The sequence below is a fragment of the Triplophysa rosa genome, linkage group LG6, assembly GCF_024868665.1.
Source record: "Triplophysa rosa linkage group LG6, Trosa_1v2, whole genome shotgun sequence".
Classification (NCBI taxonomy): domain Eukaryota; kingdom Metazoa; phylum Chordata; class Actinopteri; order Cypriniformes; family Nemacheilidae; genus Triplophysa; species Triplophysa rosa.
Genome location: NC_079895.1, coordinates 559,885 through 662,384, shown reverse-complemented (window position 1 = coordinate 662,384; position 102,500 = coordinate 559,885). Strand labels below are relative to the sequence as shown.

Below are 102,500 nucleotides of genomic sequence, written 5' to 3'. Positions count from 1 at the left end.
TATTGTCCGTCATTTTGATTGACAGGCTCGTAAAAATCCGTCATAATCTATTATTACCCGTCAGTATGGTGCAAGGTGGCGTTAGGTGGTAATTAGTATGTTCGTGACGTCATCACGCTGTACTTGCATCTCGGAACTTGTTGTATTTTAATACAACTGAATGCCCAATAAAGCCGTTGTTGTTTATATTCATCTATATATTTAATGTTTTAATGTTTATGTCCATATGTGGTTCGATCTGGGAAAACCCAACACATGGTGCAAATTTATATATTACAGTTTTTGATACCATATTCAAGCCCTTTCCCAATCAGTTTTATTTTGCTCATAACCTCGGGTATGTAACAACAGTTATGGCTGAGGTCGGCTGAAGGATTTACAGGAACGGAATTTGGAGGAAAACGGGTTTAAAGTTAAGAGATGAAAATAAAAGCACAACAGTCCAGTATCACAAGTAAAAGTCTCTTTAGAGTAGTAAAAGACTTACTCTAATAACAATTTAATAACAAAACATTTCCTAGTGTTGAAGTCTATAAAAATACTGTACAAAACCGTTTGAATAAAAGGAAAGTAAGTAAAATGGTGCGGGCACACTTACAGAATGAGAGCTCTGCCGTTATCACTACACGAGGAGCAAACATTACGGATATCAACTAATAAGCAGTGAAGCAAGTTTTACCTCGTTTATCATGTGCATAGTGTCTGGACTCTCGATCATCCCTTGTATGTTTTGCGATCGGATAACTCCCGGTGCTGCAGACGGGGAGCTCTGTCATCTCACGGAAACATTGTATAAAACACTTTGCATGCCGTAGTTTACACAGGACTGGCGGGAAATGTGCATTGATGCTCCTTCATTCTTCATGTTATGTGGTTTACTTTGATAGGTGAACTGTCTTTCCCGCGTCCCAGTGCGACATCCGACGGGTTTTCTCAGATCGCATCACACATGTCTAGTCGGTAACAATGACAGGTGAAAACACGCACGTCCCTTCACGAGCACATCACGCTCTAATGAAGGGAAACGGGGAGTTACAAATTGCCCTCATTGTAAACCATCAAAATAGCTGACGGACGGACGGACGGCCTTCAGATTTTTCCGTCACTGGTAAACATTTTTTGTCAATGACAGAATTTTCTGTTAACGCGACCTCTGGTACACACACGCACCGGAAAATATGGACCACGGCCAATCAGAGGGGGGTCCGCCCTTCACTATCTCTGATTGGTTTAGACCACGATATGGGCCTAATGTGTGTCTGTTGTTGAATCACAGGGAGACTTTCAGAGTCGCGGAGACTTTTTTTCTCCCTCGAACGGCTGGTCGCACCGGCTGGTCGCACCATTGAGAAATAAGGTCACTCTAGAGCCCTGGACTCAATATAAATGTAATGTACTGTAAATCCACCTGAAACACATGATTACTCCACTTTTACTGTAATAATACCATGGTGAATTTTTGTAAGATGAGGTTCGTCGTTGAGGACGTTCGGGTGTTTTTGAACAGTTTTGAACATGTTTGTCTTTGGTCTGTTCTGTGTCAGAGATGTTAATTCAATCGTGAACACATACAGAACTTATATGAGAAAACATTCAGAATAAATGTGTCGTGAGCGTGAACAGACCTGATTCGACGTCATTATTGGAATGATGTCAGAGCTGAATATTCCAGTCAATCATTCTTTGAACAGACAGAAACCAGATCAGCTTTAAAATCATCATAACATCAGGACCTAAAGCAGAGGCGTGATGTCAACTCACCGGAATCTCATCTCATCCGACCCGACTAACGTAACCGCACCGAGCAAACGCTTTCAGCCGTGAGGAACATTCAGTCAGGATGAGTGTTTATTGTCGACTGAACTGTGTCTCTTTAAAGAGGTTTGCTCTGTGAATTCCTCACAGTATATTTTCCTTCTTCCCTGCAGCTGTAGTTTCTCTTTTCTTCTTCCAGAAAGGTTTCCAGCCTCATGAGCGTCATGTCGAGGAGCCGCGCTTGAGTCTCTCTGATCAAACCTAATTATTCATTTCAGACATATGGTTTCACGTCCACAGCGTGATGAATAATAAACCGACAGCGCTGTGTAAACATCTACTGTATCATACATCAAGCGTCATTCCTGAAGCTTTATCGCACACCAGAGGAGAAGGGTATTGCTCACAGGCTTCAGGAGTCTCAGATGTCTGTCTCAGGAGAAATGAAAAGAGAATGAGTGTGATTGTGAGAACACATGAAGAGTCCGGAGGTGTAATAAAGCAATAAGCCGTGTGAAGCAGTGGGTTACAGTGCATTTTATAACAGCTAAGGGTGTTGTGGCACGACGCGAAGCGGAGTCATTAAAACCCAGTAGCTGTTATAAAATGCACTGTAACACACTGCTTCGCACGGCTTATTGCTTTTATAAAACAGTTATTCCATATGGTTAGCAAGGTTTCATAAAATAAAGTAAATAAAATGATATTTAGGCTATGTGGTGCGGTCAGCCGTTATATATTGGGGTATTTTATAACAGCTTAGAACTCTGCTCAGCCAATCAGAATCAAGGACCAGAACTGACCCTTTTATAAATGAATGTAGATTGTGGAGGTGAAATCATCTGGATTTGAGTAAATGTGATGAGAAATGTTCGAGATGATATCGAGATCTTCAATAAGATTGACTTTTGATTGCAGATGAGAGGAATCGGAGCTCATCTCTTCTCAAACTCTGAGACGTTTGTGTGATTTTTGACTCTGAGACGCACATGAGACTTGCTCTCCACTTAATGTGGTCGATGTCTGGAGAAGTAACTGAGACGTCATGTGTGGTTCCCTTTCTGTCGGTCTCTCGACGTTGTGTCGAACCGACAGTTTGGGGTTTGTCTTGAGAACCTATCATCTTCTGAGTATTTAGAAAAGGCCAATGAAAATTGGCGAATGAAATTTGCTTGCCGGACTCCTCCCCGGATGTCCGGGTATAAGAGGGAAGCCGACGTGCTCATTCGTTCACCTTTTGTTCTTCAGAGCCTACGCATCTGATGAGCTACTCTGCGATCTTAGCGATCAATTCCTGCTGGATTCTACGACGTGGTGCAGCGGACGGTCCCTTCCTGCAGCAACTCTCCCCTGGGCGTCTCGGCAGTTCCGGAAGTGTCCGAGCTAATTTCCTTCTAAAAGAGCAAATTTCTCCAGCGTGGCATGGCCCGCTGTTCTCTTGGGTGCAATGCACTCATTGAGGAAGGGGACGGACACGATGTCTGTCTCAGGTGTTTGGGTCTCCGGCACGCTGAGGCAGCCTTTGTGGATACGTCCTGCCCGCACTGTGGGCGGATGGCGATCCAGACGTTGCGGTCACGGGTGGCTGTGTTCTTTATGGAGGCATTGACCACCTCGTCTGCTACCCGATCCGTGACGACAGTAGCTACAGCCCTGCCGCCCGCTTCGGTTAGTACCGGGGGGGTGATATGGAGATCACTGTGAACGTTAACCCGCCAGCCGCAGGCTCACGGACTGTTCACGCCCCGTCTCGCTCGTCTGACCGTCCCTCAACAGGTGACGTCCGTCAGGTGTCAGGACTGGTTCATGGCAATCGACCTGAAGGACGCGTATTTTCATGTCTCGATCCTCCCTCGACATCGGCCGTTCCTACGGTTCGCGTTCGAGGGCCGGGCATATCAGTACAGGGTCCTCCCCTTCGGTCTGTCCCTGTCTCCACGGGTCTTTACGAAGGTCGTGGAAGCCGCCCTCCTTCCCCTCAGGGAGGGAGGTCTGCGGGTACTAAACTATCTTGACGACTGGCTCATCTCGGCTCATTCGCGAGATCTGTTGTGTACACACAGGGACCTGGTGCTCCAGCATCTAGATCGGTTGGGGCTACAGGTCAACTGGGAAAAGAGCAAGCTCTCCCCTGCGCAGAGCATCTCTTTTCTCGGTATAGAACTCGACTCTGTCTCCATGACAGCGCGACTGACTTCAGAGCGCGCCCAATCAGTGTTAGACTGCCTGAGGCACTTCAGGGTGGTCCCACTCGGGTTGATGCACATGCGACCGCTCCAACACTGGCTACAGAGTCGGGTTCCCTGGAGAGTGTGGCACACTGGCAGGCGGCGTATGGTCATTACGCCCCTCTGCCGGCGCACCCTGACCCCCTGGTCGTCTATGGCCTTCCTACGGACAGGGGTCCCCTTAGGGCAGGTGTCAAGGCATGTCGCTGTCATGACAGATGCCTCCCTGCAGGGTTGGGGTGCAGTGTGCAACGGGAACGCAGTGTCGGGGCGGTGGACGGGCCCCCGCCTGCGTTGGCACATCAACTGCCTGGAGTTGTGGGCTGTGCTACTTGCACTAAAGAGGTTCCAACCTCTCGTGCAGGGCAAGCACGTGCTGGTCAGGTCAGACAGCACAGCTGCCGTGGCGTATATCAACCACCAGGGTGGCATTTGCTCACGGCAGCTATCACGACTCGCCCGACGCCTCCTCCTCTGGAGTCAGCAAGTGATCAGCTCCCTGCGAGCCATACACATCCCGGGCGACCTGAACCAGACAGTAGACATGCTCTCTCGTCAGCTGACGCCTCGCGGAGAGTGGCGACTCCACCCCCACGCGGTCCAGCTCATATGGGAGCAGTTCGGCCGGGCGCAGGTGGACCTGTTTGCCTCCCTGGACTCCACCCATTGTCCGCTTTTGCACTCCCTGACCGACGGTCCCCTCGGCACGGATGCCCTTGCGCACAGTTGGCCGCAGGACAAGCGGAAGTACGTCTTCCCCCCAGTGAGCCTCATTGCACAGACCCTGTGCAAGGTCAGGGAAGAGGAGCATCAAGTGCTACTAGTTGCGCCTTACTGGCCCAACCGGACTTGTTTCTCAGAGCTGATGCTTCTGAAAACAACTCCCCCCTGGCCGAGCCGGATGTGGTAACCCCCCCCCGTGGGCGGTTCCGTCTGATGTATCCTCATGAATGGTTCCCACCTCGGCAACCCATTATCTCCCTAGGTGGACCTCCACCTTGCGGTTAACTCCTTCAGTCCGCACGTTTTCCCATGAGTTCTCTCCTCCTGGATAGTGCTCTCTGTAGCGTTTTCCCCCCAGGGGGGATTAATGCTTACCCAGTGGCTCTTACGGTGCCAGGCGGCTTCTCGCTGTTAGAGAATCAAGGCCTCCGCCCGTGACGGCCGGTGGCAGGGGCTTCCCACCTTTTTCCAAAAAGCTCTGGGACCCCCTACCTCTCCACTGGACAGTTACAATTTCGCACTAGCGCTCATGTCTGACTCGCCCAGGCCAGTCAGCGTCGCTCCGCTAGAGATTGTGACGCACGCGGCACAGTGCTGTGGCGTTTTCCATAGGAACCCCATCTGTCGGCTCGACACAACGTCGAGAGACCGACAGAAAGGGAACGTCTTGGTTACGGATGTAACCTCAGTTCCCTGATGGAGGGAACGAGACGTTGTGTCCTTCTTGCCACAATGCTGGCTGCCCGCCGCAGCGGTCGAGGGATGATCAGGCTCCTCAGACCAAAAGGTGAATGAATGCAGCACGCCGTCTCCCTTTTATACCTGGATATCCGGGGGCGGAGTCCGGCATGCAAATTTCATTCGCCAATTTCATTGGCCTTTTCTAAACTAGTCAGAAGTTGATTGGTTCTCAAGAGCGAACCCCATCTGTCGGCTCGACACAAAGTCTCGTTCCCTCCATCAGGGAACTGAGGTTACATCCGTAACCAAGACATTTTCTTTCATGCACGTGTACAGTATGACTGAGGTGTTTGTTTGTGTTTTGTTGACAGATTCATTTGTGCAGCGTTTTCATGTTCAATGGACACCAGAACACAGCAGAGCAACAGAGAAGTCCATCACTCAGGTGTGTTCATGTGGCTTTACATTTGAACTCGTCTCTAAAGATTCATTTCTCTTCATCATCACCACACTCCAGTATTACATCAGAATGCATTCAAGTGTTCGTAAAAGACCCTCTGTGAGAGTTTGAATGCTTCACATTTGTCTCACAGGAGAACTACATCAATCTTCCCAACCTGCTGTTTTCCTGTAAGTACAGAGTGACCGTCCGCACGCTGAACGGCAAGAGACGCTCGAAAGACGACAGCATCACTTTCCTAACACCATCCTGCGCTACGATCCAGAGCAAGAGCCCAAAACCCATCATCTGTCCTGGAGACACAAGTTAGTGAAAGTCCTTCTGTGTTCTGACCTCACTGCATGTGTTATTCTGACAAAACAAGGTTTAATTACATGTGTGGCTTAAAAATAAAAACCTCTCATCATAACTGACACAGATTTCAACTTCTGTTTTTCTCTCAGCACCATCGAAGGTTTTAGCTAAACCTGTAAACCTGACGGCAGCCTTTTCCTTCCACGGCGACAACGTCACAGCTCATTTTCTCTGGAGGGTGTCCCGCCCCCAGCCCCATCAACCAATCACAGGGTTCCAGGTCACATGGGCGGAGGTTACGACAGAGAGCCGACAGGACGGACTGCCCAACAGCATCATCTCTCAGTCTCAGATTCTGCCACCTGTGCGTTTGTGTCTTTATCATCATCATCATCATCGCACCAGAAAACATTCAAACAAACTTTAACACACACACATGCTGAACCGAGCGAGTACCGCCGCATCATTACTCTCATAGTGTTGTTCTGGAGTTGAGTGTTAAAGGTTTTCATGTCATGTCCCTGCTGTCTGTGATGAAATCTGGAGCCGTTCTGTGTTCCCTGTCAAACACACAGCACGAGTCATTCATCACACACACTTCATTTACTGTAGCCAAACACAAAACACGTTCTTTACATCCCTGTGTCCCGAGACCCAATCCAGCGGGACAGGTTTCAGTCCAGATCATTTCCTAATTCCTCAGATGAGATGATCACGATCGGATTGCATTGTTTTATTAAGATGATTGTGTTTATAAATGCCTCTGGGATGATTTCATTCTTTACAAAGAGCGGAGCTGAACCACGTCCAGTCAACTAATGACAAACATGAAGTGAAGAAAGATTGAGAGATGGGTTTTGTGTTTCAGGATCATCGTGTGCTGGTGGTGTCCAACCTCCGAGCCGCTTCGCTGTACAGATTACAGGTTCACATCATCACTGCGGCGGGAGAAGGACCTGCAACCATGAAGATCTTTCAGACGCCCGACCGACCACAGCATCACCAGAGTATGACAACACGACACAGATTTAACATCTGAATCAGACCGTTCCCTCATATACAGTATGAATTCAAAATATGGTATATTAGAAAATATACAGAATAATATATTGTGTAAATATATGACAATATATTTACTTACGTCCCAATATATGCAATTTTATAATCAGTAATATACTTTATAATATATTGATATACATGCGATAAGATATGGTACTGGATGTGTTCACATATTTAAATGTAAAGTGATGTTAAACATACATGTTTCAGAGTTTAAAACATAAGCAGTTTACACTCGCATAAGCACAGCTGCTCAAACTACAGCACTTAGTGAACACTACAGACGATCACTGCACTGAAGAGCGCACAGCCTTTACTCTTTAAATAAACTCATATATCATCTTCATTATCCTAACCGCAGGCTCTACTCTCCATCACCACGGTAACCCCACAAATGTACACATACTAGAACCCCTTCTGAATGTCAAAGTAATACAACATTAAACACTAACAGATCTCCCCCTATATTCATATCCAGCAAAAAGACATTTAAACATTTTACTCTCCTTTAGCAGTGAGAAGCAAAGCATGCTGGGAACTAGAAATCTGCTTTAACTCATTCTGTGAATGTGTCCATATACAGTATGTGTATACTATACAATCACATTTATGGGAACATCTATGTGCAATATATACTCAATAAAAGATCAGATGTGATGAATGTTAGATTTATGTTCAACGTATATCCATATATTGTCAATGCATATATTGCTGTATGTTGAAAACCAGCTTCCAATATATGGAAATGTATTATGTTAATATATCGCATTATATTTTGCAGTATATTTTTGTTCCGTAAGGGCTGATATGTCTAAGAATAAGGCTTGTTAAATGTGTAATACATCTGAGTTTGCCATGAAAACAGCCTGTTGCTGATAAAGAGGCCTGATAAATGAAGTAAATTCGTATGTGTGATAAAGTCTCGATGCGTTACATCGACTCACAGTGCTTTTTCTTCCTGTCAGAAGTTGGACATCAGCATCAGAAATCTGCCGTGGAGAAACATTGAAGACGTCTGAACATGTTTAAACAGACAACACTGTAAACATCATCACTTCATCGTCATTGATTGAGAAATCTCTTCAGTTGTGTTGCTCCAGTGAATTTCAGTGGTGTGACAGGCGGGATGAAACTGAAGCAGATGAGATTCATGGGATTATTTACTCATCCTCATGTTCTTCACTAATGATTCTTTCTTTTGTTCATTGTGGATTATAGACACGAGGTCGAGTACAGAATTATTGTCATTATTTCTTGCGTTATTCCATTGACAGGTTAACGGAGACGTCAGTTTTGTTCAGTAATACTCCAGCGTGTTTTAGTTTTGATGAAATGATGTTTGTTGTGGTGCAGTCAGTGAATGTTGATATTTATTTATGTGTGTATTGCAACACTCTGTTTGTTTGTTTGTTTGTTTGTAAGTTTGTTTGTTCTGGTGCATTAGAAGGTCAGTGTTTTATTGTTTCAAAAGCATTTCTTGTAAAGCGTAATGTAAAAAACTGAATTGTACATATAGTCTTATGTTCTCTTGTTTCCATGTACATACTTTATTGAAGTAATAAAATAATCCCACTTCTTTACTTGATCTGTAGTCGTGTGTGTTTGTCTGCTGTTTCAGTGGAGCTCATCTACACGCACACACACTGGTTTCCATGTTTTATAGACTTCCGTTGATTTTATATCAGGCTTATTAAAGCAATAAGCCGTGTGAAGCAGTGGGTTACAGTGCATTTTATAACAGCTAAGGTGGCATGACGTGTAAAACCCCCTCAGCTGTTATAAAATGCACTGTAACACACACTGCTTCACGGGGCTTATTGCTTTTATAAAACGGTTATTCCAGATACATAGCAAGGTTTCATAAAATAAAGTGATATTTAGGTAAATCGGGGTATTCGGGCTCAGCCAATCGGAACCAAGGACCAGAACTGACCGTTTTATAAGATATATTCTATCCCCTTCCCCAACACCTAAACCTAATAATCAAACAAACCTTTCTACGTTTTCATTTATAAGCAGTTTTCTCTCGTGGGACCTGAAAAATGTCCCCACAAGGTCAAAATCTACTGGTATCACTGTCTTCGTGGGGACACAGTGATGAATACCAGTACACACACACACGTCATCTTCACTAAACCTGCACTGCATTCTAAATTCAGCATTTCATTTTGTTGCTTGAAATTGTATAATCATTTCAATGTTTTGTTTCTTTCATGTTTGTTTCATTTCTAGCAATTCCATTTCTTGTTTTGGGTTTGTGTCTTTACATTTTGATAGACTTTGCGTCTTTCATTTTGTTTTTATTTCCTCATTTCATCTCTCTTTTTAAGCTTGTATTAAAGCATGTAACTTCATTTATTATTTTTCATTCACAGCCTTTTGTGCTGACAGATGCTACAGTTTTCTTCTTTTTGTCATTGGATTTCACTGACTGCGGCTCTGAGTTCTGGAGTGTTTCTGTTGAAACTCTTGACTGGCGCACATGAAAGATGTTTCATCTGTTTATAATCAACAACACATCACTGCACACACACAGTATTTACTGTGAGTATAGAAAAATAATAATCACTGCTGTAATATAACAAGAGATTTCACTCAGTCATTTACAGTATTTGAATCTGTTTACAGTTGTCATCTTAAAGGGACAGTTCAGTCAAAAATGACAATTCTGTCGTCATTTATTCAGCGTCGTGTCATTAAAAACCTCTTTAAGAATTTATTTTTTCTGCAGAAGTTTTTGAAGAACATTGATAATCAAACAACACTGAACTCCATTGACTTCCATTGTATGAACACAAAACCACTGAGACATTTTTCAAAATATCTTCTGTTGTGTTGTGAAGAAAGAGTCGGACTACGGTGCATGAGGATGAATAAAGGATGATTTCTTTGGCTGAACTCTTTCTTTTAGGAGTATGTACATACATCTGACTGGATCTCTGGCTCGGGTTGTGGTCCTGATGTCCCTCGGTTGTGTTTCTCTCTTTCCACCCTGTTTATTTATGAATGTTGTACACACTGATGTCCATTTATCTGCAAACCGCCGTGAGATTGCAGATATTTCAGTGAAACCACACACAGACCAACATACGACACAATCTCTCTGAAGGATCATTTGAGACCTGAAAGATAGAAATACTATAAATCACACAGAATAAATGATGAGATGATTCCAAAAGATTATCACTCGTGCTGTCATCATAGGAACAGCTGCAGTAAAAATGTTCTGGGTTGTCGTGAGGAAACCGGTTTGAATCAGTTTTTACTGAAAACTCTCCGTCAATTTAATGAAGAAATGCGAAATGTCCATAAATACTGACTGAATGACAAATACCTGCTGGCTTAAAGAAGAACGCCAGACGTCTCCGTCAACTGATGATGTTTTACACAAACGGTGAAATAAATCACACCTGCTGACTGAAATCAACCAGAACTTGAAGCAAAAAAAAGATTCTAACCTTATAAAATGTTTTTCCTAACATTTCTTTCTTTCTTTTATTGATTTATTTATATAGCACATATAAACACAACAGAGGTTGACCACAGTGCTTAACAGAACCACCAGAAATAAGAAGTACACGAACAACATATAATTATAATAACAATAATAATAAAAGACATAAGAAATTTCAGTCTAGGACATTTATTCACCTGCTAATATTTGAACATTCTGAAACATCTTCCCATGATTTATTTTAATCTATATTCAAATATCTCTGTGTCACACAGTAAAGTTTTGAGAACATTCTTGTCTGTGGATGCTGCAGGTCTTTCAGGTCACCGTGTCAAATCAGAACAGCTCATATTTGATGCCGACTCTTGAACTCTACAGGTCAAAGGTCAACAAGGCCTCTATTGAAACGGTGGCTTGTGTTTAGAGAGCTTCCCCTGAGAGCACATTATCTGAAACTCGTTCACCGCAAAAAACTTCCTCTTCTAGTTTGGAAATATTGCAGGTATGTAAACATTTCACGCTTATTAGAGTTAATCTTCACTAAAATCATTTTGTAAAGTCAGATGAACAAACACAGCTCTCAAGCTTCTTACCTCAGCAAGAATCATAAGAACATTTCACATGTAATGCAACAGTTGAATGAAAAGTTCAATGTTGTCGTCATTTACTCTTCATTCCGCTCCAAACACACATTCACTCGCTCACATTTCATGTTTTGTTTTCAAGGAAAGCAGAAGTGAAACTCTGTGTGTGTGTGTGTGTGTGTGCGTGCGTGCGTGCGTGCGTGTGTGTGTGTGTGCGCGTGTGTGTGTGTGTGTGTGTGTGCGTGTGTGTGTGTGTGTGTGTGCGTGTGTGTGCGCGTGTGTGTGTGTGTGTGTGTGTGTGTGTGTGTGTGTGTGTGTGTGTGTGTGAGACGTCCAAATGGAAGAGAAGAAATGAGGAAAGGATCCAGAAGAACGCCGGCGGATCAGGTTACACGGATGCTCTGTAATCACGGATCCGGACGAGCGCGGAAGCTTCAAGGCAGGTCAAAGGTCATCTTACCTCTGAGGGGTCGAGAGCTGCTGCCGGTACACGAGTTGGTCGCGGGGTTGACTTCTGCTCACAGACCTAATCAACTCTGTCATGGAGAGGTTTTCCTTCACTCTTTGAATTAGAAAGAGAGAGGGAGAGAGAGAATAGTTCTGAATTCCCGTGAGATCAGACTGCCACATCTCTGATGATGTTTGTTTCTCACGTGGATTATTCAGATTAAATAAAATTCATCTGTTCTTTGTTACAGAATCTGTTATAATCATCCATTGCTTTCTATTTACACTCAAAGTGTTTCTATGTTTTTAATTTTGGGTCTGTTAAGCACTTTGGCCAGCGTGTGTTGTTTTTAAGTGTGCTTTACAAAGAAATGATTGATTGATTGAGTTTATGAAGTGATTTATCTGCTGTATGTGATGTTAGTACAGCTCGGGACAGAAATGATGCAATGTTAAAAGCGTTTGACCTCTGAATGTCATTCAGGCCAAATCACACTCAACACGGCTCCAAATTCCTTCTCTTCTGGGTTCATATAAAAATGCCAGTCAGAGTTGAATGTTTGGCAGATGAAACACACGGCTGAAGGCCGAATGGATGTTTGAACATGTGGATATAATAATTGACAGCATTTGTCAAAGACAGTTTACTGTTGACTGTAAAACAACATTGAGCTCATGATGTTGGGTGTAAACTGTGTGTGTCGTTCATGTGTTCTGAGGAAGGTGAGAATGTGTTGATGTATGAACTCAACATTAGAGGTTTTGAAACGATGGTCAGTTTTTCATGTCATCTCAGGGATTTTAGCGAACACCTACTTCTTGTTGTATCGTGTTTCAGCAGCACATAGAAACAGACACCAATGAGATTTTTATGTATATGGATGACATCATCCTCCAGGAAGTGACATCATTTAGGTGGGACAACAACCGCTCACACTTCAGTAAGTATGAACAATAGATGTGATGAATTCTGTGATGTTTTGCGGTATTGTTTACCTAATAAAAGCTCAAATCCGAGTCCCCATGTGTTGGTGTGCATTCATATATAAAATATAAAAACATGTTCACACACACACGCACACACACACACACATGTTTGCGCAGCTATCTTTATGAGGACATACATTGACACAATGCAATCTCTAGTCTGTCACCCTAACCATCAGAACTACATGCGTGACCCTAACCCTGACCCTAAACCTGATTATAACTTAAACCCTAAAACCAAGTCTTCACCCTCAAACAGCCCTTTAAAGGGGTCTCTGGAAGTGAGGACCGGCCAAAATGTCCTCACTTTACTCTCCTTGTCCTCACACCGCTGGTCTACAACTCAAACCGGTCCTCACAAATATAGATGTACAAGTACACACACACACACACGCGCACACACGCACACACACACACACACACACACAAACACACATGTTGGGTTTCCATGTTTTATGGGGACATTCCATAGACACAATGGTGTTTATACTGTAGAAACTGTATCTCATATTCCCTCCCCCTAACAATCACACACAACTGTCTGCTCTTTTACATTTTCACAAAAGTTCATTCTGTATGATTTATAAGCTTGTTTCCTCATGGGACAAAAAAATGTCCCCACAAGGACAAGGGTTTTGGATATTGCCATCTTTGTGGGGACATTTTGTCCCCATACCGTAGGGTTTACCCTTCCCACACACACACACACAACATGAAATATGTGATGTGATGAATAAGATGAATTTTCTGTGATGGGGTTCTGTTGGGATCTGAAGACATGATGAGCGGTCTCATTTCAGACTCCCGCAGGAGACGGAGAGCAGATGAGATATTCTGGGTCACGAAAGTTCAGCTCTCCGTTGACCTGCTGCGATGAATCGTTTGTCAGCCCTGTTACAGACGTGTGCTGCACCTGTTCAACCTGTTAAAGATGTCAATCACTCGTGAACACAGCAGCGCTTCAGCTGAACTCAAAAGCATCTATGATTTATTACATCTGACAAACACTTGATGAGCGCATTAAATCTTTGGCACGGTGGAAATGTGAGCGTGTGTGGTTGGTTGACAGGTACGGTTAGAGGTTTCTCTTTCAGAGCTCGGGACATTTGTCCTCCACAATAACCAAACACGCGTTCTGTTTGATCAGAATCAGATGATTTGATAGCACACAAGCCATACCAACAGTTTTCATGTTGATGTTTTTTGGGGGTTGGCAGAAGAAATCCTCCTCCACTCGCTCTGGATAGAAACAGCGGCTCAGTTTCCAAAAGAATTCTGCCTGACATCTTTTCTCATTTCATGGAAGATAGAAAGCGATTTTCGATTGGAGTGACATCAGGACAGAGTTTTTATTAGTTCTTCAGATTGATGGAATTCCAGCACAAATATTCGGCAGGTTTGTGGAGATCATGTGCCAAAGAAATATTCAAGACAAACACAAGAAAAAATGTGGCAAACATTCAACTGAACGGCTGGAGCAGCAGAAAACAAATTGAATCCAAAGCAGAAACTTCATCGTGAATAAATGTAGAAGCAGGAGTTTGTGATGCGGTTTATATTATGAAATCAACAAACACCAGAAACACAACATGAGCAGATAAACAACTGATTTATATACATTGTTAGTTAAATCATTTGTCTTTGTCCATCTAGTTTGTCACGATGCATTATGGGATTGCATTCTCATTGAAGGGTACATGTGATGCTCTCTTGTGAAGGTCTGTCCAGCAGCCTTATTGTTTGTTAAGGTAATATTGTATATATTTGTGTTATTGTTTCATGTACAGTGCATTAAGAGTATTGTAACTAAACACAAACAATATAATAATCATTAATATGAACTCCAGTATGTTAGGGGTATGTGAGGTGAGGGGTTTTACGGTCTTTACACAGCAAAGGCGGCACAGAAACTGAATCTGAAGCGGCTTAAAACCACGAAAATGAGTATTTACACAGATCGTAAATGCAGCTCTAAAGCGGCATAAATGCATTTACACAGGAATTAAAATAATGCGAAATAATGCTGAACATAACCACAAAAGCACAGTTCTAACAATATGCTGATGAAATAATATCTTAAATTAAACAATATAAACTCAATATATATATATATATACTGACACTAATAATAACAATGCATACTTTAGGATAAAAGCAATAATAGGCTATAAATGCAACATTTTAAATGATGTTCCTAGCTAACAAACACTCTCGGGCACCTCACCGCATATTGAAAGACGCCAAAAGTTGTTTTAAAGAGCCACAAAGTCACTGTCGACCAGGTAAATGAACAGTTCCGATGTTACAGCAAATGTTACCAGATCGTTTTCGTGTATGAAATACTGTCCTCAATGAGATGCGTCTGGAAATATAACGACAAAATCCTGCATTTCAATCCTATAGCCTGACAAGACCCGAATCATTTACGCTCCTAGGGCCGAGCATCTGTGCACAAGCGCTACTGTCCTCACTTTACGATCTGGCCCGAAGCACACTTACATTATTAGGATGCGAGTGTTTTGAGGTAAACGGTAAGAAAAGCACACACTCTCTCATCACAACGTTTGTGATTTATTAAGTGTTCGACTTCATGCGTGTGTTGCGGAGACCCATCTGCTTAAGTAACACGAGAGCTTTTCAAATAACTCTGCGACACTGCATCATGTCCGACAAGCCTAATATTTGAAGCAGTTTGAGACGCACAGTAAAACATGTCTGCATGTGATCGTGTCACACATATACCGGACGTTTTTTTCCACGAAGGAGAGGAGCCTAAGGAGGAATTTAAACAATGTCATGAGTTCAAATAAAAAAAATCTACATGCCGGGCCTGAGTCACAAACAATCATACTCCAAACATTTTTCCAAATTAACTTTAAACAGAAACGAAACTAAATAAATGTAATTTGCCATTAAAAACTAATCTAAACTATTTTAATGGCTGAAAACGGTCTCAAAATGTACATCCTGCATTCAAACTGTGCCACAGCCTGCCTGAGTAAACAAAAATACTCCAAACATTTTTCCTCATTAAATCATTTTATGAAGAAATGAAACGAAAAATTTGTTTGAATTATTTAAAAAACCTGTGTTGTTGTTATTAACAATAATTCATCTTCATCTTCACTCTCTCACTTTCTGCTGACATGACAATGACGTAGTTTAGAGCGGCTTTAATGCGCCTTCACTTACACTAAACCTGAGCCGCATCAGAGTCGCCTTTGATACTAGGGTCTGAGGAGGGTCAGAGGCGGCGTATTTTAGATCGGCTTTCGTGCGGCATTGTGTCTTTACACAGAAATTGAATCCGCCACAGAGACGCCTTAACTCGCCTGTGTAAAGACGCCTTAATATGCTCCTGTTCAGTCAGCACGCATGAAAGGGGTAGAGGGTTGGAGACGAAACTCAGAAACTAGTAAGTAAAACGTGGTTTATTGTATGATAAAACTTATTGTATCAAACTTTAATACGGGTTGGCTAACTGAGATTAAGATAGTCGCTAAAGCATTGGATTAGAATTTTTCTGCTGCTCATACTCGCATTCTGATCGATCACTGTACATGTTTGGTTAATACACTACTCCATCAGCTGATCTTTAAATTGTTGGATTTCCAGTTTTTGGCATCTATTACTATCATATTTTTTATAGTCAAATATATGTAGAACAGTTAGCGAATTAGCATGTATCGATCAAACACTGAAAATATTGAAATATAGAAATTAAATCGTAAGACTAGTAATAACTTTATATGATCCCAGTAGTATTAATGGCAATGCCAAAACTCTTAACCATTAGATTCAGGCATAATACATTTTTTTAAATGTGCCACCCTAAGATTTGTACTGGCCCCTTTGTGCCACCCCATAAAAAAAATCCTGGGGGCGCCACTGGCTGTGAGGTGATTCATTACGATCATCAAACACACGCTCACACTTCTGCTTTTGGTGTGTTGATTTTATTTTTTTCAACTGTTTCAACACAAACTCTGTGCTATCTGTGTATGAGAAGAGTAGAAAAGAACGATTGATTTTGTTTTTAATCTCTTTCATTCCTCTGGACAGAAGTGAGTATAACTCCTCACAGATGTGCTGTCGCTCTTTCGTCCAAATCTTCATTCATTCATTCAAACAAACCAAATATGTTTTGCAACAGTAACCATAGTTTAAGCGTGATATTTGTAGTAAACAGATTGATATCTGTGACTGAACTTATGAGGTTTTATTGAAGTGAACGAGTGCCTGCTGTAACTCCTTCATTCCACTAAACAAACGTCACGTTTCATTCTGAAGATCTTTTACTCCAACAGATCGTGTGTGCATGAAATAAGACAGAAATCAAACCTCTCTGGAGCTAAAAACCGGCTCAGTAATATAAACCACTGACATCATTATTTACTTCTCTGATGTCACGCTATCATCAAAATATGAAGAGTTTCATATTAATATCATCGTAGCAGCTGGTCCACCACCAAAATCAGTATGAAAGATCAGTTGTGTGCAGCTGATATGAGTTTTCAATGGTTGAGGCCGGTCCACACGAACACTGATATGTTCAAACCCGCAGTTTGGCTGTTCGTCCACACGCAAACGCTTGCTTCAGTGTTGTCATGTAGATGGTGAAACCGGTTATGACTAGAAGGGATACCCGGGGATTTGGGGTATGGCGTTGGATTTTTTTAATCCATTGCTTAGAACATAACAATACATCATTGTCATTAATTTACAAATCACAAAACAATAAATACAAGCCAGGGTCTTTCAGTGCAGTTTGAGTGCTAAGTCCTTAAACAAATCCATTGTCCTTATTGCTTTAGAATTTGTGGAGTATCCAACCCAGATAGCACAATCCATCTGGCTTACGTCTATTTGACATCTGCAAGACATCTGCAGTACGTAGTTTGCTCATCTGCAATACATCTCGGAGACGTCTGAACGTCTGTAATACATCTGCTAAAGATCTGGAGATCTGCTGCGTAAAAACATCTGCTAAACATCTTAGAAAGAGCTGTTTTACATCCATTCTAAATCATAAACATCTTACAGACATCTTCTAGAGGTCTATATGACGTCTGACAGCAGACATCTCCGAGACGTATTGCAGATGAGCAAAAAATGTATTGTAGATGTCTTGCAGATGTCAAATAGACGTAGGCCAGATGTATGTGTGCTATCAGGGCAATAGACCAGTGGTTCCCAAACTGGGGTACGCGTACGCCCGGGGGTACGCCAGGTGATGGAGGGGGTACGTGAACAAAATCCTGAAATCTACTGTTTACTTAATTATAACGCACCTGACAATCAAGGCATGTTTTTCTCACCAGCTGAATATAAAGACGTGCTCCCTCTAGCGCACACACAGCAAAAAAGTAGTCACGTAGTGCCATAAAAGGTCAAATTCATGACATCCAATGAAAAAATATGCATCCACTCATACGTAAGCGCACGTCTTTACGTACCGCATGTGACTTCGCACAAAAATGACTGACAGACTTCTGGATACTAGCTTTGCATGCAGAGTATTGTGCCTTAGCCGATCGCGCTTTGAAAACATTACTGCCCTTCTCCACAACGTGTCTTTGCGAGAGTGGGGTTTCAGCACTCGCCCACATAAAGACCAAATATCGACACTGCATAGAGAATGATTTGAGACTCAGACTTTCTCCGATACAACCAAACATCACAGAGTTATGCAAGTCATTTCAAGCACATCCATCTCATTAAGCAGCGAGTCATTTATTCATATACGAGTCATGTATCATTTATTGTTTGATAAAAGAAAATTGCATGTATTTAAAATGCAAATAAAAAAATGTTTGAGACCACAATTGTGACTGTAAGAAAAGGGGGAACGCAGAATGATGTTAAATCCCTGGGGGGTACGCCATTGTAAGAAGTTTGGGAACCACTGCAATAGACCAATTTGGTTACGTCACTGCCAGCTGCACGCGCATACTGGTTGCAGAAAAACAGTGGAAACAAAGCAGCAATGAGTGAAACGGAGGAGACAATTCCTCCAAAAACGTGTTTTTGTGTTGTTGAATGTCAGAAGAGGAATGGCAAAAATTATAATTTCCTATGGAATACCGTCGTTGAATATGCCATTTTAAGCTAAACAAGTCATTAAACGAACAGGCTGGACTGACGAAATCACCCGGATCTGTGTTTATTTTATTTCAGGGAAGGTTTTCTATAATCTTTCTAAGTCGAACTATTCTGTATACCGTATCCGTGTAATTCTCTAGTCGTTATAAAGGCTATCTCTTCCGGGTTTTCCTGCAACTAAGATGCGCGCGCATCCCGAATGTTTACAAACGTGTAATTAGCCTATAGATTCAAAGTACATTTTCGTTTCAATTTTGAATTTCGTATGACGTTGGAATGCGTGCCGCTATCTCCTTTGTTTGACGTCAGATTCCAGGCTTCTGATTGGCCAACACGGCTTCATGGTTAGGGTTATATCGCCACCTGTTGGTTTGGCATGCTTTTGACAGCGCTTTACGCGATTTTTTTTAAACGAAGAAGGAAAAACTCCGTTTATAAAAATACCCGTGTACGTGTGGTGGACTAGGCCTGAGATGAAATGAGTTTGTTGAGTTGACGAACTCTTCTGATGTTTATCTGCTCAGATCTGTAAACACCATGTGACTGCTCTTTATATGTTATATTGGAGCTTTACACATATTTTTAACATCTATGAAATACTGACCGGTGTGTTTGCATTTATCTCAGAAGATGTGCTGGCGTGTGATTGGTTGATGAATGTCTGTGATGATTGACAGCAGCTGTGTTGATTCAGTGATGAGCTCTTAAAGTGTCTGTCTTTCATCCGCTCTGCTTTTCTTTGTTTTTTCTGTGTTTGTTTCCTCTTCGGTGGTAAACAACAGTAATTTCATTTCCTCTCTTTCATTTCCCACCTTCTCTCTGTTTACGGACTTATCATTTGGTTTTCTTCATTAGTTTGGAGTTTTGTGACTTTAAAGGACAGTTGGATGGAGAGGGGTCAGATAGCTTCTGTGGTTTACTCCGTTAACAAAATCATTTTCAATAGTGTTTGGTTTTTTAAAAGCAGCATATAAATGTGAATTTGATGATGGTTACACAGACAGATGTGACGGTGTTTGAGCACTTCATCGTTTAGGTTGATTCAATAAACAAACATACACGTTTACAACCCCTAAAACCCACCCTGAAACGCTCTCAGATCTGTCCTGACTCATGGGATTATGGGTAATCGTGTTGGCCTCATCTTTCTGATGTTGACTGTGTGGCCTGTCAAAGACAGATCTTATGGCATGTTCGTTTAAATCATACCTTCAGTAGATTCAAACACAAGAACAGAGCTGCGGCTACAAGTCACATGATGTGAAGAATGGTTGAAAAAGAGTCCATAAACTCGTCTGAAGACCCACACATATTCAAAAACCCTCCAAACAGGATACAGGGAACTTTATTTCCAGTGACATCACAAAACAAACAAACAAACAAACAAACAAACAAACAAACAAACACACGCAGCAGCTCCTGACTGGTCATCACACGCAGGCATTGAAACATGATGCACAGAAGGAAGTCTAATTATATACTGTTATTATTCAACTGAAAGAAATAATTATTAGTCATGAAAACTGTGGACATTTCAAGAGACAAACAAATATAACCATCTTTTATTTTTAGTTATAAAAATATGAGATGAAGTGATTTTGGTTGAGCTCGAATCGTTTCCATCACATCTTTGTGTCAAAAAACTGGCAAACCTCTGTAGATGTGTTTTGAGATGAAGTCCAGAATGCTTTAAAAACAGGCTCCTCTGGCTCATGTGGGCTGGTATGTGTTTTGGAGCACAATAAATGGTCCCTGGCCTAGTTTAGTTTGTCCCGTCTGATTTCAGCCCTGAACAATTCCAGGTTCGATCTTATATTACAGTATGAGTCACTTCATGTCACCGTAATGCTGCAGAATCCTTGACAAGTGCTGCACATTTCTGCATTAAGTTCATTACTCTTATCTGATAATCTTCTCTTTTTCATAACAGATGAATGACGATAAGAGCTTCGTGTCACCTGAAATAAATCTCAAGACAATAAAACTAATATTACACACACACATCTGTGAGCTCACATCAGTATTAAATGTAGTTCAGTTCATGTACAGACAATCACTCAGGGATAGATGTCAGACGAGAGGACAAATGCTCATTAATGTAAGAGTTCAGAGATAAATCTCTATGTGTTGTGTATGTTACTGTTTGCTTATGTTTAATATATGTTCCATGTTTAATGTTTCCCGTTGAGCTTGTAAAGAAGCCGGTGGGAATGTCGCGGAACAGAACGCGTGTCGATGGAAAATCTCTGATGAACAACTGAAACTTTAAGAGAGAAATGTGTTTGGTTTCTCCTGCCAGTTCCTCGTGAGTAACTGCTGATATCAATACATCTAATGAAATTTAAAATGAGTTTCTGGAGGAAAACTGAACGAGAAAAAAAGTCCAATAAAACATTTTCCTGGAATCAGACTCGGAAGTGCTCGTAAAAGTCTAGTTGTTTGACGAACATTAAGAGATTTGGAAATGTTCTTAAGTAATTTTCTTCATGATAATAATGATGATGATGATTTCAAATATCAGTTTATCTCTCTCTCAGTGTCTCTAAAACCCTTCATGAAACCCTTTTACTACTTCGATTAAAAACATTTCAGCATGTCCTCTTTATCTGTAAGAGAGACACATATCGGTGACATCTTTACGGTTTCTAATAGACGTCAATGAAAAAAAAGAGTCTATGAAAGACACAAAACATCACAATTTAAAGACCGAGATGTCAATGATCAGTTTGAGTGTAAACTTAATTTTATATAAAAAAATGTACTAACTTAAATATTTTGAGTTCCTATAACTAATTCTTACCTTTGGGTTAGTTTAACTTAATTTAAACAAGTTCGTTCAAGACGATTTGTTGAGAATGAATTTCAGTTCCCAGCATGCTTTGCGTGAGACTGCATTAGGAGAGTACATTTTGAAATGAAGTCTTGTTTCATGAGTTTTTAGAAAGGAAAAAGCCTTGTTAATGACGAATGTTCATTTAACTTGGATATTTAGAAGAGTTTGTTGTATTTTGGACTTTTGGGGTCACCATCGATGAGAAGAGGTTGTGGGAGGAGCCACAGCAATCATGTGTGTTACATCTCTCTCCGTGAAGGCTGTATGGTAGTTGTTCATGCAGCTTCAACCTTTCTTTAGTTTAACTGTAAATAAAATAACTTACCTCACTAAATGTTCAAAATGATAAGAAATGAACATACATGAGTACAACAAACTTGCTTTAAATTAGGAACGTCAAATTTAAAAGATTTGATGTAACTGATTACCTCCAAAAAACATTCCAAACTTACTGGAGTTTACAGTGAGCTGGACATTTGTAGTTCTACAATCATCGTCATCATCAGTATCATCTCTCTCATAACACACTGAACGATATTCATCTGAACCAGATTCACAACACAGACACATGAACTCGCTGTACACACACATCAGATGATTCTAACAAGCCAGTGAAGGGACGAAGGTCGATGTTTGAGCACAAATGCTCTGCTGAAAGTTGAATTTGTCTGCTACAGGAACATTTAATTGTGACTACCTGATGTTTATGAAAGTAATCTGCAGCTGACGTCTGGTGACATTGAGCAATGAAAGGTCGTCTTTGTAGTCATCACAAAACTATGGCAATAAATCAAACTGACAACCATCATCTTCCTCAAACTGAACCGGAGAAAACACTGCTGAGACGACAGCGTACAGGCCATGTGCAAGCAATCTGTTCCGAAGAAATGACGCTCCTGACAACCTGCACATCTGGTTACGCTAAAGACTGAGACGATTTCTGCTGTCTGATCCAATGAAGAAGAAACGCACACGTTTTTTAACTGAATGACAGTTTTCTTTAAGTATCGTGAAAGAAATAACAGAAAAATATCTGTCATGCACCTGTGAAACAGCCAACACGTCACTGCAGTGTGACTGACAGACCGACGCACAGGTCATGTGACCGACCGATGCACAGGTCATGTGACTGACCGGCTGACCGATGCACAGGTCATGTGACCGACTGATGCACAGGTGTCATGTGACCGACCGGCTGACCGATGCACAGGTCATGTGACCGACCGGCTGACCGATGCACAGGTCATGTGACCGACCGATGCACAGGTCATGTGACCGACCGGCTGACCGATGCACAGGTCATGTGACCGACCGGCTGACCGATGCACAGGTCATGTGACCGACCGATGCACAGGTCATGTGACCGACCAATGCACAGGTCATGTGACCAACCGGCTGACCGATGCACAGGTCATGTGACCGACCGATGCACAGGTCATGTGACCGACCGATGCACAGGTCATGTGACCGACTGGCCGACCGATGCACAGGTCATGTGACCAACCGATACGCAGGTTTATTTAAAAACTTTTTCATAAAAATAATCTAAGAGACCCGAAACAAGCAGTAATCCAGTATTCAGTTCTGTATGAACTGTAAGTGTTTCCTGAAGGTTGCAAATCATCCCTCTACTCGCATTAAAACATTTGAATTGCATTAGCCTAAATATAGCCTCCAAAATAATATACATTTACATTTACATGTAGTCATTTAGCAGACGCTTTTATCCAAAGCGAGGTACAAAGTAGGGGAAAACAATAGAAGCAATTTGTAAATCAATATGAATACATATAATCAATAATTAATACTACATCAATCAATATATAACTTCATTAATTCATTTTTACTAAATGGAAATCCTGAGGATCATTTCAATTCAAATGTATTATCGCACTTTTTACAATGTTTCTGAAAACAGGATTGCAAAGCAGTTTTACTGTGAATGCATATGAAGATGAGGAAACATGTAGAACACAATGATTGCAGGTGTGCAGCGTGAACTTTTCTTTAATGAGATCCAATAGAAGGATGAGGAAATGAGAGGAAATGATTGGTGTCTCTGATGCATTAGCACAAGTCATGTGTGTCATTGAGAGATTGATTTTTCTAAATGAGTTTTGGGGTCAGATGGTCTGCTCAATGGAGTCTCTACACAATTAATTCAGTCGACCTCTATATGAAACAAGGTCACGCTGTGGTCCAAATGTCACCACTCCATGTGTGACGTCCGGGTCAAAACTCTTTCTGAACGGAGAGACTATGCTTCACCACAAATACCATGGTCAAACTAAGATTACTGTAGTAAAAGCATGGTTTGAGACGTTTACTGTTCACAGAAGAATGAAAATTCGCTCATTAATGACTAACCTCGTGTCGTTGCACATGTATGTTTGTGAGGGTGTGGAGGGCCGCATGAGAAGCTTCAGGTGATAATGGGGTTTATCCTGGAGTGGAGACACATGACTAAAGACACTTGATGTAAAAACACAACAACACACAAAACATTTGTGTTGCGCTGCGTGAGGGTTCAGGTCAGAGATGTTCACTGCACTGCATTCTCCTTCCAGTGAAAATGACCCACCAGGCCTTTAGACCAGCCAGAATGGCCCGTAGAGATGTGTTCGTCCCATGACAACAGCACAACAACACACACAAACACTTCCTGCTGTTGTCATACACTAATCACTTCCATCTCACACACACACAGCGCAGAGAAAACATGCAAGGAACCCAAACACCAGAGATAAATATGATAAATTACACACGAAAGCAAAATGATTATTTAGTGTTTTTAGGAAATAATGGAATCATATTAAATTTACTGTAAAAACGAAACTTAAAGACATTCAGCAGAGCAGACTGGAGACAGAAAATCAAACCTTATCAAATCATTTTGACCTTAAATACAGTCATTATGCTGATGTTATGTCATATCTGTCACATACACATCAGTGTTTTTAGTTGGAAGCCCCTGAAATCTGTCCGGAGACGTTAAAACAAAGATTGGACATCAGTGTGTGATCAGAGTGTTTCTTCAGAATAACAGTACCTGTGGAGATACATGTGGAACATTCAGTTCAGTCACGCACGCGCACACGCAGGTCATGGGTCATGTTCTAACCTAATGCAGGCTAATGTTACTGTGCGCTAGTTCTTTCAGTCCAGTGAAACGGAGAGTACAGATTAGAAAGTGATCAGTCATTGTTTGAGTTATGGGATGATGTCATCTCTGTAGTCATTCATTACACGCAGGTGCATAAAACCCAGAAGATTCACAGACGTCCAGCTCACCTCCACGAGCTGAAGATAAATCACAATCTTCTGTGTCCAGCTCTTACTTCAAACTTGAGTTATTTCATCTCTCGCTCGTCCACCTGCTGCTGCTGATGATGATGCCGATACAATTAAATCCATTATTCCAAAAGAATCAAACATGAGATTTAGCCGGCAGTAAAAATGATGTTTTAGTTTTCACTTGTTTTGTCAGTATGAGAGCATCATTAATATCCCGTCTGAAGCAGCGAGGAGCTCACAGTGTTGGCATTAAAAAACTGCAATGGCAGCCACTTTAAACCGTGTAAAACATTATAATTTAGCAATGAAATCAATGAATCAATTCTATAAGAATCTGAAAGAATTATAAGTTCATTTAGACTGTGTTTAGCAGGACAGGCCTCTCTCTTCCGAACATTTTCAACGAACATTCACTGACTAAAAACACAACATTCGACTTGCATTTACCATCACACATTGATCATGGGTCATCAGACCGACAGATGAATTTCACCTGACAACATCATCACAACGCTGAAGTCGCTGAAGACACCGACGCAGGACAGCAGACGCACATTTGACACATTCATGAATGTTTCGATAAGACATGATTAAGATATCGTGACCCATCAAAATGAAGATCAGTGAAACGTCTTGAAATTTCTAGAATGCTTTTCACAATTTAGTCCAAACGACACACGAGGACCAACAGAAAAATACAGAAATATTGCTGTGAAACCAAGATTTGTCTGTGTTTGCAGCAGGATTCTTTTAGTGACGTGTTGTGTTGTTTCTTCACGTTCTCAGTGTTAACACTGTCTCAAGGGCACTGGTCAGCATGCTTTTCAAAGTCTGCTGTGAACTGTCACTCCTCTCAGTTTCTTCAAGATTTCCTTCTGGTTAAGGGCGGATGTCCCTGTGGTTATGAAGTAGACCATGTCGTTATTGCAGTATACCGTCTGGGTGTCTGGATACCCCCCGTCTCAGTGCAGCAGAAAGCAGCGATTGTGCTCTTTTATTGAAGTGAAATGCAGTGATTCATGTGAAGCTCTCAGGAGCCGGGCCTCCGCTGGCTTACCTTCACCATGGAAACACGCCAGAGTCCCGCATAAAAATAAATGAGAAGCAGTGGGCCGGGAGCCCGAGCCAGAAGATATTCGTTCCAGGTCTCGGCCTCTGGAAGGCCATTTAAACAACTCGAGCCGATCATCCAGAGCTTTTCTGGAAACACACATTCACTCGATGAGTTTTCTAGTGGAATGAATCCAGATTTAGCACATAACATTGAGAAATGATCCAGTTTCTGTCGTTCTGTTAATGTCTCAGCAAATATCTATATATACATACCGTACAATCAGGATAAAATGATTATATCTTCATTTCAGGTTTTAAATTGGACTTGAGATTAAACGTCATTCAGATCTGTATTCCTTGGAGAAACACATTTTGTCACTTAATGAGAAATGTTAGACGAGTTCAGAAGAGATTCGTCTCGTCTGCAATCAAAAGTCAATATTGTTGTTGAAGATCAAACGGTGCTCATCACATTCATTTGACACTCTCATTTGACTCTGTTTTTATTTCTTCTGAGAGAAACATACGTTGATGAACATTGATCCGAATGAGTTCTAGTTGAAAATCCTCTTCATGGCGACATGGAAAGGCTTCAGTCTCTGGAGTGTTTTTATAGCTGCTGTTGTCAGATAATGAGCCGGTGGGTTTCTCCTCGTGTTCCTCAGAGGTCACGAGCACACAGAGAGAAGAAACATCTCAGCGTTTCAGTGGCGTGACATGAACTACTTCATGAGGTCAAGACGTTTTCCACATTACTGCCCATACGCTTACTGACTCCTGCAGATAATTCAATAGAAGAATATTGCCGTCGTCTCTCTGGGGAAATCTGATAGGCTTTATCCACACTTTATTTTGTCTTGTGGAAGATAAGAGACATTCGACTTCCTCATAATTGGTTTGGACTGTTGGAGGTATATGGCGGTTTTTAGTATTTTAACATGGACTGCGATCTCTCGCTGCTTTGATGACTAAAAGCAGCACGATTGATGTCATGTGTTGAATGAATTCCTGCTTCATTTGGTTTGATACTGAACACACAGAACGTAAAGCAACGTTACTGCTCCTCATCTGCAAAAACACAACATAGGAATTATTAGGCAACCCAATCTCACGTCGCCTCGCAATGAAACGTCAAAGATGTCAATATAAGCTCATGCGCATCCTCAGATGAACTCAAACATTTCTCTCCAGATCCCGAATAATCTGAGCTGTGCATTTCACATTCACTTCATGGCTCGGTCAACTATCACCTCGCCAGCTGAGGCAAACATATAATATATCTGAAAATATATTCTCCAACAAAAACTTACAAACAAGCTCCAGTAATCCCTGTCAGCAAATCAAATGACATTCAGATATTGATAAACAGCAAAGACATAACATCACATTTATCATCATCATCTTCCTCGGAACATTTGGTGTGGTTCATTGAGTCACTGCAGACCTGTAGCTGTGCAAACACTGACTTCTACTGGTCAAGAGAAAACAGTGAAGAAAATGATAAAGAGTATTATTAGAAAATGAAAAGTAACCTGGAGAGATAGAAAACAGCGCGTAAAAACCCAGAAATAGTGTAAAAAATAAATATAAACAAATGCAAAAACAAAGAAGCAAAAATAAATAAAAGTAGAGATTAAAATGGAATAAATACTAAATTTACCAAAAAAAGCTTCTGCTAATTTACAAAAAACTTCCATAAATATACAAATAGGCTCAGGTGTGTTAAAATTATTTTCTTAAACTAAGATATTAGTTTACCCAACGATCAAAACTCTTAACTCACCCGTGTGTTTCTTCCAAACTTCCATTACTGTTTTCCTTTTCAAATCCCAGAAGAGGATCGTTTAATGAAAGTCCAGTTGGGTGGATTCAGCGTATGTGCCGATTTCACATAGAAGGCTTAGCTACAGCCAATGTCTTGGTTCAATTAAGATGTTTAGTCACTTTATATAAAAATGCATTCCTGGTGTGCGTCTCAACACAAACCAATGGCACTGATGTATTTGAAGACATGTCAGGGTAAGTTCTTTTCAGTTCAGACCATCGTTAAGCTTTGTCTGTGAAACCGGCCCTACGGCACAACAGTACTGTATTCATTATTACTGTTTTGAAGAAGAAAAGTTACATGAGTTTAGAAAAGTTTCCTTTCCTGGTCTGTATGCATGTTCAACACTAAACGTGTCGATCTCACACTGGGCCTCATTTACTGTAGTACGGTGCGTTTTTAAGAGGTTGTGATGTTAAAGTGTTGTTGGCTTTGTGTAATGTGTCATCAATCACGTCTTCTTTCATACCCATCATGCAGTGAGCACTGTAAGTACGGTGGAAAAATACACGAGGGATTTTCACTAAATGACATTTTTATCGTCCTGTTAAAGTTCATGTCTATCTTTTCCTGGTTTTAATAAATAATTCCCAAAATGGACAGAAATAAGATGCAATGCCGCATTAGTTTCATCCTTCATTTATTGACTATAAGCAGATCTTTAATATACAAAGACAACATCTGACAATTATCTTAACATTTAAATAAAATAAATAAAAATGTTTTCTCGAATGGTGTGATGTCATTCAAGTACAAATCTTTTTTTATCGTTGTGTTGTTCTCAAGTTATATCGTGAAACCATTTTGACATGTGCACATCACGATGAAATGTTAGATCTGTTACTGACATCTTTGTCATCATATAGTGTACTGTAGCACCTTCTGTAAAATACACTCAAAAATGACATGCTGTTAGCACCAAAACATGTTTCTGAGCACCACGTGTGTGAGTTGACATGTCTTTGACATTACGTCATCTGACTTTGAGATGTTTCCTGGCTTCTCTCCATCACACTGATAGAATCTGTCAATAGAAGCACAAACACAGAATCAATGTTCTGAGTAAAGACTGCTCAGAATAATGACTCGTACACATCTGAAGGAATGTTTCTCTAACCTGTATCACTGATTCTCAAATATCTTCCTCATGTCTTTCACACACATTCGGTCTCCTGATGATGGAAATGAGCACAATTAGACATTCTGGCTTCATCTTTCATAGAAACAGTTCCAGTTGGTCGAATGAAGTGACAGATTTTCATGCTACTCAAAACTTTGAATCAATTGAACGTTTATGCTTGGAAACTGTATGTAATAAAGCCCTGTCGCCAAAACATCTCGGCTGGGTTTAAACATGCTCAAAGCATAAAAACAAAATGTTCTTAAATCATCATTATTCAAAAGGGCGTAGGAGACGCGTATGCGCGCATGGCACCGTGGATTGAAATAAACACAGACTTCTGTCTGCACAAAAATATTATAATGTACCTGAAATGAGTCATCATCCACAAAACAGATCATGTGTCACCTGAATCACAGCTGGGTGTAGACGCATCCTCACTTTTCTCAGTAATGTTCTCATCTGCACTTTCGTCTGTGTTTCCTTCCTCTTCCTCTATAAAGTCCTCTCTGTGTTCACTCACGATCTGCTTTCTGTCTTCATCATCATCATCTTCATCCTCATCTCTGATGCTCTGGTTGGAATCATTTGCTGAAAAAAGACAATAACCACTGCTTGAGTGTTTGTGTGTGTGGGGTTAAGAGCTTAAAGATGCCAAAAAATGACTTTTTTACGGATGTTTCAAAGTTCCATTATTGAGTAAGAGAAGGACATCATCGCAGGAACTGTTTGGCTTATGAAAAGTTTAATAAGAGGTTTTAAATAAATATTGTTGCTTTTCTGTTTGGTGAAATAATTGTATTTTTTATTTGCCATTTACATCGCGACTTTAAAATACAAACTTTAAATGTAAGTATTAAAAAGTCATCCCACATAACAACTGAATGTTTGCCTGGAATCATTGCTGGCATGTGGCTTTGTGGTTGCTAAGCTATTCTGAGTGGTTGCTAGGGTGTTCAGGTATTGTTTATTGTTTACGTGCTGTTTTTCTGTTTGCAGCAGATTTGCTTTCATTTAAATGAATATACTGTATAATAAAAGTATGTATACTCACCAGAATCATGAATCTGCTCAGATTGATCCTGGAAGTTTCTTTCATTCAGCTCTTTACGGTGTTCATCGGAACAGTTTTCTGATTGCTTGTCTTTATTTATCCCGTCTGTTTGTTCATTTGTATCCACAGATTCTCTTCTGTCAGAACTCATTTCCAGTTCGTCATCCTTCCCTTCTTCACTGGATTCTGTACAGCAATAGTGAGCTTCAGTACTGTTTAATCGACGTATAATCTCATTATGCATATTCATAATCATGGAACTCATGAGAGAAACACGCATGTATACATGATTGAGAAATAAAGGTCCGCTCATACCCAAACTGTGACATTAGACTTTTCACAGTTAATGTGTTTGTTCCAGGTTTTACATTGAACCCGCCGCACGGGGGTGTTTGTATGTTTGAATGTGGTGACACTGAAGAATCCATGCAAGTTCCAAAAGTACTCAACATTTTCTCACCTGATTCATGAGTCTGCTCAGACTCAGACTGAACGTCGTCTTCTTTCTTTTGCTCTGAGATGTTTCCATCAGTCTCCTGGATGATCACGACTGCTCCTTCATCGTTCAGTGTTCCTTCGTCTTCATTTATCTGCTGCTCTCTGTTTTCGTCTCCATCATGAACGTCTATGAGGAGGTGTAGAGATGTTTTTCCATCACTGAAGAACTCTTGATGTTTAAATGACAGTAAAACACCAAACAAACACTTAACGTGTTGTTTATTCTCACCTGATTCATGAGTCTGAACGTCGTCTTCTTTCTCTTGCTCTGAGATGTTTCCATCAGTCTCCTGGATGATCACGACTGCTCCTTCATCGTTGTGCTCACACAGATCTTCATCTTCATTGGTTTTCTGCTCTCTGTTTTCTTCTCCATCATGAACATCTCTGGATCTCTGGTTCACATCTGCTCCAAAAATTGGAAAGAAAATCAACAAATGAAAAAGATAAAAGATCCTAAAGAATGAAAAATGTTTTCCTTGAAACCAAAGACATCACTGAGGAGGTGTAGAGACGTCTTTACATTTGAATCTGGAGACATCAATGATTTATAAATGTGTTCTTCAGTTGCTGGAGGAATGTTCATATGATAAAGGCAAGTATATGACTATATTTTCTTTCATATTTTCTGTAGTCTTTTGATCAAGTACATACGTATGAGCAGAAAAATGCATTAGAGAATTGTATGGCAAACATGGAACATCTATTGTTTTCCACACTTCAATCATTCACAGATGTTTAAGAAATACATTAAGGACTGTACACAAGCTACTGGCCATCATCTGTCTTTCATCAGATATGGATTTTCAAACAGAGCCCAGATGATGACACACAAGTCCTCATGTGCAATGTATTATTCATAAGGGTTGAAGGTCTGTTGTGTTGAGCTGGGAGTCTGTTGTCACGAACGAACTTTTCGTCGGTTAATCAAAAATATAACCTCAACTTACCTTGATTCTGGTTTACTGTCGATTCCAAAAGCCTCACGCCTTCTTTTTCTTCTGCAGAACAGAGACAGACGAGGATGTATAATGTGTGAACACCATACAGAACAGTCAGAAATCAAAAGCTAGATTCAAACAAAGACAATACACAAGGACTCAGCTGTTACCTGGAGACATCTGTTTACCTGATTGAAAAAAAACCAATATATTTATTATTACACATAGAAGGATATAATAAGGTCATAAGAATCTTTTGCATGTCTTACTCTTGTTTCTCCAGCATCTGAGATACATGACCAGAGCTAATGCTCCGGCAATCAAGATCACGCCGATGGTTACCAGAGGAATGATGATCGGATGAAGGTTGAATCCATCTAATCGTAAGAACAGAACAATAATCCTTATAAGCAGGGCTGATTGTTTTGTGGGATTTGATTGGTGTATATGTGAGGCGTCAGACCTGTGATGCAGTCTTTCAGAATGATGCTGTTGCTTTTTTGGCTCACTGGATTTTTGACTGTACAGATATAAACAGAGTCAGACGGCTCATCTTTATCAATCTCAAGTGTTTGACCGGCGAGAAGCACATCTGGTCCAGTCCATGTGTACGTCACCATAATCTCATCTGGCATTGAACAGAATAACTGTCTGGATTGTGACGAGCTGTTCAGTTCACACGTCACCTGCGGCTCTGGCACACCATCTGAAGAGAAACACCATCAATGTTGCCTTTGTCTTCTACAAATGAAGAGTTTATTTCCAAAATCATGTTTTTTATTGTGCATTCCAATTCATATCCATCAAACTGACTTAAGACATAATAACTCAAGAAATACAGCTAACGAACACAATAAAAACATTTTTTAAACAAACTCTTCAAAAATGATTCTATGTACACAGTAGACTATACACTTTTACCACGGGGCTGTTGAATGCTTCAATCTGATTGGTTGACAAACGTTCTATGGGTATGCATTAAAGGCGGGGTGTCCGATATCTCTTAGCCGTTGTTGATGTTCAAATCACCAAAACAAACACACCCCTACCCCCATCTCTCGCTCAGCGCTCGGCGTCCTGTGCACCTTACTGCTGATTGGCTACAAGGTTGTTTTGGTACTCGGCCCGACTCAGTTGTCTAAAGCGTCATTCGGAAATCGGTTACCCCGCCTTTAACTTTCCGTAAGTGCACACCTATGAAGGTGTTCCAGGTCTGCCGACCGCATTACAGTTCCAAATCACTTCGCCAAGTTTAAACAACAGAGAGGTTATAGTGACGCCTACAGGCCATCACCGCACACAGCACCCGCTCTTCTCAAAATGATTGATTTTTCTTTTATGCCAAAAATCATGATTAGGATATTAAGTAAAGATCATGTTCCATGAAGATATTTTGTACGTTTCTTACCATAAATATATAAACTTTATTTTTGTGAGTAATGTGCTACTTCATTTGGACGACTTTAAAGGCGATTTTCTCAATGTTTCGATTTTGTGCACCCTCAGATTCTCAGATTGTATCTCGGCCAAATATTGTCCTATCCTAACAAGCCATACATCAATGGAAAGCTATTTATTCAGCTTTTGGATGATGTAAAAATCTCGATTTCGAAAAATTCACCCTTAAGTGTTTTGGGGTCTTCTTAACTAATCTTAACAGAACGATCACACTGGTTATCCAACACAAACAAAAACAAACCAACAACAGACATAACCGGTCACTTACCAATGACTTCAACATCTACTCCAAAATACTGTAACTTTCCATCGATCTGTATCATAGCTTTGTAAAATCCGCTGTCATCTCTGGTCATCCGATGAACTCTGAGACGTCCAGTTGGAATGTCAATCTCTGTTCTCTTCACAAATTGACCATAGTCCTGAAACTCATTCAGATCCTGTTCAGCCAGTTTGTTTCCATTGAATGTCCACAAAATATCCTCGGGTGTTCCTTTCATATCTGGATCTAAAATCAAACTTTTTCCATTCTCGAAATACAGGACACAACTGATGAGACCTGAGAAACTTTTAAAACATCAACAATAATCAATTCATTCTGGAATCATTTGGACACAAGTGTTAAATCAGTGTGTGAAATATTACAACATGACTGACAGTGCATGAATGAAGAATCAATAAGAAAGAAAAGTCAAATGTGTACTTTAAATATATGATAACGTGTGTGTTTTAATCATTTTATACAGTCTGTTGTCCATTTGCTGCTATACTGTCTCATCTCAGGCAAAAAGCACCTGTTAACCCGTTCTCGTCTGTCTGAAACGCCTTAAATTCAATATATAGGCCTCCTGTATGAAATATGTCTATGACAACATGACACATGGTAAATAACGCGACTTACCCAATTTTGATAGAGTTAAATAAAAGAAAACAAACGACACTTTCCAAAGCAAAACCATTTCATTTTCAAGTCACTCAGACTTTCACTTTCATTCCTAAACGCTCCACCCACAACAGGTTACTGTGTCACAGGTTACATAAAACACTGAACCACTTATCTGTGTCCTACCTTTGATGGGATATTATACCAATGAACAAGTTAAACAAAAAGGATATTGTCGAAAACAGCAGTTTAAATATTCATCTGATTCAATAATGGTGATATCTTGAGGTGACGGTTTCATGATGGGATTTAAGAACAATCACAAATGACTCGTGTGTAATTTGATGTTTATGTACCTTTTTTTTATGTTGATTGTTCTTTTTTCTTGTTGATGCATGTGGAATATTTTTTGTTATACAATAGGATGTGGCATTGTACACTGATCATTACGCATTATTATTAAAAATGATACTTCTGGACCCGTATTCACAAAACATCTTAAGGCTAAAAGTAGCTCCTAAACCTGTGAGACGTCAGGAGCAGTGAAGAGGACTCCTAACTCACTAAGATCAACTCAACAATCCTCAAATGGCTGTAACACCGGCAGTCTGCCTTGAAACGTAAACCTTTTAGAAAGATTTCATGACAATGAGCTCAACCATAAAGACTTCTAATATCTGCTAACGGTTTATGAGACAGGCAACATGCTTACAATTAGCTGAACATTTACTTGTTTATATGAACATATAGTTTATTTGCAATAAACAATTAACTTCTTCTTTTAAATAACTAAATAAATTAAAAATCATGTTGTTTATTGTGTTATTATTCATGTGTTTGTTGTGTTTGTTATTATATGTGTTAGCTGTATTTTTTAAAGTTAATGTTACTTATAAAAACAAATAAACAAATAACAAATAAAAAACAAACGGTCTGATTGATTTTAATTGGACTGCACAATAAACACTTGAATTTTGAAAAAAATTAAGTTATCTGTTTTTGTAAATGAACTCTTCACTTTAGTAATTGAATTAAATGAATTAGTAATTTTGTGTATATTTTATACTCTTAATTTGAATACGGCAATAATTATATATTAAAATATTTTATTTGAATATGACAACATTTTTATTTTAAGATCTTAATTTAAACATGTCAGCATGGGACCTTATTCTATAATATTTCTGTGATTAAATGACTGACAGAGACCCATCCTCTATCAGCCAATCACTGTGGTCATAGTCAGTGAGCTTGCTGACATCATCCATAGCAACGAGGTCAACCCCGCCCTTTCTCTTAGCTTAACATTTCTTTCTGTTCCTCAGTCAAAGTTGCTCTCAGCAGCGTTGTGAAGAGGTTTGAAGTGGAAACTCTGAACTAAAAACTTTCACTGCTGTTAGGAGAGCTCTTGGTGTTGAGATCAAATGTTTTGTGAATACGGGCCCTGGTGTATTTCCCAACCTTTGTATATAACACAACAGATGTGTTTGCATTGTCATCATTAAATCTCTACTGTAAATGTTTGCATGATTTAATCAATGACCTGTTTCTTATGTCAGGTTTTAGTTTTATTTGATCATTAAAATGGCAATACAAAAAGGTTTTGTGACTACTGTACAGGGCTTAACAATGAACCGTACTTACACAGCATATATTCATCTTAGTTAATGTTATAGTTTCAACATTGATCTGTATCTGTTAACCAGACGGATCAATGAAGACCTGTATTTGTATTTTGTACCATTGTCAATAAATGCTGTAGAAGTGTTGTTTATTGTCAGTTGTGTTCATCTCATTGAGACGTGTTGTGATTGTGTTCATCTGTGGTGTGTTTCTTTTCGGTCTTCAGTATCTTGTTGCTTCATCTCCACACTATCATTCTCCTCCACATCTTCTGAGAGACAACAGTCTTTCTCTGTCTGTTTTCTCATTCTTTAACAGAAATTGTCTGTGTTCTCATCACTTTCTCTTCCGAATGTTTGTTTCTTTGGTCTTCTTCTGTTCTCTCTTCTGTTTTCTGCTCTTCTGTTCTCTCCTCTGTTCTTTGATCTTCTTCATTACTCTCCTCTGTTCTTTGGTCTTCATTACTCTCCTCTGTTCTTTGGTCTTCATTACTCTCCTCTGTTCTTTGATCTTCCTCTGTTTTCAGCTCTTCATTACTCTCCTCTGTTTTCTGATCTTCCTCTGTTTTCAGCTCTTCATTACTCTCCTCTGTTCTTTGATCTTCCTCTGTTTTCAGCTCTTCATTACTCTCCTCTGTTCTTTGGTCTTCATTACTCTCCTCTGTTCTTTGATCTTCCTCTGTTTTCAGCTCTTCATTACTCTCCTCTGTTCTTTGGTCTTCATTACTCTCCTCTGTTCTTTGATCTTCCTCTGTTTTCAGCTCTTCATTACTCTCCTCTGTTCTTTGGTCTTCATTACTCTCCTCTGTTCTTTGATCTTCCTCTGTTTTCAGCTCTTCATTACTCTCCTCTGTTCTTTGGTCTTCATTACTCTCCTCTGTTCTTTGATCTTCCTCTGTTTTCAGCTCTTCATTACTCTCCTCTGTTCTTTGGTCTTCATTACTCTCCTCTGTTCTTTGATCTTCCTCTGTTTTCAGCTCTTCATTACTCTCCTCTGTTCTTTGGTCTTCATTACTCTCCTCTGTTCTTTGATCTTCCTCTGTTTTCAGCTCTTCATTACTCTCCTCTGTTCTTTGGTCTTCATTACTCTCCTCTGTTCTTTGATCTTCCTCTGTTTTCAGCTCTTCATTACTCTCCTCTGTTCTCTGGTCTTCATTACTCTCCTCTGTTCTTTGATCTTCCTCTGTTTTCAGCTCTTCATTACTCTCCTCTGTTCTTTGGTCTTCTTCTTTACTCTCCTCTGTTTTCTGCTCTTCTTTTCTCTCTTCTGTTTTCAGCTCTTCATTACTCTCCTCTGTTCTCTGGTCTTCTTCTGTTCTGTGCTCTTCTTTTCTCTCTTCTGTTTTAAGCTCTTCTGCTGTTTGTTCATCTTCATTATGAGTCACATCTTCAGTTTTCTGCTTCTGATTTTCTGGTGACTCTTCGTCTTTTTCATTTTTCTCCTCTTTCTCAGACAAATCCCTGAACTCATCTTGTGAAGATTTCTCTGTTTCCTCAGGTGAGATGTTAATCATTTCTTCTGCTTCAGGTGAATGTGGGTTGTTGTCATCTTTGTCTAGTTCTCTAATTTTATTTTGACACTCTGCACTGTGATAAATGATCTCTCTCTCACTCAGTATGTGAGTGGGTCTGTTTGCATGTTTCTCCTGTAAACTGTTTTTCTCTTTCACGTGTGTATCTTTATTCATATCAGTTGTATCCTCGTAAATCTGATCCCAGTTTCTGACAGCGATGGATTCTTTTGGAGATGTTAGTCTGGTGTGACACGGGAGCGTGGCATCTGATGAACCTGAAACAAAGACCACTCGAAGACCTTTACGACCCATTTAACAACAACAACTAATAACAAAAGGAATGATGATAATCAATCTGTTACCTGCCATAGCCTCTGTTGGGTAAGCTGGCAGAAGGTGTTCACCTATGTTTGAAAAGAAAACATTATTTTCATAAATTAAGTTTCATTTTTTCAAGCAGTTTCTTCAGGTGTCACACTGAGATGGTTTTAAATACAGTGCACATCTATTCTGAAGTCCTCCATTTCAAATACATGATTTATTATTTTTCAGTATTTATTATTATTATTACACATTTTTTGTAATGTAATGAAAGTAACGAAATGAAATTAATATTTTATATTTCTCAACATTAAGTGATGTGACACTAAACTTTTGACGGATAGTGTTTGTGTCAGTCAGACGTCTCTTTATGTCTGATGTGTGAATCAATAAAAGTTGTTGTGCAGACCAGACTTAATATTGCTGGTCTTGTAATCTAATATCTAGATGTTATCAAATGGCAATACATGATGATTCAAAAAGAATAAAACATTCCTCTCAATGCAAATATGAGCTTTGAGGATATTTAAACACATCTTACCGTATTCAGGGTCCATTTTGTTGACAGATCTCTTTGCTTCTCATCCATGTACATGAAAAAATATCATTAATATAACTTTTCTGAAAAATGGGTGTCAAAGTAATGCAGAAACATGTACATTTTCATGGCACTTACGCGTTTCTTTTTTATGTCTGATGATGAACAATGCGAGCAAAATGAGCAGAAAAACTATGACAAAAATGGTTATTGTCAGGACCGGAGCGAGAACCACTGCCCTTGATCTGCCTGCAGACAAAAACATCATGACGGTCAAACCCCAAAGGGAGAAAATGCAGTCGATTTTCATATCTGAAGATATTCTGTTGTTATATTAAAGATGAAACCTGAGTGACAGTCTGTGAGGGTGAAGTCTGTACTCTTGCTCTTCGCTTGATTCTTTACAGTACAGGTGTACACGGAGTCCACATCCACTTCATCTTGATCAACAAGAAGTTTTGGACCCTGATGGCCAGCGAGATTCGGCCCGTTCCATTCATAGCTCGTCTGAGTCTGAGATTCCACTGAACACAGCAGTGTTTTTAAAGTCTTGTCCTCTTCACACGTCACTTTGGGCTCTGACAGAAGATCTAAGATTCAAAGTCAGATATATACTGTACATTATGAACTGATATTGAATTTGTCTCTTGCTTGTATGATTTTTAAGACTAACATAACAGCAAACTCATGTATTTTGAATGTGTAAGCAGTAGAAAACTCACCCAAAACCGTCACATTTTGTCCAAAGGATTGAATCTTTCCATTGATCAGAATTTCAGACTGAAACTGGCCACTGTCATGGATGTTTAAATTTCTTATTGTAAGCTGTCCTGTTTCAAAATCAAGAATTACACGACCTTTAAATGATCCGTACTCCATCATTTCACTCTCATCATACTCCACAATCATGTTGCCGTTGTGTTTCCACAGAATTTCCTGAGGTTTCCCCCGAATATTGGGCTTCAGTGTGATTTCTTGTCCACTCTCGCCATAGTCACTGCAAACAACCAAATCTACAGAGACAAAAGAAAAATACCAACAATTTTAACAAATGTAAAAATCTGTGGATTGAATATCACAGGTTTTTTTTAATGTTTTACTATTTTCATAAACTGCTATATTTTTTAATTCTCTTTTTATTATATTTGTATATTCTATTATTATTCTTTAATTTTTGTATTCTATTGTTTTTTTAGTATTATTATAATCTTTTTGTTATTCTGTGTGAGTATGTCTTAAGTTTCCATGGATGACATTATGTCCTGTAGGTAAGAACCTTGAACTTTAAGAACATGTCTGGTCATATTTTGACCACCAGAAAAAGAAACTAAACAGTATACAGAGTTCCACATTTAAACGGTTAAACTATTTAAACTGAAACATACTTAAATATAAAATGTTTATGTGTGTATATATATATGTATTTGCATAAATTATGGCAGAAAAGCTAATATTATTGTGCATAATTCTGATCATTTTGTTGATGTTGTATTTGCACTTTGCACTTTTGGGCTCTGTTGTACACCCCACTTATAAGAAGTATTCATAGGAATGATATTACCATAGATGTGTTAATAATCAGACCAATGATTGAGTGTACAAGTGAATATATTGTAATGATTGAGTGTTGTTTGAACATAAATATATTTTTAATCATTTTAACCAAGTATAGAACAGATTTCAGCAATATAAAATTCAGTGATGTCTTTGAGGTCTGTTTGAGGCCTGACCTAGATAAAGTTCAGAAGGTTGAACATGTAGTTCACTTTGTGGCCTGAAAACTGGTACCAACAGGAAAACTTATTTTTAAAAAACCAAGTAAAGGTCGACATTCCACCATTAGATACAAACCTTGTTGCCTAGAAAATAATAGTGGCAGACGAGAATGATTGGATAATAAAAAATAAAAGATAAAGGGAATTTCCCTGATTGGTTTAGGAAAGAACCTCCTTTCCTAAGTTTCACTATAACTGTAGGCTGGAAAACACTAAGTTTTCAGATGACTTGGGACATCTCACTTTGTTTGGCCTGATCAAATAAAGTTAACTCCTTGACACCTGAACCTTCTTTGTCTGAGAGATTTTTTGAACTTCAAGATCGACTTTTACCACATCAATATCTACACACTTATATACACATACAGACAGACAGATCTTTCTTCTTATTAACAACAGGATTCATTTAATGCTTCATTCGGCTGTTGAGACCGCCGCCACCTGGTGGTCAGGTAAAGCACGGCATGCAACACAAACAGCTAAAGTTCAACTGTTAGTGTGAATTCCGGTTACAGTCATTCTGTATAGATATATATAATCTTCGAATCGTATTCCAATATAAGGTAATACACTTAGATTAACATTTTCACGAATAACAGGTGCCATTTCGAGCAGATCAAAGTAACACCAGAAGTAACACACACAGTGCACCTGACCCTTGGACCTTTTCATATGATTCATTATTATTTACATCCGCTCCACACAATTAAAAACCTTCGTGACCTACCTTGAACAAAACCGAGACATGTAATGAAAAATAAGACTGTCATCTTCTCCCTCATGTTTGTTTCACTTTTCTCTTTTGAATGGGGGTGTTGCGCTATTCCATGGAGATTTCAAAGGTCTTGTTTGGTCCAGGAAAAAGCCGAAATGAATGACCAGAAGTAAATATAAAAAAGTGATTTGATTGTTTTGAAGTTTGTTTCGGGTGATTTTAAGAGCAACACCTTGCGATAGTTTCGCGTTACCTGAGATGGCTGTGGGCGGAGCTATAAGAGCTCAACGCAAATACTACTTCCTGCTAAACTTGACTTGGCCTGAAGTCAAAAAGTTTGATATCTCACAAAACATCATATAGGCTTAAATTTACGTATTTCTAATGTTATCCTGTTTTTATTGTTTCGTTTCACAATTGTTAACATTTTAGCGAAAGTCTAGACAATACTTTAAATCAAATCAAAGCAGGTTTATTGTCATCTACATACATACAGTAATTCTATATAACTTATTGTGCCCGCTACTGGGGCATGTTGTCACAAAAAGCTCTCGGTGACCTCTTGCCTGCAATAATGGTGTAATTATTTCAAATACTTAGACAAAATCTGTTTCGCCTCTCGGTCGTATTTCCAGCAGATGGCAGCATTTCACAGGGAGTGTCAATGACGAGTACAACAGTGTGAATTTTAATTCAAAATACGCATACATTTCAGTTATTGTTATTATATCATCATAATTATTTCTTCTGATTCCACGTACATTTTTCTCCTATATACTTTTTATACACATGTAAAAAAAATAGTTTTCTGTGAATTATTGGCAGTGTTTTATCTCTCTCTCCCGTGTTTTGTGCTCATTTATATGCAGAGACAGGAAATGATGCCACTTCATGAGTTTTTCATCTGAAAACATTACAGCCTCACTCAACATGACCATGATGCAAAACGTGACAATACTCCTTTTCATTGCTGTGTTCCTTTCTGGTAAGTTATTGACATATTTTGTATTTTTTTCTGGATTGTTAACTTGTATTTCAATAAACTGACAGTGTTAGAGAGATTACATGGGAACTAAAATCAGTTTTAAATCAGTCAATCAAAATTAATAGTCAGTAATTTTTGGAAATGTGATCTTACACTTTTTTATTAGAATTAAATGATTGTTCGAAGGTTTTTTGATTGTTTTTATTTTGATTTGACACTTTTATAATAATTTAATGTAAATTAATTTTTAACTAAGTACAAGGTTTTCATTAACTCCAATCAAACACGGGTTTGGGAAACCCTACGGTAAGTCTTCCATCCATCACAGATATTTGCATTTCTAAAGAGAGAGTTACTAGAATTCTATAATGTAAAAGTGCTTACTGTTATATTATACATATATTCTGAATTCAGATTAGAACACTCCCCTAAATCCCCCGTATGCAGTCATCTTTTCTATTCTCTCGTGTGACTATTCTGTGTTAGTCCTCCCCCTCAGATAAAACAACTCACATAGTTTCAAATAAAAATCTTATTTTAAAAATTAAGAGATTAAAAAGCACAAAATAATAGAAATAATGTCATGTAATGATTAAAGACTACAACCCATCACGCTCTCTAAGATCTCAGAACTCCAGACTTTTGATAACAATAACTAAATCCACCAAAGGGAGCGGAGCTTTCTCATACGGAGCACCTAAACTCTGGAATAGCCTTCCCGATACTATTCCAGGGTCAGACACACTCTCCCAATTTAAATCTAGATTAAAGACGCATCTTTTCAGCCAAGCATTCACTTAATGCAAAATATGCTAAATAAACCACCGGGAGACTGCATTTATTATAGATATGATTTACTAGAATAATCTTTCTTGTTCCATAAACACCATGAGCTGTGCTGTGTTTGACCTTTTTTGTGTTTTTCAGTTTTTCTTATTTTCTCCTGTAAAGTTGCTTTGGAACAATGCACATTGTGAAAAGCGCTATATCAATCAAATTGAATTGAATTGAAAGTACTAGTACTCTGATTATGACTATTTTAAAAATTCATATCTTTAATAACAAATCTGATTATGTCACCAGCCAGCACACTGTGAAATAGATTCATGTGTCTTAAATCTAGCTGGATCAGCAATCATTTTATCATTATATTAAAGATTTTAAAGGGGAAAAATGTGATTGCAACCCTATAATATTTTCTTTGTTGTGTGTGCTCGACCCAAAACACAGCATCTCTCACTATTATATCAATGATTTTAGGTGCTCTTGGAAGCAAAGCTGCGTGTACGTATAGAGCCGTGGGTGACACGTTTGTGATTCCTCTGAATGATGCTGAAGAAGAGATACCCCCTGACAGCAGCTTGACCTGGACTCATAATGAGACTGTAAGAGTTTATTTAAAGAGGGGTTCAAACGTCAGAATAAAAACACACGACATAAACACCAGAGGATCTCTGATACTGGAGAACGTACAGATCATTCACTCTGGAAAATACACGGCTCGAGTCTACAATAAAGATGGAACATTACGTACGGCATCATCACTAGAGCTGTGTGTGCGAGGTGCGTGTGTGTGCTCTCATTTCTCTTCTCTAATGTTAACACCGGACCAGCCGTGTCACTGTGTATCTGATGTTTGTGCATTTCAGATCCAGTGCTTGAGCCTACAGTCACAGTAAAGTGTGAAGAAAACGGAACCATTCTCACTTGTCGAACTTCAAACAACACCGAGACGACTGTTCTCTGGATTAAGAACGGAAAGGAAACGTTAAATGTGTCGAATACAGTTTTACACGTCCACTCGTCTGAGCTCAAACATCGATTCTCATGTAGAGTGAGAAATGAGATCAGTGAAAAGACATCAAAAGATGTTCCGCCCGTGTGCTTTCACACAGGTACTGTATGAGTCATGTTGAAGTGCACTGAGCAGTGTTGGTTTGCATTTACACAAATATGTTTACATTAAACCTATTGCTGATGTATTTAAGGTCCAACCAGTGAGAAAAGTGATGAGAAAAACAACAACAACACCACACAAAATACCAATGATGGTAATTATCATACTTTCACACATGGAATGTTTCTTTATAATAATATATCATGTTACATGGTGGAAATATTATATACAATTATTGCATGGCACTTTGAAACTGTTGATTCTGATTGGTTGTATTTGTTGACTGATGATGTAAACTCACTGTTTTTATGGTTTAGTCTTCGAATTTGAGAGGATTTAAGTAAAAAAAAATGTTTCATTATTTTTAGATTCATCTGAGGAGAAATATGTGTTTGGATTGGATTTGTGGTGGATGTTGGTGCTTGTGACAGGAGTAGGAATTGTGATGCTCATCATCGTCTGCTTAGTCTGTGTTTGCTGTCAAAAGAAGCGCAGAAAAGCAAGAGGTACATTTACAGTAAACTCTTTTAAGAAACATTTCATGCTGCTTTTTAATTCACAGAATCATTCAATTCATGTAGCTGTGTTTATTCATGTGAAACTCATTGACATGTATGTGCTGTGTGTTTAGAAGAAGAAGAGTACCGGCTCACTGCTCTAGTGTCGTCGGATCAATCGGATCAGAAAACGGAAAGATCTGAAAGATTAGCTAAAAGCCAGCGTCCTCTCCCACCCGTCCCCGTCCCTCGCTGTCCTCCATCTCCCCCGTACATGTAAACTCACCCGGCCCTCACGCTTTACATCAGACGGTTGTAAATATATACAGACATCTGTACACTACACAGACAAAAGTTACACCCAATATTATCCTGGATTAGAAGTTCCTGTGTATGTTGGACACTTGATGACTTCTTTTCCTTAGTCCAAGCCAAACAAAACAACAAAAACAGCTTGAATTTACTTCAAAACTGTACTTGGGTGACCTTTCGATCAAATGATCTAAAAACATGTGTTCATGTCCAAACATTTGACTGGTAGTGAATTAAGATGTTGTTCTATTTGAGATATATTTATTTCAGTTTAAATAAACAACATGTCAAACGGTGTTGAATAAATGATTTGTTTTTTACTGAAACTAGGTCATTTCCGTGTGTGTACTGGAGGAATGTGATTGTGTAGACCACCGTTGTTCATCGTGTGCTTGTAGAACAGATGCAGTGAAGCACTTTTCCTGTTTAAACTGATGTCTCTGAAGTGTGGTTACACCATCTCATGTCTCACACAAAGCACTGCTTGCGTCTCTAACGCTGTGTAAATGTTACGCAGGTAAACCAATCAACCGCACTGACACAATACATGACAGCTTATTTATGCCCTCTCACCGCTCTTCAATCGATAGCTTCGTGCTTAAACAACAAGACATTACAAATGACAGTCATTGTATTCACCCTCCGGTCATTTTAAACCCCTATGACTTTCATTCTTCAGCAGAACACAAAAGAAGATATTTGGAAGAATGTTGGTTCTCAGCGTTCTTCAAAATATCTTCTTTTGTGTTCTGCTGAAGAAAGAACGTCATTTTTGGAATGCTTGATGTTTACCATTGAAACTGTGACGGATCAGGGTGATGAAGACCTTGACAAATATGAGTGAGCAAGCACATGTAACCTCTGAAGCACATTCAATAACCGTACGACCGCTGACATGTGGGTGTGTTCCTATGGCTCAGTGGTTAGAGCTATATTGTGTTCGCAGCATGAAAGGCTGTGGGTTTGATTCCCAGATAACAGAAACTAATGAAATGTACTCATAAGCACTTTGACTAAAAGCGTGTCAAATGTACCGTAATGGTGCTCTTTTCAGAGGAAAGGTGCTTTTACAGTTATTTCTGTACTTTTATTTATTTAGCGGACACTTTTATCCCAGTTGAAGCGGTATATGCATCATTTCAATCTGACATTTAATCTGGTTGATCTCTACGGTTAAAGAACCACTGAACCACTCTTTCACAATTTGAGCCCGATGAATCCTGGCACTGTCATCTCGGAGTATGGCCGTGCCACCAGGGAAGAAAAAACTCATTGATGCAATAACCTGGTCATTCAGTATATTCAGGTAGTCAGCTGACCTCATTCTTTGGGCACATACCGTCGCTGATCCTAGACCTCCAATCCAACGGGAGGCTCTTACCTGTTTGCCGAGTTAAATCCAGGTGGTGACGTTTTTTGGACGGGCAGTGTTGAAGGTATAAATTGTCTCCATTTGGCTCTTGCAGAACAGCACAAGGGAAGTTACTCATGTGCCTGTGATTTTGAGCAATTATTAAACTGTCATTTATAAAAAATGATTTCATAATATATATACTTTAATATATGCTTTGATTTTGATATTTTTTATATATTTGAAACTTGAAAACTTAGTGCCCAAATTAAGTTCACCACTTTTATCTCTGATTAACATATCAAAGTGTTTAATCAGACTGTGTCTGGTTACATATAAGTGTACATAAAGTACAGTATTTATTTATGAAACATGCTCCACATCAGTCAAACTATCACCAGCAGGAGGCGCTTTTGTTCAATCTATGTTGAGACTGTGTTTGCTGTCCCTCTCAGCAAATGATCGTCTACTGTATATCAGCCCGAGTTTTCTATTGTATGATTACAGCTAGCCACAACTAAGACCTTTAATACTTTGCTTTCAAAGCCTTTGATGATTTTTTGGATGTACTTGTGTTAATGTAAAGAAAGAACATAATAATCTTGTTTGATTCTGTTGTGGAAATGAACTATTTAATGAAGTCACGCATGGATCGGCCCATACATTTAGAAACGACCCATTGCTGTGTGCGTGATACTGACTGAAACATTATTGCTCAATAGAACTGCATCACAGGAATGAAAGAGTGAGCGTAAGCTGAGATCAGTTCACTTGAACAATCATTATGAAATATATGAAATACATCATGGAGTGGGAATAATATCAGAGCAGATGATGTTGAAGAGTTCTGTGTCGAGTGTTTCATGTGAAAGGCAGACATCAACCGGAATCAGGAGAGCCGAAAAGCAGCGTGAGACTGCAGGAAAACCACACACATGACGTTTCCTCTTTCTACATGTCAGACGTGCTGTTAAACTCTCTCTCTCTCTCTGTGTCGTCTGTCAGCGCAAGAGAACACCAAGAATCTCAGGCGGAATCGTTGAAACCTGAGTAACTTGTATTAGTTGTATTGAGAGAGAAAGTGAAAGGATTGATGAGAAGAAGGATGTCAGTCGTTCAGGTCTGGCATCTGTTTCTGTGTCTCACGGGTCTCCTGCAGTGGGGTAAGATCTCCTCCACATCACACATAGAAACCATCAATTCATGTATCGTCCGTTCGTGTCTTCGATTGTTCTCTTTTTATCATGGCATTGAGTGCATTGTAGTTCACCAGAAACAGAGAAAATCTGTCATCATTTATTCACCCTCCATGTCGTTCCAAACCTGTATGACCTCATTTGTCTTCTGTGGAACACAAAAGGCGTGAATACAACTTGAGCCAAGCTTTCTAAAGCCAAACGTGGTAGAACATGTTTGGAGCAACATCATGTCATATGACATCAGTCACACAATCCTTTTATGATGCTTTCATTCAAGTCTAGTTTGGAGCTCAATGTGCCCTGCCCTAAAAAATGAGCTTCAGTATTTGGTGAAATGTCTTTTTATGTGTTTCATGGAATAAAGTAGATGTTCAGATGAGTTTGGGATGAGTAAATGATGACAAATCGATGTTTTGTTTGGATCCCCTGAAACATGAGCGCAAAAGCCCGTTCTGTCCGTCTGACGCTGTATTCTTCACACAGATGTGTGTTCCGGTCAGCATCGGGTCCAGATTCAGACGGGTCCTTTGTATCGAGTGAAGGGATTTCCCATGTCCATCTCATGTAACGTGAGCGGATTCAAAGGCCAATCGGTGCAGGATTTCCAGTTCTCTGTCAAGCGAGCTGCAAGTCCAGACGTTGCAATCAAAATGGTCAGTACTGATGATCCAAGCTTTGCTTATGCGGTCATCTCGAAGAGAGTACAGGATAAAGAGATCGAGATCGAGAGGGTGACGGATTCTTCAGTTCTCCTCAAGATCAATTCTGTGGAGATGAGTGATGCTGGAGTTTACAACTGTCACACCCCGAACAAGGTTGAGGAATATCATGGAACCTATGATGCAGACACAACACTTAACGGTAAGATGTTCATCCGTCTCAAAGAAATATTGGTGATTCATTTGTAGTCTGTGATGATGCCGATGTCTTTCGTGACGTTTAGTGATGGAGGACACACTGGTCGCATCATACTCGGGCTCGGCGTCTGTGAGCGCGTCTGAGGGGGATTCTCTTCTGCTCCACTGTAACGTCTCCACACAGACGTTTCAACACACTCATGTGTCCGTCAGCTGGTTTCTTCACGGTAAAGAGGACACCCACCCTCGGCCCATCATTTCTCTGGACAGAGATCTGACCGTGAGGCCAGGGGCTGGATTTGAGGAGCGCTATCGTTCAGGACTCATCAGGATGGATAAAGTGGACGACACGACGTTCAGACTGAAGATGCTGGAGGTCCGGCGGTCAGACAGTGGAAACATCTCCTGTCAAGCCATTCAGTGGATTCAAGACCCTGATCATCTCTGGAAGCAGATTGCCCAGAGAACCACCACGCACTGTAATGTGGACATCACGGCAGTTGGTGAGATTCAGTTTTACAATAAGAATTTATATGATGAATGTTTTCTGGATTGCTATTGACTAACATAACAAATCCCAAACTGCTTCCCACATACTTCGAAATATCTTTCCTGTGGCTCAGTGGTTAGAGCGTGTCGCTAGCAACGCCAAGGTCAAGGGTTCGATCCCAGGGGATTGCACATAGTCAGAAACAAATGTATAGCACAATGCAATGAAAGGCGCTTTGGATTAAAGCGTCTGCCAAATGTAAAATCTCTGAACTATTTCTTACACATATCTTAGACATACTTGGTTGTTACTGTGTTTGTTTTACCACAAATAAAGCCAAAAACAATGGCAAATATGCAGTTACCTTTCATAAGCGTTGGGTCTTTACCTCAATGTTGGTGTAAAATGATTTTTGTCTGCAGGTCAGAATATTTAATTAGAAGAGTAATGTAAAGCTAAAGTATTTAAGTGATCGTGCATGTCAAATTTACTATCGTCTCTACAACCATCGCTGTCTTAAACCCAAACCGTAATTGCACCTCAAATGACGTCAAACTGTATACATGTACTTACGCTTTGGTCTGTTTGGGGATTTTAGTAGTTCTATTCATGCAAACAGCACAAAGGAAACAGTGGCTTAGAAAGACCATGTAGTTTTAGCTGTTGCATGAGAACGGCAGAGATTGACGGTGTGTGTGTTTTGTTTCTTCGTGTCTCTGTTCAGAGAGTAAGCTGTCAGCGGTCATGCTGAAGGAGAAAGATCATGTGATCGAGGGCGAACGTCTGCGAGTCATCTGCTCGGTGTCTGGATTCACAGGTCCTTTATCAGTGTCATGGCAACACAAGACAGACTCTGCAGATTCCTTCAGTGACATCATCGGTCTGACTCACGATGGCGTGACGGACGAGACACAGGGCAGAGATATTCAAACGTTTCGCTCTTCAGGTGGAAACATCACGCTGGACATTAATGACGTCATGACATCAGACGCGGGTCAATACAAGTGCATCGTGACTGAATGGATCATACAAAACAATGGCATGATGAAAAAAGCCAACACTCAATCTCAAAAAGACATTTCAGTTAAAGCTATTGGTAAGATGACTATATCACATCATATCATGTATAATCATTTATACCATGGCCTGTTTGAATACTCGATTCCGATTGGCTGGAAGGTGTGCGTTTAAACCCTATAACGCACCAGTCAGTTTGATTACATTTGAAATTAGCTGACGAAAATAACCGTCACTTTCACCTGTTTGATCTAAAATTACACTGTGAACATCAATAACAGCTTTAACTTGGCAAATGACCATGGTTTAATTGGGATAATCCACAGCTAGCCGTGCGTTAAAGGGTTTTAATGCACCATTAAAACCCTTTATTACACGGCTGGTTGGAAAGCTTGATTCTGATTGGCCAGTCGCAACATTTGCAGGTTCGTTATTCCCAGATAACAACCACTCAAAACTAATAACACACGGTAACCCGGATGCAGCAAATCATTTTGACAGTTTTTTTGACAAATGAAATATAAATATGTCTTTTAATAACATATGACCAAATTGCCTGTTCGTGTCGTCTGAACGTCGTTTCTTACCTTAAAACCGAAAGTAAACGGCTTTTCCTCACGGAAGGTCTGCATTCAGTAAAAATGAGCTAATGAGATATTTCAGATTCACATTTCATGTCGAGTTTTCTCTCATGTGGCAAGTAGGTGTGTAATAAGCGGGATAATGTACAAGCAGCCGGCTGTTATCGCAAAATAAGCCCCTTGAGTGTGACACAAGACCCTCCGCTTCACGTCCTGATCACACTGTCAGGGATTATTTCAGTGATAACAACTGTTATTATTGTTATTGTTATTATTAGTGTTAGTATTTCTAATAATATTAGTGTTATTATTTCTGTGATAACACCGGCTGCCTGTACATTATCCCTTACTAACGCACAGCTAGCTGTGAATTATCCCTTACATAACTATAATAATTCATTATAATTGCATGCTTCTCTTCAGAAAAGTTGACAAGAAAATATGTGCTTGATTTTGACTGATCGCCTACACAACTTTTAATGGCCAAAAAGTGCCGTCTGTGAAGCAACTAAGCAGCATTTGTTTTGTGTTTACATGCTTTAGTTTCTCTCAATCAGAACATACAGGAATGATATTTGTATTACTGAAACAAGACTATCGATAATAACATTGAAAATGGTTTTATTTTCAGACTTACAGGTGACGTTGAAAGGTCGTGGAACAAACGGGGTTGAAGATTCACCTGTAGAACTCATCTGTACAGTCAGAGGACCCCAAACCCCTCTGTCTGTTAACTGGTTGTTTATGCCCTCACTTTCATCCACTTGGAGAAATATTGTGTCAATAAACCACACGGGAGAAATCATGTGGGGATCAGAGCAGGGAAACTATCAGCTGTCTGTTCAGATCCAGCCGTCGGTTGGGAATTTTGCTCTGAGGATTGTGAGATCCAGCAGACGACAGCAGGGAAACTACATGTGTGAGGTGAACACATATCAGAAGAACATACAGAAAACCAGCACGAACTCAAACTCTTTAGCTGTGATGGTACGGAAACCTGGTATGTATCATTCAATTGTCAATCAAATCAACATTGAGTGGAACAAAAGAAGAGCTTTTCATACTATACATCATGTTTTCTACATTCTTTAAAGATTGTGTATCACAGGCAGTTTCTGCCAATCCCGTATTAATCTTGAGTGTCTATACAGTAGTATTGCATACGTCGTATCTTGGAAGAGTATTTAGTTTGATCACATTTATAAAAGAGAGATACAGCTGGAAAACAGGAGCTGCTGGAGGCGGGACGAGTGGGGAGAGTGGGATGGAGCTACAGCACGAGCACACAACACATCATCACATGAATCCCTTCCTGTTTTCTACATTATGCACGTACACGCCAATTGCCAACAAAACACAGACGTATGACTTAGTTTGACTTACCGCGTGCAGTTCATGTCCAGCATCTTTTAGCACTGGGACCGCTCCATCTATCAGTCTCAAACCACCTCCAAATCCAGCGTTACATCCTCCGTTTATATAACATCCATCACTGAAATGCCGTGAACAAACACACACACCTAAACTTCACTATCGTAAGAGTCACGAGCTGCCGCGCAGATAACCTTGATGGTAAGCAAGTGATCTTTCCGGGCTTTTCCGAGAGAATGGCCAATAAAAGGAATAGGATCCCTGTGACGACACAGGCTTATAAAAAAACTTTCCAAAACAAGTTGGAGTGCCGGGGGAGTGTATCAAGTACAGAAATATTACGTCATACGTCCAACTCGTCTTTTAACAAGATGACCATGTGAAGCATGAGAAGCCAGCACGTGTAAAGATGTCGTGATTCTGCCTCATCTTGTCATGTCTTTCTTGATCTTGCGGCAGAATCACGGCAGGATCCCTTGTTATGTGTGGAGAGAGTCATTTTGACCCTTTCGGCCTTCGATACTCTCTCCGGTCCTTGTCTGTGTTCCCGCCCTTTTGTATCTCTCGTTATTGGTTGTTAATTAGTTCATGCCCCACACCTGTTCCCCTTTGATTTGTCCCCTTATTTAATGCCCCTGTGTTCTGTCTTGTGTCGGGTCATTGCACTGTGTTGTGTTTGTCGTGTTAGTAAGTTTAGTTTATTGTGTTGCTATGTGATGTGATGTGTTATTAGTCTAGTCCTGTTAGTTTAGTTAGTCTTGTTCTTGGTCCCCTGTTTTGTTATGTTACTCCCACGTGGGTCTTTGTTTTGTATTTTGTTGTTATTATTATTAAAAGTCTAGTTTACCCCTTGCCCTGTCTGCACTTGGGTCCTCTATCCTTTGTCCATGTCTCACCCGAGATCCCTGACAAAAGAAGTCAGAATGCATGACATAGCATGACAGCTCCGCTTTACAGACTTCCCTCAATACATTTTCTGTCACACGTCACAAATATTTCTCTCAGTCTTTCTTTAGTAGCTGCATAAAGATTTTCAATTGATAACAAATGACTTTTTTAATTTAGGAAATTTTAAATGGATGAAAATTCTGTCATCATTCACTCATCTTCGAGTTGTTCCAAACGTGTCTAAATGTCTTTGTTCTGATGAACACAGAGAAAGATATTTGGAAGAACGCTTGTAACCAAACAGATCTCAACACCCATTGACTCCCATAGTAAGAAAAATTATATATTTTTTTGTTCTGTTGAACACAAGAGAAGATATTTGGAAGAATGTAGGACAGTAAACAGTTCTGGGAGTCAATGGGTGTTGAGATCTGTCTGGTTATAAGCATTCTTCCAAATATCTAACAAAGAAATGTATACACATTTGGAACAACTCAAAGGTAAGTAAATGATGACAGAATTTTCATTTTTGGGTGAAGTATCACTTTTAAAAATCGAAACAGCATGGGTAGATAAATAATTACAGAATGTTTGTCGTTTCTCAACTCAACTCAACTTTATTTATATAGCGCTTTTACAATTTTCATTGTTACAAAGCAGCTGTACATGAGACATATTGACTATAAGCAAAATAATTAAAGTTGTACCTGCAAAAACAAGAAAAGGTTGAAAACACAGAAGACAGACATACCCACATACAAAACACTCCACACACACAATATGCACACGTACTAACACACATAGACATAGAGACACACACACACACACGGATGCGCACACACACACACACACGTACGTACACAGACACGTACACACACACACACACGCTCAGTGAGAGCACACATTTAGGATAAAGGAGAGAGAAGCACAGGTCAAATATAACAGATAATAAATTCCTATATGCAATATTAATTAAGTAAAACTTTAAGATTCTAAAGCAGCCCCCCCGGTCAGGCAGATAGTGCAAAAACAGTATGCAAACGGTGGCGAGGAACCCAAAACTCTAATCGAGAAAAAAAACCTCAGGAGAACCCAGGCCCAACCAGGGGATTCCAGTTCCCCTCTGGCAAAAGCTGCTGCCTCTGCACAAGCTCCAGAGAACTTGCACAACAAGGCTAAATAAAATAAATAAACTTAATAATAAAATAAATTATAGTTTAAGATTATCATTAATAATCTAATAGCATTTGAAATTTTGTGGTGAAGACATGTCAAGAGACCGCGTCCTTCTTTATCCAGCTCTATCATCTCAGCTCTTGTCAGGTCCCCACTTCCCATTCTCCGCTCTACCATCAGGTCAGGCCATGAACTGCATCCTGCTCGCTGTGGTAACCTTGGAACAATGAGACAAGACTGGCTGAGAGTAGAGTACTGTTCTGTACTCTTTGATGCAACAAGTACATCAGTTGTGTTTTTGGTTCCGGTTGATCTAACTAATGCAGCCTAAACCCTCAGAAGATTTATATTATGGAAGAGTAGTGTATGCAAGATTAAAAAGATGCGTCTTTAGTCTAGATTTAAACTGACAGAGTGTGTCTGCCTCCCGGACAGTGCAGGGAAGACTATTCCAAAGTTTAGGCGCTAGATAGGAAAAGGATCTACCACCTGCACTTGATTTTGAAATTCTAGGTATTACCAACTGACAGGACGCCTGAGAGCGTAATGCACGTGAAGGACTGTAATACAAAAGGAGTTCATTCAAGTACTGAGGAGCTAAACCATGTAAGGCTTTATAGGTAATAAGCAAGATTTTAAAGTTAACGCGATGCTTTATAGGTAACCAGTGCAAGGTTGACAGAACCGGGCTAATATGTTCATACTTTTTTGTACGTGTAAGAACTCGAGCTGCCGCGTTTTGGACCAATTGGAGTTTTTGTAATAAGCCTGCAGGGCAACCACCTAACAGTGCATTACAGTAATCTAGTCTTGATGTCATGAATGCATGAATTAACTTCTCTGCATCTGAGATTGACAGCATATGACGTAGTTTAGATATATTCTTAAAATGGAAAAACGCAATTTTACAGGTGTTGGCGACGTGGCTCTCAAATGACAGATTACTATCGAATAGAACGCCAAGATTCCTTGCTGACGACGAGGGTTTCTGCTCTCTTTTTTCTGCTTGCTGTGCAAAACAGTGACACAGCTCACTTTGAATCTGTTTTCTCTGTTATCAGTCAGCAAGTTAACCCTTTCCAGACCCAGGTCCTCTTTGGAAAGCACCGTCAACACTGATGTTAAGATGGAATGCTCAGTCACCAAGGCAACCACAAACAGCTCTCGATTCAAACTAACCTGGATGTTTGGATCTCAGATGCTCTTGACTATGGACACAGATGCTGTTGTCAGATTTGGTCCTGCTGCTGGCCTGGAGATGGAGCAGAGATTTCGCATGGAAAAAAGTGAGAAACAGACCTTCATGCTGAACATCCATCAGGTGCGCACATCTGACAGTGGAGAGTACAGGTGTGAGGTGGAAGAGTGGCTTCAGGATCCTCTCGGTGACTGGTCTCCTCTAGAGAAGAAGTCTGTTTCAACACAGCTTCACATCAAAGATAAAGGTACAGAAATCAAGGGTTTAACTGTAATGTAAAGCAGGGCTGCCAACGTTTGACTTCACCTTGGAGTGAGATTTTTGTTGTGGAGGAACTGCAGAGGGAATGGGATGGTGGAACACAAAAGCCTTGCATTAGAAGTATTGTGATAACAATTTCATCACTTTCATTCATTTGTGACGTGAACTGTCCCTTTAAATGGGTCATATGACACGGCTAAAATGAATATTATGGTTTGTTTTAGATGTGATGTAATGTGTATACAGGATTTAAGGTTGATAAACGCTGTATTTTCCACACACCGTGCATGTTTGTATCTCCTCTTTGCTCCGCCTCTCTGAAACACACAGATTCTTTACAAAGCTCATGGCTCTGAAAGCGAGGTGTGCTGTGATTGGCCAGTTCACCAGTGTGTAGTGATTGGTGGAATACTGCAAGCGTGTGAGGGAAATGTGACGCCTCTGACCATATTTGGAACATCAGGTTCCTCTTCAGTTGTACTGACAGGTACGCCCACCTTACTCGCGTCTACATTTGGGCGGTCTCAGTCAAATCAGACCACCAACTGACGTAGATTTGTGGGGGTGTGGCTACACGAGGTGTTTCAGGCAGGTCTGGGTGAGCGTTCGCTTTTACATAGAACGACTCTTTTGTTCCCACACTTTCATTTCTGCAATTTTACACGTCTAATACATGCATGAGCAACTTATAACACACCAAAGACACAGAACAACACGTGTTCACGCCATATGACCCCTTTAAATTTCACATTTGTCTACAACATATGTCATCGAGGTTGTCTTATTTTAGTTAAAAACGTTATAAAATTAACGCAATCATTGTAATTTCATTTTTACCTTGAAATGTAACGGTTGCCTTTCTGAAATAAAACCAGAAATAATAACGCATGTGTACATGACGTATGTGTACATTACATGAATCACGTAAATTACAAATTTTCCATTTAAAACTGCATTGTAGTTTGCGTCAGTGGATACCGCTAAACATTTCTATTGTTAAGAAATGGTCATGTATTGAATGTTTAGCCTCTAATGTCATCCGTTGCACTCGAACCTTAACTGTCTCCTTTGATTTGATTGGTCGCCACACCGACTCTGTACAGTTACTCCCGCCTTCTTACATGTGATTGGCCAATGGCCGCCTTATTTTAACATTGAGGTCCACTGCTAGACCGCTGAGGAAAAAAGTTTGGAGCACCAAAAACTACAGATAGGCTTTTAGGCATTTCTATCACAAAGTGTGTTACACACTGCAGAAAAATGGCGGTGCGATCCTGCGTGAGAAAATGGTTGTGTGGCGTGAGCGCGTCAGAAAACAGTCATGACGTGAGTCTCACAGCGAATGCGTGACAGTTGGCAGCCCTTGTTTTCTTTTCAAACCATTCTAAAGATTAAAATACAATTTACTGATACCGAATCACTTGGTGTTCTGTATGCTGCAGGAAGTGATTTTAGGATGAATAAAGCAAACACTGAGCTGAAGGTTAAAGAAGGAGAGCCGCTGACGCTGAAGTGTTTGGTGGACGGTGTTGGCAGTGATTCTACACTCCGTTACTCGCTTTCCTGGTTCTTCAACCAAAACCAGTCCTCCAGTGTGTCACTGCTCACTTACAGTTACGACGGACGATTAAAGTACAATGACAACGACGAGGGACGATTTCACTTGTCCAGTTCAGAAGTGGGCTCATTTCTCTTGATCATCCCTCGATCCCTTCAGGAAGACAGCGGACGCTATTATTGTCAAGTTCATCAGTACCAGCTGGACTGTAAAGGCCAATGGACAAATAAAGCAAGTGACACGTCAGCTTCTACTGATGTTAGTGTTCATCCTTTAGGTGAGTGGTCTCCTATATACTGCAAGAAAAAAGAAATCACGAGAAAATGGTTTTTAATGTTGTTTATTTGGAATACAAACAGACAGTAAACTGCACGTGCAGAAGGAGAACCGAAACCTCAACGTTACAAATCTACAAGCAGGCTTCACCGTGGACTGTTTGATTGACATGCGATCCAGTGACGTGTCTGTGTTTGAGGTGACTTGGTCCAAGGGTCTGAAAGATGAACGTCCCGTTATCATCTTCAACGCCAGCCGCGACGGAACCCTACACAGTGCCGTTAGTGACAAAGAGCTGCTGTTTGGACGCCCAAGTGCCACACACTATAAACTGAGCGTTCCAAACATCCACCCCAGCGATGTGGGACTGTACCGCTGTCACGTCGTCGAGTGGATTCAGACGGCACCAAACCACTGGAGAAGAATAGGTGAAGACGTATCTGGAGAGCTGTCGGTGTCTGTAGAGACGGAGGATGAACCAAAAGAAATCACTTTTACCACGAACACCACTGACAAGCGTCTTGACATTAAAGAAGGAGATTCTTTTGAGCTTGCGTGTTCTCTGAATGTCATTAAAGAAGACCCGACCCTCCGCTACACACTCCGCTGGGTTTTCAATAGCCTGAAATCTAGCAGCAGGATTTCTTTATTAGAATACTTGAATGATGGGCTTCTAGAGTACCACGAGGAGAACAAGCAACGGAAAAACAGGTTAAGCTTCTCCAGACCATCTCTCGGTGTGTTTCGTCTGGTTGTACTGAACTCCGATAGAGATGATGATGATGGACAATACCAGTGTATGATTGACCAGTACCAGCTCAACTGTGATGGGACATGGAAACAAACGACATCTGGCAAATCAGGCGTAACTACTGTCAACGTTCACAATATAGGTAAGCAGATTTATTTCCAGAATCTGATGCAGGATCCTCTCGTGATGTCAGTCATTGCTCTTGATCCTGTCATCAGTCTGGAGCATGTTTGAAGATGCTCTGCTGAACGCTGGCCACTCAGAAACTCTGCAAACAGCAAAAACCCCAAACTTTTCATGTACTCTTATTAATGGAATGTTGCTCATTTTTAAGCAAAAGTAGTGCATCTTTAAGAGTGTCTATCAAAGAGACGTGTTTCTTTGGTTCTGTTGTCAAATCTCACGAGATGAGATTGAATGAACAACACTTTGAGTAGAGATACAGCTACACCGCAAAAAAGTCTTACTTCTGGTTTTCTAGTACAAATATCACACGGTGCAGATATGCCACGTTATCTAAATTCTTTCAAAAAAACAACAATACAGTCTTTACAGACTCTGATCAATACAACACAAACATTTCTCTCAATCTCTATTTAGATATTTATCTAAACGTCCACAAATTCTTCAATCAAGATACATTGACTTGACAAAAAAGTGAGCCAAGAAAATATATTTATGAAAGAAAATATTACGTTGATTCATATTTATGTTTAAAACAAGCAAAAACATCTGCCACTAAGGTAAGACAGACTTAAATAAATGTTCATCAATCATTTCATAAGTATGTTTTCTTAGGTCACCTTTATTATTAAATAAATTGTACTAGAAAACAAGAAATTCATTATTTTGCAGTGTACTAAATGTCCGTCCCCTCACGTACAGTAGTGTAGTGTACTATATAAGTGTATAGGGGATGATTTTGGACACAAGCTTACGATTTGGCCAAAATGAGGTACTTAAGAAGACAATGTCATTATACTTTAGTGCTTTCTTCAGGAGCACGTGGCGTCTCGGTAAATCTCTGTGAATGCTGACCAGGCAGCGCACTATAGATTTTGGGACGGAACTACAAAAGTGAAATGAAATGTGTTTGATATACAGTATGATGTTGTGTTTTCAACAGAGAGTAAACTGCACGTGCAGAAGCAAAACCAAACGCTCCACATTACCAAGCTGCCGGCTGAATTTACCATTAACTGTGAGATTAAATCTTGGTCCAGTGATAAATCTGCTTTTGAGGTCACCTGGTTCAAAGGTCACGAGCAAGATCAACCAATCAGCATCTTTACTGCCAAGCGTGACGGTACCTTAGACAGTGCATTCAGTGAAAAGAATCTGGTGTTTGGACGGCCTCGTGTCAGATACTACACACTGACCATACGAAACATCAACCCCGCTGATATGGGCCAATACTACTGTCAGGTAGATGAGTGGCTGCTAACGTCTGCTAACATCTGGAAGAACGTGGCTTCTGATCAATCTGGAGAGATCTCTGTTCATATTCACATTAAAGGTAACATCATTTAACTTGTGCTGTTTAAAGATGCAGTAAGAGTCATTTCACTAGATTCCATCAGCCCATGATCACCTCAACACATCCATTCAAAGACATGCCAGATAGCACAGGTACAGTACGTCTGTAAGATGTCTGCTAAAGGTCTGGAGATCTAGAACCTCGCATAAACATCTTGAAAGAGCATTTTTACATACATTCTGAATTATAAACATCTTACAGACATCTAAGATCTGACAGCAGAAGTCTCATAGACTTATTGCAGAAAAAATGTCAAAAATACGTCTTGCAGACGCCAGACGCATATGCAGATATCAAATAGATGTCTGCCAGATGTATGTGTTCTATTAGGGACATATACTGTATATAGAGTCGCTAATGTTGTGGCATCTTGGAGAACGTTGGCATTTTAAAACAAAAACTGAAATGTTGACTCTTCCAAGATGGCGGATGTGTCGTTGTATCTGAAGCAGGTGAATGTGGCATCTACATATTATACATATCTATCATCAAACCCCAGTTAATATAAGCCATTACAACCTATTATATTAACATGGGGAAGGTTTTTGGATATTCAGATTTTGAGTCAATGAACTGAAAATCACATTCTGATTTCTGTCAGGTTCTAGTCACCATCTAGCAATGGTTTCATTGAAAAACATTTGTTTCTTTGTTTTCCCATGAATCAGCAATCTTATATCTGATTTTTTTGTTTCAGGTGAAAGAGAAGAACAGACTGACCCTTTAGGAATATCTCTGGGAGTTTTGATTCCTCTCATCTGTGTTCTTGCGTTGATCATCGTAATACTGTTGATAAGAGAATACAAGAGAAATTCTGATCTAAAGAAGAAAGAGTGCCTATGGGCTGAAAACAACCCGCTCAACCCTGTTAAGACTGACGCTGGAGGAGATCAACCATAACTTCATCACATCACATACAGTACAGGGTTGCTTACAGAATACACATGAGCACAACACCGAGAAACAAAATGCTTCAAAAAAATGGACAATTATATATAAACTTGAAAATGATATAACTTTGTTATTTTGAGGGTTTTATTGGAATGCCAATACAACTTGGTATATTTGTTTGGGATAATGCTGGCCAGCCTTGTCTAGTTTAAATGACAAGAAATCAAAAATCTAAAGACACAGTAATGAATAAATGTGGAATAAAATAGAGTTTTTTGGCTTCAGGCGGTAACACAGATTACTTTTATTGAACAAATAATTCACCACACAAGCAAAAAATCATATAATTTGCTTTGTATTCATTTGATCTTAGTTATCCTAGTTTTATTTATTATAATGTTGACATTGTTGGCATGCTGAAGATGGAAACTCAAGATTATGATGCAACAGAGAAACTTTCAAACATGCATAAATGCACTTAGATCTCAAATAAATTTGGAGTCATGTGAATGTGTTCATAAACACATTTGTTATTGTTACAGATATGATAAAGCTATGTTTCATTAAATGAATCCACATGTCTCTCTGCCCACAAGCATACGGTTCAACAGTTGTAAGTCAAACCATCATCTGCTCTGAGCAGACCTGTGGCTGAGGTTTCTGCTGATCTCACAATGAAAGCACAGGGGAAATGCTTGCTTTGCAAAAACTCAAAGTGCATGACTAAAACCACAGAAAAGTTAACAGTACCACACATTTTAAAGACAGGTCATCACTGTCAAAACCTTTGATAAGTTCTCTGAATTTGGCTTTAAGTCATTTCAGTTTACTATTGTGTGAAAATGTTTTACATTAGCCTACTTCAACTCATCAAAACATGTTATAGCAACTCACCACTGGCACACATTTTCTTTTCATTTCACAATCGGACTGTTATATTTGGGAGCTTGTTTTACTGTGCTTTTGTCCAAATACCCATTGAGTTCCTCAAGGGCTTTACCTATATGTACAAACACTGACCTCTATTGAGCAAGAGGAAACGTTGAGATGTGCTTACTGCGATCCTTCTTTTTGCATTTGTACTGCCCACGCCGTCATCAATCCCACAATCCATCGCGAGGTGCTACAGCGGTCACAGCGAAACTGTGGGTTGTTGTCATTAGTTTGTCTTTCAGGTAAACCAGCCTTCTATCATGTTGAAGCAATATTATGAAGTGAAATGTGAACAAGTCAACGTGTTTGTATTTACCTGTACGGCTTTACAGCGTAGATTTAAAGTCCCAGAGAAAATAAAAAATACTATTCTTATTTTTACATGAAATATTGCATATTGAAATATTGCAGCGTTTATAGCAAATAGCTTATCAATGTGGATCTTTTTTTTTTTTAATTCACGTACCCTCATAATCTTCAGTTAAAACCTGAAAATGCACTTCCACCCTGAAATGATATGGAGGAATTTCATGATATGTCTTTATGTTATTGATCTGTCTTTATGTTTTTGATCATTATTCACTATGTATTGCTCTTCGTTTTAAACACATTTGTATGAGATTCTGAAAAGCACCCTGCACAGCTGTGTTTTTGATGTCTGGCAGTGTTTATGAAATCTGGGGACTTTTTCCGGCCCCAACCCTACAGTATGACCAAATCTGGGCATGTTCCGCCCCGTTACTATGACTATAATCTACATTGAGCAAGGCCACAGAGAAGGAGGTGAAGAAGGGGAAACAGGTCATGATGACCATGACATAATTGTGGTGGGCGAGGATATGTAAAAATATATTTTAAAAATGAGGTAATAGCCAGCCTACCATGAATAAATACGCACCTTGTTGCCTGGGATATATTGGTGGCAGAAAATAACAATTGGTTAATAAAAATAAGAGATAACAGGAATCTACCTGACTGGTTTTAGAAAGGACCACCTTTCAGAAGTTTCACTATAACTGTAGACTGAAAACACTTGGTTTTTAGATGACTTGGAACATCTCACTTTGTTTGGCTCGAGCAAATAAAGTTAACTCCTTGACACCCGGACCTTCTTTGTCTGAGAGATTTTTTGAACTACAAGACTGATATTTTCCACAACAATGACTATCCATCTCAAATGATGTGAATTAGACGGCTTGGGCAGAGCGTCCGTTAAAGTGACACTTCACCCAAAACTGAAAATTCTGTCATCATTTACTCACCTTCGAGTTGTTCCAAACCTGTATAAATGTCTTTGTTCTGATGAACACTGAGAAAGATATTTGGAAGAGTGCTTATAACCTGACAGATCTCGACCCCCATTGACTCCCATAGTAAGAAAGAACAATGGTAGTCAAAAGTGCCCCAGAACTGTTTGCTGTCCTACATTCTTCAAAATGATTTTATAGCGCAAAAAAATGACGTAACATTGATGTGCGCATGCCTGGTAGGATAATCTGACGGGTAGAATGAAATTTCGGGACACCAGCCCATTCTAAACCCATAAAACCTGGCCCCCCCACTAAACATAGCAGCCCCCTCACTTTGTGCACCCTGGCGCCGACTCTGCCGTGTGGGTCCAATGATAGAGCTGTCTATTTGTGAAATATGTTTTCTGCAGGACGTGCACAGACATTTTGAGGGGCATGGGCTCAAGTGGAAAAAAGGGCACTTCTCATATTTGTTTTAATTTTTTCCAAACAAAATGTTAAATATATTAAAATAACTATTTATATAAATCCCTCACACTCACCCAATTGTTTCATGTTCCGACAATGGTCTTCTGTAGAATTCACAAATTTTATCACAAGAACAGGCAACAACAAAGGAAATTAAGCCACAATGTGTATGTTTTTTATGCTAAAGTTTCAAGTATATATTTAGGATAAATGACTGCACAAAGGAAAATGACATATTTTCACTAATAATTTATATATATATAATTTATTTTGCACAAGCCAATAAACTGTTTTAAAGGAGTCATATTGCATGGCTAAAAGGAATATTATGGTTTGTTTTAGATGTAATGTAATGTGTATACAGGATTTAAGGTTAAAAAACGCTGTATTTTCCACACACCGTGCATGTTTGTATCTCCTCTTTGCTCCGCCTCTCTGAAGCGCGCTGATGTTTTACAAAGCTCATGGCTCTGAAAAGCGAGGTGTGCTGTGATTGGCCAGTTCACCAGTGCGTAGTGATTGGTGGAATACTGCAAGCATTTCACGGAAATGTAACGTCTCTTACCATATTCGGAACATCAGGTTCCAAAGCAATTGTACTGACAGGCGATACAATGAGATTTACAAGTACGCCCACCTTAACTACGTGTAGATTTGGGCGGTCTTAGTCAAAACATGTTACGAAGTGACGTAGATTCGCCGGGGTGTGGCTACACGAGGCGTTTCAGGCAGGTCTGGGTGAGCATTCGCTTTTACATAGAATGACTCTTTTGTTCCCACACTTTCATTTCTGCAATTTTACGTGTCTAATACATGCATGAGCGACTTATAACACACCAAAGACACAGAACAACACGTGTTCGCGCCATATGACCCCTTTAATTATTTTGCTGTTATTGGGACACCAACAATGAACTTCACACTAAACTGAAAAAGGCAGTAGGTGCTAATTTGTTATTTTACAGCACAAAAACCTGCTAAATTAATTAAACCACACTGCAAAAAATGATTGACAAAATACACAAATACAGCAGATTAACTAATTATTATTATTATTAATATTATTATTGTTGCTATAATTACACTTACTGTACACACACACACACACTGATGGTGACAAGAACTTTGTTTCACATTTGAGGGAGGGCTGTTTAGATCTATCAGCATACACAACATATAAAATGGTCATTAGATGAGGAGTCTGACATCAAACCGATCAAGTTATTGTTTAAGGCGGGACACTTAATGTACTGTTCAAGTTTGACATGTTGATCTATTATCTATTATTGACTAATAACTGGTGGTATGCTTTGGTTATTTTGTTTATCCTATTCATCTTAATTGCCTGACAAATGTATGCAAGTTAGCACATTTTAATGACTTAATGCCTGGTTTAAATATCAATGAGGCGATTCTGATGACGTTATTAATTTGACTGTGTTCAGCTGTCGTTTCTCCATCCAGTTAGCATGTATGCCAATGATATACTGCCTTAGCGAAACTTTAGCTTACTCATTAGCTCATAAGTGATGGATGTTAGCAAAACAATATTTGCAGTTTGTCTTTTGGATAATTAGGTGTGAATTCGAAAGCACACGTAGCTAGTCTGTTCATCAGCACTCACCCCCACACCAAGAAGACAAACGCTACTGGAGAGGAGTGAGGGCTTCATTTCTGTGACTCTCTGCATGACGTGCCAAACGTGCTACACACACAGCTGTGCTGCGCATGTCCGCTATGTGCGGCTGCGCGCCTGCGCGGAGACGCGGATGGAAGAAAGGCGTCGGAACTCTCAACATTTCCCGACCTGACCTGACATTTCCAATTGTTTGACAAGGAAAGCCGTGCGCAAACAGAAACACATACGCGTACACATTCATATATCCAATTATTAAAAAATCCCAGAAAAAGGGCACTTTCTCTCGAGGAAGAAAATGCACCTGGGCTCAAGCCGCCAAAGCACCCCCCTCTGCACGTGCCTGGTTTTCTGAGTGTTTCAGATTCAGTCTTTGACTTCTAAAGTTTCATGCGAGTGATCAGGGCTTCCTGTTGGAAGACTTCATGGCAAAGGAATTGAGTTTTTATTTTGACAACACAAGCAGAACAGAAACAGATGTGAAGAATTGATCAGAGCAGATAGTTTGTCTCCTGCCGTGGTGCCCACAAAGGTCTCCAAAGCCTCGCCGTGTCTCCTGCCATCTGTTCTGCTTGTGTGCATCATATTTACAGACACTTCATTTACTCAACCTTGTGTTGCTGCAAAGGAAATGTTTCACTCAATGAATGAGCTGTTGATTTCAACTGCCAAGCTTCAATTATTAAATCATATGATTATTGTGTTAACAGATTGACGTGCAAGTCTTAATTCAGTGATAATATCTTCCATCTGCTCTTCCTTAAAATACAGATCGGAGTTATGTGTTGAGATTGAGAATGCTTAGACATTTCTCATGTGTGTTGTATCTGTCACTTTGAATATGTGTAATGATTTTAAGCTTTTCATCTGTGTGCTTCTGATTACACTTGCTCTGTGTGTAAGATGATGCAAGTGTAAAATCATGGATGTCCGTCTAAATTTTAAACTTGACCGTCATTTCAAAGGCACGGAGATAGTGTTTATTGAGGAGTTGTAAGTGACGTCTTGCAACAAACTCTTCTAGGTTTAAATCACACGTTATGCATCCAAACCAGCATTATGTGTAAATGAGCTGCTGTGCCTTTATGATGTAAGCACTCCATTCACATTGATTGTAATATTAGGAGTAAAGAAATTGTACTTTAGACAAACTGAATGGAATAAAAATGGAATAAATCTCTTTTTTACTCTTTTCCAGTGCAGTATATATGAATGGATGAAACTGTAGCAAGTCACTTGTAGTGTTTATGCTTTTGTGCATCTTTATATAAAGAATCCTTTAATGCTTCTTTTAGTCTTGTGACAATATTACATTTCTTGTGACATTATTTTCAGCAATGAACTGACGTGACCAGCAGAGGACGCTACAGCTCTTCTGACATGCTCACTGTCTGCTGTGGATGTGACGATTCACGATAATGATCTCAAAATACGTTTTTTTTTTCAAAATGAGTTGATAAATTAGAAATAAACAACTGCCCTTTTATTATTTCTCAAATGCTGCACATTTCTTTGTTAAATAAAAATATATTTTATGTCAAATAAAACTAATATCAATTTTAAAACAAATTCCAAATCAAATAAAAAATGAATAATACAAAAGTCTCTTTAATAGAAGCAAACTAGAATTTGTCTGTGCTTTTCCTAATTTTTTTAATATAAAGAAATATCAGCACATCCACGTTTACAATTTTTCAGGAAACATAGCGACCCCTGCTGTTCAAAACATGCATTGAGATTCATTTAGCATCTCGTCTCTGAATCGTCACATATAATAATCGATTTTCAACCGACTCACGGTAAAACGTTACATGACATCCCTAGCTGTCAATCAATGATCACGTGACTGAGACACTGGACAACAAGTGGTGAGCCCAAACAGTACGAAAATTGTCATCATTTATACATGGCAGCACCAGTAGTGATTGTGTAGGTCACTGTAAATCACTGTCCTGACACTCGGATTGATTGGTATAAACTGCAGCAGTTTGAGTGTTTAATGAGCAGCAGGGTTTGTGACGGATGTGTAGTGAGACTTGAGGGAAACGTAAGAACGTTTGTACTCTGTGAGGACAACACTGATATAGTAAGTGTTGCGTTTAGTAGCTCTACCTCAATGTAGAAAAACAGCCAAAAATAATGTCCAATGATGTCTGGGCCTGCCTAAAGTGTGTTCTCTATTTTGTGTCGTATCTGATCTGTATTTACCCTGAGGGTGATTAAAAGTAAATATAGTACACACATCCCCTCTGAACATCACTGCTGTTTTGTCTTATGTATGTCATCTCTAGTCTTTAGATGTTATTTGTGTTTAAATTGGGCTGTAATCATTGTTAATTTAATATAATTTCCTAACACGATGAAAGATAGCACAGTACTGTACCTTAGAGATCTGTCATGCTCCTCTCTTTATACTGTTTGTTGAAGTATTCATGAATCACAGACTGTCGGCTCTTTTTCATATGTGTAAAATCTACTACATGGTCACATCAGCAACACTGACAGGAAAACAAAGGTTTGGTCAAATATTCAGATGGAAAGATGATGATGAAATGAGACTGTATGGCCGACAGAGATGTAAAGAAAACTGTCTGCTTTCTCATGTTCTTCTCGTGTTTTTCTCATGTTCTTCTCGTGTTTTGCTCATGTTTTGCTCATGTTCTTCTAATGTTTTGCTCATGTTTTACTCATGTTTTGCTCATATTTTTTTGCTCAGCTTTCCTGTTGCTCAATGGTCAGAGCATTGCGTTGGGGTTCGATCCCAGGGGATTGCACATACCTATGTATAAATGTATAGTATCATGCAATGTAAGTCGCTTTGGATAAAAGCGTCTGCCAAATGCATAAATGTAAATGTTCTTCTAATGTTTTGCTCATGTTTTTCTCATGTTCTTCTCATGTTTTGCTCATGTTCTTCTAATGTTTTTCTCATGCTCTTCTCATGTTTTGCTCATGTTTTTCTCATGTTTTGTTAATGTTTTTCTCATGTTCTACTAATGTTTTTCTCATGTTCTTCTAATGTTTTGCTCATGTTCTTCTTATGTTTTGCTCATGTTGTGCTCATGTTTTTCTCATGTTCTTCTAAACATTTGCTTATGTTTCTCTCGTTTTTCTCATGTTCTTCTCATTTTTATCTCATGTGTTGTTCATTTTTTCCTCATGTTCTTCTCATGTTTTGCTCATGTTCTTCTCGTATTTTTCTCATGTTCTTCTCGTGTTTTGCGCATGTTCTTCTAATGTTTTGCTCATGTTTTTCTCATGTTCTTCTAATGTTTTGCTCAGGTTTTTCTCATGTTCTTCTAATGTTTTGCTCATGTTTTTCTCATGTTCTTCTAATGTACTTCTAATGTTTTTCTCATGTTCTTCTAATGTTTTGCTCATGTTTTTCTCATGTTCTTCTAATGTTTTTCTCCTGTTCTTCTAATGTTTTGCTCATGTTTTTCTCATGTTCTTCTCGCGTACTTCTAATGATTTTCTCGTGTTTTGCTCATGTTTTTCTCATGTTCTTCTCATGTTTTGCTCGTTCAAAGATTTGTGGAGAAGAAACATTCATCATCATAACCTTGTCTAAAGGTTGAACAGAAGTTTATGAGTAGTTTGAACTTTTGGGCAGTTTAAATGTATCCTCCTTTGTGTTTTTGTTAGCTGTTGCTAAGATGTTATTATGGGTTGAACACCCATCAGGTTGTTAGTGGAGATGTTATGAGTTTGAAGTGAGTGTGTGATGTTGAGGTCTGTCGGGTGAGTTTTGGAGTCTCAGTGGTTGCTAGGATGTTTTTAAGTGATTCCCAAGACTTTCTGTGTGTTGTCCAGTGTGATGCTATGAGGTTACAATGATTTGAAAATCAGTCAGGATGTTGTGTGGATGAATTTTGTGTTTTGGTGTGGATGTCTCTGTGTTCAATTTTTAGACATTTGAATTCAATAATGTATATTTTGGTTGCATTTGTGAGTTAATTAAAATATAAAATAAGCACATAATATCATAATATTGAACTTAAGACAGTTCTTTTTTTTTCTCAAGATTGATTTACAAAGCATATGACATTTATTCTTATGAAACAAAATGAAGATGTTCTTAAGAAAATATCTGAGGACTGCTAAAGAAGGAACAGTATTACGAGCTTCCTATCTTAAGAACAATCTTATATTTTGTCTTAAGAACAGTTTCATGAATCCGACCAGGTCTTTAATTCTAATCATGCACGAGAACACACTGACATCAGCTCTGATGACGTTTCATTAGATTCTGAAGTTGACACGATTTAGCAGTCCTGAGAGGTTATATTAACAGTCCATTAACACCTGAGGTGTGAGCGGTAGATCTATAAATACAACAGGACCTACACGTGTTTGTGTGTTGAGCGGGTGGAGAGCTTGCAGACTGTGAAAGAGTTGTTCAACTGTCAGTTCTTTTTAGTTCCACTTCACCTTGTTTCTGAACACGTCCACACCACAGACGTCACAGCTCCTCCCCTGCTCACGGCTGGTTTGTGGGTCCTGTGTGTTTGTGTCATAATCACGCGCTTCTTGTTTTTATACCCTGCTATAGAAAAACCAGTTACAGTTGACATTTTATTCCGTCACAGGCCTGAGCTGTGTAATCTCACCACGTGTACGTCAGAATGAGCACTGATGCGGTCTCTCTCTCTCCTCACGTTTGTATTTTTGTAATGCAGGCGTTAATGCAGGAGACTTTATTTCCAGAATAAAAAAAGTGATTTGTGTTTCACACTGTCTTTGAGCTCAGATATCAAAACACAGAATGTTATCTCTTGTCTTGTCGTCTTCATGTTGTGTTGTTGGGATGATGTTATGGAGGTGACATTGGGGGAATATGAATGATTCATATGGCAGAAGAGGCTTTATGAATGTCAAACACTTTCTCCTCAGGCTTCACAAGACCGTCGTCACCTAATTGATACACAAGACCGTGTCCTACAGATTCAGCCGTGCATAAACGCACACAAACAACGCTGACACGGAAGAAGAAGGTTAATGTTTGTGTTTGTGAGCTTTGTGGAGTGACATGAAATGACACTTTCAGTTTTGACCTCGTGTGATGATGACCTCACCATCTCAGACAGTTCACATGACGTTTGTGCCTTTGCAATGACAGATCCAACATAAACCAAAGTCACATGATTCACACATGAGGACAAAGCAACAAGAAATGCCCTTTATTTGTCTTCATTTAGCACAGATTATTTCTCATCTCTCATTTGAGATGATTTTTCACAATGTCCACTTCTGAAATGACTAGGGATGTAAGGATATTATGGATATCGTGTTATCACGATAGCAAAATTGTCTCAATAGGTGTGTTCGAGCTCATGCGGCGCTGCGCAGACCGATCGGCGAGATTAGCCGCTTGCAGTCGAGGGAGGAGTTGAAAAAGAAGCAGTCAAGTAGGACACCTGCTGCTTGCCGTAGTGACGTGTTTCCTTTTCAAAGTGCGATTGAAGTGGATTAGAATACTGGATTTGTCCAATAAACAAACGTTTAAATTAAAAAGTAGCAACCATAAACTCTTCATATTGCAAATGTTATGTGCTGCTTAACACTGTGTGCCTAAATATCATGGTAAACATAAGAATATATTATTAAATTACCAACGGAGTCTGTATTCATTTAATTTTGATTTTATTAAACAACACAAAATAACATGTTTATTATATCTGTACGAACAGAGTTTTAGCTGTTTTAAAAACATGCATTAATAAGTATTAGTTGAACTGAGGGCGTTATAATACACCCGAAACGCACGTGATCGTTGTCTAGCCAATCATGAACAGCTGTGTCGTCATCACAGCCTGGTGCAGCCGCTCCTGAGATGCTGCGCAGGCTGAGCAAGCCGGCTGTTCTCGAAACGCTCTCGCGCTACTTAGATGCACTGCTTCAAGTCAGATTTCGATCGATCCGCACAGCGCGGCAGCAAGTCGAACAAGCTTATTATTATGGTGGTCACAAGACTGTATGAAACGATAGGTCTTCCGGGCCTAACATAGAGAATATTAGTAAAAATAATAGATGTTACCTTTGCCAAGGTCCATCTGGTGCAATTATTTTATTTTATTTTAAATATAGCAACAAATACCGTACTGTGGGCGTTATACCGAGGTATTGTCGTGCAGTGAGATTTTGATATTGTTACATCTCTAGAAATGACTACTTTTTGGATGATGTCATCAATCCCTCTATGACTCCTCCCCTCAGATCACCTGACTCCATTCTGCTATGTATGTTTCTTGTTTTCATTTATAAATTAATATGACACAGATAAACAGGTCAGTCTTGTATTGATTAATACACAGTAGATTTTTGGGGGGAATTTGGAAATCAAGCTTGCTTACAATATTTTTAATAAGAAATGTGTGAATTTTCACATAATTAAAATAAAATCTTCAGTAACCCCTCCCATGTCTACAAGTGACTAAGATACAGAAAGCCAGAAGATCATTCTGTGTCTGTTTCTGTAGTGATGATGTTATTCAAAACTGATTCATTCCGCTTGTGTTTCTGTGTTTTGCAGTGATGATGTTGTTATTCATTCTGCTTCTGGCACATTCAAGTGCTCCATTTCGAGACATTTCGCCATCTTCGCTGTCTGAGAACAGGCGGTCGTGCCCTCATCTTAAAGTAAGGAAAGGTCACTCATCCTCTTGAGCGTGCACATTTATTATTGTGATACATCAATGCCAACTCTTTTCTGTCATCTCCTCTTGTTATGCTGCATCTTTGCAAATCGTGATGTGCACTTAATGCCTCAGGGAGGGAAAATGATCTGCTTAGAATGTTCAGAATCTGACACCACATCACAAACCGCACTTTTAAACCCAGGATGAACCTAAAGAATTATATTTACTGTATGGAAATTTAATTCACTTTATATGAACCAAAGTTCACCACATATTCTTCTATACTGTGTAAAGTAAAATACAATGTTGTTTGTCTTTTAGTGACACAACATTCTGTCTTGACCCGTGTGCCCTAAACCATGTTTATATTCATCCTGCATGTTGGTGAGCTCTGCGCTTTACATTCTGTATGATATGTCAAGAAGCGTTTGTGAAATATCATCATTTCAACACTACTGGTGGGACAGTCATGTAGTGCTGTGACATCAGATGTGTAAGATCACATGTTCTCCCGCTGCAGCGGTGTGTGATGTACTGTAGATCTCTGTGTGGCGTGTTGAGGAAAGGCACCTTGAGCTCACAGTGTGTACAGACTACAGATCAGAGAGAGAGAGAGAGAGATGTGGACAAACATGGCTTCCACGGGAAGAGTCTCTGTTCAGCGGGAAACCACTGAGATGCACCTTCTATCTTCTTTCATAAAGAGTCTTAGACATCGTCTCATCTCAAAGACCTTTCTTTAGGACCTCTGCTGCCTCTCATATGTAGACACCAATGAGATGACTTGTTCAAATCTGCTGATTCTTAGATTATTCTCTCAAGAAACACAGTATTGTATGCAAATCAATGATGCCAATTTCAGGAAAAAAAGAGACTGAATGACAGTAAATATTCAACTGAAGCATTTCTTCCATCCTCTTGTGGTAAGAGCGATTAGAAATCCAATGACTTTATTCTAACTCAAGAGAACAGTTTTCTGATATTGAGAATTTAATTTCACAGTGACTGTCAATCAAACACATTACAGTCGACACAAACCCTGTTCATCCTCACAGAGCGTGTGTTTCATCTGGCTCCTTTATGCCGTTTCAAATAGTTTTCTGATGTTTTTGCTGTATGGTTTCATTTGTTATTGGCAGTCTCTCTGTTATTTAACCATGTTTGAGTAACAAACAAATCGTTTTGAATTGACCAGATATCCCCTTTACTGGCCTTTCAATATACAAATCTATCAAATATAAAGTCATAAACGTTCATTATGATGTGTAAATTTACAAAAACAAATGATGACAGAATAATATCTGAGATTAAAAACACTTAAGTGGGGTTGTAGAATTCGTGTTTAGGCTTCTAACTACGCAAACACACATTTTCAACTGTGAGGAAATGATTTCTCTCCAATAATGAGTGACATATGATGTATGAGGCTGGTCATTACATTACATGATGTATGCAATAATCTGTCTGGCTGTCCAGAGCTGTACACAGATGATATCAATAACTAATTTAACCTCTTTCCTCCTGTCACACGTGACGTCCCGTCCCCAGGGTCTGTCCTGATGTTCCACTGTCACCAGACATTTCACTGAGAACTGTTTTTTTTGGTTTGTAGAAAATCAATAACTGTAAACAATAAATGGCCTGTGACAATATTTGAACGGAGATACAGACTTGTGTATTGCAAACGTTTAACAGTGTGTAGTAATCAATACATCGACTAAACTCATCTGTTTATATAGGACAACAGAAGTGGAATAAATTGTAATAATTGAAGAGAATGTGAGGCGGTGCTAACCGGAGGTGGGGGCGGGGGGGCTATAGGTTGTCCTGTTTGTTGCTATGTGGTTTCTAAGCAGCTCTGAGTGGTTTCCAGTGTGTTGCTATGGTGATGCTTTTTTCCACCTTTTATTATCTATTATTCAGGACTCTTACTTAGTGACACCTGTGAAAATCTCTTTAAAAAGCTGTGGTTTTATTCACTTCAGGGTTAATTGTGAGCAGTAATAGTGGAATATTACAAGTTCAGTCACTGTATAGAAGACATCAAGACATCTGTTTGGTTTCGTCCCAATGATGCTCTCCAGCGGTCTCATAAACCGTCTCTGGCTTCTTGTTCTTTCGTGTGTGAGTTTATTACCTCTGTACAATACGACCCGATAGAGTGTTGAATAGCTTTGTATAAAGAAGAGTTTGACAAAAACTGAGACTTAAAAAGAATCTGCTTTTTTGGCTTTTACAATATTTTAGTTCATGAGTTTGAATTGGAATTGAACTGACTGGATGTTCATTTGTATTTTAAATGGGAATGGAATGGCAGGCACTCCGAAAAAATAATTTTGTTCCTCATCCAAATTTACCAGCACGGATTTGTGACACAAGTTATATTTTCATAAATTCAGAATGCAAATTTAATACTCTCAAACTAATGAACACGCAGAAATAACCTTTTTTAACATGCTTCACTAGAATGAGCCATAAAATGCTGTATTTAAGGTTTATTTGACACTGTCGTCAGTTATTTCTCCAATTCTCTGTTTCTTCATGTAAATGCGGCCGCAGCTATTCGACACATCCCGACAGAGCTGAAGAGAGAGAGTGGTAGAGAGAGAGAGAGAGAGAGAGAGAGAGAGAGAGAGAGAGAGAGAGAGAGAGAGAGAGAGAGAGAGAGAGAGAGAGAAAGATGAGAGACAGAAGACAGAGATGGAGAACGAGAGAGAGAAGGAGAGAGAGAGAGAGAGAGAGAGAGAGAGAGAAGAGAAGAGAGAGAGGACAGAGGAGAGAGAGAAGAGAGAGACAGAACAGAGAGAGAGAGAGAGAGAGACAGAGAGAGAGAGAGAGAGAGAGAGAGAGAGAGAAGAGAGAGAAGAAGAGAGACAGAGACAGAGAGAGAGAGAGAGAGAGAGATGAGAGAGGACAGAGAGAAAGAGAGAAAGACAGAGAGAGAGAGTGAGTAGAGAGAGAGAGAGATGAGAGAGAGAGGAGAGAGAGGAGAGAGAGAGACAAGAAGAGAGAGAGAGAGAGAGAGAGAAACGAGAGATGACGAGAGAGACGAGAGAGAGACGAGAGAGAGAGAGGAGAGAAAGAGAGAGAGAGAGAGAGAGAGAGAGAGAGAGAGAGAGAGACAGAAAGGACAGGAGAGAGAGAGAGAAGAGAGGAGAGAGATGACGAGAGTAGAAGAGAGTCGAGAGCCAGAAAGGAGAAGGCAGGAGAGTAGAGAGAGAGGAGAGACATTCCCGACCAGAACTCTGAAGAAAGAAAGAGAAGAGAGAAGAGAGAAGGAGAGAAAAGGACGGAGAGAGAGAGAGAGAGAGAGAGAGAGAGAGAGAGAGAGAGAGAGAGAGAGAGAGAGAGAGAGAGAGAGAGAGAGAGAGAGAGAGAGAGACAGAGAGAGAGAGACATCCCGACAGAGCTGAAGAGAGAGAGTGATAGAGAGAGAGAGACACAGAGAGATGCACAGCCGTAATCGAGCATCAGAGCATTTACATTATTTTCTGATGGATTATTTCTATTTTCACTATTTCACGTTTGTTTTTTGTGACATTCTTTGAATGTCGTTGTGTTTTCTGTCCGGTTAATGTGAATTCGTCTGTATTGGCGTCGCGCTCGCGTCGTTTCATCCGGACGGACGCGTTTTCTCTTCATTTCTGCCGGATTTAATGTCTCATTTCCCTTCACACGTCATTTCTTCGGGGTTTTCTGTCGTCAGGTAAGATGCAGATCGATGTGTCTGATAATACATGACTGTGTTTGCAGCACGCGTGCATGTGAAGATGCGCTTTTTCCACACACATTTCTCTCGAGTTTCTCTTCACCGTGTGGATGTTTCATGGGCTTTTCAGTCGCAGGGATTGATGGAAAATGTAACGGTTTAGCAGAAATATGCACATTTTTCTGTCAATTCTTCATTTCGTTGATGTGATGAAGTGAGGGTTTTATTCAGAGCAGGTCCGTCAGCGCTTTAATAACCTACATTCATTCATTTTACATTAAATGATATAGCTTTAATGTCATCACTTTTTTTCCAAATTAAATCTTACATTTGCCCTTTTCAGCTCATTTCATGTGTTAAAATAGAGGTGCTTGAGAAGCCCTATAGATTGTGTCATTTGGTGACTTATTTGGAACGGCCTGTGCTTTACATGCATATCCTCAGAATGCACGAATGTTTAAATCACACATACATCTAAATGCTCCTTTTTAATATAATCCTTTACATCTGTTCATTGCAATAGTAGACTGTAGTAGATATTTCACATGTGACATGTCCTCTTTTGTTAGAAATGATCACTGGTGGTGACATCCTGATGGGATATGAAATTCTTCAAAGATGTCTTTACTGTTGACATCATGCAGCAAAGAGTTCAAATATATTGTTTCTTATGTAGGACACTGTTGTGAAATTTCATTCTGTAGTATTTGTTGTATTAATACTGGCGGTCAGTAATCAGATGAGGATTTAAAGATTATTTCTGCTCTATTGTTGTTATATTCTCAGCATTTAATCTGTGTGCTCACAAGGTGCCATCATGTGCATTCATGTGCATTGTATGAACTACATGTTAAATGAGCATAGTTTGGTTTCACAGGAACATTAAATGTGTTGTGATGAGGCTGGTCGGTGTCTGAACTGCAGGTGCATCATCATTTACTGTGTCACCCGACTAACATCACACATGAAGACATGTCAAACATGAACAAATAGCTTCAGCACACATGACTCGCGTCGCACACCCGGCCGTGACCATGAGCAGACGTCTAGCACGACTGCTTTAAAGCTCAAGAACAATAATTCTGTTATTATTTAGACAAATGTTAATGCAGCTTTTGACCGTTGTGAACTGAGAAGCTTTTATTCTGTTGTTGACTATAGGGCAGGTTGCTCAAATGTTTTTTCTGGATGGCTCTATAAAGAACATTCAACATCAGCAGAACCTTTCTGTTACTATTAAAAAAGTGTTCTTGGTTTGGACGATAAAAATGTTGAAAGGCAATTATTCTTTTGAGAACCTTTGATTGAAAGAACAAAACGTGGTTCTTCTGTGGCATCTCTGTGAAGAACCCTTTAAAGAGTATTTTTAACTTCTGTCATCTTCAAACATTAGATTAATGAACTGTGGAGGAGCTTAACGTCTTAAACGAACGTTTTATCTTGACCAAACAGTTCTTTTAAGCCTTTACAGATTCACTTTTAGGTGAACCCGATGTGTTTTGTTTAGGATATGGGAGTCCATGTTGAGTCTGTGAATGAGCATCATTGTTAGTTTTCAGGAGAATGAAGAGAAGAGCGCCGGACGAGGATTTCTCTCAACATAATGACACGTCTCAGCTTGTGTGCTGCCATTCTTCAGGTTTTGTGGGAGAACTAATTAGACAGTTTCTCATTGTTTTTCGGGGGGGTCATGAAATCCTTCTGATGAATAAGCGAAGGGGAAAATGCTTTTATTCCTGAAAATTAAACGAGCACACAACTCGATCAGTTCTGACACCAAACCGGATTATTTCTGCTTTGATTTGAACAATTAAAACTCAAAACAGTTTTATGTCATATTCGCTTTCCTAAACACACATTTTACACATTCATGTCAAATTAGACGTAACATAATAAGCAAACAGGTCTTTAGATCAAGACAAGCTAACCTGAGAAGAAAAGAAGCCATCTTAAATGCAGGTGTTTTTAAACTGGAAACAAGAGATGGGGCTTGTGTTAATTCACCTCGGTGTGCCGTTGAGATGTAGAACAACATTATGCAGGTCAACACGAAGAGATGAGATCTTTCTAACAGCAGATGTGTGTCCGACAGCTTTGTTAATGGCTCTGAGCGTTCTTCGATGACTGCTGAATGAACGCGTCTGATTAATCCGTCTCGTCTTGTTAGACAGTTTCTCTGCCAGCAGAGCCGCTGAAGATGTCATAGAGTTTGATGAAAGCTAGAAGCTGAATGTGGTTACCTGCATCCTCACCTGCCATCAGACCACATGCACTTTTACAAAGTCTTCAAATCCCAAACATCCCTTTAACATAGATGAAGAGTCTGGGTCCAAAATGGGATAACTCGGTTTTTAACATTGTTCAAAAATCATGTTTTTTTATTGTGCATTCCAATTAATATCAGTCAAACTGCAGTGGGTTTGTTTTGATTTAAGCCATAATGACTCAAAAAAATACAGCTAACTAACACAATAAAAACATGATCACATCATAAAAAACGTTGAAAAACGGCGTTATCTCATTGTGGAACCAAACTCTTCATATCCACCAGCTCTGGGTCACGACGTTTAAAACATAGAGTTCGTCTTTAGACCGTCTGTGTGTGCAGCCAGAGTGTGTTTTTGTGTGAGAATATACAGCATTTCTATACTATGTCTGAAAGGGTTTATGAAGCGAATCCTCATTTCAGATCTGTTCTTTCTGTTTCAGATGACACATCCGAGCGGGAGGACACTGAACATCATCTGTCAGCATGAGCGATAACACCTCAACATGAGGAGCGGTGGAAAGATCTCGCCCGAGTCCTGCGCCCCTCGTGAAGCCGTTTCTGTGAGAAGTTTGCTTTTTCTTTGGATGCTCAGATCTGCCGTGGCACAGTTGAGAGGATTACGTCAGGTCTAAAGGAGGCACTCGGGTACCTGAACCTTTATGATGTTTGGTGTAAGCGTCAGTCTCAGAATGATCCTTCAGATTCTTGCCGTGATTTTGGATGCTACACTCGTCAGTTGTCAACAAGCACAATACACCACCGTCACCACAAACTACGGCAAACTGCGTGGATTAAGAGTGGCATTGCCCAGTGAGATCTTGGGCCCGGTGGAGCAGTATCTGGGCGTACCGTACGCCTTGCCCCCCACTGGAGAACGGAGGTTTCAGGCCCCCGAGCCACCCTCGTCCTGGCCGGGCATCAGGAACGCCACACAGTTCGCCCCGGTGTGCCCGCAGTACCTGGAGGACAGACTCCTGCTGACCGACATGCTGCCCGTCTGGTTTACCGCCAACCTGGACACGGTCGCCAGTTACATACATGACCAGAGTGAAGACTGTCTGTACCTCAACATATATGTGCCCACAGAGGAAGGTGAGTCACATGATGATGAGCAGACATGAACATCAAACAGATCCATTTTTATCCTACTGATGATTCATGATTTATATTTGCCACACACGCACTTACACTCACCTAAAGGATTATTAGGAACACCATACTAATACGGTGTTTGACCCCCTTTCGCCTTCAGAACTGCCTTAATTCTACGTGGCATTGATTCAACAAGGTGCTGAAAGCATTCTTTAGAAATGTTGGCCCATATTGATAGGATAGCATCTTGCAGTTGATGGAGATTTGTGGGATGCACATCCAGGGCACGAAGCTCCCGTTCCACCACATCCCAAAGATGTTCTATCGGGTTGAGATCTGGTGACTGTGGGGGCCATTCTAGTACAGTGAACTCATTGTCATGTTCAAGAAACCAATTTGAAATGATTCGAGCTTTGTGACATGGTGCATTATCCTGCTGGAAGTAGCCATTAGAGGATGGGTACATGGTGGTCATAAAGGGATGGACATGGTCAGAAACAATGCTCAGGTAGGCCGTGGCATTTAAACGATGCCCAATTGGCACTAAGGGGCCTAAAGTGTGCCAAGAAAACATCCCCCACACCATTACACCACCACCACCAGCCTGCACAGTGGTAACAAGGCATGATGGATCCATGTTCTCATTCTGTTTACGCCAAATTCTGACTCTACCATTTGAATGTCTCAACAGAAATCGAGACTCATCAGACCAGGCAACATTTTTCCAGTCTTCAACTGTCCAATTTTGGTGAGCTCGTGCAAATTGTAGCCTCTTTTTCCTATTTGTAGTGGAGATGAGTGGTACCCGGTGGGGTCTTCTGCTGTTGTAGCCCATCTGCCTCAAGGTTGTGCGTGTTGTGGCTTCACAAATGCTTTGCTGCATACCTCGGTTGTAACGAGTGGTTATTTCAGTCAAAGTTGCTCTTCTATCAGCTTGAATCAGTCGGCCCATTCTCCTCTGACCTCTAGCATCAACAAGGCATTTTCGCCCACAGGACTGCCGCATACTGGATGTTTTTCCCTTTTCACACCATTCTTTGTAAACCCTAGAAATGGTTGTGCGTGAAAATCCCAGTAACTGAGCAGATTGTGAAATACTCAGACCGGCCCGTCTGGCACCAACAACCATGCCACGCTCAAAATTGCTTAAATCACCTTTCTTTCCCATTCTGACATTCAGTTTGGAGTTCAGGAGATTGTCTTGACCAGGACCACACCCCTAAATGCATTGAAGCAACTGCCATGTGATTGGTTGATTAGATAATTGCATTAATGAGAAATTGAACAGGTGTTCCTAATAATCCTTTAGGTGAGTGTATATAAACATAAAACTAGCTGTGAAATTTAAATCTGGCGCACTCTGTTGAGGGTGCAAAAGAAGAATACTCTTTTGTTTTGTGAATTATTGTGACGAGAACATTCTGTTTCAATAGAAATATAATGACGATTATAATGACTTTCATACACATTGCCCAGAATTCTTCTATCCGATGGACAAAGAGAGAGTCCCGCCCCCAACGCCTCATTGGTTGAGGTTGAGGTAGTTGTTTTGGATTGGTCAGAATGCTGAACGTTGATTCTGCGCATTAATCTGATGTAAAAGAAAGTCTTTAACAGGAAAATGAAGTGTCAAGAGGTTTTATTGAATATAAGTCGATAACTCTATAGAGCTCACTGAGGGTATAAATGTTCTGTATTCATCTGATTTTAATCTTTGCTAAAACTTTATTTGAAATAACATGCGGGCGAGTTGCTAACAAAAGCACCAGCTCAGCAATGCTGCTGGAACAACATTAGACCGATATACAGTTTATATAGTCATATAACTACAGCATTTCTCATTAAAAAGCCTTACGTTAGGTGAAGATCTAAATGAAGCCGATTTGTTTTCACATCACAAAGCAGATTTCCTTCCCTAATCTCTGTTATTTCACACACAGAACATAATCATAATGACTTACAAAGTATATAAATGTATAATGCACATATTTAATGATTTTCCTATGAGTATGCAACACTTCTCAGTATTTTCAGGTGTAAATTAGGTTTTGAATGGAAGATTATCTACGATCATATGATCAGATCCTAAACTTTGAACGCTAATGTACACTGACGCATACTGTATGTGAATCTGTATGTGGAGTGAGAAAGTTTGGTGTGTTGTTTGTCGTGTTAGATGCACATGATGATACGGGCTTGAAGCCGGTCATGGTCTACATTCACGGCGGCTCGTACATCGAGGGAACGGGCAACATGATTGACGGCAGTATTCTGGCCAGCTATGGCAATGTTATTGTTGTGACGGTCAACTACAGGTTAGGAGTTTTAGGTAAGTCTTCTAACTCTGATTAAATCTGAGATTTGTCATTTAACATGAAGTTTTATTTAAATAAGCTACTCAGAGAACTGTGTGTAAGAGATCCCGGCCGTCTGCAAGAGTGAATTTTATTTGTTTGTTAAAGGAGCTTGAATTTATTTTTGTTATAAGTGAACGCTGCTGGCCGTTCTGTCAGTTCTGCCAAAAGCAAATCCATTACATAAAGCTTTAAAATGCAGTCTCCCTTAACAAAGACTGCACATGATCTGATCTTTAAAACTGTCTGTCTGTCATTTCACGAGTGAAACCACATGGAAAACCTGTAGTAAACTATAGCATTCATAGTGAATTCAAGTATATTTTGGTCAACTATGCTAAAGCGTTCTGTAGTATTAACTGTAGTAAATACCGCAGCCTAAATCAATATTTACTATAGGAAGCTCCAAAAACACTGTAGTATCTATGAATCTCACTACAGTTTACTATAGTACATACCACAGTATTTTTATATGTTGCATGAAACAAGATGTGTTTGTTCAGACACTATAGTTAATGTGATGTGTATCCACGTCTGTTGCCATGGTAACACTTAACTTAAGTGTCCGCTCAGCATCCAGGGACACAAAAGAGTTTCTCTCTGCATCATGTCCGTCATGAAGTGTTAGTTCGGTGCAGAAGTCACGAGGCGTGTCAGAGGTGGGCTTGTAAAAATCCTATCTCTCCTGTTTTTAATGGATTTCTGTCAGATGCTGCGTGTCTGAACAGAGTCAACAGCTAAAATAAACCTAAACTGAGCATGAAAACTGAATGGAAATTGTTTTGAGATGGTGTCACTGAGGAATAATATTAGGTTTGCGGATTGAAATGATCGTTTATAATACTCCAACAGTGCACAGATCACAGAGATGTTGTTCGTGAGTTTGTAATGTCGTATTCTGTCTGCACAATAAATCACATCACCTGTGTTATATGAATGGGGCGCTGTGATTATAATGCCGCCGTTGATCAGAATTGGACTCTTCTGCTCTTAAATGTGATTTGTGGTACATTTATTAAAAGTTGCTCCATTCCACTCGTTTAAGTCATGAGGCGTGAGGATATGCAAATACTGACACTTCTGATTGGTTGCCTCATTAGCAGCTCATTGTTACCCGAATAAAAACACAGTGAATTAAATGAAATAATCACTAGAGAGCTCATCATCTTGACTTCACACCTGAATTATATTGAATATGAAGTCTATAGATTATTTAAATGTGCAGTGACCACAGATACTGACTGACAGTAATTATAATAATAAATGAAAATGATTTGAATGACAAAGCAGCACTTACAAGTGAAGAGTTTATTTCCAAAATGAGATAACTCCGTTTTTAATGTCATGTTTTTAAAATCATGTTTTTTTATTGTGCATTCCAATTAATATCAGTCACTGCAGTTGGTTTGTTTTGATTGAAGCCATAATAACTCAAAAAAATACAGCTAACTAACACAATAAAAACATGATTTTTGAAAAATTAAAAAAACATTCTGGAAGCAAACTCTTGTTTTCTCATGAGGAATGTGTGATGGGGCTTGTTGAAGTGCGCTGTCAGCTGATCACTGCGGCATTTGAGCATCTTTACTGTAATGTTCATTTATTTTACAGATATGTTTGCCTTTGTATCATTTGTGTATGTTTACATTAACAGATGATTTGTTATTTACCGCGATATTTCACCTTAAAGTGAGAATTCTGTCATCATTCATTCATCCTCATGTCAAACCTGTATGAGTTTCTTTCTTCTTAAGAACACGTGAGGAGAAACTTTGAAGAATGTTAATATCCAAACAACATTGAACAAAACCACTGAGACATTTCTCAAAATATCTTCTGTTGTGTTTCACAGAAGAAAGACTCACATACAGATTTACAAACACACGAGAGAGAATAAATGATTTATGTAATGATGTGAACACCGAGAGTATATGGGGACTATATCCGTCTCTCTCTGTAAGTTTATCCAGCCGTGTTGCTGTCGGTTAGTCTTTCTTCATTGATTTATGCATGGATTGGTCTCATATTTTCATGTTTACTGTCTCTATTGGCACTTCCGATAAACACCAGTGATGGAGACCACAGTGAGAAATCCACAACACATTTAATCTGTGATGAATGCTGTTTCTCTAATGGCTTTTTCCCCAAAATAAACAGATGACGTGAGAATCCATTTCATGAGATGTTAAAGTGCTTGACTTTCAGAGAAACCACCGTGTGTTTATTACATCAGAGAAGAGGACTTCAATTAACCTTTATTAGACACTGGTCTGGAGTCAGACGATGGATGTATCACGGGTGAAGGTCAAGCGAATCTCCTTATTTTCACTGGAATTAATTATGCGCCGGCTATCAGGACCGCTTGTGTATGATATAGAAACATGACGGATGAAGCTCATCTGTAAATAAAACAAACCTCTCGTGCATTCATTCTGATTATTATCAAGTACTCAGAAGTTAAAGTGTAAATGATGATGGAAAGCACATTAACACATGTGATGATGATATTGCTTATCATCAGTTAACTGATGTTTGTCATGAAAAATCAAAAGGACCAGCGTGTGAAGTTCTCTCTCGATGAGGTTAACGTGTAAGTTTAACTGGAGTTCAATGGTTTTTAATTCTTAATTCATCTCTGTACATGACATGCTTTTTATGATTTATGACGTTCTCTCTATTTACTGTTTTATTTCTAATGTGCATCATTTTTTTCTATTATGAAACCCATTTATAATCTTACAGACAATTATTGTCTTACAATTAGAATCTATTCATTTTCATCTTATGAAAAAAAATGAAACGAATACCAATAATACCAATAATCTTTCACTGTAAAGCTGCTGCCAATATTCAAGTTCAAGTTCTTTATTGTCAGATGTACTACTGTAGGCACAATGAAATTCTTACTTTGTTTGCTTCTCACGGGACAATAAAAACATGAAAAAATGGTTTGTTTGTTTTATGTTGGATGGTTGAAAGTTTTGACGCTGTGTTTCAGGGTTTCTTAGCACCGGCGATCAAGCTGCTAAAGGGAATTATGGTCTGTTGGATCAGATCCAGGCTCTGCGATGGGTGAAGGAGAACATTCAGTCTTTTAATGGAGATCCACAGAGAGTGACGATATTCGGTTCAGGAGCAGGAGCTTCGTGTGTCAGTTTACTGACTCTCTCACACTATTCTGAAGGTACTCCACACGCTTCAAAGAAAGAAAGAAAGAAAGAAAGAAAGAAAGAAAGAAAGAAAGAAAGAAAGAAAGAAAGAAAGAAAGAAAGAAAGAAAGAAAGAAAGAAAGTTTACATGCACAGTTTATTCATGGTTTTATGTGTTCTTGATCATGTACACCAGAGAGCGTGTTAGCTTGTGAGATTTAGCATTCAGCATTCATGTATGAGAATTATTCGTCCCGAACTTTTACTCTATGTTTGACCGTCATTCACCTGTAAAGGATTAGATCAACATGAATTTACAACGAACGCTGTTTGCTTTTTGACCTCCGTTCTGATATGAAACAACCACTTCAGACGTTTCTCTTTCACAGCTCAGAAGATTTGATGTTCTCAGTTGTAGTCTCAGGTGTTTGTTTTCTAAAATGACTCGGGAGAAATAAAACGAGAATCACATGAGAGTGTAATAGTGTGAACACATGAAGAGTCTGGAGGTGTAAATGAATGTAGATCGTAGAGGTGAAATCATCTGGATTGGAGTAAATGTGATGAGAAATGTTTGAGTTGATATGGAGATCTTCAATAAGATTGACTTTTGATTGCAGACGAGCCGAATCTGAGCTCAGTTTGACACATTATTGACATCTCTTCTCAAACTCTCATGACACACACATTTCTGAGAAATATCTGAGACACTTATGAGACTTAAACTGAAGTTTCCATTTGCTCTCCATTTAATCTCATTTCTAGGTGAAATAACTGAAAGGTTAAGACCAGTGTTGGGTGTAACTAGTTACTAAGTAATTAGTTACTGTAATTTAATTACTTTTCCCTTGAAAAAGTAAAGTAAGGGATTACTCTTATTTTTGGTGTGATTTAATTACAGTTACTTCTGATGCAATTAAACTCAATACTTTGTGTAATATGTGTGTGTGCAGAAGAGGAATTGACATCAAAATTCAAAGTCTAACTTTAAAATCCGTGCTTTAATGTATAATTTGTAATACTTTGGTCAGTTAATAAGAGTACTTTATGTAGTTTTATATGATTTATTTGACTGAATTAAAAGAGCCGTTTCATGTCTATCCTTGAATCACTTAACTAATCAAGGTCGATGTAGGATATAGAAAGTCATTAGTAATAAGTCATTAAATACTTTTTGAAGAAAGTAACTTGTACAGCAATCTGATTACGTTATCGAATATGTAATTAGTAACTAGTAATTAATTACTTTTTCAGAGTAACTTACCCAACACTGGTTAAGACACATCATTTGTGATTTTTCTTTCTTTTTCAGTTGATTGTAAATCATTGATCTGAATATTTAGATATGTTTTGCTGCCGGACATCATCTGTATTTGTGTCTCAGATCTGTTTCAGAAAGCTATCATTCAGAGCGGCACGGCTCTCTCCAGCTGGGCCGTCAATTACCAACCGGCCAAATACGCCCGCATGTTGGCCGAGAAGGTTGGCTGCAATGAAGACGACACGGTTGAGCTGGTCGAGTGCCTCCAAAACAAAAACTACAAAGAGCTCATCGAGCAGAACATCACGCCCGCCAAATATCACATCGCCTTCGGACCAGTGATCGATGGAGACGTCATTCCAGACGACCCACAAATCCTCATGGAACAGGGAGAATTCCTCAACTACGACATCATGCTGGGGGTGAATCAGGGCGAAGGCTTCAAGTTTGTCGAAGGGATCCTAGACAGCGAGGACAGAGTTTCTGCCAGTGACTTTGAGTTTGCCGTCTCTGAGTTTGTGGATCATCTGTACGGTTACCCAGAAGGGAAGGACACCCTGAGAGAAACCATCAAGTTCATGTACACAGACTGGGCGGACAGAGAAAATCCTGAGATGAGACGGAAAACGCTGGTCGCGCTTTTCACGGATCACCAGTGGGTGGCGCCGGCCGTCGCTACAGCAGACCTGCACGCTCAGTACGGATCACCGACATACTTCTATGCGTTCTATCATCACTGTCAGAGCGAGATGAAGCCCGCGTGGTCCGACTCGGCACACGGAGATGAACTTCCGTATGTGTTCGGCATTCCGATGATCGGACCCACGGATCTCTTCAACTGTAACTTTTCAAAGAATGATGTGATGTTGAGCGCTGTGGTCATGACCTACTGGACCAACTTTGCCAAAACTGGGTAAGTGTCGAACGCTGTCGATTTGAAAAGAAATAGCTACAGCATGACCAGATGCAGAACACTCTGGTGATGAAATGTCTTCTTTTGTTTTTGCATGACGTGTAAACATTGCACATGTAACGCGTTCAAGAATGTGTCGGCTGTCATTGACACTCACAAGATCTTCTCATAACTTCATCTCTTGGTTTATATTCCAGAGACCCAAATCAACCGGTTCCCCAAGATACCAAATTCATCCACACCAAGCCCAACCGTTTCGAGGAGGTGGCCTGGTCGAAATACAACCCTAAAGATCAGCTGTACCTGCACATCGGCCTGAAGCCTCGCGTCCGCGATCACTACAGAGCCACCAAGATCGCCTTCTGGTTGGAGCTGGTGCCGCACCTGCACAACATCAACGAACTCTTCCAGTACGTTTCATCCACCACTAAAATCCCTCCTCAGGACACCACGCCCTTCTCCTACACCAAACGCCTGTCCAACAAACTCTGGCCTTCCACCACCCGCCATCCCGCCGTCCCGCCCGCCAACACCAAACAGATGTCCGACCAGCAGAAGACGTCGGAGCGCGAGGACGGGACGGTCACCATCGAGGCCAGAGATTACTCCACCGAGCTGAGCGTCACCATCGCCGTGGGGGCATCTTTGCTCTTCCTGAACATCCTGGCGTTCGCCGCGCTGTACTACAAGAAAGACAAACACCGTCTGGAGTCCAGCCGCCGACTGAGTCCTCCGAGAAACCTGGCCAACGACGTTCCCCGCGTCCCCAGCGAAGAGCTGATGTCGCTGCAGAAGCAGCTGGATCACGATCACGACTGCGATTCGCTGCAGGGCCACGACATGATCCGCCTCACCTGCCCTCCGGATTACGCTCTGACGCTCCGTCGCTCGCCCGACGACGTCCCTCTCATGACGCCCAACGCCATCACCATGATCCCCAGCTCTTACGCCAGCATGCAGCCGTCGTATCACAACCCGTTCAACATGTTCGGCAACAGCACGCCGAGCAGCGGCGTGGGTCTCCCTCATGGACACTCCACCACCAGAGTATAGCTCACATCAAGTCACTGTTTAGATGACACGCACCCGGTGCTCGAACACAAATACTGAGGGTGTTCTTTTGCTATCTGACTCTTTTCTGAATTCACTACCGTTACTCCTATTAACTGGTGTCATGTGATGGCTGAATGTAATCGCTGCTCATCGAACACAGAAGAGATCACGCTACATGATGGAGGATTATTTGCAAGTTGATTTCCTGAATAACATTAAAGGGGCTGCGGGGGGTGTATATTATCACAGAAACTGTCCGTCTTACAGTAATCATCAGATGATGCAGTGATGAGAGTGTTATGAGCGGCCGCTGTGTGTGGAGATGAGATGAAGCTCTTCGGGGGTCTGAACCCGCCGTCACATTGTGTGTTTCATGAACGAAGATTAAGAACCGGTTGACGTGATCCTATCTTCATGTCTGTTCCCTCTAGGGTTGGGAATCGTTTGAATTTTATCCATTCCGATTCTGCTTATCGATTTCAATTCTTATCGATTCCCAGTTTCGATTCCACAGTTGAAGTAAAACATTTAGATATCAACCTGTATGGTCGTTTAGCCTGCTTATTGACTCGTTTGCGAACAACATCTACATTTATGAGCACCGTTTTGTGTATATACAGTATACACACAGAACCATGATTTTTCTGATTTATTACAATTTGTATTACCATAGCTGAACTACATCATGGTTAAACTGTTGTAACTATAATGAAACTATGGTTAATTTGTGGTTCCTGTGCTTTAGTGCAAATACTATAGTTATCTCAATAAAAGCCCTTATGAAAATTAACGATATTTTTAACAGATCACGCAACGCGTGTACTTTTCTGAAAATACGCAGACAGGAATTGATAAGAGCAATTCAGATTTTAATCTCAAGTATCCGATTCCTACTCCTTTCGTTTCCGATCCGATTCCTAGCCTTTGGATTCCGGTTCCAAATTGGAATTGATTTTCGATTCCCAACCCTAGTTCCCTCACGTGCATAAACAGCAATAGCAGAAGCATTGATATGAAGAGCTTGTCCTCCTATAAATACAACAATTCTGTTCATTGTTATGTTTTAAAGTAAAGCGGTCATCAAAAATGACAGTGTTTTAATCTCATCGCCAATTGAAAATGTGGGTTCGTTTTGCAAAAACAAAAACTTTCAGATTACTGCATTTATGATTTATGGCCGATGTATTTATTTAAAGTGATTTACAGTGGATCTGAGCTCTATTTTCTGGTCAGTTTTGTTCATGTGATGCTCTACCGGTAGAGCTACACGACTTTCTGCTGATCAGATTAAATCCCACAATGCATTGCAACACAAAGGTTTCTGTGGCATCTCGTGCTGACGGTGTAGAGGTGTTAATGTAATAAACGCTCCATATTTGAGAGAAGTGACGGATGTCGGAGGATAGTGTGGACCTGAAGGACTCTGTGCCAAAACTAAACGTTCAACAAGTGAAAAGCCTTGTGTTTTTCTATCAAGTCTTATATTTTGAAGAAGAGATCAGGTTGCGATGACCTCGATGAAGATTCTGTGCCACGTGTTTAAATTGATTCGCTCTCGTATTTCATTTTGTCATTATTAACTCGTCCTCATGTTGTGCCAAACCTGTCAAACTTGCAGGGAACATGTCAGAATATTCCTCACGCAGCTGTTTTCTTAAGCTCGCAAAAGTCACAGTGACGACGGTCAATATGATCACGTGACATCATCATTCGTCATGATCTGAAATGTCAATACATTGACAGCACATGACTTGTGTTGTTGTGCTGCATCATGACGGAATCGGGACTCTATGAGCTCGTGTCAATGAGGTGATCGCCTTCATGTGCCGATACTCACGTTTGTAAGCCTGATCAGCATAATGTATATAGCATAGAGTACAATGTAAAAAGAACAACTAAAGCTTATAGTATCAATAGGATTACAGTTCTGAATGTACGTTCAGTCCTCCGTTTCTGCTCATTTCGTTATTTATGTGACTGATGACACTATAGGAATAGATACTGTAGATGCACATGCTGTTTTGATTCCTCTGTAAAGGTGTACAGGTGTGTCGTTTCAGCGAAGCCGAAGCTGGTGTGGGTTTGGGGCGGGGCTAGTGATGACGCACTCATTCAAGTTCTTATTTCATTTCTTGGGAACCCAGCGTATATTTTGGGTTCCATCTGGACAGCTTTATGATTATAGATCATAAATGCAGTTTTCTAATCTTGCTTTGTCTTCGGGCTGGAATGTTTGTGTGACCTCGTGTTTGTTTTACGTCTGGAGGAACACGAGTGTCCGTGTCAGGCAGGTGAGTTTTTACTTTGGGTTTCAGAATCATGTGAGGGTGTTGTTTACTCTAGAGGAGACATCTGTGCACACGCAGAACTATCCGGACATCACCACACACATTTCAGAGGTTTTGTTTCAGTGAACGTTAAAGTGAAGCGTGTCACCAGCTATTAAACACCGATTGAGCTTGATTCTTGCAAGGCAAAGGTCATGGGTTTCATTCCCAGTTATATGTCGCATGAATTAAAGCATCCGACGAGTCAATGTAAATGTTCACGAACTGGCCGAATCGTCGACAGACGTTGAGGAATCGAAGCATTGTTTTTATAGCGACACACTTCCCTTTTATTCTGAGATGCGTCTGGAACGGATAGAAATGTTTTCTTTTTTTCAAACGCTTTGGTCTGTTGTCATTTCAGTGTCCGGAGAGGAAGATTGAAGCTGAATACTGTTTCCTGTCTCTTTATAATGTAATACAACGATTCTAAAACTGTACCTCAGTTGTGTTTGCCGAAAGGTTTATTAAGGATAAGGATTTTTCAAAGGGAATTAGATCTTTTTGTTGCACCCTCATGTTATACTAGATCATTGAGATCATTTTATAAAGTATATTACAACGTTTCAAATGAATGCCTCATCTTTCGTCTCAGTAAAGATTTGATTTTCAGTCTTAAAGTTTCTGCTGTCTGACCGACAGGGTCATGATAGAAATGTCTCGCTGGAAGTCATTCTTTGGTGTGTGATGTCACAGCTCATGTGAGTGAGTTTGTTTTGCCTCATTGAGAGACGCTGATGGATGTAAGAGACATTGTGCTGCTTTTTCTAAAAAGAAATAAACTTAGATTTTACTCACTTGTGTACAGTAGTGTTGAGTGATTATTACTACCAAAAGAGAGCAAGAGTCCGGTTTGGAAGAGCGAGAGCAAGTCAGTGAAAACCACAGGGTGAGTACACATTTACATTAATGCCAATCTACAGTCACTAGTTCTTTAAAGAAAACAACATTCATACTGAATTGACAATGAGATAGCACAGTGTTAGAAAAAGACATGATGATGATGGCCATGTGTCAGTCTCAGTTTGTCTGAACACATCACACATGAGACATTCATCAGGTGCCGTGTGTTGATGTTTGTGTTTTTAGTTCACTCATATACAGACCTGTGTTTCTGAAGGTCATTTCTGTCTTTTTCTCGTATGAATGCACATGTATTCTTCATCATCATCATCATCATCATGTCAAGAACAGAATTCTGTGACTAACACTGATGAAATATGAAAATGTTTTTGTTGACTTTCAGATTCTCAGCTGTGTTCACTTCACATGAAAACATCTTTTTATTCTTCAGATTCCAGAAAACAGCTTGACTGATTTATATATCAACACAAGTGCGACTCTAATGGCTCTCCTGTTTTTGCCAAGTGGTTGATGTCCTTAGGACAACATCATGTTGACCCTGCACAACATTTAAATCAACCAATCAGATTTCAGAAATAAGTTTACAGTTTATTTTCAATTTAATCTTTCAACCAGGATCAGGTGCTTCAGACCATTGTTTTTCTCTTCTTCTCATTTCCCTCTGATGTCAGGGGTAAGTTATGGTTGGGGTTGGGCTTTGGTGTGGGTTTAGGTCTTATTTATAAATATGTTGCCCTGAGGACATCAACCACTTGGCAAAATCAGGTCAAGCGACTCTAATAGACTGCGTTTTCAGAGGTTTAGGATGATAATGTTCTCAAGATGAAGTTAAGAACACATTTTTCTTCCTTACGCTTTCAGAGTTTGGCATTTTCACGAGTCTTTGCTGCTAAATGAACTCACTTTCAATGTGGAATCCTTTTTATTAAATGTTCATACATGTTCAAAAGCGGTGTTTACATTTCTGAAATGTTTTATTGACACCAAACATTTGATTTGAGGACTTTTTGGGTTTGATTTTTCCCAGTGATTTAGAGTATGAACAACAGTTCTCTGTTCATCACATGAAGTGAATCAGATTTTGTCGTGAGAAAGATTTGATGATCACTTCATTTATAAGATTGATCAGATGAATAATCACATCTGTGACTGCGCTTGGTTTCATCACATATTTTTGGGGTGGTCTCTCTCTCTGTGGCTCAACTGTGATATAGAGTTATGGCAGTTTTTGATTTTCTCATTCTGATTCTGAGTGTCCCTGATGAAATATGTATGAACATTTTCAACAAACTCTGGCAAAATCTATTTCATCTGTTTTGTGTGAATGGCGTTTGGACCTTGAGAGAACGGTGTATTTGATTTCTGAAAAGGAAAACATCCGAGGACACATTTCATTACCTCCACATCTTCTGTCATCACTCTTGGACGGAGCCAGTGAACTTTGGCCGCTGTCATTCATGAGGATGAGTCTGAACTTTTTCAGCTGATGTTTACATAGAGCCTTTACTTGCTTCTTTATACAAATACATTCTAGATGAAGTTTAACATCTAATATTCATTTAAACAAGCCTACATTAATAAAGGATTATGATAAACAAAGAGTAATAATCAATATACAGTTTATTGATCATATCTGTTATCATTTGTCGTGCTGATCCACCTAGTAAAATGCACAGATTCTCTTGGGCTTTTTAGTTTTGGCACTGAAAACATCAAATAAAAACAAAATCAACCTCTGAACTCTTACAACAATCACGAAGTTCGACTTTTCTGAAAGTGATGTTTATTATGAATATTAATATCCACAGAATTCAGAGCAGATCATTAAAACACACACATTAAAGGAAAAGATGAGGGTTTCAGACGTTCACAGGCATTACAGCACCTTCATCATGAGGGAAAATGTCAAGGATGTTTCTGGGAAAGACAGAGTCATTTCTCACACTAAATGGCTCTGGCAGGTGCTTGAATGATAATAACTGCAGAGGTCACGCACACACACACACTCCACCGTCTCAGACTGTTAATAATCAAACCGGGGATTTATTCCAGTAAAAACCTGTTTTCTTCACAACTGATCACTGTGTTGATATTTGTTGAACTGAGAGTCTAGTGTAAAATCTGCTAAACCAGAACAAGAAACAAGTTTATCTTTTGACAATCAAGGGTCTTTTGATAGAAAAAATGTGAGCAGTCCATCCGGACTGAACTTTAGGTTCAAACCAGGCAGTGAAGTGTAGTGAAAAAGCTTCAAACATCTCCAGTGTGATCAAACAAGAGTCAGAGCTCTGTAATCATCCTACACAGACATCGGCCTTTAATACGGGGTTTAAACATCCCCAGAAACACCCAATTAATGTTAAATATCCTGATTCATTTTCAACCAAAAACTCTACAGGGAAACTAAAGAGAATATTAAAAATCTGTTCTATGATTAATAAAACATGTTCATAAATCATGGACTAGAGAACATCCCTCAGGAATGATTTTCATGTAGGACGCGATAAAAATTCATTTAACATCTGATCCTTTAATTACCAGATTCAGAATGACATGGATTTAAATAAATCTACCACCAAATAAGTCCTTCAATCTTCAAATATTTGTGTGTACTGTATTCCAAACGTGTTTTCTTCACACTGGAGTCCAATCTGGTTTGTTTTTGTTGTTTACAGCGTTCTCTAGACTAAAAGCCACAGACTGCAGCACATCTGAATCTACTGTACGTGTGTTTTACCCAGCAGAGCAGTTTTCTGTGCGTCTGTGTGGATGTCAATCCATCTGTCCATCAATCAGATGATTCTGATGAGTTTACATTTGCTCATGAACACACACCTGACTGCAGTAAAACTGAGGAGGAAAGCATCGCATCGACCCGTGATGACCTCTCGTGTATCATCATCACACGTGTGTGTGTGTGTGTGTGTGTGTGCGTGCGTGTGTGCGTGCGTGCGTGCGTGCGTGCGTGCGTGCGTGTGTGTGTGTGTGTGTGTGCAAACTAAATGTTCAAGAAATCTCTCTTTACTTCAGTGTGAAGAGCTGTTATTTGGCACAAACAGTGTACATTAAAGAGCTACAGCAATCACATCATGCGCATCAGATTTATGGCCTACAGAAACTACACTAGAGTAAGAAGATGTTTCACTTGATCATTCATGATGTTACAAAAACACAATTACTGATCACTCGTCACAAAGTCAGAAAAAGTATAAATGTTAAAAGTAGATCTAGTGACAAACCTTTGTGTCAACTGCACTGAAAAACAATGATAATGTACCTAAGTAGATTTTATAAAAGGAAATTATTAAAATATACTAAATAGAATTATGTTCCTGTTTTTAACAAAAAATTGGAGTTAAAACAACGTAAAAATCATGGGAATAAAATCAACAAATTTTGGTTGTTGAGATTTTTATTATTTTGTTCAAGTAATTTCACTTCATTTAAAATTCGTTAATTTTAAATGATTATATCTTACTAATTTTACTAATATTTTACTTATATATTACTAATTATTATAAGTAAATCCAACTTACTGTAATTTGTATTATGTTAAACCCATTTAAATTGGTAAAATCAGCTTTACTTATTTATTTTGTGTAATGTATTTTATAAGTAGAATTTACTTCATTCTGTAATAACATTCTGGTTAGTAAGTTGTACTTGAATTGTAGCAGCACATTTTACTTTAAAAAATTTGTGCAAATTGTTACGAGGAGTAAATTCTACAAGTTATTTTTTTCAGCATGTTTGTCTCATTTAATACAAATTTTCACTATGTTTTTTCATCCAGAATGACAATCCAAGTATGTTAAAATGACGATGTTTGTGATTTTTCATTTTTTCCAGGATGTTGTTGAATTTGTTTAACAGCGCTTAGAAAAGTTGACCTTCTGTACAAAACTTACCATAAATTGATGATGAAGTTAAATACATCATTTTAAATATGTCTTTGTGCTGTGTCGGTTTTGCATGTTTCACTTTATTTTCAAGAAACATGTCTGTTTCTTTTGTGACTACACACATAATAAAAACTTCTATAGATTTGATTTGGCCACCGCTGTGCCTCTGATCATCATCTGACTCTATGTGAAGATGTGTGGAGGGAGTCTTTATATCAACTTTACACACCACTCACTTGCTTTTAATGACCCCTCTGGAGACTCTTCATTCAAGACGAGCCACAGGAGGCCGAACAGAAGAGGAGCTCGCTCGTCTGAAAACACACTGCTTTATATTCTATATGACCTTATATGAGAAAAAATGTCTCTGCATGAACACCCAGAAATGAAATGACAGAAGACAAAATGTGTGTATCATGTTTGTTGATTATTAATGTTATTGGCCTTACATGTTTATCCCAGTGTCCGCTGCAGTCTGATAAGAGACCGCGTTTCTTCCCACAGGCCATTAGACTTTTAAACACTTAACAATGACCTCTCAGTACATGCAGAGCACTGTTCTCTAAACTAGACACATACACTTCTACACACCTCCAATGAAAAGTGAATACTTCATCAAATGTGCATATCAATTGTAGTGTGCATATTGTGTTCTGCACATTGTGTATTATGTGCCACTTTTAAAGGCAATGTATAAGCATTAGGCCTAAGTATATTATTATTGTATCATGTGTAGCTATATTTAGTATACTTTATGTTCACTGCACTGCCGTGTCTGAAGTATACAATGTAGACTTTTAATACATTTCTAAAAGACGTATGATTTAAACGTTTGTCGCCATACTAACTTGTCTAAGTCAAATTTAATGAAAGCTTATTTCAGAAACGTATTTCAGTTTATTCGCAGCCGGCTGTGGTTATATGGCATGCTGGTGGACGCATGCGCACACAGACAGTCGCGCGTCATGGCGTCAGGTGCGCGTGGACGCCAGTCTACTGTCATTTGAGTTTGATGATTTTGTGTTTATTTTCTTTCCTTTGATCGCATCATGGAATAACTTTCCCGTTCATCTGCAGTAGTTCAACACAACTGAGTTCACGTACGTCTACTGTCTCATCGCATGACGATCAGGATCAGATGAAACCTGTGAGTAAATAAAGTCTTTATATATTTATAATTCACGATCATGTATAAGGCAGGCAGTAAGACACACATTGTATATTCACAGCTGCACAGAGAATCATTCAGAACATTCTGAGTTTGTGTGCTCTACACGTCATGACAGCAGATGGCAGTGTGACTCTAGATCTAACGTTAGTGTGCGTGCGTGCGCGTGTGCGTGTCTGTGTAAGTGTCTGTCTGTGCGCGGGCGTGCGTGTGTGTGTTGTGAGTGGCTTCTGGTTATTCTTGGCAGTGTTTGGGTGGAGTAAGTTTGTCTTTCCATGTTTTCTTCTTTCCTGTGAGCTGATAGGTTTAGGACAGAGTCAGTGTGAGATGTCTACTGAACTTCCTCTCATGTGTCTGGACACCGGGGCTAGTTGTCACGCACTGTTTTCACTTCAGTGAATATTTCTCACACCAACTGTCTTACAGTGACTCGATAGTGGGGCATGTACATTTGCTGTAATTAAATTACACCACAAATATATGACAAATGTTAAAAAAAAGTAATCCAATGACAGTGACAACTTACCCCAGCGTGCATTTATGATTATAGTACATTAAGTGTTGTGTATTATTGTGTTAATGTTGGTGTGAAGCGTGTACTTGATCAGGTTTTGAGGTTTTAGTGTATTTGATGGTTGATTCCCATCTGGTGGCTCTTGAGTGTTTTATGGCGTTTGACTCTTGAAAAGGTCAGGAAGAAACTGTTCTTCGCTCAGATAAATGTGGTTAGAAGCTGCTGTAAATCACACAATGAACTAAAGTCATGACCCCCGTGAGTCAACGTTCTCTGTCTTCTCTCATCAGTTTACAGGTGAAAGACAAATGTTCTCCTGCTCTTCATGTTAGTGTAAGTAAGCTTTAAACTGTGAAATGTAATCATTTCATTTGCACGGCTTTTAATTGTTTGACTTTGATTAGAGATGATTGACATTGTAGACATTCTGCTGTGCTTCTGTGAAAGGTTTGGACGCACCAGATCTTTGTTATTAAACATTTCATTCTCATTATATCCAACAGCTTCTTCATCAACATTGAGTTTTGATGTTATGATAGTTGACATGAAAGTTTGTTTCCCATTTGTGATCTTTTCATCTTGATCCATTTCTCCTGCTCTTCTGTGTCGAGAGAGAGAGAGACACATGCTTGACGACCTTTGACCCCTACTGACGTCCAGTTGAAGTCATTTTTCTTACTGACGCTGTGTTTGACTGAAGACAGGCGTGCGTCTGTGACACACTGACACACATTTGGCTCAATCGCTGTCTGGATGACGGCTAGGAAAAGTTGAATCATTTCAAGGCCCTTTTATCTTCCTGCTGTACTCCGATCACGTGTCTATGAAATCAAATATGAATCACAATGCCATGATCGTCTGATTGTCTTCTCATGGTGTTACTCCACACATATATGAATACAGTATATTGTTTTAACTCCGATGATTCAGGTCTGCAGGTTTTCCGTCCTGTTAGCCGTGAGCCATGGATGTGATGGATTCCGAGAGGTTTTGTGGTTCGTCTCGCTCGTTCCATCATGTTTGATATAATTACACAAATCAGTGTGATATTAAATGTTCACTTTTTTTGGAGAAAAAAACAAGTTTGATGTGACACGATATGTAAACCGAGAGCAAGAAAACACATGGCTTGAGTTGTGTTCCGGGCGTTTCTCATGACACGTGCTCTGTGTGTCCACCCTGCACTTTACCACACACACACGAGCATACAGTATGTGGTCACATATGAGAGGACGCTTGTGGTATTTATTTAGATTAAATGAAAAGAATATGCAGTTGTTTTTGATTTTCTGTGTTGAAGTGGACGTCAAGAAGCAGATTAAAATCAGATGTGATGAAACTCAATGTTATCTGATTCTCAGACGATGACAGATAATGCTTTTAAGCTATAGTTAACTAACATGATGCTGTACATAGAGCTGAAACTGAGACAAACTTATACAGACGTCACGAATCAGACTTCAATCTTGGATCATATCGTTTTTTTGACTTTGTTCTGAAAATATCACAACTTTAATTCTGTATTGCTATGACTTTCTTGTAATTCTTGACATTTTCCAAAATATGATGTTCTTGTTGTTTTGTTTTGTTTTGTATTGTGTGGCACTAAAACGTCATCATACAATAGAAACAAATACTTGTCACAAAGGTTGAAACTGTGCGACGACACGTAAAGAGATCCCAGTTGATCTGGCGTTCTGCTCATTTTTCACTCATTCTGGGATGCAGTATTGTGTTTAGTGAATGTTAGTTGTGGGCTACTGTAGCTGATGTGGATATTCTGCCAGATGATAAACCTACAAGTCATTTCCAGCCTTTGCTCACTGCAGTATACGCTACATACTGCCGACAGTATCAGAGAAGTATGCGCGCTTACTCTTCTGAAGAATTATGACTCTTGTGTAAAGTAAGTTCAGGAACATCAAACATGCGTCTGTCTGGCCCTCCCGCTGGTCAGTAATGACATGTTTGTTGTTTCCTCAAACTCTGTGGAGTTCCTTTCTGAGTGGACGTGGACGTTGTGTTGAATTTATGAGGTGAGACGCGTCTCTGCGTGTCCACATGTGGCCTGTGATCTTCTGCGGCACGCACCCTAATGAGCGCTGCTATGGCTGAGGTCAGCTCCATTTGACCCGCAGGAGCCGCGGAAAGATTCTGTTACCGTGACGATGCAATATGATGCTGAACGCCGGTGGAATGCTACAAGTGTTTTGTGGGTCCTCCTTAAAGACGCGAGGCAGAAAATCATCACCTTCACCATCACCCGAGATCAGATTTTCTCTCTTGCCGTTTTGATGTCATATTTGCTGCTGTCTTGTTATTTCTCAAACACATAGTATTCATGAAACAGCTTCTGTTAGCATTTGTTTTTCATTAGCGAGTCATTTTTCATCCTGTTCATTTGCACCCCGGAGTGATTCCTTCCTGGAAAGTTGGTTTTGTACGACCGATTCAGCCGTTGACCTCAACCTTTCAGAAATCTGGAGCAATGTGAAAGCAGTGGTTTTCAAATTAGACATCTTGATGCCGGTTTATGGCGGTCATAAAGTGGCTAACTTTAGTAGCAGCTTGTGGTTTGGTTGTAGTGTGTGTTTCCATGTGGTTTACCAGAGGATTCTGAGGTTTTGTGTCATTCTGCAGTGAGCACGAATGAGACCACTTTGAGACAATATCAGGAAAGCCTCTGTTTGATGATGTTTAATGGATTAAGTTTGAGGAATCAGACTGTAGGAGCTACGCTTGACCTTCAGAGTCTCTCAACATCTGTGTTCGTCTCAACTCTTGCTCGCTTCTGTCATGTCTCAAAGAGGCTGTCATGAGATCTACTGAGTGGGCGCTTACTGTGTGTGCATGCGTGCGTGCGTGTTAACAGCTGTGTTGACACAAATATGTGTAGAGACGGACAGACGGTGACAGATTGTTCAGTCACCAGGTGTTTTCTTCATATTTTCTTATTTCATTGTCGGGTTCAACAGACGTTTGGTTTGACCATGTGACTGTTAGGGATGTGCGACACTAATCGACTAGTCGTTGAAACGGTAAACTCCTACTAGTCGACATTGAAAACATCAGTCGATTACACGAAACAAATACACAAAATGTTATCATTTAAATGACTTTCATTTTAATGTTTAGTTTAAAACCCTTTTAAATGACATACTAAAACAATATGTTTGAAAAAAGAATGATTAATAGTCTTTAAAAGTGTATGAGGAACGAAATGTTTTAATTTTAGGTCAGATCTAGCGTGCGTTTCCTTTGTGCCAATTGCAGCACGCTCAGAACGTGAAAGACGAGTTGTGAGGCGTTTTGAAGGAGGAAACGGGTAGGTTTTAAGCAAACTATGTCATTTCAAAGAGGCATAATAATAATTTCACTGGAGCCATGCCTAACCATACTGTATTGGGGTTTTATTGACGCGATGCGGAAAATGCGGACGGAAGCGTGGATTGCCGGCATAAAACGAAAAGGTAGATCTAAAGCTACATACAGTTATGTGAAAAATTACTTAAGAATACATTTCAATATTTTAATATTTAAAATGCATGAAAGACGGATTGAAGTTATTTGATGTCAGAATTAACTGTAAATGCGGTGAATGCATCTTGAGCACACTCAATAAAACTGAGATGAGAATATCTCAGCTTCTAGATTCACAGAACTTTGACATGTATTTGATTTGAATGTTTATCACAAAACAGCACTTGAATAAACACGATCGCTCAGCACTGTGCAGAGTTTGTGCAGACTCCTCAGACGGAGTTATTGCTCACAAACATTGAGCCGACTTTCATCCGAGCATAACGCTTGCATTTCCTCAACAAGAGCATGTAAAATAATATTAACATCACAAGCACATGCGGACTCGAGTGTTTAGCCTTTGTATGTTCTATAAATGAGCTAATGGGCAGTCTGCTCTTACATTCGCTCTGCGCGAGTCCGCCATCAAATGCGTTCTGTACTTTCTGTTCATTGCTTTCTATTCGCTTTTTTGTTTACACACATTGCTGTGCTTTATAAATAATAAAAACATGATCTAACGTAGGCTATCTTGTTTGTTGATATGCTATAGGCCTACCCTAATTATAACTTAGTGATTATTATATATAAACTTAGTTAGGCTACTTAAAAATTGCGACATAATTAAAAAAGCAATGTTTTTTTCATTCAACATCATTTAAATAAACAAATAATGAAACATTCGTTTTTAAGCTTTTAATTAATTGTTGTTAAATATTTTAAGTTTCATGATTTCAGTGTAATAGATACACTTTTACTAAAATTAAATTTGATTTGATGACTAATTTTAATTGAACTTTTAGAGTAAAAAAACAGACTTAAAGGAGAAAATAAAATAGATTTTGTATAGGCTACATATTTGAAGCCCAGGCACAGACCAGCGGAGCAAACAAACGCTCATCGCGTCACTTCGTCCAGCCGCTAAAACGATCAGTCAGTGTTGGCGCATCAGAAAATGCAGAAATATTACTGATCATAACGTAAGGAAAGTGGAACACATATGCCTGTTTTAGCTACATTAAATATTGGATATGAACAGTTTGATTAATAGCCTACATTCTTTAGACTTTAAATTGTATTTCAATAAGCCCTACGCAAAGTTTTTGGACCGCCTTCTGGGCCATTCTTAGTTTTAGACTAGTCGACTACACGGTTACAAAACTTGAGTTTAAACGACTGTCAAATGAGTCGTAGCGCACATCCATAGTGACTGTTGTGTTCACTAAATCTCTTCTGTATGTATTATTCTCATTGGATAAAAGTCTCTGCCACAGTAAATACATGTGAATGTACTTTGTGTTGCTTGTTATTTCAACCCCTTTAGAACATAAATACACACAGAAGACAAAGTACTGCTGTTTCACTGCTGACTCAACCAAAATCTACTGTGTGTGTGCGTGCGTGCGTGCGTGCGTGCGTGCGTGCGTGCGTGTGTGTGTGTGCGCGTGTTTGTTTGAACAAATCAGTTGAGTAAAACACCCCCTGTAGCTGATTCGCTGTTGAATGAATGATTCACTGATTCACATTGAGTCAAAGATTCACAGTAACTGATTCACTGTTTAATGAATGATTCACTGATTCACATTGAGTCAAAGATTCACTGTAACTGATTCACTGTTAAATGAAAGATTCACTGATTCGCTGTTGAGGAAAAGATTCACTGTAACCGATTCACTGTTAAATGAAAGATTCACTGTTGAGGAAAAGATTCACAGTAACTGATTCACTGTTAAATGAAAGATTCACTGATTCGCCATTGAGTCAAAGATTCACTGTAACCGATTCACTGTTAAATGAAAGATTCACTGTTGAGGAAAAGATTCACAGTAACTGATTCACTGTTAAATGAAAGAGTCACTGATTCACTGTAACTGATTCACTATTGAATGATTCAGTGTCTCACTGAATGTGTGTCATCTGTGATCTTGTGTTGTGATATATAGACTAAATGTTCTCGTGATCTCTCCAGCAGGTCCGCACAGGTTAGAGGTGAACAAATGAACGTGAATCATCGGCTTCATTGTGCTTGATCTTCTTCACACACTTTAAGAGAGATACTTGATCACAGCAGGCAGCTTCTGTTTCTATAACCTACCAAGAGCTCAATGAAGGATTTGACCATGTATACTTGCTAAGTGATGTGAATCAATCTGTTTGACTGTTGCTTTTACTGTAGCTGGCTTAGACTGTCATGAAGAACTTTACAATCCAGGACACACATCGCATGTTTTCATTTACGTTGCACCTTATAAAAACACATAAAAAAGAGTTTTTTTAATTCAAGAAGAGAAAATACAGAATTCCAAGAGAATTCATCGCAGCAGCTGCTCAAGCGTAGACTTCTCCAAGATAAACGTGATGTTGGCCAAATGTCATTACTGGATTCAGAAGAGACTGAATGATGTTTATATCAGTCCTGTTGATTATTATACAAAAATATGCACGTGAATATTCGGTTCAATTCAAATTGAGAGCTTCTTGAAACTTTAGTGATGATGTTTAAAAGAATCTTTTCTTCAGTTAGAGAGTGATTGTTTCAGGATTGGTGTGTGGTGATCTTCTTCATGACTGTAGTGAATGTGTTGGGTTATATGAGCTGTAATTGAAGGTGTTTTAGACACCTGGTCTCCATCTCTATCCTATAATACAACGTCAGGCAAACACATGTAAACACACTATTAGAACTGTGGAAACAATTTGTGAAAGTGAGGTGAATTATGTGAGTTCCTGTGGAGTTTAGCTTCAAGCTTCTGTCTCTGACATTATTTCAGTGTGTGGTTTCTGTCCGTGTTCTAAAGAGAAAACGATACATAATAAGATGAAATGAATCAACAGTATGGTGTTGTGTTTTCCTTTCATTTCTTCAGGCACATCTCGCAGATCACTCAGGTGACATCTATTATCAGTGCTATGGGAAAATGTGTGTCTGAGTATTTGAGATTTAAATTGAATGATGGGAATTTGTACAATTATGGTACCGGAGGTAAAAAGAGTACATTTAACTCACACAGCTTTCCTGTGGCTCAGTGGTTCGAGCGTGGTGCTAGCAACGCCAAGGTCGTGGGTTCGGATCCCAGGGGATTGCACATACTCGGATACAAATATGTAGTATAATGCAATGTAAGTCACTTTAGATAAAAGCGTCTGCTAAATGCATAAATGTCAAATGTGACACTCTTAAAAAATGAAGGTGCTTGAAAGGTTGTTCACAGCGATGCCACAGAAGAACAATGTTTGGTTCCACAAAGAAGCATTCAGTGAAAGATTCTTTTAAGAACCATCTCTCTTTCTTACCTTTTTATAGTCTGAAGAACCTTTTTTAGAACCATTTAGACAAAAAAAGGTTTTTCTATGGCATGGTGAAATCTTGCAGTATGTGAAAAGAAAGTATAATTTGTTCATTATATTTTGTGTCATGTAATATAGATGCATGGACACATTCACCGCTGTGAGTTTGAATACTTCGGATGGTTTTCAGCTTGTCATGAATGTAATGTGATGTGATGTGAAGTACAGGACTGTGTGATTTCAGACGTTGTGTCATTGGAGAGTAATGCTGAACCCACGCAGATCCTCAGAATGATGGTTAAACCTTCTCACTGTCCTGAAAACACATCTGAAGCAAAGAATCCACACGACCTTAACCGTTCAGAAGGGTTTTTCATTATCCACCAGACGCTCTGACACCCCTGACCCCTGATGAGTGACAAATCTACAATACTAAGCCAACACGCATCGGTGTTTGTGTTATTTCTCCATGTCTGATTCTTCTGCAGGTCATGATGTGAGAAGGTGAAGTGCTTTCATGATTTTATTCTGTGCTTCAGACAGAGAGAAGCAAATGTGATTGACACGAAGTGAGGAAAATCATTCTGTATTAGCACTGTATTGGCAGTATTGGTTATTATATGACTCTATTATTGTTACTTAAAGAAATCAAAGGTGATACACATTTGTGATATCTTTTCTTTTCATGTACAAAATGTTTTTATAGCTGAAGTAATGAGACGTACACGTGTGTTGTTCAGTAGATCGTGTGTGTGTGTGTGTGTGTGTGTCGGGGGTCTCCAGCTGAGATCTCACACCTGGAAACAAAGCACAACAGATGTCAGAGAACTGCAGCGTTCTCTCTCTGAGACAGATAGAGCGAGAGAGAGAGAGAGAGAGAGA

General features: G+C 39.6%; 6 protein-coding genes across 8 annotated transcripts in view; 4 read left to right on the top strand and 2 right to left on the bottom strand.

Moving 5' to 3' along the window:
- LOC130556137 (anosmin-1) overlaps positions 1-8,772 on the top strand; it is a 56,446-nt gene extending 47,674 nt beyond the window's left edge. The window contains exons 10-14 of the mRNA XM_057336869.1: positions 5,759-5,832; positions 5,981-6,152; positions 6,291-6,505; positions 7,010-7,148; positions 8,166-8,772. Coding sequence (XP_057192852.1) covers positions 5,759-5,832; positions 5,981-6,152; positions 6,291-6,505; positions 7,010-7,148; positions 8,166-8,209 — 644 coding nt within the window. The 3' untranslated portion in view covers positions 8,210-8,772. The remainder of the gene's footprint in view (positions 1-5,758; positions 5,833-5,980; positions 6,153-6,290; positions 6,506-7,009; positions 7,149-8,165) is intronic.
- Positions 8,773-28,408: 19,636 nt separating this feature from the next.
- si:dkey-11f4.14 (uncharacterized protein DDB_G0290301) lies at positions 28,409-33,878 on the bottom strand. 2 transcript variants are annotated; one of them, XM_057336875.1, is made up of 12 exons: positions 33,752-33,878; positions 33,119-33,409; positions 31,856-32,098; positions 31,662-31,769; positions 31,563-31,580; positions 31,402-31,452; positions 30,681-30,857; positions 30,414-30,578; positions 29,954-30,139; positions 29,308-29,490; positions 28,897-28,951; positions 28,409-28,803 (listed from the first exon to the last, which is right to left on the bottom strand). In XM_057336875.1, the coding sequence occupies exons 1-11, from the start codon at positions 33,807-33,809 to the stop codon at positions 28,902-28,904; spliced, it is 1,530 nt and encodes a 509-aa protein (XP_057192858.1). In that variant the 5' UTR covers positions 33,810-33,878; the 3' UTR covers positions 28,409-28,803; positions 28,897-28,901. The 2 variants fall into 2 exon arrangements, with proteins under 2 accessions (XP_057192858.1, XP_057192859.1); XM_057336876.1 differs by having other exon boundaries at positions 29,341-29,490.
- Positions 33,879-34,819: 941 nt separating this feature from the next.
- Positions 34,820-40,478, bottom strand: cd58 (CD58 molecule). The gene is made up of 7 exons (XM_057336868.1): positions 40,231-40,478; positions 38,451-38,741; positions 38,076-38,318; positions 37,867-37,977; positions 37,732-37,767; positions 37,232-37,273; positions 34,820-37,144 (listed from the first exon to the last, which is right to left on the bottom strand). The coding sequence occupies exons 1-7, from the start codon at positions 40,283-40,285 to the stop codon at positions 35,661-35,663; spliced, it is 2,262 nt and encodes a 753-aa protein (XP_057192851.1). The 5' UTR covers positions 40,286-40,478; the 3' UTR covers positions 34,820-35,660.
- Positions 40,479-41,129: 651 nt separating this feature from the next.
- Positions 41,130-44,325, top strand: si:dkey-11f4.20 (uncharacterized). The gene is made up of 6 exons (XM_057336880.1): positions 41,130-41,203; positions 42,464-42,766; positions 42,853-43,098; positions 43,192-43,254; positions 43,469-43,606; positions 43,732-44,325. The coding sequence occupies exons 1-6, from the start codon at positions 41,149-41,151 to the stop codon at positions 43,875-43,877; spliced, it is 951 nt and encodes a 316-aa protein (XP_057192863.1). The 5' UTR covers positions 41,130-41,148; the 3' UTR covers positions 43,878-44,325.
- Positions 44,326-46,052: 1,727 nt separating this feature from the next.
- Positions 46,053-61,377, top strand: LOC130556129 (immunoglobulin superfamily member 3). Its single transcript, XM_057336853.1, has 10 exons — positions 46,053-46,423; positions 46,943-47,320; positions 47,403-47,819; positions 48,531-48,902; positions 50,036-50,404; positions 53,901-54,284; positions 55,741-56,133; positions 56,216-57,025; positions 58,010-58,399; positions 59,118-61,377. The coding sequence occupies exons 1-10, from the start codon at positions 46,354-46,356 to the stop codon at positions 59,318-59,320; spliced, it is 3,786 nt and encodes a 1,261-aa protein (XP_057192836.1). The 5' UTR covers positions 46,053-46,353; the 3' UTR covers positions 59,321-61,377.
- An 8,076-nt stretch (positions 61,378-69,453) lies between these two features.
- nlgn4xb (neuroligin 4 X-linked b) lies at positions 69,454-89,160 on the top strand. 2 transcript variants are annotated; one of them, XM_057336867.1, is made up of 7 exons: positions 69,454-69,837; positions 70,131-70,237; positions 76,655-77,306; positions 79,483-79,635; positions 82,659-82,844; positions 84,194-84,983; positions 85,181-89,160. In XM_057336867.1, the coding sequence occupies exons 3-7, from the start codon at positions 76,874-76,876 to the stop codon at positions 86,034-86,036; spliced, it is 2,418 nt and encodes an 805-aa protein (XP_057192850.1). In that variant the 5' UTR covers positions 69,454-69,837; positions 70,131-70,237; positions 76,655-76,873; the 3' UTR covers positions 86,037-89,160. The 2 variants fall into 2 exon arrangements, with proteins under 2 accessions (XP_057192850.1, XP_057192849.1); XM_057336866.1 differs by lacking the exons at positions 69,454-69,837; positions 70,131-70,237 and adding an exon at positions 73,615-73,942.
- Positions 89,161-102,500: the final 13,340 nt, after the last annotated feature.

Excerpts from the sequence above, each read along its gene's own strand:
- si:dkey-11f4.20 (XM_057336880.1), top strand. The coding sequence starts at position 41,149 with ATGACCATGATGCAAAACGTGACAATACTCCTTTTCATTGCTGTGTTC. Across the intron at positions 43,099-43,191 it reads GCCCGTGTGCTTTCACACAG|GTCCAACCAGTGAGAAAAGT; the intron begins GTACTGTATGAG and ends GATGTATTTAAG. Across the intron at positions 43,607-43,731 it reads GAAGCGCAGAAAAGCAAGAG|AAGAAGAAGAGTACCGGCTC; the intron begins GTACATTTACAG and ends CTGTGTGTTTAG.
- LOC130556129 (XM_057336853.1), top strand. The coding sequence starts at position 46,354 with ATGAGAAGAAGGATGTCAGTCGTTCAGGTCTGGCATCTGTTTCTGTGT. Across the intron at positions 48,903-50,035 it reads CATTTCAGTTAAAGCTATTG|ACTTACAGGTGACGTTGAAA; the intron begins GTAAGATGACTA and ends TTTTATTTTCAG. Across the intron at positions 57,026-58,009 it reads TGTCAACGTTCACAATATAG|AGAGTAAACTGCACGTGCAG; the intron begins GTAAGCAGATTT and ends TGTTTTCAACAG.
- nlgn4xb (XM_057336867.1), top strand. The coding sequence starts at position 76,874 with ATGATGTTTGGTGTAAGCGTCAGTCTCAGAATGATCCTTCAGATTCTT. Across the intron at positions 79,636-82,658 it reads CTACAGGTTAGGAGTTTTAG|GGTTTCTTAGCACCGGCGAT; the intron begins GTAAGTCTTCTA and ends GCTGTGTTTCAG. Across the intron at positions 82,845-84,193 it reads TCTCTCACACTATTCTGAAG|ATCTGTTTCAGAAAGCTATC; the intron begins GTACTCCACACG and ends TTTGTGTCTCAG.
- si:dkey-11f4.14 (XM_057336875.1), bottom strand. The coding sequence starts at position 33,809 with ATGGTTTTGCTTTGGAAAGTGTCGTTTGTTTTCTTTTATTTAACTCTA. Across the intron at positions 32,099-33,118 it reads AGTAGATGTTGAAGTCATTG|ATGGTGTGCCAGAGCCGCAG; the intron begins GTAAGTGACCGG and ends GTTTCTCTTCAG. Across the intron at positions 30,140-30,413 it reads TGAGCAGACTCATGAATCAG|AATCCAGTGAAGAAGGGAAG; the intron begins GTGAGAAAATGT and ends ATTGCTGTACAG.
- cd58 (XM_057336868.1), bottom strand. The coding sequence starts at position 40,285 with ATGAGGGAGAAGATGACAGTCTTATTTTTCATTACATGTCTCGGTTTT. Across the intron at positions 38,742-40,230 it reads ATGTCTCGGTTTTGTTCAAG|ATTTGGTTGTTTGCAGTGAC; the intron begins GTAGGTCACGAA and ends TTGTCTCTGTAG. Across the intron at positions 37,145-37,231 it reads CCCAACAGAGGCTATGGCAG|GTTCATCAGATGCCACGCTC; the intron begins GTAACAGATTGA and ends TCTTTGTTTCAG.